Source organism: Hemitrygon akajei, chromosome 2 (genome assembly GCF_048418815.1).
Source record: "Hemitrygon akajei chromosome 2, sHemAka1.3, whole genome shotgun sequence".
NCBI lineage: Eukaryota > Metazoa > Chordata > Chondrichthyes > Myliobatiformes > Dasyatidae > Hemitrygon > Hemitrygon akajei.
The window spans coordinates 147,690-291,868 of NC_133125.1; the positions used below are offsets into that span (position 1 = coordinate 147,690).

At 42.0% G+C, this 144,179-nt stretch overlaps 1 protein-coding gene across 1 annotated transcript; it reads right to left on the reverse strand.

Annotated features, from left to right (window-relative positions):
• Positions 1 to 20,008: 20,008 nt before the first annotated feature.
• LOC140738459 (gonadotropin-releasing hormone receptor-like) lies at positions 20,009 to 65,912 on the reverse strand. The gene is made up of 3 exons (XM_073065756.1): positions 65,382 to 65,912; positions 28,747 to 28,954; positions 20,009 to 20,250 (listed from the first exon to the last, which is right to left on the reverse strand). Exons 1-3 carry the CDS (start codon positions 65,910 to 65,912, stop codon positions 20,009 to 20,011), a joined length of 981 nt encoding a protein of 326 aa, XP_072921857.1.
• Positions 65,913 to 144,179: the final 78,267 nt, after the last annotated feature.

Genomic DNA, 144,179 nt, shown 5'->3' on the forward strand with positions numbered 1-144,179 from the left:
ATCCTGTTAACAAATATATTGTAAACTTAAGCACCTAACTTTGTTCTCCGCTACTGTTGAGATGCAAAGCCAAAAAATGGGTCAGTAATTGGGCTTGAGACTGTAATGTGTAGTTTTTGACAGCATTTAGAAAAAAGTAACTTGACAATTTTCAGCAAATTTGCTTAATCATCTGGGGCAATGCATGACATTTTAAAGTTTTTAACTAATTGGTCTTCAGTGATGCTGATGGGAGAACCACACTACTACTAGAAGGTTAACTTATTACTTATTGCTATGCATACAGTGAGAAGAAGCATCCTCCACTTTTGGTACCTCTAAGCCAACATTCAAACCAACCCAATGTGCTACTTGTATGTTTATATTGGTGTCAAAAAAGAGCTATGTAAACAAATCATTAGACTGAATCCTCAAGCAGATAAAAATTAAATAAATTTTGGTGGAAATCCAAGATGGATGCGCGACGCAGCTTGCAGCGGCCACTCCGGAGCTGATTATCTGTTATTTGTGAAGTGGGGTGCCGTGCGCAATCATAATCGATTGAAAGCAGACGTGAGAGCACGGAGGAACATGGAAAATCTCCAGGAAGACCCTCTTTGTTGCTGCTGCTGCTGCTGTGAGGTCCGGGACTCTGCTGGGAAGAACAGGCCCCCAGTCCTCGGGGTCGCGTTGCTGATGGCCGTTGGCGGGGCTGTCTTAATACGCTCGGCAGAGGATGGTGCTCGGAGAAGCTGTGCCGGAGGGGATGGTTGTTGGCTCGGAGGTTCGACGGACTCGGAGTCCGCTGCGGTCAGGTCGCTTTCGGTGTGTGCTGCGTCTGCGAGGCTGAGTTTGACAGAGCTTTCATTGTGTGCTGTGTTTACGAGGCTGAGTCGGGCGGCGCCGTGGAAGTCCATAACAGTGGTATTCCCTTCTGCCGCCGGCATGGGATGGCGAGTCTGTTGGGACCCTGGGGACTTGTGGAAACCGTGTGGTGATTTCTTTTGAACTTATAGTCTTTTAACATCTTTGGACTATTTTTACTGTGCCCATGGTCTGTTTTTTTTAATCAGTTATGCTATTGTTTGCACTGTTGTAACTACCGGTATGTGGTTTTGTGCAGGTCTTGTAGCTTTAGTTGTTGGTCTTGTTTTGTCTGGTGTATTTGGAGCTCCTCTCCGGGGAACGCGCTAAGACGGTAGTGTGATATTAATACGCAGCAGCCTCTCCGGACTCTGGATTAGGGATTGCCAAACGTTATGTGGATTTTCTGGAGTCGTCTGTTTTGTCATATGCTTTTGTGATATCATTCTGGAGGAACGTTGTCTCATTTTTTTAACTGCATTGCATTTGTGGTTTCTAAATGACAAATAAACTGAATCTGAATGAAAAGAAGATTAGTTGCTGATCTGAAGATATTTCTCATGTGGTGACCCATGAAAGGTAATTTTTAACGTAACACATACAGTAATTCATTCAGGTTTTGCTTGCTTTAAATAAGTTCTTGAAGTTTTTAGTAATTGTTACACCTAGATATGTAAATTGACTTGTAACAACTTGGAATGGAAATTTGGCAAGTCAATTTACATATCTAGGTGTAACAATTACTAAAAACTTCAAGAATTTATTTAAAGAAAACTTAAACCCCTTATTGAATTATGTGAAAAAGACGCTTTCTAAATGGTCTCCTCTTTCTTTATCCCTAACTGGCTGAATTAATTCGATTAAAATGAAGATTCTTCCTAAATTTTTATATCTTTTTCAGGCCTTACCTATTTTTATTCCTAAGACCTTCTTTGATTCTTTAGATTCAATTTTAACATCTTATATTTGGAATAATAAGCAAGCTCATTTAAATAAAGTTTACCTACAAAGAAATAAAGAGATGGGTGGATTAGCCCTACCCAATTTTAGGTTTTACTATTGGGCTGCTAATATAAGGAATATTACTTTCTGGTCTTATTATATTTATCGTAAAGATTGCCCATCATGGGTCTCCTTAGAAGTTAATTCTGTAAAAAATTCCTCTATTGTCTCTCTTCTTGGATCACACTTCTTTTTCAGCAAATAAAATAACAGATAACATAATTGTTAAGCAAACTTTCAGGATCTGCTCTCAATTTAGGAAATTTTTTGGTTTAGCGAATTTTTCATTATCATCTCCCATTCTCCTTAATTATTTTTTTTTATCCCTTCCATGACTGACAAAGTCTTTAAGGATTGGGATGAACTAGGTATTAAGTGTTTTTGGGACCTATTTATCTCAGGATCTCTTGCTTCATTTGACCAATTGTCAACTAAATTTGCACTCCCAAAAACACATTTTTACAGATACCTTCAAATTAGAGATTTCTTACATTTCCAATTAACTACTTTTCCTATAGGTCCTGATAAAAATTTACTGGATGATCTTTTAAATTTAAAACCTTTTGTTAATGGTTCTATTACCGGTATCTATAACTTGTTGATTGAATCTAGACAAGACTTTTTAAATAAAATAAAAAAAGCTTGGGAGGATGACCTAAATTGTCAGATTTCTGATGATAGATGGAATAAAATTCTTAAATGGGTTAATAAATCATCTTTCTGTGCTCATCATTCTCTTCTACAATTTAAAGTAGTTCATAGAGCTTACATTTCTAAACAGAAGCTGTCCAGTTTTTATCGAATGTTTCTCCACTTTGTAATAAATGCAACTCTGCTGATGCCTCTTTAATTCATATGTTTTGGTTTTGCCCTAAAATTGAAAAGTTTTGGTGGGAAGTATTCCATACTTTCTCACAACTTTTTAGGGTCCAATTTGACCCAAATCCCCTTACTGCCTTGTTAGGTATTATTGCAGATGAAGATATAACTTTAAATACTTCTAACCTACAGGTTTTAGTTTTTACCTCTCTTTTAGCAAGGAGAGCAATCTTGCTTAAATGGAAGGAGTCTACCCCTCCTACACATCTTCAATGGCTATGTGATATTATGTCTTATTTAAATTTAGAAAAGATCCGCTGCGCAGTTTTAAATTTGAAACAATCTTTTTATGATATCTGGGGACCTTTCCTAAATTACTTTTCCAATTTATAAAGTTTAACAGTGCACAGACTTTTATGTATATTTTTATCTTCTCTTCTTATGCGAATATGTTTTCTTTTCTAATTTATCCATTATCATCCATCAGCTTTTTTCTTTGGGAGTTGGTAGGGGGTTGACTTTTTTTAATATAAAAAATTTCTTTTATGATGTATGATCTATCTTTAAATTTTTGATTACAGAGTGGTATACCTTTATGTGTCATGCTATAACATCTTGATCAATTTTATCACAATATATGAATGTACACAAGTTATGTTGAGATGTATCTATGTGTTGCACTCTGTAAATCTTGTTTTTTTTTCTGAATAAATATTGTAAAAAGAAAGGTTTTGCTTGCGATTAATTTCAATCAATCAATAACAAACGACTATTTTAAGGTTTGTATTTTTATGCAAAAAGTAAAATATGGAAAAATATGTGTGATAATTATAGTGAATTTTGTTCCTAAATAAAACATGAAATTAATATAAAGCTGGTGCCACCAGTAAATAACAGAGAAAGAAGTGTAAAAATGACAACTTAGACCATAAAATAGAGGAGCAGAATTAGTCCATTTGGCTCATTAAGTCTGTTACACAATTCTATCATTACTGATTCATTTTCCCTCCCAGCCCCAATCTTCTGCCTTCTCCCCTAACTCTTCATGCCCTGATGAATCAAGAATCTATCAACCTATACATAAAGACTTGGCCTCCACAACAACCTGTAGCAACAAATTCCAAAGATTCTCCACTCTGGCTAAAGAAATTCCTCCACATCTCCATTCTAAATGGAAGAGCCTCTAATCTGAGGCTGTGTGCTCTGGTCTTAGACTTTCTCACCAAAAGAACCATTGTCTCCATATCAACTTTATCGAGTCCTTTCAACATTCAGTAGGTTTTAATAAGATCACCCTCCAGTCATTCTTCTGAATACCAGTGAGTACAGGCCCAGAGCCATTAAATGCTCCTCATATGATGAGTCTTTCAATCATGGAATCACTTTTGTGAACCTGCTTTGAAACCTCTCCAATGATAACACATCCTTTCTTAGATAAGGGACCCCAAAACTGCTCACAACACTTCAAGTGAGGCCTCACTAGTGTATTATAAAACCTCAGAATAATATCCTTGCTTTTATATTATAGTCCTCTTGAAATGAATGCGAACATCGCATTTGCTTTCCTGAACACTGACTCAACTTTGACAGCAAACAATCCAGAACCAGAAGTTTGAGAGGACAGAATTTCACTCAGATCCACTACCGGAGTAGAAAAGGGCAGCAGCAGGTTGCAGCAGTGTAATAGAGCTTTGACCAGCAACCAATTTGCTTTTGGGATTGATTAGCATGAATAAATTAAGGAAGGTGGGGTAAGCTCTGTGGCCATTATCGCAGTAGCATTTGTCTGAGAGGACAGACTCAGAATGATGATCTTGAGGAATTAGCTCTTCGAGGCTTCAGTAAAATAAAGAAAACTCTAAGGGTAAAGTTTTTTTTCCTTTCCTTTCTTTATTTCTGCTCAGCTAGGACATTAGAGACATTAGACTCCAGAACGAGGGGTCACAGTTTAAGGATAAAGGGGAAGCCTTTTAGGACCGAGATGAGGAAAAACTTCTTCACACAGAGAGGGGTGAATCTGTGGAATTCTCTGCCACAGGAAACAGTTGAGGCCGGTTCATTGGCTATATTTAAGAGGAAGTTAGATATGGCTCTTGCGGCTAAAGGGATCAAGGTGTATGGAGAGAAAGCAGGTACAGGGTTCTGAGTTGGATGATCAGCCATGATCATACTGAATGGCGGTGCAGGCTCGAAGGGCCAAATGGCCTACTCCTGCACCTGTTTTCTATGTTTCTAGAGATGCCTGGCAGGATAGTTGAATGCTCGCCTTGCAGAATGTGGGAAGGCAGGGAGACATCCAATAATCCTGACAACTACAAATGCAAGAAATGCATACAGCTTCAGCTTCTAACAATTCACACTAAGGAGTTGGAGCTGTGTGATGGCCTACCTGGGGAAGCAGCAGTGGCCGTGCCTCTAGCAAAGGGTCTGGCCCTGTGGCTCAGAAGGGTAGGGAAAGGAAGAAGGCAGCAGTAATAGGGGACTCTATAGTTAGGGGGTCAGACAGGCGATTCTGTGCATACAGGAAAGAAACACGGATGGTAGATTGCCTCCCAGGTGCCAGGGTCCACGATATCCTGAAGTGGGAAGGTGAATAGCAGGACCCCAAAGGTAGTAATCTTGGGATTACTGCCTGTGCCACGCGACAGTGAGTAAAGGAATAGAGTGAGGTAGAGGACAAACGCATGGTTGATGGATTAGAGCAGGGGGCAGGGATTCTGATTTCTGGATTACTGGGACCTATTTTGGGACATGCATAACCTGTACAAAAAGGATGGGTTGCACTTGAATCCAAGGGGGACCAATATCCTGGCAGGGAGGTTTGCTAAGGCTATTGGGGAGAGTTTAAACTAGAATTGCCCTCCACTCTCTCCGTACTAATCCTAACCTCACCATCAAACCTGCAGACAAAGGTGATGCCGTAGTAGTCTGGCAAACGGACCACTCCCTCACTGAGGCCAAACTGTAGCTCTCTGACACCTCCTCTTACTTACCCCTGAAATAGGACCTCACCAAAAAATATCAAACCATTGTCTTCTGTACCATCGCCGCCCTTATCAACTCCGGAGACCCTCCATCCTCAGCCAAAAAGCTCATAATTCCCACACCCCGCACTGCTCAGTTTTACCTCCACCCCAAGATCCACAAGCCTGACTGTCCCGGTAGACCCATAGTTTCAGCCTGCTCCTGCCCCACCGAACTTGTATCTGCCTACCTGGACTCCCATTTTGTCACCCATAGTTCAGTCCCTCCCCACCTACATCTGGGATACATCCCATGCCCTCCACCTCTTCAATAACTTCCAGTTCCCTGGTCCTGACTGCTTCATTTTCACTATGGAGGTCCAATCCTTATACACTTCCATTTCCCATCAAGAAGGCCTCAAAGCCCTCCACTACTTTCTTGACAATAGACTTCACCAGTTCCCCACCACCACCACGTTCTTCTGGTTGGCAGAACTGGTACTCATACTTAATAACTTCTCTTTTGGCTCTTCCCACTTTCTTCAGACCAAGGATGTAGCTATGGACACTCGCATGGGCCCCAGCTATGCCTGCTGGGGTTGGTTATGTGGAACAGTCTATCCTCAAACCTATTTGTAGTAAGTACAGGGTTGTGATTGTGGGAGATTTTAATTTTCCACACATAAACTGGGAAGCCTATACTGTAAAAGGGATGGATGGTTTGGAGTTTGTAAAATGTGTGCAGGGTAGTTTTTTGCAGCAATACAGAGGAACCAACTAGAAAAGGGACAGTGTTGGATCTTTTGTTAGGGAATGAAATAGGTCAGGTGACGGAGGTATATGTTGGGGAGCACTTCAGGTCCAGTGATCACAATGCCATTAGTTTCAATATAATTGCGGAGAGGGATAGGAGTGGACCCAGGGTAGAGATTTTTGATTGGAGAAAGGCTAACTTTGAGGAGATGCGAAAGGATTTAGAAGGAGTGGATTGGGACAATTTGTTTTATGGTAAGGATGTAATAGAGAAATGGCAGTAATTTAAAGGTGAAATTTTGAGGGTACAGAATCTTTATGTTCCTGTTAGGTTGAAAGGAAAGGTTAAAAGTTTGAGAGAGCCATGGTTTTCAAGGGATATTGGAAACTTGGTTAGGAAAAAGAGAGATATCTACAATAAATATAGGCAGCATGTAGTAAATGAGGTGCTCGAAGAATATAAAGAATGTAAGAAGAATCTTAAGAAAGAAATTAGAAAAGCTAAAAGAAAATATGAGGTTGTTTTGGCAAGTAAGGTGAAATAAATCCGAAGGGTTTCTACAGTTATATTAATAGCAAAAGGAAAGTGAGGGATAAAATTGGTCCCTTAGAGAATCAGAGTGGACAGCTATGTGTGGAATTGAAAGAGATGGGGGAGATTTTGAACAATTTGTTTTCTTCGGTATTCACTAAGGAGAAGGATATTGAATTGTGTAAGGTAAGGGAAACGAGTAGGGAAGTTATGGAAACTATGATGATTAAAGAGGAGGAAGTACTGGTGCTTTTAAGAAATATAAAAGTGGATAAATCTCCGGATCCTGACAGGATATTCCCTAGGACCTTGAGGGAGGTTAGTGTAGAAATAGCAGGGGCTCTGACAGAAATATTTCAAATGTCATTAGAAATGGGGATGGTGCTGGAGGACTGGCATATTGCTCATGTGGTTTCATTGTTTAAAAAGGGTTCTAAGTGTAAACCTAGCAATTATAGGTGTGCTGCCTTTATGGCAGTTATTTAGTTTATAATATTTTCGCTTAGTAATTTGTTAGCATTTTTTTAGTTAAAGTTAGGATTGTTTAAATCAATTTATTCGTCTGTAATACATCGCGGCTGCGATGACGTCACATCCGGGTTCGCCGCGTCTTGTGGGAAAATACCGGTTTGAGATACACGCAAGGGTAGGGGTCACTCACATGTGCCACCATAGCCCCGGCTAGGTTTTCTCTATGCACCAAAGACACAGTGAAAGCAACGCTGTAAGTCATTAGATAATCGATATGTTGAGTTAAAATGTTAACGCCGATTCTGTTAAAAGTAACGACGGTTGGTAAGGTTTATGTTTTCGTCAGTTAAAGAGTCGGGATAGTTTGTATTGAAGTGTATCTAAAGCAGTCAATGGAGCAGCTAGATTCTGACTGTATGCTGCACTTTAATGTAATGTAGTTATTGTAGTTTTACCTTTGCAAGTATTCACAATGTAAATGTGATATTTAGAAGGAAACAAACACTGTACCAATCTTGTATTGTTTTTCAACAGTTTTCACCATACGTTAATGTGAAGAGTGAACAGTAAATGGTTAATCTTACTGCGGCCTTGTTTGCATTGACTCTGGTTTATCTCGACGTTTACCTCGGCGTTACGTCACACCCGAGCGAGAACGTTACAATAGGCCTGTCAGTTTGACGTCAGTGGTGGGTAAATTAATGGAAAGTATTCTTAGAGATGGTATATATAATTATCTGGATAGACGGGGTCTGATTAGGAAAAGTCAACATGGATTTGTGCATAGAAGGTCATGTTTGACAAATCTTATTGAATTTTTTGAAGAGGTTACGAAGAAAATTGACAAGGGTAAAGCAGTGGATGTTGTCTATATGGACTTCGGTAAGGCCTTTGACAAGGTTCCGCATGGAAGGTTAGTTAGGAAGGTTCAGTTGTTAGATATTAATATTGAAGTAGTAAAATGGATTCAACAGTGGCTGGATGGGAGATGCCAGAGAGTAGTGGTGGATAAGTAGTTTGTCAAGTTGGAGATGGGTGACTAGTGGTGTGCCTCAGGGATCTTTACTGGTTCCAATGTTGTTTGTCATATACATTAATGATCTGGATGATGGGGTGGTAAATTGAATTAGTAAGTATGCAGATGATACTAAGGTAGATGGCATTGTGGATAATGAAGTAGGTTTTCAAAGTTTGCAGAGAGATTTAGGCCAGTTAGAAGAGTGGGCTGAACAATGGCAGATGGAGTTTAATGCTGATAATTGTGAGGTGCTACATTTTGGTAGGAATGATCCAAACAGGATATACATGGTAAATGGTAGGGCATTGAAGTATGCAGTAGAACAGAGTGATCTAGGAATAATGGTGCATAGTTCCCTGAAGGTGGAATCTCATGTGGATAGGGTGGTGAAGAAAGCTTGTTGGCCTTTAGGGTTAGGGCTTTTACGTTGTTGGCCTTTATAAATCAGAGCATTGAGTATAAGAGTTGGGATGTAATGTTAAAATTGTACAAGGCATCGGTAAGGCTGAATTTGGAGCATTGTGTACAGTTCTGGTCACCGAATTATAGGAAAGATGTCAACAAAATAGAGAGAGTACAGAGAAGATTTACTAGAATGTTACCTGGGTTTCAGCACCTAAGTTACAGGGAAAGATTGAACAAGTTAGGTTTTTATTCTTTGGAGCATAGAAGGTTGAGGGGTGTCTTGATAGAGGTTTTTAAAATTATGAGGGGGATAGATAGAATTGACGTGGATAGGCTTTTTCCATTGAGAGTAGGGGAGATTCAAACAAGAGGACATGAGTTGAGAGGGGGAAAAAGTTTAAGGATAACGAGGGGGTATTTCTTTACTCAGAGATTGGTAGCTGTATGGAACGAGCTTCCAGTAGAAGTGGTAGAGGCAGGTTCAGTATTGTCATTTAAAGTAAAGTTAAATAGGTACATGGACAGGAAAGGAATGGAGGGTTATGGACTGAGTGCGGGTCAGTGGGATTAGGTGAGAATAAGCATTCAGCATGGACTAGAAGGGCCAAGATGGCCTTTTTTTGTGCTGTAATTGTTATATGGTTATACAGTCAGACAGACATACTTTATTGATCCAGAGGGAAATTGGGTTTCATTACATTCGCACCAACCAAGAATAGGTAGAAATATAGCAATATAAAACCATAAATAATTAAATAATAATAAGTAAATTATGCCAAGTGGAAATTAGTCCAGGACCAGCCTGTTAGCTCAGGGTGTCTGACACTCCGAGGGAGAAGTTGTAAAGTTTGATGACCACAGGCAGGAATGACTTCCTATGACGTTCAGTGTTGTATCTCAGTGGAATGAGTCTCTGGCTGAATATACTCCTGTGCCTAACCAGTACATTATGGAGTGGGTGGGAGACATTGTCCAAGATGGCATGCAACTTGGACAGCATCCTCTTTTCAGACACCACCATCAGAGAGTCCAGTTCCACACCTACATCACTGGCCTTATGAATGAGTTTATTGATTCTGTTAGTGTCTGCTACCCTCAACCTGCTGCCCCAGCCCACAACAGCAAAGATGATAGCACTGGCCACCACAGACTTGTAGAACATCTTCAGCATCGTCCGGCAGATGTTAAAGGTCCTCAGTCTCCTCAAGAAATAGAGATGGCTCTGACCCTTCTTGTAGACAGCCTCAGTGTTCTTTGACCAGTCCAGTTTATTGTCGATTCGTATCCCCAGGTATTTGTAATTCTCCACCATGTCCACACTGACCCCTTGGATGGAAACAGGGGTCACCATTGCCTTAGCCCTCCTCAGGTTCACCACCAGCTCCTTAGTCTTTTTCACATTAAGCTGCAGATGATTCTGCTCGCACCATGCGACAAAGTTTCCCACCGTAGCCCTGTGCTCAGCCTCATCTCCCTTGCTGATGCATCCAACTATGGCAGAGTCATCAGAAAACTTCTGAAGATGGCAAGACTCCGTGCAATAGTTGAAGTCTGAGGTGTAGATGGTGAAGAGAAAGGGAGATAGGACAGTTACCTGTGGAGCCTCAGTGCTGCTGACCATTCTGTCTGACACACGGTGTTGCAAGTGCACGTACTGTGGTCTGCCAGTCAGGTAATCAATAATCCATGACACCAGGGAAGCATCCACCTGCATCATTGTCAGCTTCTCACCCAGCAGAGCAGGGCGGATGGTGTTGAACGCACTGGAGAAGTCAAAAAACATGACCCTCACAGTGCTTCCTGGCTTGTCCAGGTGGGCGTAGACACGGTTCCAGCAGATAGACGATGGCATCCTCAACTCCTAGTCAGGGCTGGTAGGCGAACTGGAGGGGGTCTAAGTGTGGACTAACCATAGGCCGGAGCTGCTCTAGAACAAGTCTCTCCAGGGTCTTCATGATGTGGGAGGTCAATGCCACTGGGGCGCGGCATCTTTGGTACAGGGACAAGGCAGGATGTCTTCCACAGCACAGGAACCCTCTGGTGACTCAGGCTCAGGTTAAAGTCATGGTGAAGTACTCCACATAGCTGGGGGGCACAGGGTTTGAGCACCCTGGGGCTGACACCATCCGGTCCTGCAGCCTTGCTTGGGTGGAGACGTTTCAGCTGTCTTCTCACCTGTTCAGCTGTGAAGCCCACCGTGGTGTTTTCAGATAGGGGAGGGGTGTAGTCATGGGAGCAGGGTGGGGGGCTGTGAGGAGGGGTAGGAAGTGAGAGTGGAGTATGTGTTGGGGGCCGACAACAGGTGAATCATGTGGGGGATGGGGAGGGGCCACAGTGTCAAATCTGTTGAAGAACTGGTTAAGTTCGTTGGCCCTGTCCACACTGCCTTGAGCTCCTCTGTTGCTAGTTTGCTGGAACCCAGTGATGGTTCTTATCCCACTCCAGACCTCTCTCATGTTGTTCTGCTGGAGTTTCCACTCAAGCTTCCTCCTATACCTGTCTTTAGTCTCCCTGATCTTGGCTTTCAGGTCCTTCTGTATTGTCCTCAGCTCCTCCCTATTTCCATTTCTAAACGCCCTCTTTTTAGCGTTCAGGATGTCCTTAATGTCCTTTGTTACCCATGGCTTGTTATTTGAATAACACAGATCTTGCCGGAACATTGCAGTCCACACAGATGTTGATGTAACCAGTGATGCACTCTGTGAGTCCATCAATGTCCTCTCCATGTGGCTCACAGAGTGCCTGCCAGTCTGTCACCTCAAAACAACCCTGGAGTGCTTCATTATCCTCCCCCGACCATTTCCTCACTGTCCTCAAGGTTGCAGGTTTACTCTTCACCAGATGCACGTAGCAGGGTTTGAGATGCACCAGGTTGTGATCTGACCTTCCCAGTGGGGGGAGGGGAGAGGAGCTGTATGCATCCTTAACGTTAGCATACATCAAGTCCAGGGTCCTCTCCCCTCTGGTTGTATAGCTCACATACTGCGTGAAGTTGGGCATATGGTTATATGGTTTCCTGACACAATATGTAGATAATTCTTCAAGAGGAGAAGATCTGGTATTGAGAAATGAACCTGGTCAGATGTCAGGTCTCTCAGTGGGAGAGCATTTTGGAGATAATGATCATAATCCTATCTCTTTTACCATAGCAATGGAGAGGGATAGGAACAGATGAGTTAGAAAAGCCTTTATTCGGAGTAAGGGGAAATATGAAGCTATCAGGCAGGAACATGGAAGCATAAATTGGGAACAGAAGTTCTCATAGAAACATAGGAAACCGACAGCACAATACAGGCCCTTTGGCTCACATAGATGTGCCAAACATGTCCTTACCTTTGAACTACCAAGGCTTACCCATAGCCCTCTATTTTTCTAAGGTCCAGAATTCTTTTAAAATACCCTATCGATTCTGCCCCCACCAATGCCGCCGGCAGCCCATTCCACACACTCACCACTCTCTGCGTAAAAAAACTTACCCCTGATATCTCCTCTGTACCTGCTTCCAAGCACCTTAAAACTAACTCCTCTCGTGTTAGCCATTTCAGCCCTGGGAAAAAGCCTCTGACTATCCACACGATCAATGCCTCTCATTATGTTGTACACCTCCATCAGGTCACCTCTCATCCTCCGCTGCTCCAAGGAGAAAAGGTCGAGTTCATAAGACATGCTCCCCAATCCAGGCAACATCCTTGTAAATCTCCTCTGCACCCTTTCTATGGTTTCCACATCCTTCCTGTAGTGAGGCGACCAGAACTGAGTGCAGTACTCCAAGTGGGGTCTGACCATGGGCCTATATAGCTGCAACATTACCTCTCAGCTCTTAAACTCAATCCCACAATTGATGAAGGCCAATGCATCGTATGCCTTCTTAACCACAGTCAACCTGTGTAGCAGCTTTGAGTGTCTTATGGACTCAGACCCCAAGATCCCTATGATCCTCCATACTCCCAAGGGTCTAGCCATCAATGCTACATCTGCCATCATATTTGACCTACCAAAATGAACCACCTCACACTTACCTGGGTTGAACTGCATCTGCTACTTCTTACGGCAAACACGAGGAAATCTGCAGATGCTGGAAATTCAAGCAACACACACAAAATGCTGGTGGAACGCAGCAGGCCAGGCAGCATCTATAGGGAGAAGTGCTGTCAATGTTTTGGGCCGAGACCCTTTGTCAGGACGCATTAGGGTTAGGGTTAGGGTCAGGATGAAGGGTCTTGGCCCAAAATGTCGACAGCGCTTCTCCCTATAGATGCTGCCTGGCCTGCTGCATTCCACCAGCATTTTGTGTCTGCCACTTCTTAGCCCAGTTTTGCATCCTATCAATGTCCCGCTTTAACCTCTGACAGCCCTCCACACTATCCACAACACCCCCAAACTTTGTGTCATCAGCAAATTTACTAACCCATCACACCAATTCTTCATCCAGGAAACTGCCTTCCTTCAGAATTTAGCTCTCACATCGCCCTTCTTGTCCCAATCCAAAAAACAACTGTTGGAAGTCACCTTCCTTTTTAAACTCTCCACGCTGTCCTGTCTACGTCACGCGCCTGTGCAGTCTCACCCTTCTAGTACTCGAAGAAGTTTTTAAAAAAACTGCCTTCCTTCAGAATTTAGCTCTCACGCTGCTCCGCTTGTCCTGATCCAAAAGTCATTCCTACAATCACCAATCCGTAGTGAATACTGCAGCAAAGTATTCATTAAGTACCTCTGCTATCTCCTACGGTTCCATACACACTTTCCCACTGTTACATTTGATTGGTCCTATTCTCTCACATCTTATCCTCTTGCTCTTCACATACTTGTAGAATGCCTCGGGCTTTTCCTTAATCCTGTCTGCCAAGGCCTTCTCATGGCCCCTTCTGGCTCTGCTAATATCATTCTTACGTTCCTTCCGTCTCATTGGTAGGTATCTATGCAGAACCCCATGCAAATATCTGCTGAACATTTGCCACATTTCTCTCATACGTTTCCCTGAGAACATCTTTTCCATTTTATGCTTCCAAGTTCCTGCCTGATAGTCTTATATTTCCTCTTACTCCAATTAAACATTTCCCTAACTTGTCTGTTCCTTTCCCTCAGCAATGCTATGGTAAAAGAGATAGAATTGTGATCACTATCTCCAAAATACTCTCCCACTGAGAGACCTGACACCTGACCAGGATTATTTCCCAATACCAAATCAAGTACAGCCTCTCCTCTTGTAGGCTTATCTACAGATTGTGTCAAGAAACCTTCCTGAACACACCAAACAAGCTCCACCCCATTGAAGCCTCTCACTCTAGGGACATGCCAATCAATATTTGGGAAATTAAAATGTCCCACCACAACAACCTTGTTATTAAAACCATAGAACATTACAGCACAGAAACAGGCCTTTTGGCCGTTCTTGGCTGTGCCGAACCATTTGTCTGCCTAGTCCCACTGACCTGCACCTGGCCCATATCCCTCCATACACCTCTCATCCATGTACCTGTCCAAGTTTTTCTTAAATGTTAAAAGTGAGCCCACATTTACCATTTCATCTGGCAGCTCATTCCACACTCCCACCACTCTCTGTGTGAAAAAGTCCCCCCTAAAGCTCCCTTTAAACTTTTCCCCCTTCACCCTTAACCCATGTCCTCTGGTTTTTTTCTCCCCTAGCCTCAGTGGAAAAAGCTTGCTTGCATTCACTCGATCTATACCCATCATAATTTTATATACCTCTATCAAATCTCCCCTCATTCTTCTACACTTCAAGGAATAAAGCCCTAACCTAGTCAACCTTTCTCTGTAACTCAGTTTCTCAAGTCCCGGCAACATCCTTGTAAACCTTCTCTGCACTCTTTCAACCTTATTAATATCCTTCCTGTAATTTGGTGACCAAAATTGCACACAATACTCCAAATTCAGCCTCACCAATGCCTTACACAACCTCACCATTACATTCCAACTCTTATACTCAATACTTTGATTTATAAAGGCCAATGTACCAAAAGCTCTCTTTACAACCCTATCTACCTGTGACGCCACTTTTAGGGAATTTTGTATCCGTATTCCTAGATTCCTCTGTTCTACTGCACTCCTCAGTGCCCTACCATTTACCTTGTATGTTCTACCTTGGTTTTTCCTTCCAAAGTGCAATACCTCACACTTGTCTGTATTAAACTCAATCTGCCATTTTTCAGCCCATTTTTCCAGCTGGTCCAGATCCCTCTGCAAGCTTTGAAAACCTTCCTCACTGTCCACTACACCTCCAATCTTTGTATCGTAAGCAAACTTGCTGATCCAATTTACCACATTATCATCCAGATCATTGATATAGATGACAAATAACAATGGACCCAGCACTGATCCCTGTGGCACACCACTAATCACAGGCCTCCACTCAAAGAAGCAATTCTCCACTACCACTCTCTGATTTCTCCGATTGAGCCAATGTCTAATCGAATTTACTAACTGTCCTAACTCATTTCCTAATAGAAGATCTAATATTGCATCCTCTGCAGTTGGTACCTCTATATATCATAATCATATAACCATGTAACAATTACAGCATGGAAACAGGCCATCTCGGCCCTTCTAGTCCGTGCCGAACACTTACTCTCACCTAGTCCCACTGACCTGCACTCAGCCCATAACCCTCCATTCCTTTCCTGTCCATATACCTATCCAGTTTTACTTTAAATTACAATGCCAAACCTGCCTCTACCACTTCTACTGGAAGCTCGTTCCACACAGCTACCACTCTCTGAGTAAAGAAATTCCCCTTCGTGTTACCCTTAAACTTTTGCCCCCTAACTCTCTACTCATGTCCTCTTGTTTGAATCTCCCCTACTCTCAATGGAAAAAGCCTATCCACGTCAACTCTATCTATCCCCCTCATAATTTTAAATACCTCTATCAAGTCCCCTCTCAACCTTCTATGCTCCAAAGAATAAAGACCTAACTTTTTCAATCTTTCCCTGTAACTTAGGTGCTGAAACCCAGGTAACATTCTAGTAAATCTTCTCTGTACTCTCTGTTTTGTTGACATCTTTCCTATAATTGGGTGACCAAAACTGTACACAATACTCCAAGCAACACACACAAAATGCTGGTGGAACACAGCAGGTCAGGCAGCATCTATAGGGAGAAGCGCTGTCGATGTTTCGGGCCGAGACCCTTCGTCAGGACTAACTGAAAGGAAAGATAGTAAGAGATTTGAAAGTAGGAGGGGGAGGGGAAAATGTGAAATGATAGGAGAAGACCGGAGGGGGAGGGGTGAAGCTGAGAGCCAGAAAGGTGTTTGGCACAAGGGATACAGAGCTAGAGAAGGGAAAGGATCATGGGACGGGAGGCCTAGGGAGAAAGAAAGGGGGAGAGGAGCACCAGAGGGAGATGGAATGAGTACTTTGCTTCAGTATTTACCAAGAAAAAAGATATGTAAGACCAGATGATCAGTGCTGAATGTATAAATAGGTTAGGGTGTTTAGAGAACAAGTGGGAGAAAGTGTTTGGCCTCCTAATGAGTATTGAGGTGGCTGGGTTCCTAGGGCCTAATGGGATTTACCCCAGGTTATTGAAGAAGACAATAGATGAGATTGCTGGGGCCTTGACTGGTTTCATCATGTCCTCTCTAGGGACAGGTGAGGTCCAGGAGGACTGGTGATTGGCTAATGTTGTACTTCTATTTAAGAAGGGAACAAGGGAAAATTCTGGGAACTATAGACTGGTGGGTCTCACATCAATTGAAGGCAAATTGCTATCAAAAACTCTTAGGGAGAAGATATATGAGCATTTGGAGACCCATGGCCTAATTAGGGAGAGCCAGCATGGCTTGTTGTGCCTTACAAACTTGACTGAGTTTTTTGATAAGATGATGAGAGAGATTGATGAGTGTATGTTATCCACATGGATTTGAGTAAGGCATCTGTCAAAATCAAAGGGTAATGGTTGAAGGGACTAATTCGAACTGGAAGTCTGTAATTAGTGGTGCTCCACAGAGATCTGTGCTGAGACTTCTGCTGTTTGTGATGTATATAAATGACCTGGATGAGAATGTAGAATGGGTGGGTTTGTAACTTTGTGGATGATGCCAAGATTGGTGGAGTTGTGGATAGTGCAGAAGACTGGCAAAAAATACAGCACAATGCAGATCAGTTGCAGAGATGGGCTGAAAAATGGCAGACTGCGTTTAACCCAGATAAATGTGAGGTGTTGCACCTTGGTAGGGCAAATGCAAGGAGACAGTGTACTGTTAGGGGCAAGGTCCTTACCAGTGTTGCTGAGCAGAGAGATCTTGGGATCCAAGTTCATAGTTCCTTGGAAGTGGCTACACAGGCCAATAAGGTGGTTAAGAAGGCTTATGGAATGTTTGCTTTTGTTAGTTGTAGCATTGAGTTTAAAAGTCAAGAAGTTTTTTTTGCAACTTTATATAACTCTGGTTAGACCACATCTGGAATATTGCGCACAGTTCTAGTCACCCCATGATAGGAAGGCTTTAGAGAGGGTGCAGAAGAGGTTTACCAGGCTGCTGCCTGGTTTAGAGGACATGTGCTATTATGAGAGGCTGGATAAAGTGGCTTGTTTTCTCTGGAGGGGCGAAGGCTGAGGGAAGATCTGATAGAGGTTTATAAGATTATGAGATTAAATAGGGAGTATTTGTTTCCCAGTGTTGAAATATCTAATACCAGAGCACAGCATTGAAAGTGAGAGGGGGTAGGTTCAAAGGGTATGTGAGGGGTAGGTTTTTTACCCAGAGAGTGGTGAATGCTTGGAATCTGATATGGTGGTAGAGGCAAATATGTTCGAGGCTTTTAAGAGATGTTTGGATTGGTACATGGATGTAAGAAAGATGAAGGGAATCGACATGATGTATGAGGGAGGAATTAGTGTTTAAGCGTTTTTAATTTGCTTTTTAGCTGGTTCAGCACAACACTGTGGGCCAAAGATCTTCTGGTAAGATGGTGGCACATTCAGTCATTGTGGCTTCTACAGGGTCATCAAAAGGTGCTACTGTTCTATTTAAATGTACTTCTAATGATCACAAGATCCTGCTATACATTAGGAAGTTGAAGTTCTGCAGGTCTACACCATCAGTGAGTTGCTCGCTGGCGGAGAAAATGAAGGAGGTGCGCAACGTGCTGCTGCCTGAGTCGAAGGAGGCTTTAGTCTAATAGAAAATGACCATTTTTGTTGTTTTTCTTGAGATTGAAAGGTCCTTTTGGACAATTGTTAATCTGGTATGCTGCAAGTTTGATTCACTGACTTATTGACTGAGAACAGGGGCAGATGGTGGGAGAGTTGTGTGACCTCGTTGTAGCAAGGACTAGGCCTCAAGCCACGATTGTAGCTGCCAGGAGAGGGCTGTTGAAGTTGGTGTGCTTCATCAGGGACGGTGTGGTGTGGCATCCAGGTCACAGTCGGTGCTGCCCTCCCAGGGCTTCGCTCAGCAGGAGACAAGCTCTGTCATGGTCAACTGCAGATTTTGGTAGCACTCAGTGGACTCAGGGCCTCAAGCCACAAGATCACCTGTTTTACAGCCACCAGGAGAGAGGTATTGAGTTAGTGCGAGGGCTCAATTTGGTGCTGCCCCCCTGTTTTACACTTGGCAGAGGACAAGCTCAATTATGGTTGGCTGAAGATTTCAATGGACTGAAGGGTCTGCACTGTGTACATATATTGTCAGGGCCAACGCGTTCGACCAGAAGTGGTGTGGCGTGGCATCCAGACTGGAGTCGGTGCTGCCACCCCCCCCCCCCCCCCCCCCCACCCACTGATGTTCGCTTGGCGGGAGACAGACTCTATTTCATTATTGTGGTCAACTGTGGATTGATGGTGCAAGTTTTGTATCTTGACTCTGGAGTCACGCTGTTACATTTGGCTGTATTCTTGAGTGTTCATACTTGATGGAATTACAATTAAACTTAAATTGAAGGGCTTATTCCTGTGCTGTTCAGTTCTATGTTCTATAAGCACTATGAGTTGAGTTGTGTTGTGGAGGCCTCAGATTTTTTTTTCCCAAGGAACAGCTGCTGATCATGCACTGGGACATTCCAGATTTATTTAGTGAGACTGCATCAGAGGATTAAGTACAGCATAACTTCACACAGAGCATAATGAATAACACAGAATGTATAGTGAATGTATCATGATTGTGCTGCTCCAATTTCTCAAAACAGCCCCCCATGACAAATGTGAAAATATTGAAAATCTTCTGGTTTTGGATGGGTTTGCTGTTCAAAATAGCATCTGTTGTACTTTTGTACTGACGGAGTAACCAAACTCTGAGATGTTTTAACACATCCTTTATGCCTTTAACCGATGCTGCATTAAGAACATTGTAATTTGCCCACATAAACATTGCACATAAACTGATTAACTGCATTGATTATAAAGGCATGTGCTGCATTTAAGGGCAAAGGTTTCCATAAAATGGTCTGCACTATTGTTGAAAATGGCACACCATGGAAATGGCAAAATCTGGTCTGTTGGACTGTGAGAAGACATGTGTTTAGCACAACACATACTCCGGTCCTAAGAGGGGATCAACAGTGGAAAGGTTGAGCAGCTCAGGTTCCTGGGTATTAGCATCTCAGTGGATTTGTCATGGGTCCAACACATTGATGTAATTATAAACAAGACACACCAGCAGCTCAATTTCATTCAGAGTGTGAGGGGATTGGATATGACATGATGAAAGACTCTTATTAATTTCTACTGATGTATGGTGAAGAACATTCTGGCTAGTTACATCACAGCCCAGAATGGAGCCTGCAATGCACAGGATTGCAAGAAACTGGGAGGGCTGTAGTCAGTTCCATCCAGGCACAGCCTTTTACATCACTGAGAACATCTTCAAGAGGTGGGATCTCAAGCCAGTATCCATTATTTAGGACTACACCTCCAGGACATTCTCTCTTCATATGACTATGATCTTATTCCTCTTTTGCACTATTTCTTCATTTTTGAAACTCATTGTAGTTTGTGCAGTATGTCTTCCACTGCACTGCTGCCACAAAACAACACATTTCACAAATATATCAGTAAAAATAAACCTGATTCTGAGCATTTGTTTGGTCTGTCTGTAAATTAACTTGGTCCAAGCATTGTCTTTCAAAACATAGTCCTGGGTGTGCCAATGATACTGTAGCATTCCTAAGGTGACAGTAACAGCAGCAAGATATCTGAGCACTGGACAATAAACAATGAAAAGATAAGCATCACAATTGAGATAAACTAAGAAAAATACCAGTAAATAAGTGGATCAAGGCAAGGATTCAGTAATCCAAACACAAATAGAAAGTGGTTGATTGCTTCAGGCAATTTATATTCCAGATCAGGATCAAACCAATACCAGATTCCCATCAGGTAGTATGGGGTCCAGCAGATGATGAAAGATGTGACAAAAGCAATGGTCATTTTCATTGTTTTCATACGAGCTTTTGGTATGCCGTTCCTTGACTGGTTCAGATCCATCTCTGCAAAATAAATAAGTCCAACAATTCCTAGAGTTATACTGATATTAGTAGAGAATACCAAAAAGAAAAATACTTTCAGTAAAGCACAGAATTTCTTTGTTCTCAGAAAGAGCATCAAGCGGACGTGTGCACTGGACACCAAGAAAATTAGAAACATAGAAACATAGAAAACCCACAGCACAATACAGGTCTTTTGGCCCACAATGGTGAGTCATACACGTACTTACTTTAGAAATTACCTAGGGTTACACATAGCTCTCTATTTTTCTAATGTACCTATCCAGGAATCTCTTAAAAGACCCTATCGTATCTGCCTCCATCACCATCACCGGCAGCCCATTCCATGCACTCACTACTCTCTGCATAAAAAACTTATAGAACACAGAACATAGAATAGTACAGCACATTACAGGCCCTTCGGCCCACAATGTTGTGCCGACCCTCAAACCCTGCCTCCCATATAACCCCCCACCTTAAATTCCTCCATATACCTGTCTAGTAGTCTCTTAAACTTCACTAAGTGTATCTGCCTCCACCACTGACTCAGGCAGAGCATTCCACGCACCAACCACTCTCTGAGTGAAAAACCTTCCTCTAATATCCCCCTTGAACTTCCCTCCCCTTACCTTAAAGCCATGTCCTCTTGTACTGAGCAGTGGTGCCCTGGGGAAGAGGTGCTGGCTGTCCACTCTGTCTATTCCTCTTAATATCTTGTACACCTCTATCATGTCTCCTCTCATCCTCCTTCTCTCCAAAGAGTAAAGCCCTAGCTCCCTTAATCTCTGATCATAATCCATACTCTCTAAACCAGGCAGCATCCTGGTAAATCTCCTCTGTACCCTTTCCAATGTTTCCACATCCTTCCTATGGTGAGGTGACCAGAACTGGACACAGTACTCCAACTGTGGCCTAACCAGAGTTTTATAGAGCTGCATCATTACATCGCGTCTCTTAAAATCTATCCCTCGACTTATGAAAGCTAACACCCCATGAGCTTTATTAACTACCCTATCTACCTGTGAGGCAACTTTCAGGGATCTGTGTACATGTACCCCCAGATCCCTCTGCTCCTCCACACTACCAAGTATCCTGCCATTTACTTTGTACTCTGCCTTGGAGTTTGTCCTTCCAAAGTGTACCACCTCACACTTCTCCCGGTTGAAATCCATCTGCCACTTCTCAGCCCACTTCTGCATCCTATCAACGTCTCTCTGCAATCTTCAACAATCCTCAACACTATCCACAACACCACCAACCTTTGTGTTGTCTGCAAACTTGCCAACCCACCCTTCTACCCCCGCATCAAGGTCATTAATATAAATCACAAAAAGTAGAGGTCCCAGAACCAATCCTTCTGGGACACCACTGGTCACAACCCTCCAATCTGAATGTACTCCCTCTACCACGACCCTCTGCTTTCTGCAGGCAAGCCAATTCTGAATCTACCTGGCCAAACTTCCCTGGATCCCATGCCTTCTGACTTTCTGAATAAGCGTATCATGTTGTACCTAGTCAAAAGCCTTACTAAAATCCATGTAGATCACATCCACTGCACTACCCTCATCTATATGCCTGGTCACCTCCTCAAAGAACTCTATCAGGTTGGTTAGGCATGATCTGCCCTTCACAAAGCCATGCTGATTGCCCCTGATCAGACCATGATTCTCTAAATGCCCATAGATCCTATCTCTAAGAATCTTTTCCAACAGCTTTCCCACCATAGACGTAAGGCTCACTGGTCTATAATTACCTGGACTATCCCTACTACCTTTTTTGAACAAGGGGACAACATTCGCCTCCCTCCAATCCTCCGGTACCATTCCAGTGGACAACGAGGACATAAAGATCCTAGCCAGAGGTTCAGCAATCTCTTCCCTTGCCTCGTTGAGCAGCCTGGGGAATATTCTGTCAGGTCCCGGGGACTTATCCATCCTAATGTATTTTAACAACTCCAACACCTCCTCTCCCTTAATATCAACATGCTCCAGAACATCAATCTCACTCATATTGTCCTCACCGTCATCAAGTTCCCTCTCAATGGTGAATACCAAAGAGAAGTATTCATTGAGGACCTCGCTCACTTCCACAGCCTCCAGGCACATCTTCCCACTTTTATCTCTAATCTGTCCTACCTTCACTCCTGTCATCCTTTTGTTCTTCACATAATTGAAGAATGCCTTGTGTTTTCCTTTACCCTACTCACCAAGGCCTTCTCATGCCCCCTTCTTGCTCTTCTCAGCCCCTTCTTAAGCTCTTTCTTGCTACCCTGTATTCCTCAATAGACCCATCTGATCCTTGCTTCCTAAACCTCATGTATGCTGCCTTCTTCCACCTGACTAGATTTTCCACTTCACTTGTCACCCATGGTTTCTTCACCCTACCATTCTTTATCTTCCTCACTGGGACAAATTTATCCCTAACATCCTGCAAGAGATCCTTAAACATCAACCTCATGTCCATAGTACATTTCCCTCCAAAAACATCATCCCAATTCACACCCGCAAGTTCTAGCCTTGTAGCCTCATAATTTGCCCTTCCCCAATTAAAAATTTTCCTGGCCTCTCTGATTCTATCCTTTTCCATGATAATGCTAAAGGTCAGGGAGTGGTGATCACTGTCCCCCAGATGCTCACCCACTGACAGATCTGTGACCTGACCCGGTTCGTTACCTAATACTAGATCTAGTATGGCATTCCCCCTAGTCAGCCTGTCAACATACTGTGACAGGAATCCATCCTGGACACACTTAACAAACTCTGCCCCATCTAAACCCTTGGAACTAATCAAGTGCCAATCAATATTAGGGAAGTTAAAGTCACCCATGATAACAACCCTGTTATTTTTGCACCTTTCCAAAATCTGCCTCCCAATCTGCTCCTCGGTATCTCTGCTGATACCAGGGGGCCTATAGAATAGTAGAGTAACTGCTCCCTTCCTGTTCCTGACTTCCACCCTAACTGACTCAAAAGAGGATCCTGCTACATTACCCATCCTTTCTGCAGCTGTAATAGTATCCCTGACCAGTAATGCCACCCCTCCTCCCCTTTCCCCCCTCTTTATCCCTTTTAAAGCACTGAAATCCAGGAATATTGAGAATCCATTCCTGCCCTGGTGCCAGCCAAGTCTCCATAATGGCCACTACATCATAATTCCATGTTTGACATGTTTGACATTCCATGTTTGACATCTCCTCTGTACCTACTTCCAATCACCTTAAAACAGTGCTCTCTCATGATAGCCATTTTAGCTCTGCAAAAAGGCCACTGATTATACCAAATGTACCATCTCACACTCATCTGGGTTGAACTCCATTTGCTACTTCTCAGCCCAGTTTTACATTCTATCAATGTCTTGCTGTAACCTCTGACAGCCCTTCACACTATCCACAACACACCCATCCTTTGTGTCATTAGGAAATTTACTAACCCATCCCTCCACTTCCTCATTTATAAAAATCACAAAGAGAAGGGTCCCAGAACTGATCCCTGAGGCACATCACCTTCTTGTAGAATATGGCCTGTCTACAACCATTCTTTGCCTTCTGTGGGCAAGCTAATTCTGGATCGACAAAGCAAGGTCCCCTTAGAACCCATGCCTCTTTACTTTCTCAATAAGCCTTGCATGGGGTACCTTATCAAATGCATTGCTGAAGTCCATATACACTATATTTTTTTTGGGTAATTTATTTTTTTATTGAAGTTCATCATCAAACAAACATTTCCATAAGATGTATTTCAGACATTGTACATATCCTTTATCAATATGCTTAGTCACATCCACAAAAATTTCAATCGGGCTCATAAGGCATTACCTGCCTTTGACAAAACCATGCTGACTATCCCTAAACATATGCCTTTCCAAATGTTCATCAATGCTGCCTCTCAGGATCTTTTCCAATAACTTACCAACCACTGAAGTAAGACTCACTGGTCTATAATTTCCTAGACTATCTCTACTCCCTTTCTTGAATAAGGGAACAACATCTGCAACCCTCCAATCCTCTGGAACCTTCCCCACCCCTATTGATGATGCAAAGCCCATTGCCAGAAGCTCAGGAATCTCCTCCCTCACCTCCCATAGTGACCTGGGGTGAATCTTGTCCAGTCCTGGAGACTTATCCAACTTGATGCTTTCCAAAACCTCCAGCATATCCTCTTTCTTAATGTCTATATGCTCAAGGTTTTCAATCCACTGTAAGTCATCTCTACAATTGCCAAGATCCTTTTCCATAGTGAATACTGAAGCAAAGTATTCATTAAGTATATCTTCTATCTACTCCGGTTCCATCCACACGTTTCTACTGTCACACTTGATTGGTCCTATTCTCTCACATCTTATCCTATTGCTCTTAACATACTTGTAGAATATCTAGGGGTTTTCTTTAATCCTGCTCGCCAAGGTCTTCTCATGGCCCTTCTGGCTCTCCTAAAACTCCTTCCTGCTAACCTCATAATCTTCTAGATTCATATCATTACTTGGTTTTTTGAACCTTTTGTAAGCTTTTCTTTTCTTCTTGACTAGATTTTCAACAGCCCCTTTGTACCGGACGATGCTGAGGATGTTCTACGAGTCTGTGGTGGCCAGTGCTATCAATTTTGCTGTTGTGTGCTGGGGCAGCAGGCTGAGGGTAGCAGACACCAACAGAATCAACAAACTCATTCGTAAGGCCAGTGATGTTGTGGGGGTGGAACTGGACTCTCTGACAGTGGTGTCTGAAAAGAGGATGCTGTCCAAGTTGCATGCCATCTTGGACAATGTCTCCCATCCACTTCATAACGTACTGGTTAGGCACAGGAGTACGTTCAGCCAGAGACTCATTCCACCGAGATGCAACACTGAGCATCATAGGAAGTAATTCCTGCCTGTGGCCACCAAACTACAACTCCTCCCTCAGAGTGTCAGACACCCTGAGCCAATAGGCTGGTCCTGGACTTATTTCCACTTGGAGTAATTTACTTATTATTTACTTATAATTTACTTATTATTATTTAATTATTTATGGTTTTATATTGCTATATTTCTACATATTCTTGCTATTCTTGGTTGGTGCGACTGTAACGAAACCCAATTTCCCTCTGGATCAATAAAGTATGTCTGTCTGTCTGTCTGTACACCATGGTTTTTGTTCCCTACCAACCTTTTCTTGTCTCATTGGAAAATACCTATGCAGAACACCACACAAATATTCCCTAAACATTTGTCACATTTCTGCTGTACATTTCCCTGAGAATAACTGTTCCCAATTTATGCTTCCATGTTTCTACCTGATAGCTTCATATTTTTCCTTACTCCAGTTAAACACTTTCCTAACTTGTCTGTTCCTATCCCTCTCCAATGCTTTGGTGAAGGAAATAGAATTGTGATCATTATCTCCAAAATGTTCTTCCACTGAAAGACCTGACACCTGACCAGGTTCATTTCCCAATACCAGATCAAATACGGCCTCTCCTCTTGTAGGCTTATCTACATAGTGTGTCCAGAAATCTTCCTGAACACACCTAACAAACTCCACTCCATCTAAACCCCTTGGTCTACGAAGATGCCAATCAATATTTGGGAAATTAAAATCTCCCACCAGGAGAATCCTGTTATTATTACATTTTTCTAGAATCTGTCTCCCTATCTTCTTCTCAATGTCCATGTTACTATTGGGTATAAAAACACCCAGTAGAGTTATTGACCCCTTCCTGGTTCTAACTTCCACCCACAGAGACTCAATGGACAATCCCTCCATGACTTGCTCCTTTTTCCACAGCCGTGACACTATCTCTGATAAGCAGTGCCATTTCCTTTCTGAAACATCTAAAGCTTGGCACTCTAAGTAACCATTCCTGCCCCCGAGTCATCTAAGTCTCTGTAATGGCCACAGCATCATAGCTCCAAGTACTGATCCACTCTCTAAGCTCATCCACTTTGTTCATGATGCTTCTTGCGTTAAAATAGACACATCTCAAATCATCGGTCTGAGCATATCCCTTCTCTATCACCTGCCTATCTACCCTTTCACACTGTCTCCAAGCTTTCTCTATTTGTGAGCCAACAGCTCCTTCCTCCGTCTCTTCAGTTCCCACCCCTCAGCAATTCTAGTCTAAACTCTCCCCAATAGTCTTAGCAAGCCTCCCTGTCAGGATATTGGTCCCCCTCAGATTCAAATGCAACCTATCCTTTTTGTACAGATCAGGACTGCCCCAAAAGAGGACCCAATGATCCAGAAATCTGAATCCCCGCCCCCTGCTCCAATCCCTCAGACATGCATTTATCCTCCACCTCACTCTATTCCTATACTCACTGTCATGTGGCACAGGCAGTAATCACGAGATTACTACCTTTGAAGTCCTACTTCTTAACTTCCTTTCTAACTCCCTGTAGTCTGTTTTCAGGACCTCCTCCCTTTTCCTGCCTATGTCGTTGGTACCAATATGTACCATGATCTTTGGCGGTTCACCTTCCCACTTCAGGATATCGTGGACGTGATCAGAAACCTCCTGAACCCTGGCACCTGGGAGACAAACTACCATTTGTGTTTCTTTCCTGCACCACAGAATCACCTGTCTGACCCCTAAATTATAGAGTCCCCTATTATTGCTGCCTTCTTTCTTTCCCTACCCTTCTGAGCCACAGGGCCAGACTCTGTGCCAGAGGCACGGCCGCTGTTGCTTCCCCCTAATAGGCCCTCCCCCCAACAGTACTCATACAAGAGTACTTATTGTTAAGGAGGACAGCCACAGGAGTACTCTCTAGTATCTGACTCTAGTATTCCCTCTCCTGACTGTTACCCACTTATCTGTCTCCCCAGGTCCCAGTGTTACTACTTGCCTATAGCTCCTCTCTATCACCTCCTCACTTTCCCTAACCAGATGAAGGTCATCGAGCTGCAGCCCGTTATTGCCGAAGCCCAAATGAGCCAAAGCCCTGCCACTCTGCCTCAGATCACTCCGTCGATGACCACTCCACTAGACAGTATGTCCCTTTTATGGCTGAACTTTCCCTGCTATTTAACTCACGATTGGTGCTCCATTTATAGCTGCTGATAGGCCACGTACAATGGAGAAACGCTCTCAAAGCTCCCTTTTTAAATAACTGTTGCCGACCTGTGAGAAATCCCTTTTTGTTAAATTCTGTTGACACCACTGATAGGCCATGTACAATGGTCTTTCAGAAACTATTGGACCCTGGCATGTTGCCAGAGGACTGGAAAATTGCAAATGTTACTCCACTGTTTAAGAAACGAGGAAGGCAGCAGAAAGGAAATTATAGACCAGTTAGTCTGACTATCATTGGGAATTCAATAGTTAAGGATGAGGTTATGGAAAACTTGGCGACACAGGACAAGATAAGACAAAGTCTGTATCATTTCAGTCAGGGAAAATCTTGCCTGACAAACCTGCTGGAATTATTTAAGGAGATTAGATGTAGGATAGAAAAAGGGATGCTTTGGATGTTGTATATTTGGACTTTCAGAAGACCTTCAACAAGGTGCCACACATGAGGCTGCTTACCAAGTTAAGAGCCCATGGTATTGCAGGAAAGTTTCTGGCATGATTAGAGCATTGGCTGATTGGTATGAGGTAGCAAGTGGGAATAGAAGGATCCTTTTCTGGTTAGCTGGCAATGATTAGTGGTGTTCTGCAGGGGTCATTGTTGGAACAGCTTCTTTTTATGCTGTATACCAATGATTTAGATGATGGAATGGATGGATTTGTTGCCAAGTTAGCAGATGATGTGAAGACTGGTGGAAGGGCTGTTAGTCTTGAGGGAACAGGTGGACTGCAGAAGTTAGATTAGGAGAATGGGCCAGGGTGGCAAATTAAATACAATGTTGCAAAATGCATTGGCATGCACTTTGGTAGTGGAAATAAATGTGCAGACTCTTCAAAGGAGGTTCACAAAAATTATTCCAATATTGAATGGTTTGTCATATGAAGAGCGTTAGATGTCTCTGAGCCTGTTTTGACTAGAATTCAGAAGACTGAGAGTTGACAGCATTGAAACCTATTGAATGGTGAAAAGCCTTGATAGAGTGGATGTGGAGAGGATGTTTACTATGGAGAGTTTAAGACCAGATGATACAGCCTAAGAATAGAAGGGTGTTCTTTTGGAACGGAGATGAGGAGAAATTTCCTTAGACAGAGAGTGGTGAATCTGTGGATTTCTTTGCCACAGGCAGCTGTGGATGTCAAGTCCTTATGTATATTTAAGGCAGAGGAAATGAATCAGTCATGATGAAATGGTGAAGAAACCCAATCTGCCAAATGGCCTAAAAGGGCCAAAGTGGCTTAGAAACTTCTCTAATCAGAACAGTTTATCAGATTACTTTTTATCCAAGTCTCATTAAAGAACTCTTATCTCTAGTTACCTGTAGTATTTAAATGTTCTCTTAATTTTGATGAATTAAGATTTTAAACTGAAAGACTAATTTGTCAATAATTAAATTATACCTTTTTAAAAATGAAACTCTACCCTATAAGTAAACAATGAGAAAGTTTGAGGACATACGATTGAAGTTTGGACGCAGATTATTTGTCATCTTGATGATTATTTTGAAGTTGCAGATCAGCATGATAATTAGCGGGATAACAAAGAGGAATCCAAAGGTGAAGAAGTTGTAGAAGGCCTTGTCCCATTGACCCTGAAAGCCTCCTAGAGTTGCACACTGTGAGAAGAAGCATGGTTCTGTGTAGTGGGTCATTCTGAAGAGCCATAGCTGCAAAAGTGAAAGAGAAAGAGAATCAAAATATGTTTACATCAAAGGTGGGCAAACAAATAGAGAAGATTCTTACAGGCAAGATTTATAAACAGTTGGGGAAATATATTCTTATTAGGGACAGTTAGCAAGCCTTTATGAAGGGCAATTCATGATTTATGAGCTTGATCAAATGCTTTGACAAAGTGACAAAACAGATTGATGTGGGTAGAGCAGTGGATGTGGCATATATAGATTTTATTAGGTACTTGACAAAATTTCCCCATGGAAAACTCATTCATAAAGTCACGAGGCATAAGAGTCATGGAAATTTGGCAACATAGATCAGAATTAGCTTGCCTACAGAGGACAGAAGACAGAGCATGGTAGTATTTGGAGTGTTTTATGCTTGGAGGTGCTAACCAGTGGTGTTCTGCAGGGATATGTTCTGAGAACTATGCTCTATGTGATGTTTATAAATAACAGATGAGGAAGTGGAAGAATGGATGAGTAAGTTTGCAGATGACACAAAGGTTTTTGGCATTATGGATAATATAGAAGGTAACAGTACGATATAGAGAGGATGCAGACGTGCTGAGAATTGGCAGATTGACAGAAAAGCATGAAGTGATACACTTTGATAGGTTTAACTGGAAGGCATAATAGGATTATGCCTTATGCCCTACAAAATTAATGTTAAGATTCTTAGCAGTGTGCAGAAACAGAGGGATTTTGGGGAAGTCTGTAAATCCCTTAAAGTTGTTGCACAAGTTGAGAAGGAGGTTAAGGTGAATGGTGTGTTGGCCTTCATTAGGTGAGGGATTAGACCACACTTAGAGTATTGTGTTTAGGTCTAGTTGCCTCATTATAGGAAGGATGTGGACACTTTAGCGAGCGTGCAGAGACTTACCAGTATGCTGCCAGTATTAGAGAGCATACCTTATGAGGATAGATTGAGAAAGCTATGCAGATGAAAGATGACTTGATAGAGCTCATAGTCTTGGACCATGTTACAGCTCACTATCAGGTGTGGGTAAGTGTGCCTGTTGAGTGTCTTCAGTTGAAAAATACAGATGGTAAACCACAACAGCACATTAGTGCAAGGGCTAAACACAAAATCTGCCCAAAAATTGTGAAAAAATAGTATTTACAAGTAGACAAATGAAATAGACAAATGGGAGATTTTAACTTTCCTAATATTGATTGATATCTCCTTAATGTAAGGGGTTTGGATGGGGAGGAGTTTGTTAGATGTGTTCAGGAAGGTTTCCTGACACAATTTGTAGATAAGCCAACTAGAGGAGAGGCTGTACTTGATCTGGCATTAGGAAATGAACTTGGTCAGGTGTCAGATCTCTCGGTGGGAGAGCATTTTGGAGGTAGTAACCACAATTCTATCTCTTTCACCATAGCACTGGAGAAGGATAGGAGTAGACAATTTGAAAAAACTGTTAATTGTGGTAGGGGGAATATGATACTATTAGGCAGGAACATGGGAGCATAAATTGGGAACAGATGCTCTCAGGGAAATGCATGGCAGAAATGTGGCAAATGTTCAGGGGATATTTACATGGAGTTCGGCTTAGGTATGCTCCATTGAGGCAAGGAAAGTATGGTAGAGTTAAAGAACCATGGTGTACAAAGTATGTAAAAAATCAAGAAGAAAAGAAACCCTTACGAAAGGTTCAAGAAACTAGATACTGTTAGAGCTCTATAAAATTACAAGGTTGCTAGGTAGGAGCTTAAGAATGGAATTAGGAGAGCCAGAAGGGGCCTTCAGAAGGCCTTGGTGAGCAGAATTAACATAGAAACATAGAAAACCTGCAGCACAATACTGTGCCAACAAAGGTCCACAAAGCTGTGCCGAACAGGTCCTTACCTTAGAACTACCTAGGCTTACACATAGCTCTCTATTTTTCTAAGCTCCATGTACCTATCCAGGAGTCTCTTAAAAGATCCTATTGTTTCCGCTTCCACTGCCGCCGCTGGCAGCCCATTCCACACACTCACCAGTCTCTGTGTAAAAAACTTACCCCTGACATCTCCTCTGTACCTACTTCCAAGCACCTTAAAACTATGCCCTCTCATGCTAGCCATTTCAGCCCTGGGAAAAAGCCTCTGACTGTCAAACGATCAATACCTCTCATTATCTTGTACACCTCTGTCAGGTCACCTCTCATCCTCTGTCAAGGAAAAAAGGCTGAGTTCACTCAACCTATTCTCATAAGGCACGTTGCCCAATTCAGGCAACATTCTTAGAAATCTCCTCTGCATCCTTTCTATGGTTTTCACGTTCTTCCTGTAGTGCGGCAACCAGTATTGAGCACAGTACTCCAAGTGGGGTCTGACCAGGGTCCTATATAGCTGCAACATTACCTCTCGACTCCTAAATTCAATTCCATGATGGGGTATGCATGGGGTACCTTATCAAATGCCTTGCTAAAATCTATATACACAACATCTATGGCTCTACCTTCATCAATGTGTTTAGTTGCAGCCTCAAAAAATTCAATCAGACTTGGAAGGCAACACCTGTCTTTGACAAAGCCATGCTGACGATGACGAATCATATTATACTTCTCCAAATGTTCATAAATCCTGCTTCTCAGGATCTTTTTCCATCAACTTAACAACCACTAAAGTGAGACTCACTGGCCTATAAATTCCTGGGCTATCTCTACTCCCTTTCTTGAATAAGGGAACAACATCTGCAACCCTCCAACCCTCTGGAACCTCTCCCGTCCTCATTGATGATGCAAAGATCATCGCCAGAGGCTCAGCAATCTCCTCCCTCACTTCCCACAGTAGCCTGGAGTTTATCCCATCCAATTAAGGAAAAGCCCAAGGAATTCTACAAGTATGTCAAGAGCAAGAGGATGAGCCGTGTGAGAATGGGACCAATCAGGTGCGGTAGTGAAAATGTATGCCTGGAGTCCTAGGAGGTACTTAATGAATACTTTTCTCCAGGAAAAATGACCTTGGCAATTGTGGGGATAGAAACACAGAAACATAGAAAACCTACAGCACAATACAGGCCCTTCGGCTCACAAGGTTGTGCAGAACATGTCCCCACCCTAGAAATTACTAAGCTTACCTACAGTCCTCTATTTTTCTAAGCTCCATGCACCTATCCAAAAGTCTCTTAAAATACCCTATTGTATTCGCTTCCATCACCTTTGCCGGCAGCCCATTCCATGCACTCACCACTTCCTGAGTAAAAAACTTACCCCTAACAGCTCCTCTGTACCTACTCCCCAGCACCTTAAACCTGTGTCCTATTGTGGCAACCATTTCAGCCCTTGGAAAAAGCCTCTGACTATCCACATGATAAATGCCTCTCATAATCTTATAAACCTCTATCAGGTCACCTCTCATCCTCTGTCGCTCCGAGGAGAAAAGGCCAAGTTCACTCAACCTATTCTCATAAGGCATGCTCCCCAATCCAGGCAACATCCTTGTAAATCTCCTCTGTGCCCTTTTTATGGTTTCCACATCCTTCCTGTAGTGAGGCGACCAGAACTGAGCACAGTACTCCAAGTGGGGTCTGACCAGGGTCCTATTTAGCTGCAACATTACCTCTCGGCTCCTAAATTCAATTCCACAACTGATGAAGGCCAATACACCGTACACCTTCTTAACCACAGAGTCAACCTGCGCAGCTGCTTTGAGCATCCTATTGACTTGTACCCAAAGTTTACTCTGATCTTCCACACTGCCAAGAGTCTTACCATTAATACTATGTTCTGCCATCATATTTGACCTACCAAAATGAACCACCTCATACTTATCTGGGTTGAACTCCATCTGCCATTTCTCAGCCCAGTTTTGCATCCTATCAATGTCCTGCTGTAACCTCTGACAGTTCTCCACACTATCCACAACACCCCCAACCTTAGTGTCTTCAGCAAACTTACTAACCCATCCCTCCACTTCCTCATCCAGGTCATTTATAAAAATCACGAAGAGTAAGGGTCCCAGAACAGATCCCTGAGGCACTCCACTGGTGACCGACCTCCATGCAGAATATGACCCGCCTACAACCACTCTTTGCCTTCTGTGGACAAGCCAGTTCTGGATCCACAAAGCCATGTCCCCTTGGATCCCATGCCTCCTTACTTTCTCAATAAGCCTTGCATGGGGTACCTTATCAAATGCCTTGCTGAAATCCATATACACTACATCTACTGCTCTTTCTTCATCAATATGTTTAGTCACATACTCAAAAAATTCAATCAGGCTCATAAGGCATGACTTGCCCTTGACAAAGCCTTGCTGACTATTTCTAATCATATTATACCTCTTCAAATGTTCATCAATCCTGCCTCTCAAGATCTTCTCCATCAACTTACCAACCACTGAGGTAAGATTCACTGATCTATAATTTAATGGTCTATCTCTACTCCCTTTCTTGAATAAAGGAACAACATCCGCAACCCTGCAATCCTCCGGAACTTCTCCCATCCCCACTGATGGTGCAAAGATCATTGCCAGAGGCTCAGCAATCTCCTCCCTCGCCTCTCACAATAGCCTGGGGTACATCTCATCCAGTCCTGGCGACTTATCCAACTTGATGCTTTCCAAAAGCTCCAGCACATCCTCTTTCTTAATATCTACATGCTCAAGCTTTTCAATCTGTTGCAAGTCATCACTATTATCACCACAAGCCTTTTCCATAGTGAATTCTGAAGTAAAGTATTGATTAAGTACCTCTGCTATTTCCTTCGGTTCCATACACACTTTCCCATGTCACATTTGATAGGTCCTATTCTTTCACGTCTTATCCTCCTGCTCTTCACATACTTGTAGTATGCCTTGGGGTTTTCCTTAATCCTGCCCACCAAGGCCTCCTCATGGTCCCTTCTGGCTCTCCTAATTTCCTTCTTAAGCTCCTTCCTGTTAGCCTTATAATCTTCTGGATCTCTAACATTACCTAGCTCTCTGTAAGCCATTCTTTTCTTCTTGACCAGATTTATTACAGCCTTTGTACACCAAATGGAGATGTACGTATGTATGGAGATGCCAATCTATGTTTGGGAAATTAAAATCTCCTATCACGACAACTCTGTTATTATTACACCTTTCCAGGATCTGTTTCCCTATCTGGCCGACTAGGGGGAATGCCATACTAGATCTAGTAATTAGGTAACGAACTGGGTCAGATCACAGATCTCTCAGTGGGTGAGCATCTGGGGGACAGTGACCACCGCTCCCTGGCCTTTAACATTATCATGGAAAAGGATAGAATCAGAGAGGCCAGGAAAATTTTTAATTGGGGTAGGGCAAATTATGAGGCTGTAAGGCTAGAACTTGTGGGTGTGAATTGGGATGATGTTTTTGCAGAGAAATGTACTATGGACATGTGGTTGATATTTAGGGATCTCTTGCAGGATATTAGGGATAAATTTGTCCTGGTGAGGAAGATAAAGAATGGTAGGGTGAAGGAACCATGGGTGACAAGTGAGGTGGAGAATCTAGTCAGATGGAAGAAGACAGCATACGTGAGGTTTAGGAAGCAAGGATCAGATGGGTCTATTGAGGAATATAGGGTAGCAAGAAAGGAGCTCAAGAAGGGGCTGAGGAGAGCAAGAAGGGGGCATGAGAAAGCCTTGGTGAGTAGGGTAAAGGAAAACCCCAAGGCATTCTTCAATTATGTGAAGAACAAAAGGATGACAGGAGTGAAGATAGGACCGATTAGAGATAAAGGTGGGAAGATGTGCCTGGAGGCTGTGGAAGTGAGCGAGGTCCTCAATGAATACTTCTCTCTGGTATTCACCAATGAGAGGGATCTTGAAGATGGTGAGAACAATATGAGTGAGGTTCTGGAGCATGTTGATATTAAGGGAGAAGAGGTGTAAGAGTTGTTAAAATATATTAGGACGGATAAGTCCCCGGGGCCTGACGGAATATTCCCCAGGCTGCTCCATGAGCCGAGGGAAGAGATTGCTGAGCCTCTGGCTAGGATCTTTATGTCCTCGTTGTCCACTGGAATAGTACCGGAGGATTGGAGGGAGGCAAATGTTGTCCCCTTGTTCAAAAAAGGTAGTAGGGATAATTCGGGTAATTATAGACCAGTGAGCTTTACTTCTGTGGTGGGAAAGCTGTTGGAAAAGATTCTTAGAGATAGAATCTATGGGCATTTAGAGAATCATGGTCTGATCAGGGACAGTCAGTATGACTTTGTGAAGGGCAGATCATGTCTAACAAACTTGACAGAGTTCTTTGAGGAGGTCATCAGGCATATAGATGAGGGTAGTGCAGTGGATGTGATCTACATGGAATTTAGTAAGGCTTTTGACTAGGTACAACATGATAGGCTTATTCAGAAAGTCAGAAGGCATGGGATCCAGGGAAGTTTGGCCAGGTAGATTCAGAATTGGCTTGCCTGCAGAAAGCAGAGGGTCGTGGTAGAGGGAGTACATTCAGATTGGAGGGTTGTGACTAGTGGTGTCCCAGAAGGATTTGTTCTGGGACCTCTACTTTTCGTGATTTGTATTAATGACCTTGATGTAGGGGTAGAAGGGTGGGTTGGCAATTTTGCAGACAACACAAATGTTGGTGGTGTTGTGGATAGTGTTGAGGATTGTTGAAGATTGTAGAAAAACATTGATAGGATGCAGAAGTGGGCTGAGAAGTGGCAGATGGAGTTCAACCGGGAGAAGTGTGAGGTGGTACACTTTGGAAGGACAAACTCCAAGGCAGAGTACAAAGTAAATGGCAGGATACCTGGGAGTGTGGAGGAGCAGAGGGATCTGGGGGTACATGTCCACAGATCCCTGAAAGTTGCCTCACAGGTAAATAGGGCAGTTAAGAAAGCTTATGGGGTTTTAGCTTTCATAAGTCGAGGGATAGAATTTAAGAGTCACTGGGTAATGATGCAGTTCTATAAAACTCTGGTTAGGCCACACTTGGAGTACTGTGTCCAGTTCTGGTGGCCTCACTATAGGAAGGATGTGGAAACATTGGAAAGGGTACAGAGGAGATTTACCAAGATGCTGCCTGGTTTAGAGAGTATGCATTATGATCAGAGATTAAGGGAGCTTGGGCTTTACTCTCTGGAGAGAAGGAGGATGAGAGGAGACATGATAGAGGTATACAAGATATTAAGAGGAATAGATAGAGTGGACAGCCAGCGCCTCTTCCCCAGGGCACCACTGCTCAATACAAGAGGACATGGCTTTAAGGTAGGGGGAGGAAAGTTCAAGGGGGATATTAGAGGAAGGTTTTTTACTCAGAGAGTGGTTGGTGCATGGAATGCACTGCCTGAGTCAGTGGTGGAGGCAGATACACAAGTGAAATTTAAGAGACTACTAGACAGGTATATGGAGGAATTTAAGGTGGGGGGTTATATGGGAGGCAGGGTTTAAGGGCCGGTACAACACTGTGTACTGAATGGCCTGTACTGTGCTGTATTGTTCTATATTCTATGTTCTACCTGCTCCTCGGTATCCCTGTTACTATTGGGCGGCCTATAAAAAACACCCAGTAAAGTTATTGACCCCTTTCTGTTCCTAATCTCCACCCACAGAGACTCGTAGACAATCCCTCCATGGCGTACTCCTTTTCTGCAGCCGTGACAATATCTCTGATCAACAGTGACACGCCCCCACCTGTTTTGCCTCCCTCCCTGTCCTTTCTGAAACATCTAAAACCTGGCACTTGAACTAACCATTCCTGTCCCTGAGCCATCCAAGTCTCTGTAATGGCCATCACATCACATCCACGCTCTAAGCTCATCTGCTTTGTTCACAATACTCCTTGTGTTAAAATAGACACATCTCAAACCTTCGGTCCCTTCTCTAACACCTTCCTCACATGCTGTCTCCTATCTTTCTCTATTTGAGAGCCAGACGCCTCTTCACCAGTCTCTTCACTTTGGCACCTGAGAACATTCCTATCACATACAAACCTTTGATTTCTGTCCACACAAGCAGTCCTTGCATGACCTTTATCCTCCTCCACCTCACCATCTGCTCTAACGCTCTGGTTCCCCTCCCCCTGCAAATTTAATTTAAACCCCCTGGAGCAGCACTAGCTAACCTACCCACAAGGATGTTAATCCCCTTCCAGTTCAGGTGCAAACTGTCCCGTCGGAACAGGTCCCACCTTCCCTGGAACAAAGCCCAATTATCCAGAAACATAAAACCCTCCCTCCTGCACCATCTCCTTAGCCATGTATTTAGCTGCATTATCTTCCTATTTCTAGTCTAACTAGCATGTGGCATGGGGAGCAGCCCTGAGATTGTAACCCTGCAGGTCCTGTCCTTCAACTTTGAACTTAACTCCCTAAACTCTCTTTGCAGGACCTCCTCCTTCTTCCTATCCACGTCACTGGTCCCTACATGGAACACGACATCTGGCTGCTCACCTTCTGTCCTGAGAATACCAAGAACTCGATGCGAGATATCGCGGACCTTGGCATCAGGGAGGCAACAGACCATCCGAGATTCTCAATCTCTTCCTCAGAATCTCTTGTCTGTCCCCCTAACTATCAAATCCCTTATCACTACTACTCTCTTCTTTTCCATTTTCAGTCTTGGTGCCAGAGACGCAACCACAGCAATTTGTCCCTGGTAGGTCGTCCCCACCAACAGTATCCAAAATGGTATACTTATTGTTGATGAGAACGGCCACAGGTGTGCTCTGCTCTTCCTGTCTATTCCCCTTTCCTCTCCTGACAGTCCCCCAGGTACCTACAGCAGACTGAAACAACATTAAGAAAGAGGATGTGTTGGACCTTTTGAAAAGAATTAAATTAGACAAGACACCAGGGCCGGAGGAGCTATATCCCAGGATACTATGGGAAGAGAGGGAGGAGGTTGCTGAGCCTCTTGTGATGATCTTTGTGTCATCAATAAGGATGGAAGAAGTACTGGAGGATTGGAGGGTTGCAAATGTTGTTGCCTTGTTAAAGAAAGAGAGTAGAGATAACCCATGAAATTATAAACCAGTGAGTCTGACTTCAGTGGTGGGCAAGATGTTGGAGAAGATCCTGAGATGCAGGATTTATGTGGATTGGGAGAGACATAATCTGATTAAGGGTATTCAGTATAGCTTTGTCAAGGGCAGGCCATGCCTTATGAGCCTCATTGAATTCTTTGAGGAAGTAAAAAAATACATTGATGAAGTTAGATCAGTAGATGTACTTATATGGATTTCAGTAAGGCATTTGATAAAGCTCCCCATGCAAGGTTCCTTCAGAAAGTAAGGAGGCTTTGGATCTAAGAAGACCTTGCTTCATGGATCCAGAATTCGCTTGCCTACAGAAGGCAAAGGGTGGTTGTAGCAGGTTCATATTCTGTATGGAGTTTGATGACCAGTGGTGTTCCACAAGGATCTGTTCTGGGGCCTTTCCTCTTAGTGATTTTTATAAATTATCTAGATGAAGAAGTAGAAGGGTGAGTTAGTAAGTTTGCTGATGACACAAAGGTTGGGGCTGTTGTGGATAGTCTGGAGGGTTGTCAGAGGTTAAGGACATTGATAGGATGCAGCACTAGGCTGAAAAGTGGCACATAGAGTTCAACCAAATAAGTGTGAAGTGGTTCATTTTGGTAAGTCCAGTTTGAAGACAGAATATGATATAAATGGTAAGACTTTTGGCAGTGTGAAGGATCTTACAGATCTCGGGGTCCATGTTGATAGGACACTCAAAGCTGCTGCGCAGGTTGACAGTGTTGTTAAGAAGGTGTATGGTGTGTTGGCATTCATCAACTGTGGGACTGAATTCAAGAGCCATGAGGTAATATTACAACTGTATAAGACCTTGGTCAGACCACTTGAAGTACTGTGTTCAGTTTACTACAGGAAGTATGTGGATACTATAGAGAGAGTGCAGAGGAGATTTACATGGATGTTGCCTAGATTGGAGGGTGTACCTTATGAGTATAGGTTGAGCGAACTTGGCCTTTTCTCCTTGGAGCAATGGAATATGAGAGGTGAACTAATAGAGGTGCATAAGATGATGAGGGGTATTGATCATGCGGATAGCCAGAGGTCATTCCCCAGGGCTGAAATGGCTAACATGAGGGGGCATAGTTTTAATGTGCTTGAAAATAGGTACCGAGAAGATGTCAGAGGTAAGTTTTTCACACAGAGATTGGTGGGTGTGTGGAATGCACTGTTGGCAGCAGTGGTGGAAGCGAATACAATAGGGTCTTTTAAGAGCCTCTTAGATAGACACATAGAAAACCTACAGCACAATACAGGCCCTTTGGCCCACAAAGACATGCTGAACATGTCCTTACCTTAGAAAATATCACAGAACCATAGAACACGACAGCACAGAAAACAGTCCATTTGGCCCTTCTAGTCTGTGCCGAAACTTTGTTCCGCTAGTCCCATTGACCTGCACCCAGTCCATAACCCTCCAGACCTCTCCCATCCATGTAGCTATCCAATTTATTCTTAAAACTTAAGAGTGAGCCTGCATTTACCACGTCAGATGGCAGCTCGTTCCACACTCCTATCACTCTCTGAGTGAAGAAGTTCCCCCTAATATTCCCCCTAAACCTTTCCCCTTTCACCCTAAAGCTGGCGAGCACTGTGAGGGTCATGTTTTTTGACTTCTCCAGTGCGTTCAATACCATTCGCCCTGCTCTGCTGGGTGAGAAGCTGACAGTGATGCAGGTGGATGCTTCCCTGGTGTCATGGATTATTGATTACCTGACTGGCAGACCACAGTACGTGCACTTGCAACACCATGTGTCAGACAGAGTGGTCAGCAGCACTGGGGCTCCACAGGGGACATTCCTGTCTCCCTTTCTCTTCACCATCTACACCTCAGACTTCAACTACTACACAGAGTCTTGCCATCTTCAGAAGTTTTCTGATGACTCTGCCATAGTTGGATGCATTAGCAAGGGAGATGAGGCTGAGTACAGGGCTACGGTGGGAAACTTTGTCACATAGTGCGAGCAGAATCATCTGCAGCTTAATGTGAAAAAGACTAAGGAACTGGTGGTGGACCTGAGGAGGGCTATGGCACCGGTGACCCTTGTTTCCATCCAAGGGGTCAGTGTGGACATGGTGGAGGATTACAAATACCTGGGGATATGAATTGACAATAAACTGGACTGGTCAAAGAACACTGAGGCTGTCTACAAGAAGGGTCAGAGCCGTCTGTATTTCCTGAGGAGACTGAGGTCTGTTAACATCTGCCGGACAATGCTGAGGATATTCTATGAGTCTGTGGTGGCCAGTGCTATCATCTTTGCTGTTGTGTGCTGGGACAGCAGGCTGAGGGTAGCAGACACCAACAGAATCAGCAAACTCATTCGTTAAGGCCAGTGATGTTGTTGGGGTGGAACTGGACTCTGACGGTGGTGTCTGAAAAGAGGATGCTGTCCAAGTTGCATGCCATTTTGGACAATGACTCTAATCCACTCCATAATGTACTGGTTAGGCACAGGAGTACATTCAGCCAGAGACTCATTCCACTGAGATGTAACACTGAGCGACATAGGAAGTCATTCCTGCCTGTGGCCATCAAACTTTACAACTCCTCCTTCAGAGTGTGAGACACCCTGTGCCAATAGGCTGGTCCTGGACTTATTTCTACTTGGCATGATTAACTTATTATTATTTAATTATTTATGGTTTTATATTGCTATATTTCTACACTATTCCTGGTTGGTGCGGCTGTAACGAAACCCGATTTCCCTCGGGATCAATAAAGTATGTCTGTCTGTCTGTCCTCTTGTATTTATCTCCCCTAATCTAAGTTGAAAGAGCCTACTCGCATTTACTCTGTCTATACCCCTCATAATTTTGTATCAAATCTCCCCTCATTCTTCTACACTCCAAGGAATAAAGTCCTAACCTGTTCCATCTTTCCCTGTAACTCAACTCCTGAAGACCAGGCAACATCCTTGTAAATCTTCTCTGCACTCTTTCAATCTTACTGATATCCTTCCTATAGTTAGGTGACCAGAACTGCACACAATACTCCAAATTTGGCCTCAACAATGTCTTATACAACCTCACCATAACATCCCAACTCCTATACTCAATACTTTGATTTATGAATGCCAGGATGCCAAAAGCCTTCTTTACAACCCTGTCTACCTGTGACGCCACTTTCAGGGAATTATGTATCTGAACTCCCAGATCCCTTTATTCCTCCGCACTCCTCAGTGCCCTACCATTTATGTGTATGTCCTACCTTGATTTGTCCTTCCAAAATACAACACCTCACACTTGTCTGCATTAAATTCCATCTGCCATTTCCTGGCCCATTTTTCCCAGTTGGTCCAGATCCCTCTGCAAGCTTTGAAAGCCTTCCTCACTGCCCCTAACACCTCCAATCTTAGTGCCATCAGCAAACTTGCTGATCCAATTTACCACATTATCATCTAGATCATTGATATAGGCAACAAACAACAATGGTCCCAGCACAGCTCCGAGGCACACCACTAGTCACAGGCCTCCAGTCTGAGAAGCAATCATCCACTACCACTCTTTGTCTTCTCCCACACAACCAATTTTGAATCCAGCTTACAACCTCTCCATGGATACCAAGTGTCTGAACCTTCTGAACTAACCTCCCATGTGGGACCTTGCCTTACTAAAGTCCATGTAGACAACATCCACAGCCTTTCCTTCATCTATTTTCTTGGTAGCCACTTCGAAAAACTCTACAGGATTCTATGATGCACAAGGCCATGCAGACTATCCTTAAACAGCCTTTGGCTGTCCAAATACTTGTATATCTGATCTCTCAGAACATCGTCCAATAATTTACCTACTACTGATGTCAGGCTCACTGGCCTGTAATTACCTGGTTTACTTTTGGAGCCTTTTTTAAACATGAGCTATCCTCCAATCTTTCGGCACCACACTCGTGGCTAAGGACATTTTAAATATTTTTGCCAGGGCCCCTGCAATTTTTACACTAGTCTCTCTCGAAGCCTGAAGAAATATTATGCCAGGCCTGGGGGATTGCTTTTATTCGCTGTAATCTATGGCCACTTCCAGGACAGTGGCAAAATACGTCATATGTGGAAGGGCATCCAGGACATCACCAATTACAGGACAACATCATCTGACTGTGTGGGTGATGCCTCCCTCCCAGATGCGCTGAATAACTTCTACACCCGTTTTGAGGCAGAAAATGACGCGGTGGCGAGGAAATCCACCCCCCACTACAAATGACCAGGTGCTTTGTCTCACTGTGGCCGATGTGAAAAGAATCCTGTGCAGGGTCAACCCACGGAAGGCTACTGGACCAGACAACATCCCTGGTAGAGTGCTCAGAGGATGTGCAGACCAGCTAGTAGATATTCTCAGACTTCTTCAATATTTCCCTGAGTAGCGCCACCGTTCCAACATGCTTCAAGGCCGCCACCATCGTCCCCATGCCAAAGAAGTCTTCAGTGTCTTGCCTAAATGACTACCATCCCGTTGCACTCACATCCATCATCGTGAAGTGTTTCGAGAGGCTCATCATGACGCATATCAAGACCCTGCTGCCCCCCTTACTGGACCCCCTGCAGTTTGCGTACTGTTCCAACCGCTCAACAGAAAATGCCATTGCCATTACCCTCCACCTGGCCTTAACCCACCTGGACAAAAAAGACACGTACGTTCAAATGCTGTTTATAGACTTCAGTTCAGCATTCAACACAACCACCCCTCAGAAACTGATTGGAAAGCTGAGCCTACTGGGCCTGAACACCTCCCTCTGCAACTGGATCCTAGACTTCCTGACTGGGAGATCTCAGTCAGTCCGGATCAGGAGCAGCATCTCCAACACCATCCCACTGAGCATGGGGGCTCCCCAGGGTTGCGTGCTCAGTCCACTGCTGTTCACCCACGACTGTGCTGCAACACACAGCTTGAACCATATCATCAAGTTCGCCGATGACACGACTGTGGTGGGTCTCATCAGCAAGAAAGACGAGTCAGCTTACAGAGAGGAGGTGCAGCATCTAATGGACTGGTGCAGAGCCAACAACCTGTCTCTGAATGTGAACAAAACAAAAGAGATGGTTGTTGACTTCAGGAGGGCATGGAACGACCACTCTCCACTGAACATCGACGGCTCCTCGGTAGAGATCGTTAAGAGCACCAGATTTCTTGGTGTTCACCTGGCAGAGAATCTCACCTGGTCCCTCAACACCAGCTCCATAGCAAAGAAAGCCTAACAGCGTCTCTACTTTCTGCGAAGGCTGAGGAAAGTCCATCTCTCACCCCCCATCTTCATCGCATTCTAATGGGGTTGTATTGAGAGCATCCTGAGCAGCTGCATCACTGCCTGGTTCGGAAATTGCACCATCTCGGATTGCCAGACCCTGCAGCGGAGAGTGAGGTCAGCTGAGAAGATCATCGAGGTCTCTCTTCCCGCTATTACAGACATTTACACCACACGCTACACCCGCAAAACTAACAGCATTGTGAAGGACCCCACGTACCCTTCATACAAACTCTTTACCCTCCTGACATCTGGGAAAAGGCACCGAAGCATTCGGGCTCTCACGACCAGACTATGTAACAGTTTCTTCACCCAAGCTACCCAGAGCCTGGACTGACACCTTACTGCCTTGTTGTCCTGTTTATTATTTATTGTAATGCCTGCACTGTTTTGTGCACTTTATGCAGTCCTGGGTAGGTCTGTAGTCCAGTGTAGTTGTTTTTTTTTTCTCTCTGTGTTGTTTTTTACATAGTTCAGTCTAGTTTTTGTATTGTGTCATGTAACACCATGGTCCTGAAAAACATTGTCTCATTTTTACTATGTACTGTACATAGCAGTTATGGTTGAAATGACAATAAAAGTAACTTGACTTGACTTGTAAGGCAGCAAGCACCTCTTCCTCTTTAATCTCTATATGTTCCATGACACTACTGCTTGTTTCCCTTCCTTCCAGTTTCCTGAGTAAATACTGATGCAAAATAACTGTTTAAGATCTCCCCATCTTGTGATGCTCCACACATAGATGACCACTCTGATCTTCTAGAGGACCAATTTTGTCCCTTACTATCTTTCACTCTTAATATACTTGTAGAAACCCTTCGGGTTTACCTTCACATTATCTGCCAAAGCAATCACAAGTCTTCATTACTTAGGCTTACCCATAGTCCTCTATTTTTCTAAGCTTCATGTACCTATCCAAAAGTGTCTTAAAAGACCCTATTGTATCTGCCTCCACCACCGTCACTGGCCACCCATTCCATGCACTCAGCACACACTGCGTAAAAAACTTACCCCTGACATCTCCTCGGTACCTACTTCCAAGCACCTTAAAACTGTGCCCTCTTCTACTAGCCATTTCAGCCCTGGGAAAAAGCCTCTGACTATCCACATGATCAATGCCTCTCATCATTTTATACACCTCTATCAGGTCACATCTCATCCTCCATCGCTCCAAGGAAAAAAGGCCGAGTTTACTCAACCTATCCTCATAAGGCATGCTCCCCAATCCAGGCAACTTCCTTGTAAATCTCCTCTGCACCCTTTCTATGGTTTCCACATCCTTCTTGTAGTGAGGTGACCAGAACTGAGCACAGTAGCTTGGTATATGTAGCTTAGGGAAATACGGGGCTATGCGCTAGAGAAATTCTAGGCAATTTCTAGAGTAGGTTATGTGGTCTGCACAGCATTGTGGGCTGAAGGGCCTGTAATGTGCTGTAATTTTCTATGTTCTGTGTTCTATGAAAACAAACATGTATGTACAAAAAATTACAAATATACAGAGGCTTTCTCTACGACACACTTTGTCGTTAACTTTCCAATGTAACTATTCACCAACTATCAAATCCAACTTCCACATCTCTCTAGCAAAGCCAGACTGAGCAGTTAAATTTTCCTCCACCTAGTCTAGAAGGAACAGGAAATTGTACTGTTGGTTTGGGGGAGATGGGGTGGGGATCAAGTGACCAATAGAGCTGCCTCACCACTCTGCCTACCTTCCTTTCCTTTCGATGGGAAGATGATTGGAAAACATGCTTAGACGGGAAGACGGGATTTATGAGTACTTGGTGAAGCATAGTCTGATGAGCTATGTTCCCTTTAAGCTGTGCATGTGTGTGTGCGCACACATGTTTTTCAACCAGCGCACAAAGGAAATTAATATGTGCACAAAAAGTTAGTTACCTAAAATAATGTAATAATTAATAATTGTACTTATTGAAAATAATCTTTTATCTAACTGTTTCTGTTAACTAGTTAGTCGGTTTTTCAAATACCACAATGCATGCCACTAATTTACGTCACCTCACCTTTCCTATTCCGGTTTGTACAGCTGCATCACGGCGGCAGCCATCTTTGGCGGACAGTGTTCATATCATAAAGTTTACAAAGATCTGTTTCAAATCTTGTAGATAGCTTACTAAGTTTTTATTGAAAAAAATATTGATTCACTATGTTGAATTCAAATGAAGCGAAGGGCGTGAAGCGCAAAAGAACTGCAAATTTGGCAAGTAAATCGCATTTGGAAGGTGTACAAAAGCTCAGGCAGCAGAACCTGTCATTACCCATTACAGGAGTGCTACATATGTTACGGTTGAGTGCAGATGAGCGAGAGCGAAAATGATCAAACCCAGAGGAGATCAAAGTTCTTATCAACAGTGTGTTGTTAGCTGTTAAAATGAATAACTCTTTACATTCAGTTCAACACATTAATGAACATATGGAAAAGTATGTTCAACTCCCAGACAGCTGGCAAAGCAAAAATTATGCATTCAAATTTTTGGAGACTATCAACTATATTGTTTAGAAAGACATGTTTGAAGAAATAGCATCAGCAGATTCTCACACATTAGCAGTTGATGAAACCACAGACATATCTGTCAACAAATGTCTCATTCTGTACTTCAAATTCAATTCTAAAGATTGTACTGTTTATAAAATGTTTTTTTGGTGGAATAGTTCAGCTGCAAGCATGTGATATTGTTTCTGCGATTAAGCAGTTTAATGAAGAGAAGAAACATGACCTCCATAAAATGATGTTTACGTCTGATGGAGCGTCAGTAATGTTGGGCAGAGTCAATGGTGTTGAGGCAAGACTTAAACAGGACATTCCACACTTAGTTTAGCAACACTGTGTAGCACGCCTTGAAGATCTGGGGATTTGTGATGCATGGAAAGAAGTCAAGTTAATCAGAGACATTGAAACTTTGATGAGAATAATTTATACAATGTTTTCTCAATCTGCAGTTTAAAGATGCAAATTTAAAGAAATTGCAGAGGCTTCTGAAAATGAAGCTGTTGCTTTCAGACCACTTAATGAAGTCAGATGGTTATCTAGACACTTTGCATTGCAGGCGATAATAAAAAATTATGAGGCACTGATCACACATTTTGAAGAAGATCAGTCAAATGACCATGTGGCTAAATACTGTCACAAGAAATTGATAAACATCACATACAAAGTAGCATTACAGGTTTTAAGTGATGTCTTTGATAAACTGGCTGCACCATGCAAGATTCTGCAAAAGAGTGGCTTGACACCGATTGATTGATTCACTTAATTTTGCATGAGGCAAAATTAACAAGATAAGAAAGCAGTATCTGGGAGACAATGTTTCGTGGAGTGACAAAGTTAGTCTTGCTAAGCCAACAATGTGAAGAAAAAGTCACAGTAGATACAAGTTTGTTGTTGACTTTTATAAATAGACTTTGTGTTCATTTTGAAGAAAGGTTTCCTGAAGATGAGGTACAAGAATGGTCAGCTTTTGATTTCTCCGCAATCGCAGATTGTGACTTCACATTTGGCGATGAACAAGTTAATGTCTTATGTCTAAAATATCATGATTTTCTAGCTGAAAATACTGTAATAGTTAGTTTAATGATTTCAAATTTTCCATGCAAGAAAAAATTAAATCCAAACAGATTTCAAACTTTGCTCAAATGGTGGCATTTGAACTTCAAAATGAACAGTTTTGTGACCTTGTACAGTTGATGGACATTGGAGGAACCTTTCTTGCATCTAGTGTGGACTGTGAGTGAGGTTTTAGCCTAATGAATCAACTCAAAAACAAGCTGAGAAACTGTTCAGGTGAATGTCATTTGGATATGTTAATGAGAATCAAAAGCTATCAATTGGATGGAAGTTCTATTAGTCTAGATAGAGCTTACAAAGAATAGGTAAATGCCAAAGACAGGAGAGAGAAAAAATAACTGAGTGACTTAAATATGTACACAACAACACACACAAAATGCTGGTGGAACACAGCAGGCCAGGCAGCATCTATAGGGAGAAGCGCTGTCAACATTTCGGGCCGAGACCCTTCGTCCTGGCCTGCATCTATAGGGAGAAGCTCTGTCGACGTTTCGGGCTGAGACCCTTCGTCAGGACGAAGGGTCTCGGCCCGAAATGTCGACAGCGCTTCTCCCTATAGATGCTGCCTGGCCTGCTGTGTTCCACCAGCATTTTGTGTGTGTTGTTATTTGAATTTCCAGCATCTGCAGATATCCTCGTGTTTGCGACTTAAATATGTATGTTACTTTGTTGTTATTCTGTGCAGTTTTATGTCAAATATTTTGTAAACCTACATAAACTGTGCCGTGTGTGCATTCAGTGTACACATACTTTTGTCACAGGAAAAATATTTGCACAACATATGATTTTTGCACACACTGACTACTAAAAATTAGAGAGAACATCGCTGATAAGGGATAGTTAGCATGGCTTTGTGAGGGGAAGGCCAAAGCACATTGATGAAGGTAGAGCAGTGAATGTGGTGCAAAATGATTTTAGTAAGGTTTTTGATAAGATTTCATTTGGCAGGTTTGTTCAGAAAGTCGTGAGGCATGGGATTCAGGGAAACATAAAATTATGTATACAGAATTGGCTTGTCCACAGAAGACAGAGGGTGGTAGTTGAGAGGGTGAGTAATTTCAAGTTCCTCGGTATACACATCACTGAAGGTCTCATCTGCACTGTACACACTGGCTGTATGGCAAGAAAAAGCAAACAGCATCTCTTCTACCTCGGGTGACTGAAGAGGTTTGTCATGAGTCCCCAAATCCTCAAGATCTTCTTCAGGAGCACCATTGAGAGCATCCTGACAGGCTGTATCACCATCTGGTATGAGAACTACACCAACCTTGATTGCTGGGCACTGCAGGGAGTGGTATGGACAGCCTGGCACATCTGCGGTTGTGAACTTCCCTCCATTGAGGACATTTATTGCAGCAGGTGCAGAAAGAAGGTCTGGAAGATCATCGAGACACCAGTCACCCGAACTATAAACTGCTTCAACTGCTTCTGTCTGGTAAATGCTACCACAGCATTAAAGCCAGGACCAACAGGCTACCGAACAGCTTCTTTCTACAAGCCATAGACTTATAAATTCACATGTCTGTACATTGTGACTGAGTTATAACACAAAGATTTTTACTCCCTCATGTTGTGGGATGGATGTAAGATTTAAATAGATAGATAGATAGATAGATACTTTATTCATCCCCATGGGGAAATTCAACTTTTTTTCCAATGTCCCATACACTTGTTGTAGCAAAACTAATTACATACAATACTTAACTCAGTAAAAAATATGATATGCATCTAAATCACTATCTCAAAAAGCATTAATAATAGCTTTTAAAAAGTTCTTAAGTCCTGGCGGTAGAATTGTAAAGCCTAATGGCATTGGGGAGTATTGACCTCTTCATCCTGTCTGAGGAGCATTGCGTCGATAGTAACCTGACGCTGAAACTGCTTCTCTCATTGATTCATTGTAAAGAACCCCCAATGGTTTCTTTATTGGGTTAGGGTTGGAAAAAAAACAATTCTGCCTAAGTTCTATCAGCATGTTGATTTTACTACCAGAAGTGAAAACACATTAAACCCGATTTATACAAATAATCCCTGCTGTGTACTAAACTGCTCCATGCCCCCACTTTGGTACTCCATCCATTTATTTTTTATGCTAATTCATGCATGCAGACCACTGATCAAACAGATTAAACCAGTTGGAAGGGAGATAAGGCCCTGTCCTGAAGAAGAGTCTTTGCCCAAAATATAGAAATGTAGAAAAACTACAGCACATTACAGCCCATTCAGCCCACAATGTTGTACCAACCATGTAACCTACTCTAGAAACAGCCTAGAATTTCCCTACCATATAGCCCTCTGTTTTTGTAATGTTGACTATTATTCATTTCCATGGATGCTCTTGACCTACTGAATTTTGAGTGTGATGCAAGGAAGATAAAGACCTGATCAGAAGTAGCAACCTCAGCATTGCAGAACTGTTTTGAAAACATCAACTGGAACATGTTCAGGAAGGTGGCTCATGCAAGATCTGTGACTAGCTATATAGAGAAGTGTATTGAGGACATCAGCATTATAAAACACATCTATGAGAGAGCAAAGCAGAAGCCATGGCTGACAGCAGAGGTCCAAGCAGTACTGGGAGATCAGAATGCTGCCTTTAGATTGGGGTATAAAACAGCTCTCGGGGCAGCAAGAGCTGCGCTTTCCCACAGCAGCAGGAAGGCAAAATGAAATTATTCACAGAGAAGATCCCCGCTGACAGTCAACACTGGCACACCTCAGGGGTGTGTACTTACACCACTGCTCTACTCTCTCAATAGCCATGACCATGGAAATAGGTATAGCTCAAACACCATCTATAAATTTACTGATGATACAACCATTGTTGGCATAATCTCAGATGGATGTGAGAGGCTGTACTGGAGTGAGATATACCAGGTATTTGAGTGGTGTAGCAGCAACAACCTTGCATTTGATAGGTTTCAATGATATCCCCATCCATTCTTCCAAATTCCAGTGAGTACAGTCCCAAAGCTGCCAAATTCTCCTCACATGTTAACCCCATTCATTCCTGGAATCAGCCTTGTGAACCTCCTCTGGACTCTCTCCAATGATAACACATCCTTTCTGAGATATGGAGCCCAAAACTGTTGACAATACACCAAGTGTGGCCTGACAAGTGTCTTTTAAAGCTTCAGCATTTTCCCCTTGTTTTTATGTTCTATTCCTCTTGAAATAAATGCCAATATTGCATTTGCCTTCGCCTTCTTTACCACAGACTCAATCTGTGAATTAACATTCTGGGAGTTCTACACGAGGACTACTAAGACCCTTTGCACCTCTGATGTTTGAACTTTCTCCCCATTTAGATAATAGCTTGCACTATTATTCCTTTTACCAAAATTCATTATCATACATTTCCAAACACTGTATTCCATTTGCCACTTTTTTGGCCAGTCTTCCAATTTGTCTAAGTCCTGCTGCAATTGCATTGGACTACCTCAGCACTGCCTACCCCTCAACCTACCTTCCTATCATCCGCAAAATTTGCCACAAAGCCATCAATTTCACTATTTAAATCATTGACAATGTAAAAGGTAGTGGTTCCATAACTGAACCCTGAGGAACACCACTAGTCACTGGCAGCCAACCAGAAAAGGTTCTCTTTATTCTTACTCAATGATTTTTGCTTGTCAGCCATTCCTCTAGCCATGCTAATATATTTCCTGTAACACCAGAGGGTTTTATCTTGTTAAGCACCCTCATGCGAGGCACCTTATCAAATGCCTTCTGAAAATCTAAGTAAATGACATCCACTGCCTCTTCATCTCCACCTTGCTTGTTACTTCTTCGAAGAATTCCTCAGCTATGTCAGGCAAGGTTTCCCATTACAGAAACCATGCTGATGCTATAACCAAGTGATTCTTGAAAGATCATGACCAATGCATCCGTTATCTATTCAGCAACCTCTTTCAGGACTCTGGGATTTAGTCCATCTGGTCTTAGTGACTTATCCTCCTGAAGACCTTTCAGTTTGCCTGCCGCTATTTCCTTTGTAATAGCAATGACACTCAATCCTGCTTCCTGACACTCATGGACCTCTGGCATATAGCTAGTGAAGACTGATGCAAAGTACTTATTGTTCATCTGCCATTTCTTTGTCCCCCATTACTACCTCCCAGCATCATTCTCCAGCATCTCTCCTTATCAACTCTCATCTCCCTTTTATTCTTTATATAACATAAATAGGTTTTAGTGTTCTGTTTTATATTATTGGCTAGTTTGCCCTCATATTTTATTTTTTCCCTTCTTACATTTTTTTCAGTTGCCTTTTTTTAATTTTAAAAGCTCCACAATTATCCAACTTCCTTCTCACTTTTGCTACCTAACGTGCCTTTTCCTTGGCTTTGATGCAGTCCTTAACTACCCTTATCAGCCACAGTTGCCTTGACCTGCTATTTGAGAACTTCTTCTGTGGGACATATCTATCCAGCGTCTTGTGAACTAATCCCAGAAACTTCAGCCACCTCTGTCCTGCCGTCATCCCTGCCAATACTCCCTCCAATCCACCTGGGCAAGCTCCCCTCTCATGCCTATGTAATTCCCTTTATTCCATTGCGATACTGATACATGTAACTTAAAGTGGTGCTAGAAAGTTTGTGAACCCAGTAGACTTTTTTCTACTTCTGCACAAACATGACCTAAAATGTGATCAGATCTTCACATATGTCTTAAAACTAGATAAAGAGAACCCTATGAAATAAATAACATAAAAATCATTATACTTGTTCATTCATTTATTGAGAAAAATGATACAATGTTACATGTATATGTTGGAAAAGGTATGTGGATCTTTGCTCTTAGTAACTGGTGTGACCCTCTTGTACAGCAATAACCTCAGTCAATAATTTCCAGCAACTGTTGATGAGTTTTGCGCATCAGCTTGGAGGAATTTTAGGCCATTCCTCCTCATAAAACTGCTTCAGCTCTTGGATGTTGGTGGACTTCATTGCATGAACTGCTTCCTTCAGGTCCTTCCACAACATTTCAATAGAATTAAGGTCAAGACTTCAACTTGTGGATTTGGGTGAGTCCAGAACTAGAGGCCACAATTTAAGAATAAGGAGTAGGCCATTTAGAAGAGAGATGCAGAAAAACTTTTTCACCCAGAGAGTGGTGGATATGTGGAATGCTCTGCCCCAGAAGGCAGTGGAGGCCAAGTCTCTGGATGCATTCGAGAGAGTTAGATAGAGCTCTTATAGATAGCGGGGTCAAGGGATATGGGGAGAGGGCAGGAACGGGGTACTGATTGTGCATGATCAGCTATGATCACAGGTTTGTCCTTCCAAAATGCATCACCTCACACTTGTCCAGATTGAACTCCATCTACCATTTTTCTGCCCAACTCTGCAGCCTGTCTATATCCTCTTGTAACCTTCGACAACCTGAAGCTCCATCCACAACTCCTCCAATCTTCGTGTCATCCGCAAACTTACTCACCCATCCTTCTGCCTCTACATCCAGGTTATTTATAAAACTCAGAAATAGCAGGGGTCCCAGGACAGATCCCAGCAGCACTCCACTAGTCACCGACCTCCAGGCAGATTACTTTCCTTCTACAACTACCCTCTGCTTTCTTCCTTTAAGCCAATTTTTTATCCAAACAGCCAAGGTTCCACTTATCCCATACCTCATGACTTTCTGGATGAGTCTCTCATGAGGGACCTTGTCAAATGCTTTGCTAAAGTCCATGTAGACCACATCCACGGCTCTACCCTCATCGATTTCTTTTGTTACCTCTTCAAAAAACTCAATCAGGCTTGTGTGGCACAATCTTCCCTTCACAAAGCCATATTGACTATCCATGAGTAGACTGTACTTCTCCAAATGCTCGTAGATCTTATCCTTAAGAATCCTTTCCAGTAGTTTGCATACCACCGATGTAAGACTCACCGGTCTATAGTTCCCAGGTTTCTCTCTATTACCTGTTTTAAACAAGGGAACTACATTTGCCATTCTCCAGTCCTCCGGCGCTTCCCCTGCAGCCAAAGAGGATTCAAAGATCATAGCTAATGCTCCTGCGATCTCTTCTCTCAATTCCCACAACAACCTAGGGTGTATCATATCTGGTCCTGCGGATTTATCAGTCTTAATGTTTTTAAGAAGATCCAGCACTTCTTCTTCCTTAATCTCCATGTTGTCCAGCACACAGGCCCACTCTATTTCGACCTCATCCTGATCAAGATCCTTTTCACTTGTGAATACTGAAGCAAAGTATTCATTTAAGACTTCCCCAACCTCCTCCGTCTTCAGGCACATGTTGCCCTCTTTATCCTTTAGTGGTCGCACCTTCGTTCTCATCATCCTCCTATTCTTCACATATGCATAGAACGCCTTGGGGTTCTCCACTAGTCACTGCCTGCCATTCTGAAAAGGACCCGTTAATCCCTACTCTTTGTTTCCTGTCTGCCAACCAATTTTCAATCCATGTCAGTACTCTGCCCCCAATACCATGTGCCCTAATTTTGCCCACTAATCTCCTATGTGGGACTTTATCAAAAACTTTCTGAAAGTCCAGGTACACTACATCCACTGGCTCTCCCTTGTCCATTTTCATAGTTACATCCTCAAAAAACTCCAGAAGATTAGTCAAGCATGATTTTCCCTTCATAAATCCATGCTGACTCGGACTGATCCTCCTACTACTATCCAAATGTGTCGTAATTTCCTCTTTTGTGATTGACTCCAGCATCTGTTTTCTCTCCCTCCTTTCTTGAAAAGTGGGACAATATTAGCCACCCTCCAATCAGCAGGAACTGTTCTTGAATCTATAAAACATTGGAAAATGATTACCAATGCATCCACAATTTCTAGAGCCACCTCTTTAAGTACCCTGAGATGCAGACCATCAGGTCCCGGGGACTTATCAGCCTTCAGACTCAACAGTCTATCCAACACCGTTTCTTGCCTAATATAAATTTCCTTCAGTTCATCCTTTACCCTAGTTCCTTTGGCCACAATTACATCTGGGAGATTGTATGTGTCTTCCCTAGTGAAGACAGATCCAAAGTACCTGTTCAACTCATCTGCCATTTCCTTGTTCCCCATAATAAATTCACCCGTTTCTGTCTTCAATGGCCCAATTTTGGTCTTAACTATTTTTTTGCTATTCACATACCCAAAGAAGCTTTTACTATCCTCCTTTATATTCTTGGCTAGTTTACCTTTGTACCTCATTTTTTCTTGGTGTATTGCCTTTTTTGTTATCTTCTGTTGCTCTTTAAAAGCTTCCCAGTCCTCCAGTTTCCCCCTCTGCCAGTCCTTTTTGTACAGGTCACACCTGCCCCAAAAGAGGTCCCAGTGATCCAGAAATCTGAAACCCTGCCCCCTGCTCCAATCCCTCAGCCACACATTTATCCTCCACCTCATTCTATTCCTATTCTCACTGTCGCGTGGCACAGGCAGTAATCCTGAGATTACTACCTTTAAGGTCCTGCTTTTCAACTTCCTTCCTAACTCCCTGTGGTCTTCTTTCAGGACCTCTTCCCTTTTCCTACCTATATCATTGGTACCAATATGTACCACGACCTCTGGCTGTTCTCCCTCCCACCGCAGGATATCTTGGACGCGATCAGAAACATCCCGGACCCTAGCACCTGGGAGGCAAACTACCATCCGAGTTTCTTTCCTGCGTTCACAGAATCGCCTGTCTGAACCCCTATCTATAGAGTCCCCTATCACTACTGCCTTCCTCTTCCTTTCCCTACCCTTCTGAGCCACAAGGCCAGACTCTGTGCCAGAGGCACGGCCACTGTCGCTTCCTCCAGGTAGGCTGTCCCCTCCAACAGTACTCAAACAGGAGCACTTATTGTCAAGGGGCACAGCCACAGGGGTACTCTCTAGTACCTGACTCTTCCCCTTCCCTCTCCTGACTGTGACCCATTTCTCTGTCCCCCGTGGCCCCAGAGTGACCACCTGTCTGTAACTCCTCTCTATCACCTCCTCACTCTCCCTGACCAGACAAAGGTCATCGAGCTGCAGCTCCAGTTCCCTAACACAGTCCCTTAGGAGTTACATCTCGATGCACTGGGTGCATATGTTGTAGTCCGGGATGCTGGTTGACTCCAGGACCTCCCACATCTGACACCGACCACAGAAAACCGGCCTCACACACATACTACCTCCGTTTGCAATCAACAACTGCTTCACCTCATCCCGTTACTGCCGAAGCCCGTGGAGCCAAAGCCCTTTCACTCTGCTGCCCGTTGGATATGGCTGCCTTCTTTTTAAACTGTTCATGCTCAACTGGCTGATGTCACGTGCCTGCGCAGTCTGGCCTCTCTCTTCCCCCGAGAACTCAAAATGTCTTCCTGTTGGAAATCCTTAGGTGCTCTCCCGCTGCCTTCTTGTTCCGAATCAAAAAAAATTTATTTTTTAATATTACTATAAAGTATTATTATATATTATTATATTACTATGACTACCAAAGCAGCTTTGGAAGCTATTATGCGCTCAATTCAAAAGCTTACTGAAAAGTTTCAACAGTTCAGAAAAGAAGCGTTGGCTGATTCGCAACAAATCAGTACTGAAGTTAAACAAATAGGTACGAAATTAGAAGACATTCAAGCAACTCTAACTGAGCATGTTAAGAAGATAAAGGAACATGAAGAAGTTATTACTATACTGGATGAGAGAATGGATGATCTGCAAAAGCTGTTTGAAGAACAATCTAAGTCCAATGAAATACTGAGACAGAAGATTATTGATTTGGAAAACAGAAGTAGGATAAACAACTTATGAATCTTGGGACTTAAAGAGCAAATGGAAGGAGATAATCCTAAAGAATTCTTTGCAAACCTTTTGATGGAAATATTTCCTGATGTTATAAAGTCTCTGCCTTTGATTGATTGTGCTCAACGATCGCCTATCTATGGATGGACTTCAAAATCAAAACCAAGATCAGTCATTATATGTTTCCTTGAATTTCAAATAAAGGACCATCCAATTCGTGATGCCTGTGGAAAAGGTATGATTAACTACCAAGGTCAGAAGATTCGTATTATTGAAGATTTTTCATCAGAAATTATGGCAGAACGTGTTAAGTTTAAATAAGTTATGGCGGAGTTATACAGCCAAAATTTTAAGCCTTCTCTTCATTTTCTGGCTCGACTGAGAATCACAATGGAAGATGGATCACTTAAATGGTTTTGTATGAAGGAGCAGCTGCAAGAATTTTTAGACTCAAAAAATGACTGTATACATATATCGAATATATTGAATATATATTGAAATACTATATATTTTAAAAAATGATTGTTTAATATTTTTCATTATGAATAATTGCTCTTTCTGTTTGATAAACCTGTCAAAGCTTGTTTTAACCATATAACCAGATAACAATTATAGCATGGAAACAGGTCATCTTGGCCCTTCTAGTCTGTGCCAAACGCTTACTCTCACCTAGTCCCACCTACCTGCACTCAGCCATTAACCCTCCATTCCTTTCCTGTCCATATACCTATCCAATTTTTTTTAAATGACAAAATCAAACCTGCCTCTACTACTTCTACTGGAAGTTCGTTCCACACAACTACCACTCTCTGAGTAAAGAAGTTCCCCCTCATGTTACCCCTAAACTTTTACCCCTTAACTCTCAACTCATGTTCTCTTGTTTGAATCTCCCTTACTCTCAATGGAAAAAGCCTATCCACGTCAACTCTATCTATCCCCTCATAATTTTAAATACCTCTATCAAGTCCCCACTCAACCTTCTATGCTCCAAAGAATAAAGACCTAACTTGTTCAACCTTTCTCTGTAACTTAGGTGCTGAAACCCAGGTAACATTCTAGTAAATCTCCTCTATACGCTCTCTATTTTGTTAACACTTACTGTTTTTAACTGTATATTATTTAGTCTTGGTTGCAACAGTAAATAACCTTGAATTCTTTGGAGCGGTTCCAAAAGGCTTGCTGAGGGGATGTTTTCAGTGGGGGTAGATAGTGGTTGTTCTTTGACCAATTTTCTCTCTTCGGGGGGTGGGGTGGGGAGTTCTTTTTTCTTGAAGTTGATTTGGGAATCTAGTCAATTCTGTTGCTTAGCTAATATATCTCAAGGTTTATTATTTCGGTTTAATATACATTTCTCTAATTGCTACTTTAACCTTTCTTATAAATAGTTTTAAAATGGGTCAAAGTATTAATTTACTTAGTTTTAACATGAAAGGGCTAAATCACCCCATGAAAAGAAATAAGATTTTTGCCTATATTAAAAAACTTAAGGTACCAATTGTTTTTCTTCAAGAAACCTATGTACGTAAGTGTGACAATTCACACCTTTTTAATCGATGGAGAGAGTCTCATTTCCATTCCTTGTTTCAGGCCAAAGCCAGAGGAGTTTCGATCCTTATAGATAATAAAGTTCCCTTTGTTCAACATAAAGTAAATTCTGATACTAATGGGCGTTTTGTTATAGTATTAGAGAAACTAAGTAACAAACTAATGGTATTTGCCAATGTGTATGCTCCGAATATAGATGACCCAGGTTTCTTTGAGCATTTTTTTTTCATTTTCGCCAGATCTAAGTTTGTACTTATTGGTGATGGGTGAAGACTTTAATTGTTGCTTAGATCTAGCTTTAGATCATTCATCTTCTAAACTAATGATACCAAATAAATCAGCTGTGTTCATTAAATCTTTTTTAATGAAATGTGGTATTGTTGATGCATGGCATTTTGTTTCATCGAGTAGACAAGGAATATTCGTTTTTCTCTCATGTCCATCATACATATTATGGATTGATTTTTTTTTATTGATAGCCAAATAATTCCATCAGTTTGATCCTATGAATATAAAGAGATTGTTGTCTCAGATCATGCTCCTTTACTCCTATCTTTAAATCTCCCTGGTCTTCTATAAACGAATAGGTTTTGGTGATATAATCTAACTTTGTTATCTGATAAAGATTTTTTTAAAGTTTATAGAGAGACAAATTACTTTTTTTTGAAGAGAATACATTAGAGGAGACTTCTAGACTTATCAGGTGGGATGCCTTTAAGGCATATATTAGAGGACAAATTATTTCTTATGCTACAAGTATTAAGAAAAAAGCTAATAAAGAGAGAAGTGATTTAGCTAATCAGCTGGAACAGTTAGACCAAGAGTATGCCTTGTCTCCAGAACCTGCCTTATATAAAAGAGGTGTTGAAACTAAAACTAAATATGATCTCCTTTTAACCTATCCAATTGAAACCTAACTCCTAAAAGATAAATGTCAATTTTATATTCCTGGAGATAAAACAGGTAAATTATTGGCTGATCAAATTAAAATCTTTATAGCTAAACAGCAAATTAAAGAAATATACAAAGCTAATGGTGATAGGACAACTGATTATTTAGAAATAAATGATACTTTTAGAGAATTTTATTCTAAACTCTATAGTTCTGAATCTTCTAAGGATAACACTGTAATGAACAATTTTTTTGACCAACTAAACATTCCTACAATTTCTGCCGAAAGCAGGAAGTTGTTGGATCAACCGATTTCTTTTGAGGAAATTGTTGAGGCTGTGCGCTCATCACATTTGAGAAAAGCTCTGGGTCCAGATGATTTTCTGGAGAGTTTTACAAGATCTATCTCTCACTGTTTATACCTCATTTATATTCAGTTTTTCTGGATTCATTCAAGTTGGGCAGACTCCCTCAATCTTTTTATGAGGTTTCCATTTCGCTTATCCTTAAAAAGAATAAGGATCCAACTGAATGCTTGTCTTATAAACCAATTCCTTTACTTAATGTTGATACTAAGATCCTATCTAAAGTTTTGGCCTACAGGATTGAAAATATTTTACCATCTGTCATTTCCAATAACCAAACTGGATTAATCAAAAATCGATATTCTCACTTTAATATTTGTCGGTTATTAAATATTACTTATTCTCCTTCTAACATGATATCAGAATGTGTGGTATCCCTAGATGCTGAGAAAGCTTTCAACAGAGTTGAATGGAATTGTTTATTTAAAACTTTAGAAAAATTCAATTTTGGACCCGTTTTCGCTCCTTCCGCTAGGATTTTCACTAATTCTCATAATTCCAAACCATTTAAGCTTCAACATGGCACTAGACAAGGCTGTCCATTGATCCCTTTGCTTTTCAATCTGGCCTTAGAACCTTTAGCCATTGCCTTTCGAAAATCTAATGATATCACCGGTATTTTAAGGATAGACACTATTCACAAAGTCTCGCTGTATGCTGATGATCTGCTGTTATTTATTTCTAATGTTGAGACTTTATTACCCCAAGCACTTTCTTTACTCTCTTGTTTTAGCCAGTTCTCAGGTTATAAATTAAACCTACATAAAAGTGAACTTTTCCCTTTGAATAATTTGATACCAACAAATTCTAACCTTTCTTTTAAAATTGTAAGAAACCAATTTACCTACTTAGGTGTAACAATCTCTAAAAACTATAAGTGTCTATTTAAAGAAAATTTTCTTACCCTATTGAATCATGTAAAAAGGATACTATCAAATTGGTTGTCTCTTTTACTATTGCTGATTGGCTGAATTAACTCTATCAAAATGAATATATTACCTAAATTTATATATCTTTTTCAGGCATTGCCTATTTTTATTCCTAAATCTCTTTTTGATTCTCTTGACTCTATTTTATCTTTCTATATATGGAAGGATAAGCATTCTAAATTAAATAAAATTCATCTTTAGAAAGTTAAAAAGAATGGAGGATTAGCCTTACTAAATTTTAGATTTTATTATTGGGCAATTAAAATAAGAAATCTTATATTTTGGTTATATTACATTAATCAAGAGGATTGCCAGATGTGGGTTTTTTTTAGAAGCTAACTCTGTTAATAAATTTTCTATTATTTCTCTTCTTGGATCCTCACTTCCTTTGTCTCTGAGTAAGTAAAATGATAATCTGGTAGTTAAACACGCTATGAGAATTTGGATACAATTCCGAAAAATACTTTGGCTTATTGAGATTTTCTCTTTCGAGTCCTATTTTTTCTAATTATTTTTTTAAACCCTCTATGATTGATGTGGCTTTTAAAGAATGGGATAGATTAGGTATTAAATGCTTTGAGAACTTGTTTGTAGAGGAATTCTCTTTTGTTTGAACAATTGTCAACTAAATATAGTTTACCCAAAATTCATTTTTTTCGATACATACAAATAAGAGATTTTTTACGGTCTCAAATAAGTACATTTCCTAAAAGTCCTGATAAGAATCTACTAGATGTAATTTTTAATTTGAAACCTTTTTTGTAATGGATCTATATCTAATATTTATAATATGCTGCTGGGAATGAGAAGTGTTCCTTTAGATAAAATTAAAGATCTTTGGGAACAAGATTTACAGACCTCAATTTCTGAGGAAACTTGGAATCAAATTTTTAAATTGGTTAACACTTCATCGTTATGTGCCCGCCACTCTCTCCTACAATTTAAAGTGGTCCATAGGGTCCATATGACCAAGGAAAAGTTGTCCCATTTTTATTTAGATATATCTCTGTATTGTGATAAATGTAATAATGGAGAAGCTTCACTCATTCATATGTTTTGGACATGTCCGAGTCTTGGAAAATATTGGAAAGAAGTATTTCAAACTTTCTCGATACTCTTCAAAGTAAACTTTAAGTCTAATCCTTTGATCACTTTATTTGGTATTGTTGGAGGAAAGAATATTATTTTGGAGTCATCTGACTTGCATATTTTGTCTTTTATTTCTCTTATGGCCAGAAGGGCGCTCTTGCTTAAATGGAAAGATGCGGCCCCTCCTATTTATGCTCAATAGTTATGTGATGTCATGTCATGTTTAAATTTAGAGAAGATTTGATGTTCAATCTCTGAAACAAGCCAAGACTTTTGAACATTGTGGGGACCTTTTTTGAATTATTTTCAAAACCTTTGATTTGCTGTTAAAGCACGGATGATAACTAATAATAGTTTCCCTTTTTTTCTTTACTAATCAGCTTTGGTCTTGGTTAGATTTTTTTATATAATAAAATTACTATGTTTCAATGTTGTGAATTAATTAATCTGTGTGAATATAGGGTAAGGAGTCTTTATATGTGATTTAGTACTATGTATTGATATATATATTTTTTCTTGTACTCCGTACTCTTATATGTAAATTAATAAAAATATTGGAAAGAGGAACAATTCAATGAAAACTCTCCTGTGGTGTCATTTGCTGTCTATGAATAAAATTGTTGTTAAAAATCTGAAAAAAAGGACTGCAACTTGGCCATTCCAAAACACGAATATTCTCCTTTTTAACATAAGAACATAAGAAACAGAAGGAGTAAGCTATATGGCTATTTGAGCCTGCTCCACCATTCAATAAGATCATGACTGATCTGGCTGTAGACTCATTTCCACCTACCTGTCTTTTCCCCATAACCCTTAATTAGCAAGTTTAGAGCTTTCTGGAGGTCTTTTGCTATTACCTTTGTTTTTTGTCACCTCCTTCAGCATTGGACATTGTGCTTAGTATGATTTTTGCAGGATCCCCACTCCTTGGGGGAGTAGCAACAGTACTGTTTCCTCCATTTGCAGATAATTTCTCCTACTGCAGACTGATAAATTGGCTGGTCTTGAGAAATGCTGTTGTTGCCTTTACCAGCTTGATGCATTTCTGCAATTCTTCTTCTAAGGGCCTCTGAAAGTTGTTTTGATCAAAGTATGGTGCACATAAATAGATCTTTCTTGTGTGTCTTTTTTATAGGGCAGGGCACCTCTACAGCCCTCACCCCCAATCTCATCTCAATGACCGGAACACCTGACTCCAAATAGCTTTTGTAGAAGGCATTACCCCAGAGGTTCACATACTTTTTCCAATAAAAACCAGGAATACTGGATAATTTTTCTCAATAAATAAATGAACAAGCAGAATGTTTTTGTGTTATTTATTTAATTGGGCTCTCTTTATCTAGTTTTAGGATGCATGAAGATCTGATCACATTTTAGGTCATATTTATGAAGTAATAGGGAAAATTTTACAGGGTTCACAAACTTTCTAGTATCGTATGCTTCTCTCTCTCTAATTGCAGTATGAATTCAATCATATTATGATCACTGCCTCTCAAGGGTTCCTTTACATTAAGCTGACTAATAAAATCGGGGTTATTACACAACACCCAATGTTAGATAGCCCTGTCACCTACCACCTCACCAGCCTCCACATCCAGTATATAATTCTTCGGAACTTCTGTCATCTCCAATGGGATCCCAGCACCAAGCACATTTTTCTCTCCCACACCCCCACTTTTTGCTTTCAGCAGGGATTGATCCCTAAGTGACTCCCTGGTCCATTCACTGATCTCCCTCCTGGCACTTAACCTTGCAAGCAGAACATGTGCTGCACCTTCCCCTACACCTCCTCCCTCACTACCATTTAGTACTCCAAACAGTCCTTCCAGGTGAGACAACACTTCACCTGTGAGTCTGTTGGGTTCATATACTGTGTCTGGTGCTCTCAGTGTGGCCTCCTCTATATCAGTGAGACCCGACCTAGATTGGAAGACTGCTTCACGGAGCACTTGTGCTCCATCTGCCAGAAAAGGCAGGATCTCTCAGTGGCCACCCATTCTAATTCCATTTCCATTCCCATTCCAATACGTCATTCCATGGCCTCCTCTACTGTTGTAATGAGGCCACACTCAGGTTGGAGGAATAACACCCTATATTCCATCTGGAAGGTCTCCAACCTGATGGCATGAACATTGATTTCTCGAACTTTGGGTAATACCCCCCCAACTCCTTCGCCATTCCCCATCCTGTTTTCCCTCTCTCATCTTGTCTCCTTGTCTGCCCATCACCTCCCTCTGGTGCTCTTCCCCCTTTTTCTTTCTTCTGTGGCCTTCTGTTCTCTCCTATTGGACTCTCCCTTCTCCAGACCTGTATTCCTTTCACCAATCAACTTCTCAGCTCTTTACTTCATCCCTCCCCTTTCCAATTTCACCTGTCACCTGGTGTTTTTCCCAATAGGCTGAATATCTCTCTTCCCAATAGGCTGAATATCTTTTATGCATGGAATGATGCGCTAGCGAGGACGTCTTCCACCTCCCCCTGAGAAGCAGGCACTCTGACTGGCTGCACTGATGTGAGGCAGACCCGAGTCAGTGTCAGCCCATTTAAAGTTGCAAGACCTGATAACATACTGGGTCAGGTCCTGAGAGACTGTGCAGCCAGTTAACAGAGGTTTTAACAGACATCTTCAACAGCTCCCTGGAGCAGCCCACTGTCCTCACAAGCTTCAAGGCCCTTCAAGCAACACACACAAAATGCTGGTGGAATGCAGCAGGCCAGGCAGCATCTATAGGGAGAAGCACTGTTGACGTTTCGGGCCGAGACCCTTCGTCAGGACTAACTGAAAGGAAAGATAGTAAGAGATTTAAAAGTAGGAGGGGGAGGGGTGAAACTGAGAGCCGGAAAGGTGATTGGCAAAAGGGATACAGAGCTGGAGAAGGGAAAGGATCATGGGAAGGGAGGCCTAGGGAGAAAGAAAGAGGGAGGGGAGCACCAGAGGGAGATGGAGAACAGGCAGAATGATGGGCAGAAAGAGAGAAAAAAAAGGAGGGGGGAAAAAACTAAATATATCAGGGATGGGGTAAGAAGGGGAGGAGGGGCATTAACAGAAGTTAGAGAAGTCAATGTTCATGCCATCAGGTTGGAGGCTACCCAGCCGGTATATAAGATGTTGTTCCTCCAACCTGAGTGTGGCTTCATTTTGATAGTAGAGGAGGCCATGGATAGACATATCAGAATTGGAATGGGATGTGGAATTAAAATGTGTGGCCACTGGGAGATCCTGATTTCTCTGGTGGACAGAGCGTAGGTGTTCAGCGAAATGGTCTCTCGGTCTGCATCAGGTCTCCCCAATATATAAAAGGCCGCACTGGGAGCACCGGACGCAGTATACCACACCAGTCAACTCACAGGTGAAGTGTTGCCTCACCTGGAAGGACTGTCTGGGGCCCTGAATGGTGGTGAGGGAGGAAGTGTAAGGGCAGGTGTAGCACTTGTTCCGCTTACAAGGATAAGTGCCAGGAGGGAGATCGGTGGGAAGGGATGGGGTGGGGGGGGGACGAATGGACAAGGGAGTCGCATAAGGAGCAATCCCTGCAGAAAGCAGAAAGAGGGGGGAGGGAAAGATATGCTTGGTAGTGGGATCCCATTGGAGGTGGCGGAAGTTACGGAGAATTATATGTTGGACCCGGAGGCTGGTGGGGTGGTAGGTGAGGACCCTTGCTTGGCAAGTTTCCTAACATCATTGTTCCATCTAACTGCACTCTTTTCCATTGAACCTTAAGCTGATCACAGTGTCACAGACCTAATAGCTGCTGGTTCCCCCTGAAGGTCATCCTGGCAATGGTATCCAAAGATATTTACCTGTAGTGAAGGGAATAGGCACAGAGGAATCCTATAGGGGAACTCTTTGGCTCATCCCCTTGCTTTTCCTGGTGATCATGCAGCTACCTGCACCTCAGGAGTGGCCACCTCACTGGCATTCACTGGGTGTCTTCTCCCTTCCTTTCCAGTCCTGAAAAAGGGTCTTGGCCCAAAATGTCGACTGTTTATTTATTTCCATAGATGTTGCCTGACTTGCTGAGTTGAACCCACATTTTGTGTGTTGCTTTGGAAAATGAAGAACGTTAAAAGATGTTCCACCATTCTGGCTATCGGCTGTGGAAGGGAACACACATTCCACGTTGGGAAGTGTGGCCTTTTAGCCTCATGTCAAACTTATGTAATATTCCATCATGTGCCTTGACACTAAGTACAGACCAAGCATTTGGACAGAGAAGCAGTTTCAGCGACAGGTTACTATCGATGCAATGCTCCTCAGACAGGATGAAGAGGTCAATACTCCCCAATGCCATTAGGCTTTACAATTCAACCGCCAGGACTTAAGAACTTTTTAAAAGCTATTATTAATGCTTTTTGAGATAGTGATTTAGATGCATATCATATTTTTTACTGAGTTAAGTATTGTATGTAATTAGTTTTGCTACAACAAGTGTATGGGACATTGGAAAAAAAAGTTGAATTTCCCCATGGGGATGAGTAAAGTATCTATCTATCTATCTATCTATCTATCTACTATCTGACAGTTCTTAACTGTTCCTTCAGCAAGCAGACAAATTTGAGCCCTTACAATCTAGCATGAATACAGTTTTCCATGCAGTTGAATAATTAGCCCCCTATCCGCACCCTAAACATTCATTCAGCCACTAATAGACCATTGCTGCTATAGCTGCCCCCCCCCAAGCTACTCAGACAGCATCTCCCAGTCCCACACACCCAAAAAAAATGAAGTGCAATAGGCACATGGATATGTCACCATTAGAAGGTTCCTCCCTAGGTCATACAACAGCCAGAGCTGAAAATACACCAGTCCTTAATTGATATTGAATCTACTTCTTAAAAGTCCTCACCTATAGCTAAACAGGAGTATCTTCTTCTAGAAGAGCTGCACTGGATCAAGAATATGGCTCATCAGCATCTTCTAGAGGGTAAAATGATTAGGTGATAATGCTAGTCTAGCCCACATCCTCCTTCAGTAAATGAAACACCGATGTTGATTGCCTCTTGATACCAAATATAAATGAATGCTTCGATATAAAAAATCTTTTTCTCTATCAGCTGAGTTTGAAATCATTATCACCCCAAACAATAATGATATTGAAAGTCATACACATTAACATAGAGTGATTACCTGAGGCAAAGCCAAGATCAGACTAAAGAGCCAAACTGCAGCAATCATGTATCTTCCAGTGTGGACTCCAGAAGTTATGCTTTTCAAGGGTTTTGTAATCACCAAGTAGCGATCCAAGCTGATCACTACCACCATAAAAGCAGGACAATACATGGAGAAGAGCTTGAGGAAGTTTTGGACTTTGCAGAGGAACTCTCCACCGTGCCACTGCACCGTGATTATCCAGGTGCCATCCATTGGCATGATAATCACAGTCTCCACTAGGTTGGCTGCTGTCAGGCTGTTGAGCAGTGTTTTGAGTCGTGATGCTTTCTTTTTGTTCTGTTTCACCAGAAATGTTATATTCATACCAACAGAAAAGATGAAAAGGATGAAGGTGATGACCACTCTGATGATACCGAAGGTGTTGAGAGTTGGCAGAGACATGGAACAATTGGATGCAGAGGCAAACAGACTCTCGTTGAGGTTGAAGGATTTCTTTCTCAAATCAATGTAGTCCAATGTATCATTCAGTTGCAATCTTAAAGCCATGCTGTTGGATGCTTGTTAACCTGACAGTGCATTCAGCAGTATGGAAAACTGTGCCTTAGTGTTTCTGCAGCTATCTGGCAAGGTCAAATGCAAACACAGGTGTACATGAGGAGATGTGAAATAGGATCCCTCACCCAGATTTATGAAACCCTGGTAATGAAAAGTACCTGTAATCCCTCTGCAATACACACGGTTTTATTTGCTAGCACTTTAAATTTGGTCCTTGAAAGGACTGTTTTCATTTCATCCCATTATCTTAAATTTACCGTACTTAGCAATAGCCTTTTTGAAAAATGTCATACTTCTTTTAATCTAATTTCCTATCATTTAAATCATAAACTGTGCCTTTCCAAATTACAAAAGCTGGAGACCTGAGCTGATGTAGTGCAGTGAAAAATAGACAGAATATTGCATACTTTATGTTTAAAAGACTCTGGCTATGAAACATAAATTCACAAAGTGATCAGTTCTCCATTCATTAGGCTCCAGAATTTTCAGGATGTGACAGTGATTTCAGATCAATTCTAACTTTTTTATGATGTGCTTTTACAGAGAAAATAACTCTCTTCACTATTGATTAAATTAAGTTTTGAATATATCTCACAACTGATGAATTATTTGCAAGGTCATTGGTTGTTTATGCAACAACCAGTAATTACTCAGAAAATCATGTGAGAAAGGATAGAATATCTTAGACTCTTATAGCAAAGACTATACCTTTGGGACACTGGAACAGCAGTGGGCATTCAGCACATCAACCTGTTCCATGATAAAATGAGCTTTAACATCATCACTTAACACAATTCTATCAATCTCAGATTTAAAATTTATCATCAATGACCACTTGTTGAAGAGTTCCAAAATTCTAACATCCACTGAGCATTCAGGTGTTCTAAACTTCATGACTAAAAGGCTTAGCTGTAGTTTTTCAGACTAAACCTGCATGATTTTAGACCTCAGTAATGACAATCATTTTGCTCTATCAACCCCATTAGCTCCTCTTGATAATTTCTATCAAATCATCTATTAATTTCCAAAATTTTAGAAAATTCATCCTTCTTTAATGCAAGCTCTCATCCTCATTCTTGTTCAGATGTCTTCCTGGCAATTCTCCCATGGACTCCCTCGAGGGTAATATTTTCTTCCAAAGGTGTGATTCACGGGACTAACTTAGGATAAATAAAGCTGAAGTTTTATACCACATAATCTAATGCACTTGATGTAAACACCAGCACTTTTGGTAATTTTCCTTTCTAATCTCTTATTTTATTCAAGTTGCTCCATTGGGCAGGTTTCATCATTCAGGCACACCCTCTCCCCCTGATACAGATGCTCTATTCCAAGCTGCACCATTGAAAGAATAGTGGGAAAGATTTAAAGAAGACATCAAAACCTAATAAAGAAGAAATTTCTTCTTAGGTACCTCTTCACCCTTCAATGTGGAGAAGTATCATTCATAAGCACATTGAAAAGCACAAGGCCATAGGCTGGAAGCATACAGAAGGAGTACACCACCCCACAAACTATCCACTCAGTTGTCTCATGAGGCACATTGTGCCTCAATTTATTTTGCTCTAGGGAAGAGAGACCCAGCCTTCACAATCTCTCCTTACCTGTATATCTCAAGTAGGATAATAATAAGAGGGATAATAAATCAGCATTAATGAAATTGTGGAGCAGACTTGATGGGCCTCATTCTGCTCCTATGTCTCATGGTTTAAATCTTCCAGTCTGAAGCTTTACCACACTCTTTCCAGCTTAATGATATTCTTCCTATATGACATCCTTAATGACATTCTATCCATCTGTTCCTTACAACTCAAACCTTCTACTCCTGGTAATAATCTTGTGAATCTTTTCTGTACCCTTTCTTTCACTGGGTGACCAAAACAGCACACAATACTCCATGAAAAGTCTCATCAATGAGTTGTAGAGTTATCTGAGACTAAGGGAGGGAGGGGGAAGTGTACATTTGACCGTTTGCATTCATACCAGCCAAAAATGAAAAATATAGGTTAATCTCACTTACCTGTCCTTGGTTCATAGCATAACAGGCTATTAAAATCTTTAAATCATCCACAGCTGATGCCATCTCATTGACTCTTCACTCAATCTTGGAATATCTGCACAGCAAAGATGCATACATCACGGTATACTTTATTAACTACAGCTTAGCATTCAATACCATCATTCCCTAAAAAATAATCAATGAGCTCAATAACTCCTTGTGCAAGATCTTCACCAACACAGGTGCACACAGGCCTGTGTGCTTAGTCCCCATTCCACTTACTTTATACCAGTGACGGCGTGGCTAAATAGAGCTCCAATATGATATTCAAGTTTTCTGATGACATTACTGTTGTGGACCAAATCAAAAGTGGTGATGAACGAGCATTCAGGAGGTAGATTGGAAATTTGTCTGAGTGGTGGCATAGAGCAACCTTTCACTAATTGTGAGCAAGAACAAGGAACTGATTAAAGACTTCAGGAGAGGGAAACCAGAGGTCCATGAGCCAGTCCTCATTGGAGGATCAGAATCGGAGAGACCATAAGAACATAAAATATAGGAACAGAAGTGGGCCATTCGGCCCATTGAGTCTGCTCCGCCATTTAATCATAGGCTGATGCAATTCTTCCAGTCATTCCCACTACCCTGCCTTCTCCCCATACCCCTTGATGCCCTGGCCAGTCAAGAACCTATCTATCTCTGTCTTATATGCACCCAATGACTTGGCCTCCACAGCCGCTCATGGCAACAAATTTCACAGATTTACCACCCTATCAGTAAAGTAATTTCTCCGCATCTCTGTTCTAAATGGTCGTCCTTCAATCCTTAATTTGTGCTCCCTTGCCTAGACTCCCCTACCATGGGAAATAATTTTGCCATATCTAATCTGTTCAGCGACTTTGAATTCCTGAGAGGCAGTACGTATATGCCATTTACTTAGATTCTCAGATGGCATTTGATAAAGTGCCACACTTAAGGCTGTTTAGAAACATAGAAACATAGAAAACCTACAGCACAATACAGGCCCTTCGGCCCACAAAGTTGTGCTGAACGTGTCCCTACCTTAGAAATTGCTAGGCTTACCTATAGCCCTCCATTTTCCTAAGCTCCATGTACCTATCCAAAAGTATCTTAAAATGCCTGATGTATCTGCCTCCACCCCCGTTGCCGGCAGCCCATTCCAAGCACTCACTACTCTCTGAGTAAAAAATTTACCCCTGACATCTCCTCTGTACCTACTCCCCAGCACCTTAAACCTGTATCCTCTTGTAGCAACCATCTCAGCCCTGGAAAAAAGCCTCTGACTATCCACATGATCAATCATCATCTTATACACCTCTATCAGGTCACCTCTCATCCTCCGTCGCTCCAAGGAGAAAAGGCCGAGTTCACTCAACCTATCCTCATAAGGCATGCTCCCCAATCCAGGCAACATACTTGTAAATCTCCTCTGCACCCTTTCTATGGCTTCCACGTCCTTCCTGTAGTGAGGTGACCAGAACTGAGCACAGTACTCCAAATGGGGTCTGACCAGGGTCCTATATAGCTGCAACATTACCTCACAGCTCCTAAATTCAATTCCATGATTGATGAAGGCCAATACACCGTACGCCTTCTTAACCACAGAGTCAACCTGTGCAGATGCTTTGAGTATCAGATGGACTCGGACCCCAAGATCCTTCTGATCCTCCACACTACCAAGAGTCTTATCATTAATACTATACTCTGCCATCATATTTGACTTATCAAAATGAATCACTTCACACTTATGTGGGTTGAACTCCATCTGCCATTCTCAGCCCAGTTTTGCATCCTATCAATGTCCCACTATAACCTCTGACAGCCCTCCACACTATCCACAACACCTCCAACCTTTATGTCTTCAGCAAACTTACTAACCCATCCCTCCACTTCCTCATCCAGGTCATTTATAAAAATCACGAAGAGTAAGAGTCCCAGAACAGAACCCTGAGGCACTCCACTGATACGGTAAAATCAATCCTGGTTTACCAAGATAATATCCCATGATGTTATAGGAAAGATACTGGCATAGATAGAAGAATGGCTGACAGGCAGGAGGCAGCAAGTAGGAATAAATGGGGTCATTTCTGGTTGGCTGCCAGTGACTAGTGGTGTTCCTCAGGGTTTGGTATTGGGACCGCTATTTTTCACATTGTTTGTCAGTGATTTAGATCATGGAATTGTGGCAAAGTTTGCAGATGATACGAAGATAGGCAGAGGGGTTAGTAGTGCTAAGAATGCAATGCAATTGCAGAACAACTTAGACAAATTGGAAGAATGGGTAAAAAAGTGGCAGATGGAATACAGTGTTGGGAAATGTATGATAACACATTTTTGTAAAAAGAACAAAAGTGCCGACTATTATCTAAATAGGAGAAAATTCAAACATCAGAGATGTATAAGGACTTAGGAGTCTTCGTGCAAGACTCCCAGAAGGTTAATTTACAGGTTAAGTCTGTGGTAAAGAAGGCAAATGCAATGTTGGCATTCATTTCAAGGGGAATAGAATATAAGAACAAGGCGATAATGCTATGACTTTATAAAGACACAGGTCAGGCCACTCTTGAAGTGTTGTCAACAGTTTTGGGCAACATATCTCAGAAAGGATGTGTTGTTGTTAGGGCGAGTCCAGAGAAGGTTCACAAGGATGATTCCAGGAATGAAGGGGTTAACATATGGGGAGCGTTTGGCAGCTTTGGGCCTGTAATCACTGGAATTTAGAAGAATGTGGAAGGGGGGGGGGCGGGGATCTCATTGAAACCTACCAAATGTTGAAAGGACTAAATTGGGTGGATGTGGAGGGATGTTTTCTATGGTGGGGGTATCCAAAACTAGACAGCACAGCCTCAAAATTGAGAGCAACTCTTTAGAACAGAGGTAAGAAGGATTTTTTTTTTAGCCAGAGAGTAGTGAATCTATAGAATGTTCCGCCACAGACATCTGTAGAAGCCCAAACCTTTAATATATTTAAAGATAAATTGATAGTTTCCTGATTGGGCAGAGCATCAAAGGTTGTAGTGAGAAGGCAGGTATAGGGTTGAGTGGGATCTGGGATCAGCCATGATGGAATGGCGGAGCAGACTTGTTTTGGTGGATCCAGCATTTAAGTGCAATTCCAAAGAAAGCATGACAACACCACTACTTCCTTAGGAGTCTAAGGAATACTTGGCATGACATCTAAAATTTTGACAAAGTTGTATAGAACTGTAGTGGAAAATATATTGATTGGCTACATCACAACTTGGTATCGAAACAGCAGTGCCTTGGGATGGAATGTCCTACAAAAAGTAATGGACTTGGCCCAGTGCATCATTCCCAAACAGCGAGCACACCTACATGAAATGATGTTCATAGGAAAGCAGCATTTATCATCAGAGATACCCACCACCCTGGTCACGTTCTCACATTCTCACGTTCTCACCGCTGCCTTCAGGTAAAGGATATAAGAGCCTCATTACTCTTGTAACTTCCACCTGATAAAAGGTAAAATGTAAAGTGTAAGGAACCTTGGATTTCAAAAGATATTGAGGCCCTGATTAAGAGGAAAAAATGGAGGTGCATAGCAGCTATAGGCAAGTAGGAACAAATGAGGTACTTGTGGAGTGTTGGTTGTTCATCATTTCTGATGATGACGTAAACTGTGTGGGAGGAGTTTTATAGTGAAAAAACCGCTGCACTGTGGCAGTTCCACTCTATCAGCCTCAAAAATCTTAGTCCAATGGTATGAGAAATCGCCATGACTGGAGGCTTCCTCAGCAGCAGTGGATTGCCTTGATACCTTCTGTGCCTTGTCATGACATAAGACTGTAAGACCATAAGATATAGGAGCAGAATTAGGCCATTTGGCTTATTGAGTCTGCTCTGCCATTCCATCAGGGCTGATCCATTTTCCTCTCAGCCCCAATCTCCTGCCTTCTCCCTGTATCTCTTCATGCTCTGACCAATCAAGTAGATTCAACTTCTACCTTCAATATACATAAAGACTTGGCCTCCACAGCTGCCTGAGGCAAAGAATTCCATAGATGCACCCCTCTTTAGCTAAAGAAATTCCTCCTCATCTCCATTCTAAAAGTATACTCCTCTATTCTGAGGCTGTTTCTCTGATCTTAGACTCTCCCACAATTGGAAACATCCTCTCCACATCAAGTCTATCAAGGCCTTTCACCATTAGATAGGTTTCAATGAGTTCACCCTTCATTCTTCTGAATCCTAGTGCATCCAGGCCCAGAGCCATCATGTGCTCTTCATATAATGAGCCATACAAAGAATGAAATTAGGAGAGCTAGAAGGGGCCATGAGAAGACCTTGGTGAGCAGGATTAAGGAAAACCCCAAGGCATTCTACAAGTATGTGAAGAGCAAGAGGATGAGCTGTGTGAGAATAGGACCGATCAGGAGTGAGAGTGGAAACATGTGCATGGAGCTGGAGGAGGTAGCGGAGATACTTCATGAATACCTTGCTTCAGTATTCACCAGTGAAAAGGACCTTGGCAATTGTGGGGATGATTTACAGTGGAAGGAAATGCTTGAGTGTATAGACATTAAGAAAGAGAATGTGCTGGAGCTGTTGAAAGGTATTAAATAGGTATGTCACTAGGAACAGATGAGATATACCGCAGACTACTGTGGGAAGTGAGGGAGGAGATCACTGAGCCTCTGGCGATGATCTTTGCATCATCAATAGGGACGGGAGAGGCACCAGAGGATTGGAAGGTTGCAATTGTTGTTCCCTTGTTCAAAAAAGGGAGTAGAGATAACCCAGGAAATTATAGACCAGTGAGTCTTACTTCAGTGGTTGATAAGTTGATGGAAAAGATCCTGAGAGGCAGGATAATGAGCATTTGGAGAGACATATCTGATTAGGGATCATCAGCATGACCTTGTCAAGAGCAGCTTGTGCCTTACGAACCTGAATGAATTCTTTGAGAATGTAACAAAACACATTGATGAAGGTAGAGCAATGAATGCAGTGTATATATGGATTTCAGTAAGGCATTTGATAAGGTTCCCCATGCGAGGCTCATTCAGAAAGTAATGAGGCATGGGATCCATGAGATCTTGCTTTGTGGATCCACAGAAGGCAAAGGGTGGTTTTAGATGGTTAATATTCTGCATGGAGGACAGTGACCAGTGGTGCTCCACAGCGATCTATGCTGTGACTCCCTCCTCTTTGTGATTTTTATAAATGTCCTGGATGAGGAAGTAGAAGAGTAGGTTGGTAAGTTTGCTGATGACAAAAAATTGGAGGTGTTGTGGATAGTCTGGAGGGTTGTCAAAGGTTACAGCAGGACTTCAATAGGATGCAAAACTGGGCTGAGAAGTGGCAGATGGAGTTCAACACAGATAAGTGTGAAGTGGTCCAATTTGGTAGGTCATATTTGAAGATAGAATGCAATATTACGGGTAAGACTCTTGGCAGTGTGGAGGATCAGCAAGATCTTAGGATCCGTGTCCATAGGACACGAAAACCTGCTGCGCAGATTGTCAGTGTTGTTAAGAAGATATGTGGTGTGTTGGCCTTCATCAACCATGGAATTGAGTTTAAGAGCCGGGAGGTAATATTACAGTCATGTAAGACCTTAGTTAGACCCCACTTGGAGTACCGTGTTCAGTTCTAGTCAATTCATTACAGGAAGGATGTTGAGAGAGTGCAGAGGAGATTCAGTCTAGCCATGACCACTCCCTCAAAGCATTTCTTCATTGTCGATGTGAGTGCTACCGAGCGATAGTCATTAAGACAGCTCACTTTATTCTTCTTAGACACTTCTATAATTGTTGCCTTTTTGAAGCAAGTGGGAACTTCTGACTGTAGCAGTGAGAAGTTGAAAGTGTCCTTGAGTACTCCCACCAGTTAGTTGGCGCAGGTTTTCAGAGCCTTACCAGGTACTCCATCAGGACCTTCCACCTTGCGAGAGTTCATTCTCTTTAAAGACTACCTAACATCGGCCTCTGAGACAGAGATCACAGGATCATCAGGTGTGGCAGAGATCTTCACAGCTGCTGTTGTGTTCTCCCTTTCAAAGGGGGCATAGAAGGTGTTGAGTTCATCTGGTAGTGAAGCATCACTGCCATTCATACTATTGGGTTTTGCTTTGTAGGAAGTAATGTCTTGTAGATCCTGACAGACTTGTACATCTGATGTTGCCTCCAGCCTCATTCAAAATTGTCTCTTCACCCTTGAAATAGCCCTCCACAAATCATACCTGGTTTTCTGGTACAGACCTGGGTCTCCAGACTTGAATGCCACAGATCTAGCCTTCAGCAGACAACGTACCTCCTGGTTCATCCACAACTTCTGATTTAGGAATGTACAGTAAGTCTTTGCAGACACATGCTCATCCACACAGGTTTTAATGAAGTTAGTAACAACTGCAGCATACTCATCCAGATTCAAAGATGAATCCCTGAAATCAGTCCGGTCCACCAATTCAAAGTAGTCCTATAGATACTCCTGTGCTTCCCTTGACCATACCTTCTTGGTCCTCACTGCTGGTGCTGCAGTCTTCAGACTCTGCCTATACTCAGGGAATAGATGTATTGCCAGGTGATCAGACTTCCCGAAGTGAGGGCATGGAATAGCATGGTAGACATTCTTAATGGTGGTGTAGAAATGGTCCAATGTGTTGTTTCCTCTGGTATTGCAAGTAATCTGTTGATGGTAGTTGCTTAGTGATTTTTTTCAGACTGATTTGGTTAAAATCACCCAAAACATTGGTGAAGGTGTTAGGGTGCACTGTTTCGTGCATGTTGATTCCCATTACTCAGATCATCTAAAGCTTGCTTGACATTGGCCTAAGGTGGAATGTATACCGCTACCAAAATGATCCTGGAGAACTCCCACAGTAGGTAAAAAGGACAGAACTTTACTGCTATATATTCCAGGTCTGGTGAGCAGAATTGAATGCTCACTTTGGAGCATCCGAGATGCTGAGAATGTTGTGGATAGCACATTTAGTGAGTTGGTCACACCAGAGTTTAAGGATCTAAGGAAAGATAGAGAGTGGGTGACCAACAGAAAGAGTAGTCACAGGAAGGTAATACAGGAGTCTCCTGCAGTCATCTCCCTCCAAAACAGATATACCGCTTTGGAGTCTGTTGGGGGAGATGGCTCATCAGGTGAAGGCAGCAGTAGCCAGAATCATGACACCGTGGGTGGCTCTGCTGTGCAGGAGGGCAAGTAAAAGAGTGGTGGAGCTGTTGTGGTAGGGGATTCCATGGTAAAGGGAATAGAGAGGAGCTTCTGTGGCTGCAAATGGACTCCCGTATGGTGTGTTGCCTCTCGGGTGCAAGGGTCAGAGATGTCTCGGAGAGGCTGCAGGGCATTCTGAAAAGGGAGGGTGAGCAGCCAGCTGTCGTGGTGCATGTAGGTACTAACGATATAGGAAGAAAGTGGGATGAGGCCCTACAAGCTGAATTTAGGGAGCTAGGAGATACATTATAGGACCTCAAAGGTAATCATTTCAGGATTATTACCGGTGCCATGTGCTAGCCAGAGTTGGAATAGCAGGACAGCTAGAATGAATATGTGGCTTGAGCGGTGGTGCAGGAGGGAGGGTTTCAGATTCTTGGGGTATTGGAACCACTTCTGGGGGAGATGAGACCAGTACCGTCCAGACGTTCTACATCTGGGAAGGGCCGGGATCAATGTCCTAGGGAGAGTGTTTGCTAGATTGGAGTGACTGGGCTTGTATACACTGGAATTTAGAAGGATGAGAGGGGATCTGGTTGAAACATAGATAGATAGATAGATAGATAGATAGATAGATAGATAGATACTTTATTCATCCCCATGGGGAAATTCAACTTTTTTCCAATGTCCCATACACTTGTTGTAGCAAAACTAATTACATACAATACTTAACTCAGTAAAAAATATGATATGCATCTAAATCACTATCTCAAAAAGCATTAATAATAGCTTTTAAAAAGTTCTTAAGTCCTGGCAGTAGAATTGTAAAGCCTAATGGCTTTGGGGAGTATTGACCTCTTCATCCTGTCTGAGGAGCATTGCATCGATAGTAACCTGTCGCTGAAACTGCTTCTCTGTCTCTGGATGGTGCTATGTAGAGGATGTTCAGAGTTATCCATAATTGACCGTAGCCTACTCAGCGCCCTTTGCTCAGCTACCGATGTTAAACTCTCCAGTACTTTGCCCACGACAGAGCCCGCCTTCCTTACCACCTTATTAAGACGTGAGGCGTCCCTCTTCTTAATACTTCCTCCCCAACACGCCACCACGAAGAAGAGGGCGCTCTCCACAACTGACCTATAGAACATCTTCAGCATCTCACTACAGACATTGAATGACGCCAACCTTCTTAGGAAGTACAGTCGACTCTGTGCCTTCCTGCACAAGGCATCTGTGTTGGCAGTCCAGTCTAGCTTCTCGTCTAACTGTACTCCCAGATACTTGTAGGTCCTAATCCGCTCCACACATTCTCCATTAATGATCACTGGCTCCATATGAGGCCTAGATCTCCTAAAGTCCACCACCATCTCCTTGGTCTTGGTGATATTGAGACGCAGGTAGTTTGAGTTGCACCATATCACAAAGTCCTGTATCAGTTTCCTATACTCCTCCTCCTGTCCATTCCTGACACACCCCACTATGGCCGTGTCATCAGCGAACTTCTGCACATGGCAGGACTCCGAGTTATATTGGAAGTCTGATGTGTACAGGGTGAACAGGACCGGAGAGAGTACGGTTCCCTGCGGCGCTCCTGTGCTGCTGACCACCGTGTCAGACCTACAGTCTCCCAACCGCACATACTGAGGTCTATCTGTCAAGTAGTCCACTATCCAATCCACCATGTGAGAGTCTACTCCCATCTCCGTTTGTTTGTGCCTTAAGATCTTGGGCTGGATGGTGTTAAAGGCACTAGAGAAGTCAAGGAATGTAATCCTCACAGCACAACTGACCCCATCTAGGTGAGAGAGTGATTTGTGCAGCAAATACGTGATAGCATCCTCCACTCCCACTTCTCCTTATACGCAAACTGAAGAGGATCCTGGGCGTGCCTGGTTTGTGGCCTCAGATTCTGTATTATCAGCCGCTCCATGGTCTTCATCACGTGCGACGTCAAGGCAACAGGTCTGAAGTCATTCAACTCCTTTGGTTGTGGTTTCTTCGGTACCGGGACAATACAGGATGTCTTCCACTGTCTGGGTACTCTTCTCTGCTCCAGGCTCATGTTGAAGATGCGCTGTAGTGATTCTCCCAGCTCAGTTGCACTGGCCCTCAGTAATCGTGGGGAAACTCCATCCGGTCCCGCCGCCTTGCTGATCTTCCTCAGTTGACCTTCCACCTGTGCAGCCGTAATCCTGGGCGTGGGCAAGGTCTCCTGTGAGTGTCTATTTTCCTGTGAGGGAAGTAAGCCTGGTGTGGATTTCTGCGGTGAGGATGAGATTGAGCTGTCGAACCTGTTGAAGAAGTTGTTCAGCTGGTTCGCTTTCTCCACATCTCCACTTATGTTCGCCCCCCGCTTTGCACCGCATCCGGTGATGATCTTCATCCCATCCCACACCTCCTTCATGCTTTTTTCCTGCATCTTTTGTTCTAGCTTCCTTCTATACTGCTCCTTTGCCACCCTTATCTGTACTCTGAGTTCCTTCTGAACTCTTTTAAGCTCCAACCGATCACCATCTTTAAAGGCCCTCTTCTTCTGGTTTAGGAGGCCTTTGATGTGACTAGTGATCCAGGGCTTATTATTGGGATAGCAGCGAACAGTTCTAACAGGGACAACTGCATCCACACAAAAGTTAATATAAGATTATTAAGGGATTGGACATGCTAGAGGCAGGAAACATGTTCCTGATGTTGGGGGAGTCCAGAACCAGAGGCCACAGTTTAAGAATAAGGGGTAGGCCATTTAGAATGGAGTGGAGGAAAAACTTTTTCACCCAGAGAGTTGTGGATCTATGGAATGCTCTGCCTCAGAAGGCAGTGGAGGCCAATTCTCTGGATGCTTTCAAGAAAGAGTTAGATAGAGCTCTTAAAGATAATGGAGTCAAGGGATATGGGGAGAAGGCAGGAACGGGGTACTGATTGTGGATGATCAGCCATGATCACATTGAATGGCAGTGGTAGCTCGAAAGGCTGAATGGCCTACTCCTGCACCTATTGTCTATTGTCTAGTGCTGTTGGGGAGGCTTTAAGCTAATATGACAAGGGAGAGGGAAGTGATGCAGAGACCAAAGCTAGAGTTGGTGAAGAAAAAAGTAAGAGTGCATAAAAGTATAAAGCAAAAATTGCATAGGTCACTAGATTCTAAAAGGACAATGAGTATAAGGGCACTTTATCTAAATGCCCATAGTATTAGAAACAAAGTTAGTGAACTCATGGCTTATGGCACAGATCAATACCGAGGCATATGATTTAGTGGCCATTACAGAAACCTGATTGCAAGGTGGTGATGACTGGGAATTAAATATCCAAGGATATCAGGTAATACAGAAAGATAGGCAGGAAGGATGAGGAGGTGGAGTGGCACTCTTGATTAAGGATGAGATCAGGGCGATTGTGAGAGACGATATAAGGTCAATGGAGCAGAATGTTGAGTCTATCTGGGTAGAGATTAAGAATAGTAAAGGAAAAAAAATCACTGGTGGGTGTTGTCTATAGGCTACCTAATAAAAATATTGCAGTGGCAGAGTTGATTAACCAAGAAATAACTGAGGCTTGTAAGAATGGAGCGGCAGTTGTCATGGGGGATTTTAACTTCCACATAGATTGGGTGAACCAGGTTGGTCAAGAAAGTCTTGAAGAGGACTTCATAGAATGCATCTGTGATGGCTTTTGTGAGCAGCATGTTAGTGAACCTACAAGGGAAAATACTATCTTAGATCTAGTCCTGTGCAATGAGACAGGTAAGATTAATGATCTTGTAGTCAGGGATCCTCTTGGAAAGAGTGATCATAGTATAAATGAATTTCGCATTCAGATGGTAGATGAAATAGTTAGATCTAAAACTAGTGTATTATGCTTGAACAAGGGAGACTACAATGGGACGAAGAAAGAGTTGGCTAATGTAGACTGAGAGCACAAGCTATTTGGTAGGACAGTTGAGAAACAGTGGAATACTTGCAAAGAGATTTTTCACAGTGCTCAACAGAAGTACATTCCAGTCAAAAGTAAGAACAGTAAGTGTGGGAAGAGCGAGTCTTGGATAACTAAAGAAATAAAAGATAGTATCAAATTAAAGGGCCAAGATGGCCTGTTTCCATGCTGTAATTGTTATATGGTTATATGGTTAAAAGCTCATGTGTACAAAGTCGCAAAGAATAGTGGGAGACTGGAGGATTGGGAAAACTTTAAAAAGCATCAAAGAACAACTAAACAAGAAATAAGGAGAGGGAAGATAGAGTATGAAAGTAAGTTGGCACAAAATATAAAAACAGATAGCAAAAGTTTTTATAAATATATAAAATGGAAGAAGGTGGCTAGAGTCAATGTAGGTCCCTTGGAAGACGAGAAGGGGAAATTAATATTGAGTGATAAGGAAATGGCTGAGGCATTGAACGACTATTTTGTGTCGGTCTTCATGGTGGAGAACACGTCTAATATGCCTAAGAATGATGTTATGGACGAAATGGGAGGTGAGGACCTTGATAACATCACTGTCACTAAAGAAATAGTGATGAGCAAACTGGAGGGCCTGAAGGTAGATAAGTTCCCTGGTCCTGATGGGGTGCATCCCAGGTTGCTGAAGGAATTGGTGGAGGTTATAGTAGACGCGTTGGTAATCATTTATCAAAACTCTCTAGACTCTGGGCAGGTCCCGGCGGATTGGAAGACAGCAAATCACAAGATCACAAGACAAAAGAGCAGAAGTAGGTCATTCAGCCCGTCGAGTCTTCTCCGCCACTCCACCATGAGCTAAACTATTCTCCCGTCTAGTTCCAATTCCGGCTTTTTTCCCATATCCCTTGATACCCTGACTAATTAGATACCTGTCAATCTCCTCCTTAAAAACCCTCAATGATTGGGCCTCCACAGCTATATGTGGCAATGAATTCCATAAATCCACGACCCTCTGGCTAAAAAAAATTCTCCTCATCTCTGTTTTAAATAGGTACCCTCTAATTCTAAGACTGTGACCTCTTGTCCTGGACTCACCCACCAAGGGAAACAGCCTTTCCACATCTACTCTGTCCAACCCTTTCTACATTCGAAATGTTTCTATGAGATCCCCTCTCATTCTTTTATACTCTAATGAATACAATCCAAGAGCTGACAAACACTCCTCATATGTTAGTCCCTGCATTCCAGGAATCATCTTCATGAATCTTCTCTGAACTCTCTCCAACATCAGCACAGCCTTTCTAAGATAGGGGGCCCAAAACTGCACACAGCATTCCAAATGGGGTCTCACCATTTGCCCCATAGAGCCTCATCAACACCTTCTTACTCTTATACACTATTCCTCTTGAAATGAATGCCAACATAGCATTCGCTTTCCTTTCTGCCGATCCAACCTGGTGGTTAACCTTTAGGGTATCCTGCACTACGACCCCCAAGTCCCTTTGCATTTCTGATTTTTGAATTTTCTCCCCATCTAAATAATAATCTGCTGGATTGTTTCTTCTTCCAAAATGTACAACCGTACATTTCTCAACATTGTATCTCATCTGCCATTTCTTTGCTCACTCTCCTAAACTGACCAAGTCTCTCTGCAACCTTTCCATTTCTTCAACACTTCCTGCTCCTCTACCTATCTTGGTGTCATCCGCAAACTTAGCCACAAAACCATTTAATCCATAATCTAAATCATTGATATACAGTGTAAAAAGAAGAGGCACCAACACCGACCCCTGCAGAACACCACTGGTAATCGGCAACCAACCAGAATAGGATCCCTGTATTCCCACTCTTTGTTTTCTGCCTGTCAGCGAATGCTCCACCCATTCCAATATCCTTCCTGTAATTCCATAGGCCACTTTTTAAAAAAGGATGTAGGCAAAAGACAGGCAACTATAGGACAGTTAGCTTAACGTCTGTAGTCAGGAAAATGCTTGAAGCTGTCATAAGGAAGAAACAGCGAAACATTTAGAAAGGAGTGGTTCCATTAGACAGACACAGCATGGATTCAGAAAGGGCAGGTCCTATTTGACAAACTTACTGGAGTTCTTTGAGGACATAATGAGTGCAGTGGATAGACAGAAACAGGTGGATGTTGTATACTTGGATTTCCAGAAGGCGTTCGATAAGGTGCTGCACAAGAGACTTATAAATAAGATATGGATGCATGGAGTTGGAGGAAGTGTATTGGCATGGATAGTGGATTGGTTAACCGAAAGAAGGCAGAGAGTTGGTATAAATGGGTGTTTCTCCAGTTGGCAATCAGTGGTGAGTGGGGTGTCACAGGTGTCGGTGCTGGGCCTGCAGCTGTTTACCATTTACATTGATGATTTGGAAGAGGGGACTGAGTGTAGTGTAGCAAAATTTGCTGAAGACACTAAACTGAATGGAAAAGCAAATTGTACAGAGGATGTGGAGAGTCTGCAGAGGGATATAGATAGGTTAAGTGAGTGGGCCAAGGTCTGGCAGATGGAATACAATGTTGGTAAATGCAAGATCATCCACTTTGAAAGGAATAATAGAAGAGCAGATTATTATTTAAATGGTGAAAGATTGCAGCATGCTGTTGTGCAGAGGGACTTGGGAATACTTGTTCATGAATCACAAAAAGTTGGCTTGCAGGTACAACAGGTTATTAAGAAGGCAAATGGAATGTTGGCCTTCATTGCTAGAGGGATTGAATTCAAGAGCAGGGAGATCATGCTGCAACTATACAGGGTACTGGTGAGGCCGCACCTGGAGTATTGTGTGCAGCTTTGGTCTCCATACTTGTGGAAGGATATACTGGCTTTGGAGGCAGTGCAGAGGAGGTTCAGCAGGTTGATTCCAGGGATGAAGGGGTTAACTAATGAAGAGAGATCGAGTCGCCTGGGACTATACTCTCTGGAGTTCAAAAGAATGAGAGGCGATCTTAAAGAAACATATAAAATTTTGAAAAGGATAGATAAGATAGAAGTAGGAAGGTTGTTTCCATTGGTAGGTGAGACTAGAACTAGGGGATATTGCCTCAAGATTCAGGGGAGAAGATTTAGGACAGAGATGAGGAGAAACTGTTTTTACCAGGGAGTGGTGAATCTGTGGAATCCTCTGCCCAGGGAGGCAGTTGAGGCTTCCTCACTAAATATATTTAAGAAACAGTTAGATAGGTTTCTACATAGTAGGGAAATTAAGGGTTATGGGGAAAAGGCAGGTAGATAGAGCTGAGTTTACGGACAGATCAGCCATGATCTTATTTAATGGCAGGGCAGGCTCAATGGGCCAGATGGCAAAAATCATTGCCAGAGGCTCAGCAATCTTCTCTCTCACCTCCCACAGTAGCCTGGGGTACATCTCGTCTGGTCCCAGTGACTTATCTAACTTGACGCTTTCCAAAAGCTCCAGCACATCTTTTTCTTAATATCTGCATGTTCAAGCTTTTCAGTCCACTGTAAGTCATCCCTACAATTGCCAAGATCCTTTTCTGTAGTGAATACTGAAGCAAAGTACTTATTAAGCACCTCAGCTATCTCCTCCACTTCCATACACACTTTTCCACTGTCACACTTGATTGGTCCTATTCTCTCACCTCTTATCCTCTTGCTCTTAACATACTTGTTGAATGCCTTGGAGTTTTCCTTAATCCTGTTCATCAAGGTCTTCTCCTGGCCCCTCCTGTCTCTCCTAATTTCTTTCTTGAGCTCCTTCCTGCTAGCCTTTTAATCTTCTAGCTCTCTATCGCTCTAGGGACCCCTCACTCTAGGTTCATGCCAATCGATATTTGGGAAATTAAAATCTCCCACCACAACCTTGTTATTATTACACCTTTCTAGAATCTGTCTCCTTATCTGCTCCTCTATGTCCCTTTTACTATTGGGTGGTCTTTAAAAAACACCCAATAGAGTTTTTGACCCCTTCCTGTTCCTAACTTCCACCCACAGAGACTCAGTAGACAATCCCTCCATGTCTTCCTCCTTTTCTGCAGCTGTGACACTATTTCTGATCAACAGTGCCACACCCCCACCTCTTTTGCCTCCCTCCCTGTCCTTTCTGAAACATCTAAAGACTGGCACTCAAAGTAACCATTCCTGCCCCTGAGCCATCCAAGTCTCTGTAATGCCCACAACATCATAGCTCCAAGTACTGATCAACACTCTAAGCTCATCCGCTTTGTTCATAATGCTCCTTGCATTAAAATAGACACATCTGAAACCATCGGTCTGAGCGTGTCCCTTCTCTATCACCTGCCTATCCTCCCTCCTGCACTGTCTCCAAGCTTTCTGTATTTGTGAGCCAACCGCCTCTTCCTCCGTCTCTTCAGTTTGGTTCCCATCCCCCAGCAATCCTAGTTTAAACTCTCCCCAGTAGCCTTAGCAAACCTCCCTGCCAGGATATTAGTCTCCCCGGGATTCAAGTGCAACCCGTCCTTTTTGTACAGGTCACATCTGCCCCAGAAGAAGCCCAATGATCCAGAAATCTGAATCCCTGCCCCTGCTCCAATCCCTCAGCCACGCTTTTATCCGCCACCTCACTCTATTCCTATTCTCACTGTTGCGTGGCACAGGCAATAATCCCGAGATGACTACCTTTGCAGTCCTGCTTCTCAACTTCCTTCCTAACTCCCTGTAGTCTGCTTTCAAGGCCTCCTCCCTTTTCCTGCCTATGTCGTTGGTACCAATATGTACCATGACCTCTGGCTGTTCTCTTTCCCAATTCAGAATATCTTGGATGTGATCAGAAACATCCCGGACCCTGGCACCTGGGAGGCAAACTACCATCTGAGTTTCTTTCCTGTGTCCATAGAATCGCCTGTCTGATCCCCTAACTCTAGAGTCCCCTATCACTGCTGCCATCCTCTACCTTTCCCTACCCTTCTGAGCCACAAGGCCAGACTCTGTGCCAGAGGCACAGCCACTGTTGCTTCCCTCAGGTAGGCTGTCCCCTCCAACATTACTCAAGCAGGAGTACTTATTTTCAAGGGGTACAGCCACAGGGGTGCTCTCTAGTACCTGACTCCTGACCTTCCCTCTCCTGACTGTTACCCACTTACCTGTCTCCCCAAGCCCCAGTGTGACTACCTGCCTTTAGTTCCTCTCTATCACCTCCTCACTCTCCCTGACCAGATGAAGGTCATCGAGCTGCATCTCCAGTTCCCTAACATGGTCCCTAAGGAACTGCAACTCAACACATCTGGCGCAGATGTGGCCATCCGCGAGGCTGGGAGTCTCCCAGACCTCCCACAGCTGACAGCGAGCACAGAAAACCAGCCTTACACACATACTTCCTGTCTGTTAACGCCAAAGCCCTGTTGAGCCAAAGCCTTCCTACTCATCTCGCTCTACTCCAACACCCGCTCCTTTGATGCCTGCTCTATAAGGTGTCTTTTAAACTCTTCTCGTTGTTCTCACTGGCTGATGTCGACGCGCTTGCACAGTCATGCCCCGATCAAACTTCTGAATAAATGTCTCCCATTAAACTCTTCTCACTTTTAAATTCCTCTCACTGTTCTCACTGGGTGATGTCCATGAGCTTACGCAGCCGTGCCCCGATCAAACCGCTGAAGAAATAACCAAAGGAATTGATTGCTTTTTTCTGCGAGGTAGCAGGTGGAGGGTTTTGGGGTTTGCAAGATTTGTTTCTTTTTCTTTTTCATGTCGGGTGGAGGAGAGATAGCTTTTCTTTTCAAAAACTCCCACAGTTTTACTGTATTTCATGGCTATCTGGAGAAGATGGATATCACAGTAGATCCATACATTGACAATAAAATGAGCTTATGAACCTTGGAAACTTTTTTGAACCTTTGCCTATCCTTCAGACCTCTGGTACCTCTCCTGTTGCTGAGGTTGATTCAAATATCTCTGCTACGGTCACAATTTCTGCAATATCCAACGGAATACCTTGTCAGGCCCTGAGGATTTATCCACCCTGATTTGAGGAAAAACTTCTTCACACAGAGAGTGGTGAATCTGTGGAATTCTCTGCCATAGGAAACTGTTGAGGCCGGTTCATTGGCTATATTCAAGAGGAAGTTAGATATGGCCCTTGTGGCTAAAGGGATCGGGGGGTATGGAGAGAAAGCAGGTACAGGGTTCTGAGTTGGATGATCAGCCATGATCATACTGAATGGCGGTGCAGGCTCGAAGGGCTGAATGGCCTACTCCTGCACCTATTTTCTATGTTTCTCTGATTTCCCTCAGAGCAGCAGACACCTCCTGCAGTGTAATCTGTACAGGATTCATGAAGTTTGTGCCATTTTGCCTCAATTCTATGGACTCTGTACCCATCTCCAGGGTTAGTACAGATGCAAAGAATGCATTTAAGGCTCCGCACATAGATTAACATTCTGGGGCACCTAGGTGCAGCAGGCGCAGCACGAGTAACAGCAGTACTCTCAATGGATACGATTAAATATTCCCATTTCAGCCTGTTACAGCCAAAAAGCACAATTGCTTCCAAGGTCAGTACAGTCAACAAAGATGTCTCAGTGTGTTTAAATGAACTATCACTGCTTAAAACCAATGGAAACAACACAGTCTGTGGTCGGAAGAGCCCATGGATGATACCTTGGAGGAAGCACGGGTGTAGATCAGGATTACAAGTGCGTTTAAGGAAACGAGGTTTTAAACTCCCTAAACTGACTATGCGAACATGCAGTCTCTGGTGAATAAAATCGATGATCTCAGAGCTTATAGTTTCTATTGAATTTTAATGCATGCATTGTGAATGGCAATTTATCTTGCAAGTAAGGAATTCAAACATACACAGTTTACAGAATGGTTCATGTCTGTAAATGCTGTATAAAAATAATATTTCTCTGTTCAGAATTCAGAACATTGTAGTGTCATTTCTTCTTGTACACAAGTATAATAAAGTATGTTTGAGAAATGAATGTGAGATTTCAGAGTCAGCTGATCAGCAACAACTTTGGAAGCTGGAGAAATGATCTATTTGATGGACTAACTCAGTGGGAAGAGCAGCATGTGATGATGTGGATAAGAATTATCAACACATTTGATAAAAACTTTGTATTAAGACTAAGAGTGGAAACGGAAGGTTGCCAGTAAGAAGAGGTAAGGGAGTGGTAAAAGAGGAGCCAGTGGGTGATTGGTAGAGCAAGAAAGGGTGAAGGGTGATGGACAGATTGATCCAGGTAGGGCTGGGTGGAAATGAAAGATGAGGTAATGAGCCAAGTAGGTGAGAAGCTAAAGATAAAGACCAGTATAAGAGGGTAATGTGCAGGAACACAAAAGTCACCAGCAATGGAATCTGAAAAGTAAGGAAGTTGATAATGGGAGTCATAAGATCATACGACATAGGAGCAGAATTAAGCCATTTGGTCCATTGAGTCTGCTCCACCATTTCATCATGGCTAATTTTTTGTCCCTCTCAACCCCATTCTCCTTCCTTCTGTCTGTCACCTTTGACACTGACTAATCAAGGAAAATCAGATTCATAGTCAGCTTTGATATCACTAGCATATGTTGTGGTTTATTGTTTTGTAGCAGCCATACATTGCAATACATAGTAATAAAAACCATAAATGACATTAAGAAATATATATATAAATAAAATATGTAGTGTTAAAAGAGAGTGAAAAATAGTGAGATTGTGTTTGTAGGCTCTTTGTCTATTCAGAAATCAGATGGCAGAGGGGAAGAAGCTGTTCCTGAAATGTGGAGTGTGTCTCTTCAGGATTCTGTACCTCCTTCTTGTTGGTAGCAATGAGAACAGGGTATGTCCTGGGTGATAGGGGTCCTTAATGATGTGGATACCACCTTTCTGAGGCATCACCTTTAGGAAGTGTTCTTGCTGCTGGGAAGGCTAGTGCCCATGATGGAGCTTGCTGAGTTTAAAACTTTCTGCAGCTTTTTCTGATCCTCCATATCAGACAATGATGCAATCAATTAGAACGATCTCTATGGTATATTTATGGAAATTTGACAGTGTCTTTTGTGACATACCAGTTCTCCTCAGATTCCCAATGAAATATACTACTGCCATGCCTTCTTTGTAATTACATCAATTTGTTGGGCCCAGGGTAGATCCTTAGAGATGTTAACACCCAGGAACCTGAAATAGCTGACCTATTCCACTTACAATCCCTCAGTGAGGACTGGTGTAATATCCTTCAACCTAGCCTTCCTCCAGCATTGTGTATGTGTTGCTATTGTCCAGGTGATCCAAGGCCGAGTAGAGGGTCAGTGAGATTGCACCTGCTGTAGACCCATAGTGGTGATAGGAAGATTGCAGTGGGCAATGGTCATTGAGGCAGCTCACCCTGCTTTTCTTGGGCATGATTGTCGCCCTTTTGAAGTAGGTGGGAACGTCTGACTGCAGCAGTGAGAGACTGAAAATATCCTTAAACTCCTGCCAGTTGGTTCGCACAGATTTTCAGAGCCCTGCCAGGTACACCATCAGGACCTAATATCTTGTGAGGCTTCACCACCTTGAAAGATGTTCTGACTTCAGCCTCTAAGGCAGGTATCAGAGGGTTACTGGATGTTGCAGGGATTCGCAGAGAGGTAGTTTCTTCTCCCTTTCATAGCATGCATAAAAAAAGTATTGATCTCATCTGGGAGTGAAACATCACTGCCATTCATGAATATTAGGTTTTGTTCTGTAAGACATAATGGCCTGAAAACCTGATCTGAACAGATCGCAGACTATTGCAAGAAACATGGTAGGGGATTTTAACTTTCCATTTACTGTCAAAGGGCTAGAAAGGATAGACTTTGCCAGATGTGCTCAGTACAGTTTCCTTAATCAGTATGTAGAAGTCCCAACAATTGTGCAATACAGGATCTGTTAATAGGGAATGAGACAAGGCAGGTGACAGAAATTTATGTTGGAGTACATTTTGCATCTGTTGATCACAGTGCCATTAGCTTTAAAGTAAATATGCAATAAGATAGGTCTGGTCTGCAGGTTGAGATTCTAAATGGAGAATTAAGAAATTAGAATTTGGAGATTCTAAATTAATGTTTTTTTCTTTGTTAAATGTGTTTCTATACATAGTAAGACTATTCTTGATACCAATAACTACAGGTCCCCACATCAGTGAGCTGCTCATGGTTTGAAGTAACCAGCTGGGATATCATAAAAGCTGGCCAACAGTTCAGAGAAGGCGAGTTGGCCAGCTGGGCCGAGAAAGTCAAGTGGGTCCATCAGGCTGGGGAAGGCAAGATGGACTGTTTGATCAAGCATTCGAGCTGGGCCCATGGACCGCAGGAGGAGACGGATTGGTTTGGAATAGCTAACCTGGGTGGGGATCATGCTGCTGACTGAGACTCGGATGCACTGGGGTTGGTGCCATCATGTTGGTGCGAAGGCGACGTGTAGTGAAACGATGAGTGACTGTCTTGGATCTTTCATTTGTGATCGCAAGGGCTTGTTGGACATTGCTTCCCCTGTCTGGCAGTGAGACAGGTCAAAAGGTTGCAGTGTTGCTTCAGCTCTAGCAAGGACTGGGCCTCATCCTCGGGCTTGCATTGTAGCATGGCATCTGGGCTCAGTTGGGGGTGGACTCTCCCTTCAGTGCTGTCCCCCATTGTTGGATCGGTGGAATTACAGGCTGGACTGCCGGGATCCATCAATTTGCAGGAACTATTGCTCAGGATCTTGAACAAAAAATGTGTTTTCTTTCAAAACTCTGTTCCTTTTTTTCTTTCTTGTTATTTTGAACATGTGTGTATGTTTTTGCACCTTGGCCCTAGAGAAACGTTGTCTCATTTGACAGTATCCATGTATGGTTTGAATGACAATTAAACTTGATTTGATTTGATTGATTGGAAAGGCCAAATTTGATGTGGCAAGTGTGGATTAGACCATAAGACCAATAGACAAAGGAACAGAAGTCAGTCATTCAGCCCATTGAGTCTGCTCCGCCATTTTATCATGAGCTGATCCACTCTCCCATTTAATCCCACTCCCCCGCCTCATCATAACCTTTGATGCCCTGGCTACTCAGATACCTATCAATCTCTGCCTTAAATACACCCAATGACTTGGCCTCCACTGCCACCTGTGGCAACAAATTCCACAGATTTCCCACCCACTGGCTAAAAAAATTTCTCTCTTCTGAATGGGCGCCCTTCAATCCTCAAGTCATGCCCTCTCGTACTAGACTCCCCCACCATGGGAAACAACTTTGCCACATCCACTCTGTCCATGCCTTTTAACATTGAAATGTTTCTATGAGGTCCACCCTCATTCTTCTAAACTCCACGGAGTACAGTCCAAGAGTGGTCAAGCGTTCCTCATATGTTAACCCTCTCATTCCCGGAATCATTCTAGTGAATTTTCTCTGAACCCTCTCCAACGTCAGCACCTCCTTTCTTAAATAAGGATCCCAAAATTGCACACAGTACTCCAAGTGAGGTCTTACCAGTGCCTTAAAGAGCCTCAACATCACATCCCTGCTCTTATATTCAATTCCTCTAGAAATGAATGCCAACATTGCATTTGCCTTCTTCACCACCAACTCAACCTGGAGGTTAACCTTAAGGGTATCCTGCACGAGGACTCCCAAGTCCTGTTGCATCTCAGAACTTTGAATTCTCTCCCCATTTAAATATTAGTCTGCCCGTTTATTTCTTCTGCCAAAGTGCATGACCATACACTATCCAACATTGTATTTCATTTGTCACTTCTTTGCCCATTCTCCCAATCTATCCAAGTCTTTCTGCAAATTCTGTTTCCTCAGCACTACCAACCCCTCCACCTATCTTTGTATCATCAGCAAATTTAGCCACAAAGCCATCTATTCCATAATCCAAATCGTTGATATAAAACGTAAACAGAAGCGGCCCTAACACGGATCCCTGTGGAACACCACTGGTAACCGGCAGCCAACCAGAATGGGATCCCTTTATTCCCACTCTCTGTTTCCTGCCAATCAACCAACGCTCTATCCACGTATGTAACTTTCCCGTAATTCCATGGGCTCTTATCTTGTTTAGCAGCCTCATGTGCGGCACTTTGTCAAAGGCCTTCTGAAAATCCAAATACACAACATCCACTGCATCTCCCTTGTCTAGCCTACTTGTAATTTCCTCAAAAAATTGCAATAGGTTTGTCAGGCAGGATTTTCCTTAAAGGAAACCATGCTGAGTTCGGCCTATCTTGTCATATGCCTCTAGGTACTCTGTAACCTCATCCTTGACAGTAGACTCCAACAACTTCCCAACCACCGATGTCAAGCTAACAGGTCTATAATTTCCTTTTTGCTTCCTTGCCCCCTTCTTAAGTAACGGAGTGACATTTGCAATCTTCCAGTCCTTTGGAACCATGCCAGAATCTATTGACTTTTGAAAGATCATTGCTAAAGCCTCCGCGATCTCCGCACCTACTTCCTTCAGAACACAGGGGTGCATTCCATCTGGTCTGGAAGATTTATCTACCCTTATTCTATTCAGCTTCCAGAGTACTTTTTCTGTCGTAATTGTGACTGCGCACACTACTCTTCCCTGACACCCTTGAGTGTCTGGTATACTGCTGATATCTTCCTCAGTGAAGACTGATGCAAAATACTTGTTCAGTTCCTCTGCCATCTCCTTATCTCCCATTACAATTTCTCCAGCATCATTTTCAATTGGTCCTATATCTACTCTCACCTGTCTTTTACTCTTTATATACTTGAAAAAGCTTTTGGTATTATTCGCTAGCTTCCTTTTGGAGTTCATATTTTCCATCTTAATGACCTTCTTAGTTTCCTTTTGTAAGATTTTAAAAACTTCCCTATCCTCTGTCTTCCCACTAATTTTTGCTTCCTTGTATGCCCTCTCCTTTGCTTTTACTTTGGCTTTGACTTCTCTTGTCAGCCATGGTTGCATCCTTTTTCCATTCGAAAATTTCTTCTTTTTTTGAAAAAAAATTGGATAGGTATATGGACAGGAAAGGAATGGAGGGTTATGGGCTAGTGCAGGTCAGTGGGACTAGGTGAGAGTAAGCGTCCGGCACAGACCAGAAGGGCCGAGATGGTCTGTTTCCGTGCTGTAATTGTCATATGGTTATATGGAATATATCTGTTTTGCACCTTCCTCTCTTCTTGCATAAACTCCAGCCACTGCTGCTCTGCCATCCTTCCTGCTAATGTCCCTTTCCAGTCAACTTTGGCCAGTTCCTCTCTCATGCCACTGTAATTTCCTTTACTCCACTAAAATACTGACACATTGGATTTCAGCTTCTGTTTCTCAAATTTCACAGTGAATGCAATCATGTTATGATAGATAGATAGATACTTTATTCATCCCCATGGGGAAATTCAACTTTTTTCCAATGTCCCATACACTTGTTGTAGCAAAACTAATTACACACAATACTTAACTCAGTAAAAAAAATATGATATGCATCTAAATCACTATCTCAAAAAGCATTAATAATAGCTTTTAAAAAGTTCTTAAGTCCTGGCGGTAGAATTGTAAAGCCTAATGGCATTGGGGAGTATTGACCTCTTCATCCTGTCTGAGGAGCATAGCATCGATAGTAACCTGTCACTGAAACTGCTTCTCTGTCTCTGGATGGTGCTATGTAGAGGATGTTCAGAGTTATCCATAATTGACCGTAGCCTACTCAGCGCCCTTCGCTCAGCTACCGATGTTAAACTCTCCAGTACTTTGCCCACGACAGAGCCCGCCTTCCTTACCAGCTTATTAAGACATGAGGCGTCCCTCTTCTTAATGCTTCCTCCCCAACACGCCACCACAAAGAAGAGGGCGCTCTCCACAACTGACCTATAGAACATCTTCAGCATCTCACTACAGACATTGAATGACACCAACCTTCTTAGGAAGTACAGTCGACTCTGTGCCTTCCTGCACAAGGCATCTGTGTTGGCAGTCCAGCCTCCTAAGGGTTCCTTCACCTCAATCTCTCTAATCACCTCTGGTTCATTACACAATACCTTACCCAGTACAGCCAAGCCTCTAGTGGGCTCAACAACAAGCTGTTCAAAAAAGCCATCTCGTAGACATTTTACAAATTCTCTCTCATGAAATCCAGTGCTGACCTGATTTTCCCAATCCATTTGCATGTTAAAATCCCCCACAATTATCATAACACTGCCTTTCTGGCAAGCCTTTTCAATTTCCTGTTGTAATTTGTAATCCACATCACTGCAGCTTTTGGGAGGTCTGTATATAATGTTACGTTCCCCAGTAACCGGGTGACTTATCAGCAAAGATAGATAGGTCCGCTGAAGCCTGATGCTACTATTTTCAAACGTTTTTATTTATAAAGGGGCACAAACGTATGGTTAATACAAAACATTCAGATCATATACGTCGTCACAACTCAATCTAAAGCACAGGTATAGTAATAATCAATCAGAAATAAGCTCTATCGTTGTCTAGGGGTAATGTAGATATATATTGTTCACTGGATATCTAAAAGTCTTTTGCGGTCACTGCAGTTCCACCAGCTGCCGTCGTTGTGGTGTCGCGTTGGTGCACTTTTGTTAGAAAGAGAGAGAGAATTGAATGAAACAGTTACCCGACAGGTTTTCCAACCTGTAGGAGTTCGGTTTGTTGGAGCCTCGTTGGGGGAATGAACGCTCATCGGTGGCCTCCCCTGTAGCTAAGCCGTTCTTCCGTTGAGGGGTCGCCAATCCCAGGCAAGGAAAAGACGCACACGAACCCCACCGGCTGTTGCTATCAAAACGCAGTCACAGGATCTCTAGCGTGTCTTCTGGTGCGTCTGAAGGGGTCCTCCCCCCCCCCCCCCCCGACCCTCCTTCATACTTCCTCACGGGATCGCCGGTGCCAATCTCTCTCTCAACCAGCCCACTTTGCCCGAGGGCTTTACACGTGGTCTTCGTGAGACAATAGTCAGAGTCGCTTTATTCTGCTTCCCGGGGGAACGTGGTCTTCAGCAAGTCTCACCCCACCTCTTGGGTCATTTGACCCCCCCTTGACTAGGGCTCTTGCGAATCTCACAAAGGAGGGGGCTGGGGTCATAACAATAACTGCCATCAGGGTCCTTTTACCCCTGCGATTTCTTAGCTCAACCCATTAAGATTCTGCACCTTCTGATCCTATGCCACCATTTCTTACCAATAAAGCCACGCCACCCCCTCTGCCTACTTGCCTATCCTTCCGATACACCATGTATCCTTGGACGTTCAGCTCCCAGAGACGTGCATCCTTTAGCCACATCTCAGTGATGGCCACAACATCATATCTGCCAATCTGTAGCTGTACAAGATCATTCACCTTATTCCTTATGCTGCGTGCATTTAAGTATAACACCTTAAGACCAGTATTTGGTACTTTTTGCTTTGATTGCACTGTAACTTTATTGCACTGCAACTCATCCCAATGGCTCCAAATTTGCCCCATCACCTGCCTGTCCTTCCTGACATCTTTACTGCTCACTATCTTAGATTTATTTCTGTTTTCCCCCTCCTCCGCTCTATCATTCCGGTTCCCATCCCCTTGCCAAGTTAGTTTAAACCAGGGGTGTCAAACTCATTTTAGGTCACGGGCCGGATTGAGCAAAATGCTGCTTCATGCGGGCCGGATCAGTCGGACGTGTGCGAACGCAGCTTTCGTTGCCTCCGTTTTTTCAGCCTGCTGTCATGTGTCTCAGTCTCTGCTATAACTACAAAGTGTTCCACTTTACAAATTCCGTTTCTTATGAAGAAGACTGCCGAGCAAGACTGCCGAATAAACACTAAAAACCCTGAAAACCTGGTACCTGAATAAACTCAGCATTAGCCATATCATACGCCATAGGCGCTTCGATTACTGGGGCCAGCTTTAACAGTAATTAGATATTATCTCGCGGGCCAAAGATGATTCCACCGCGGGCCGGATTTGGCCCGTGGGCCGTGAGTTTGACATATATGGTTTAAACCCTCCTGAACAGCTGTATTAAATGTTCCTGCCAGGACATTGGTCCCCTTTGGGTTCAGATGTAACCCGTCCATTTTGAACAGGTCATACTTCCCCCAGAAGAGATCCCAATGATCCATGAATCTGAAGCTCTGCCCCCTGCACCAGTCTCTCAGCCACGCATTCATCTGCCTGATCCTACTATTCTTGCTCTCGCTAGCACGTGGCATAGGTAGCAATCCTGAGATTACTACCCTGGAGGTCCTGCTTCTCAGCTTCCTTCCTAACTCCCAGAAATCTCTCTTCAGGACCTCCTCCCTTTTCCTATCTATGTCCTTGGTGTCAACATGTACCAAGACAGCTGGCTGCTCACTCTCTCCCTTCAGAATATTCTGGACCAGATCTGAAACATCCTGTACCTTAGCACCTGGGAGGCAACACACCATGCAGGTATCTCTATCAGGCTCACAGAATCTCCTGTCTGTTCCCCTGACTATGGAATCCCCTATGACTACTGCATTCCTCTTCTCTCTCCTTCCCTCCTGCACAGCAACACCAGGCTCAGTGCCAGAGACCTGGTCACCGTGGCCATCCCCTGTCAGGTCATTCCTCCTCAACAGCATCCAAAACGATATACTTGTTGCTGAGGGGGGCAGCCACAGGGGTGCTCTCCACTATCCGGGCATTTCCCTTCCCTCGCCTGACAGTCACCCCAGTTTTCTGACCCCTGTAGCCTAGGATGACTACCTCCCTGTAGCTCCTGTCTACCACCTCTTCACTTTCCCTAATAAGCAATAGGTCATCAAGCTGCAGCTCCAGATCCCTAACACGGTCTCTGAGGAGCTGAATCTCCTTGATTGGGACAGGCTATTTTCTGGAAAAGACGTACTTGGATGTGGGAGGCATTCAAAAGCCAAATTTTAAGATACTAAGCTTGAATGTGCCTGCCAGAATAAAGGTAAAGACAGCACGTGTAGGGAACCCTGGTTTTTAAGAGTTAAGGCTGTGGTTAAGACAAAAAAGGAAGTGCATGGCAGGGACAGGCAGGAAGGAGCAAATGAGGTGCTTTTGGAGTATAAGAAATGCAAGAGAACACTTAAGATGGAAATCAGGAAGGCTAAAAGAAGGCATGAAGTTGCTCCAGCAAACAAGGTGAAGGAGAATACTAAAGGATTCTACAGATATATTAAGAACAAAAGGATTGCAAGGGACAAAATTGATTATCTGGAAAACCGGAATGGTAATTCAGGTGTGGAGCCAAAACAGATGGGAAAGATCTTAATTTTTTTTTTTGTATTTACGCAGCAGGTGGACACAGAGTCTATAGAAATGAGGCAAAGTGGCATCAACTTCATGGACCCTGTACTGATTACAAAGGAGAAGGTAATTGCTACCCTGAGGCAAATCAGGATGGATAAAGCCCCAGGGCCTGACAATGTGTTCCCTTGAACTCTACGGGAGGCAAGTGCAGAATTTGCCAGGGCCCTAGCAAAGATATTTAAAACATCCTTGGCGACAGGAGGGGTACCAGAGGATTGGAGGATACCCAATATTATTCTGTTGTTTAAGGAAGACTCTAAACAAAATCCAGATAAACCAAGTAAGTTTTTGGATAGACATGGACCTATTAAGAATAGTTAGCATGGCTTCATTTGTGGTAGGTCATGTCTAAATAATCTTATAGAGACTTTCAAGGAAGGTACCAGGAAAGTGGATAAAGGCAAGGCATTGAATGTTGTCTACATGGACTTTAGCAAGGCATTTTACAAGGTCCCACGTGGGAGGTTGGAGTAGAAAGTTCAGTTGCTCAGCAGTCAAGACGAGGTAGCAAATTGGATTTGACATTGTCTTTGTGGGAGAAGCCAGAGAGTGCTTAGTATGTTGATTGCCTCTCTGACTGGAGGCCTGTGACTAGTGGTGTTTGTCTTCTATATCAATGATCTGGATGATCATGTGGTTAACTGTATCAGCAAATTTGCTGCTGTCATGAAGATTGAGGGTATAGTGGACAGTGAGGAAGACTTATCATGGCTTGCAGAGGGATCTGTATCAGCTGGAAAAATGGGCTGCAAAATGGCAGATGGAATTTAATACAGACAAGTGTGAAGTTTTGCACTTTGGTAGGACCAATCAGGGTAGGACTTGCACTGTGAATGGTAGAGCACTGAGGAATGTGGTAGAACAAAGGGACCAGGGAATACAGGTACACAATTTATTGAAAATGGTGTCACAGGTAGATAGGGTTGTAAAGAAAGCTTTTGGTACTTTGTCCTTCATCGATTACTGTATTGAGTACAGGAGATGGGATGTTATGTTGAAGTTGTATAAGACGTTGGTGAGGCCTAATTCGGAGTATTGTGTGCAGGTTTGGTCAGCTAACTACAGGAAAGATGTAAATAAGTTTGGAAGAGTACAGAGAAAATTTACAAGGATATTGCTGAGTCTGGAGGACCTGAGTTACATGAAAAGATTGTATAGGTTAGGACTGTATTCCTTACAATGTAGAAAATTGAGAGGAGGCTTGATAGAAATGTATAAAATTATAGAGGGTATAGATAGGATAAATGCAAGCAAGCTTTTTCCAATGAGGTTGGTTGGGACTACATCCAGAGGTCATGGGTTAAGGGTGTAAAATACCCTGGTTTCCTCGGCTTGGAAGACAATCTCCAGCCCTGCCAAACATGTGAGATTGAGGCGTGAGCCCACCCCAAACCCTCTGTTTGTGTGGATGCTGTGTAATTCGTTACCCTGTTACAAATGAATGGCACGAAAGAACAGAGAGTGTGTCACGTACAATTAAAAGATTTAGCTTTATCATTCTTAATTTGCCTCACGGGTTAGTAATGAAAAGAACAATAAAAGAAAAGGGACCATTTTAATGAAATAGTCTAATGTGCACAAATTGATGTGCACAGTTTCCCCAGGTCACTGATCCTCATTCGATCTTACCCCGAGCTTTGTCGAATTGCAGTCCCACTCCGGATCGAATCCTACAGTGTCTTCTCTCTGGCGTCTTCTCTCTTCATCTCTCTCAAACTGAAAAAAAATCCCAAGCCCAGCCTTAGTGTCCCTCACCAGAGAACCTCCCATTCAATTCAACCATCCTAATTGGATGTCAGGCATTTCTCCTCATCTCTTATCTTCAACAGTAGCCCAAACATAAGCTGAAAACAAGCAGCTCGCACAGAGCAGCATGAAATAAAATACATTGTGTTACGTGACCATGGTTTCGTTTACTGTGGGTGTCACTTTAAAACGCCTGGATGAGGCAGGGCTACCGCAAGCTGCTGACTGGAGCTTGCTGCGACAATGGGTAAAGTCTGATACTTTCCCATGCCCAAAGGATTGGGTTGATTAACAGCACACAGTGTATACTGGGTGTGTTACAGTCATCTTGTGATATTTCTATGTGGATTTCGGGATGACTCGACGGATAAGATCTTCGGCGATTGTTACTTTGTTTTCCTAGTGAGGAACCAGTGGAATTCTTCGTGATTGCCTCCTCTTTACATTTTAACGTGGATTTACCAGTCCCTCCCCTCACTTATTCTGTGGATTACTGGAACTTTCTAGTTTGCCATCTTTTTTGTAATTTATTTTTTTATTGAAGTTCATCATCAAACAAACATTTCCATAAGATGTATTTCAGATGTTGTACATATATATCATATAATTGTATATATCACAAATCTCCATGTAGTATTTATCTGAGGCATACACTTATAGAAAAGAGCAGAAAGAAAAAACAAGCAGAAGGAAAAAACTATGTACAAGTAGGGAGTGATTTTTTTTACAACATATTCATTGACTTGTGAGAATAAAATCAGGCCTATGAGGCATTATGTAGTTAATCTATTTTTCCCAGTATGAATCAAATTGTTCCAGCTTATGATTAACAGATGCTGTTATCTTCTCCATTTTGTAAATGTCCATTGTAATTTCCATCCATGCATTTAAAGTTGGGCTCTCCTGTGATAACCATTTCCTAGTAAGAGTCTTTTTACCAGCCACCAACAGTATATTCATTAAATATTTATCTCTTTTCAACCATTCTTGAGGTATATGTCCAAAATATATGGTCTTACTCTCTAAGGGTATTTCACATTTAAAGATGTCTTGTAGGGCATTGTGTAACCCCCTCCAATCGTTTTTGATAATGGGCATTCCCAAAAAATATGATAATGGTTTGCATTTTGATTTCCACAATTTCTCCAGCAAACAGGGAGGTTACTATCATAATGGGACTTCTGAGAGGGTGTAATAAAATACCATATCAAGTTTTTCCATCCAAACTCCCTCCATTTCTGTGAACTGGTACACTTCCATTGATACCTCCATATTATTGACCATTCTTCCTCAGATATAATTATCCCTCCTTCCTTCTCCCATTTTGTTTTAATGTATGAAGTCGAATGTGTTTTAAGATTTGACAACCCCTTATACATGCTTGAAATGATTCTACTACCATTATCTGAATTATATGCTTTACTAATTAGCTCTAACAAGCATGTACTTGCCTTGGTTACATTTTTAAGCATCTTATTAACATATTGTCGCATCTGTAAATACCGATAAAAATCTTGTTTTTCAAATAAGTGTTTCTCTTTAAGCATTTCAAAACTGAACAGTGTTCCTTCTTTCATTATGTTGCAAAGAACTGTTATTCCTTTAGCTGTCCAGTCCTTGAATCTAGCATCCAATTTATTTGGTGTAAAATCCGAGTCATATGCATACGATTTAAGAATTGCAATATTTCCCTCTAGATTATATTCTTTTATAGTAGTTTTCCATATTTTAAGAGTCAATTTCACCCATGGGTTATCAATAGTATTTATGTACCTTTGCAGGTTGTTATCAGCCAAAATTGCTTGTATGGGGATGGGAAGTACCCGCTCCTCAATGTTTTTCCATTGAGCGTCATATGATGGGTTGCACCAACATATCACAGCTCTCAACTGTGCTGCAAAATAATAATCTCTAAGAGAAGGTAGGCCCCATCCCCCCTTTTCCTTTGCTAATTGCAAAGTTTTGAGATGAACTCTAGGCCTTTTACCCTGCCAAATATACCTTGATAACATCTTGTTCCATTCATTGAATTGATTTTGATTAATCTCTATTGTTAGGGTCTGAAAGAGATATAACAGTCTGGGCAGTACATTAATTTTAATAGACTCAATCCTTGAACTGAGACTGAAAAAAGGAATCAAGTTCCATCTTGCCACATCTTCCTTAATTTTTTCATATAAAGGCTGATAATTACATTCTGATAATTTTGCCAAATCTTTTGGCATAATGATACCCAAATATTTGAAAGACTCTGTGTGCCATGCCCAGGGACATCTACTTTCAATTTCTCTTGGTGGGCTATAGTTATATGAAAGTAATTGTGTTTTATCTATGTTGATCTTGTATCCTGATAATTGACCATATTGTTCAAAGGATTGCATCAAATTAGGTAAAGAGTATGTTGGTTGCCCTAGATAGATCAATATGTCATCCGTGTAACTAGCCAATTTATGCTCTGTCCCTTTAATAGTAATTCCTCTGATAACTTCATTTTGTCTGATGTATTGAGCTAATGGTTCCAGATATAATGCGAAGAGTAGCGGTGACCATGCACACCCCTGTCTCGTGCCCTATTCTAGGGTAAGACTATTTGATAAATATCCACTGATTTTAATCCTAGCAGTAGGGTTGTCATATAGTGTCTGTATAGTTTTAATAATTGTGTCTTGGAAACCAAATCTATGTAAAACTCTGTAAAGAAAATTCCAATTAACCGAATCAAATGCTTTTTCAGCATCCACGTTTATCACTATTTCTTCAACTTTAATTTTTTGTATATGATCCATAATGTGAAGTGTCCTTCATATATTGTCTTGAGTCTGGCGTTGTCATATAAAACCTGTCTGATCATTACGTATCAGTATGGGTAGAAACTAGTCTAATCATTTGGCCATGATGGAGGTAAATAATCGATAATCTACATTAAGAACGGATATTGGTCTAAATGACCTGCATTCCATTTTATCCTTGCCTTCTTTCGGTATAGCTGAGAATATCGCTTCCTTCCAACTGGGTGGCATTTGTGCCTTTTTTAGAGCCCAGTTCAGTGTGGGGAGTAAAACAGGAATTAACTCATTTTTAAATTCTGCTTAATTTAAGCCTACTAATTGCAGCTTTTAATTCAACTGCAGTTATGTCAGTAGTCATTGTTCTATTTTGTTCTTCTCTTAAAGTGGGTAACTCTAGAGAATTCAAGAAGGTGTCAATTTGGGTTATGTTTCCTCCTGGAACTTTGGAATATAGAGTTTTGTAAAACACTTCAAAAGCTTCTAGAATTTCACTTAGCTTATTTTTTATCATTTTCGTTCTTGGGTCCCTAAATCTATGAATTGTATTTTCTGCTAACTTTTTTTTTTCAGTTTCCACTCCAGTATTTTCATAGATTTTGATCCACTTTCATAATGTCTCTGTTTCAGAAACATTAAAATTTTCCTGATTTCTTGCATGGCCGAATTATTCATTTCATTCCTAACCCTTTTAATTTCCCCTAATGTATCCTGTGCCAAATTCAATTGGTGTTTTTTCTCTAGTTCCTTCAGCCTATTTTGTAATTCCTCTAATGTTTTATTCCTTATTTTTTTCTTATATGAAGATATCGCTGTAATTTTCCCTCTTAAGACAGCCTTCAGAGTATCCCATAAAATGGGAGGTGAAACCTCTCCATTATCATTAAATTCAAAGTAGAGACCAATTTCTTTTTTAATTTGTTGCTTAAAGTATGGATCATTGAGTAGACTTGAATTTAGCTTCCAAATAGTACTCTTTGGTTGTAGGTCAAAATCCACAGATAAATATTTTGGTGCATGGTCACTTACATCTATTGTCCCAATTCCACAGGTGTTTATTTTGTCTTTGTCTTTTCCAAATGTTATGAAATAGTCTATTCTTGGATATACAGAATGGGGAGCAGAATAATGAGTGTAATCCCTTCTGTCAGGGAAAAGGTCCCTCCATATATCAATTAAACCAACATCTTCAAAAAGTGTATTAATTTTCTTATGTAAAGATTTTGATTCATAGGTTTTTCTATTGTAAGAGTCTAAGTTTGGTTGTTATTGTAAATTTAAGTCTCCCCCATATATTAGGAGACCTTCTGTTTCCACTACCATAATATCAGTAATTTTCTGAAAGAAACCAATATCACTTCCTCGGGGTGCATATATATTCAATAGAGTAACTGAATTTCCGTCTATTTTCCACTTTACCAGAATATATCTGCCTTCTTTATCTCCCATTTCGAATACTTTTACAAAATTTAGCTTACTTGAGATAAGAATAGCGACTCCTCTCCTATGTCCTGATTTATATGAGGAGAAACAAGGCACAGGAGTATATTCAGCCAGAGACTCATTCCACCGAGATGTAACACTGAGTGTCATAGGAAATCATTCCTACCTGTGGCCATCAAACTTCACAACTCCTCCCTAGGAGTGTCAGACACCCTGAGCCAATAGGCTAGTCCTGGACTTATTTCCACTGGGCATGATTAACTTATTACTATTTAATTATTTATGGTTTTACATTGCTATATTTCTTCACTATTCTTGGTTGGTGCGGCTGTAATGAAAACCAATTTCCCTTGGGATCAATAAAGTATGTCTGTCTGTCAAAAACAAATTAGTGAAGCCCATTCTCTTTAGTTTTCTATGCTCATTATCACTTAAATGAGTTTCCTGTAAATATACTACATGGGCTTGTTCTTTTTTTCATTTTGGATATAATTCTATTATGTTTGATTGGATTTAATAGCCCTTTGACATTAAAAGAAATGAATTTTACTTTGTCCTTAGCCATCTGTATTTATCTGTCAATATATCATTGAAATTAGCAGAATAAAACTTAATCGATCTACTCCCTGAACAAATAAGAACCAAGAAATGCAAATAATAACAAAAATGGCAACAAACGTGTGATTCCAAGGCTGAGGTCTCTGGTAGATGACCCTGCATTGAGCTAGATTAAATGTCTAGCTGTGGGGGATAACCCCTCCTACTTGTGAGTTGAGGGCCCCCATTGCAGTATTCATAAAAGTCAGTGAACAAATCCATTACACAGAAAAGATTTCCCTGTGTACTCCTCCTATGCACACACACTCACCCACACACACACACACACACATATATTACATACATACACATATATGCACACATACATATATTCTCATTTTGGTGGGGAAAAAGGAGTAAGTGAGAGAATAAAGAATAACAACTAAGTAATATAAAATCCATATTATAATAAGTATTTCTTGAGATAGGTATATCACCGTCTACTTTTGCTTCCGTTTAGCTTCTCAACATTTTTAAAGTTAGCCAAACCTTGTGACTCTTCTGGAGGGGGTGAGGGCTGTCTTTGGGAAACTCCCGGTCTCTTCCTGATATATTTCTCTCGGCCTCCTCCTGTCTCCTGCCTTCTCGATTCTCGCACTATTTCCCAAGCGGAGTGGGATAATTCCTCTGCCAGGCTTTCCCTCGGTTTGATCATGCAGACAGGCAACCCTCTGGCCTTCATGTCTGTAGTCGCCTCTTCCACTGTCTGGTACAACCGCGTCCCGTCTTCATAAAACACTCGAAGTTTAGCAGGGTACGGAATTTGAAATTTAATCTTTTTTTGCTTTAGTACTCGCTTTACTTCAGAGTATTCTTTGCATTTCTGCAGGACCGCGAGGGGTAATCTTGGTCGAAATATATTAATTTATCATTGAAAAACGCTCTCTTCTTACCCTAGGCCCTCCGTAGAATCTCTGCTTTAGTACTGTACCGAAGGAATTTTATTATTATTGAGCGTGGCTTTTCTCGGGTAGGCTTCGGGAGGAGTGCTTGATGCACTCTCTCAATTTCCAGCTCCATAGTCGAGGGAAGCTCCAGTGCGTCCAGCAGCAACTTTTCGACAAACTCCGTCATAGACAAGCCATCCGCTCCTTCGGGAATGTTGTATATTCTGATATTTTTCTGCCGTGATCTTCCCTCCAGGTCAAGCAGTTTACCTTCTTGGTGATTTAATATTTTTATCGTCTTACTCAATATTCATTCCACATTTTGAATGCGATCTTCCACCTTCTCAATTTGAGTCTCTGCCACCGCTATTTTTTGATTGACGTTGGCGAGCTCTGACTTAATATCATGTAGCTGCTGCTTTATATCTTTCTGGAACTCCTTTATTTCTTTCAGAATTTCGATCATATTCGCCGCTTCGCCTGAACGATGCCCAGTGTCCGCCTCACTAGCACGCGGTCGGGTAGGAGAGCCGCTCGCTGCACTCCTCTCGGCCGCAGGCTCCGCAGTGTCGCTTTTTTTATTTCCATTCTTTTTCCCCCATTCTTGCCCCTCTTTTCAGTTCAAATATTTTTTGAAAAATACTATATTTGATGGGTTAACAGGGCTTAATACGCGTTTTTCTGGAGGAGCTAGTGACTTAAGCTGCCCTTCTCGACAGAGCAGCACAAAAGGAAATACTGTACCTACAGCATAACAGTAAAACATATGAACCAGGGCATTACAGGAGAAAGCTAAAAAGTTTAAGGGGAACGTGAGTGGAAACTTCTTAACTCAGAGGATCATGACAGTGTGGATTGAGCTGTCGGCTCAAGTTGTCTGTGTGAGTTCAATTTCAACATTTAAGTGACATTTGAATAGGTACATGGATAGGAGAGATATGGAGGGCTATGGTCCTGGTGCAGGTTGATGGTAGCAGGCAGTTTAAATGGTTTGGCACAGACTAGATGAGCTGAATGGCCTGCTTCTGTGCTGTACTTCTCTATGACTCTATGTGCATCTGATTCCAACTCTTACCTCAATCGGAATTGGTATTTCACTCTTAAGAAATCTTTACCTGGACTTTTTGTATAGTTCTGGATCACTGGTCTTGAATGCCACAGATCTAGCCCTTAGCAGACTATGAATCTCCTGGTTGAACCATGGCTTTTGGATTGGATATGTCCAGTATGTCTGGTATGATCTCAAAGGCACATAGATTTTGATGAAGTCGATGACATTGGGCAGAGGCAAATACAAATGGAAATGGCACCAGATGAAAGAGGTGGGAGAGTTGGTGGGTGGAATTTTTGGGTCTAATGTGGATGCAACTAGGAGGGGTAAAATCCCTTCTCCACTGCTAGTGTGAGACACAACGTAACCTAGAAGAACACATTATAATCTGCCTAGTTAGTCTACAACCCAAAGGAACAACACTGAATATTCCAGTTTCAGGAAATTCTCACCTACACATTTGTTTCCCCTCCTATCCACTTCTTTCAATTTCTTCAAATTTTTTCTATTCCCATACCACCTCTCCAGCAATCCCATCACATATTTTCATCCACCTCTTCCTGATTCTTCAGCGTTTCATAAAGATTTAAGAAAACTGTCATGAGCCCTGCTGGCCTTGCTAATTGTTGTCTTATCTAGAGTTGTCAAGCCCTTGTACTTTCTGTTTAATCTTGTTTATTTTGACTGGCACATTTTTCAACCTACTCTGATTATTTAAAATGGACTCCCAATTAGCACTTATCGTGGGGTCTTGTGTGTGTGTTTTGAGAATGATTCATCTTGTGGAGTTGCTCAATTAAGCCACATGTTCATTTAGAGTTCTGATGAGTAATAATCAGGAGAAAGTCTGCAGATGCTGGAGATCCAAAATTACACATACAAAATGCTAGAGGAACTCAGCAGATCAGGCAGCATCTATAGATAATTGAGGTTTTGGTTCGAGACCCTTCTTCAGTACAAGAAGAGTCTTGGCCCAAAATCTTGATTGAATGAATGATGAATCCATAAACACTACCTCACTTTTTTTCTTTTTTTGCTCTATTTCTACACTTAATTATATATATATATATATATATATATATATATATATATATATATATATAGACACAAGGATGATTGATAAATTTGTGGCCTAAGGTAGAAGGAGTCAATTTTAGAAAACCTAGAACATTTATTTTTCAACATAACCCCTCCTACATTTACACACTTAGTCCAGTGGTCGTGGAGCATATGGATCTTGGACCTCACAGCATGGGTAGTTGATTATTTTGAGGCCTAAGGTAGAAGGAGATGAGTTATACAGCTCTTGTTACATGCACGTGCAGTTCAACTCGTTGAGTTATTATGCAGAAATTTTGAAGTTAATAACTTGCTGCTGTAAAACAACATTTTTCATGACATATGGCAGTGATATTAAACATGATTCTGATTTTGTTTAGAACTTGTTAACAAAAGAACTCAAAATGGGAATTAGGAAAGCGAGAAGGGGCAAGTAGGATTAAAGAGAATCCCAGGGCATTCTATACATACATCAAGAGGATAACTAGGGAGAGGATAGGGCCACTTAGGATAAAGGGGAGAACACTTGCTTGGATGCTTAGGATGTGGATGGTCCTTAATTAGTACTTCACATCAATATTTACCAAGCAGGACATGGATGATAAGCTGATCAGTGCTGAGTGTATTAATATGCTTTTCGAAGTAAAGTAAGAGTTTGTGTTTGGTCTATTAAAGAGCATTAGAGTGGATAAATCTCAGTTTATTGAGAGTCAAAAGATTGCTGGGGCCATGACCAATGTCTTCATGTCCTCTTTAGCCACAGGCAAGATCCTGGAGGGCTGGAGAGTAACTGATGTTGTTCCATTCTTTAAGGGAACCAAGGATAATTCTGAAAATGATAAAACAGAATAATCACACAAACCAGTGATGCTCACATCAGTGGTAGGGAAATTACTGATTGAGATTTTTGATGAAGGCAGAGCTCATCAATCACTGTGAATGTTCTCTCCATGGATTTTCGTAAGGCATTTGACAAGGTCCCTCATGGGAGGCTTATCCACAAGATTAAGATGCATGGGATTCATAATGAATTGGTTGTTTGAATTTAGAACTGAATTGCCCATAGTAGGGTAGTGGTCACTGGGACTTATTTTAGCTGGAGGTGTGCAATTTGTGGTGTTCTTCTGGGACCTTTGTTGTTTGTAATGTGTATAAATAACCTGGATGAAAATATAGATGGATGGATTAATAAATTTGCATTGAGTACAAGGCTGTTGTTTTGACATCAGTCAACCAGCTGATCTATCTCACTCCTGTACACCTCTTCAAAATTCTGCCAACAATAATGCCATTGGCAAATTTATAGTTTGTGTTTGAGCTGCGCCTAGCCATTGAGTCATGGGTGTAGAGAGAATAGAGCAGTGTGTTAAGCACACGTCTTTGAGGTGCACCAATAGACAATAGGTGCAGAAGTAGACCATTCGGCCCTTCGAGCCTGCACCACCATTTTGAGATCACAGCTGATCATCTACTATCAATACCCGGTTCCTGCCTTGTCCCCATATCCCTTGATTCCCCTATCCATAAGATACCTATCTAGCTCCTTCTTGAAAGCATCCAGAGAATTGGCCTCCACTGCCTTCCGAGGCAGTGCATTCCAGACCCCCACAACTCTCTGAGAGAAGAAGTTTTTCCTTATCTCTGTCCTAAATGACCTACCCCTTATTCTCAAACCATGCCCTCTGGTACTGGACTCTCCCAGCATCTGGAACATATTTCCTGCCTCTATCTTGTCCAATCCCTTAATAATCTTATATGTTGCAATCAGATCCCCTCTCAATCTCCTTAATTCCAGCGTGTACAAGCCCAGTCTCTCTAACCTCTCTGCGTAAGACAGTCCTGACATCCCAGGAATTAACCTCGTGAATCTACACAGCACTTCCTCTACAGCCAGGATGTCCTTCCTTAACCCTGGAGACCAAAACTGCACATAATACTCCAGGTGTGGTCTCACCAGGGCCCTGTACAAATGCAAAAGGATTTCCTTGCTCTTGTATTCAATTCCCTTTGTAATAAAGGCCAACATTCCATTAGCCTTCTTCACTGCCTACTGCACTTGCTCATTCACCTTCAGTGACTGATGAACAAGGACTCCAAGATCTCTTTGTATTTCTCCCTTACCCAACTCTACACCATTCAGATAATAATCTGCCTTCCTGTTCTTACTCCCAAAGTGGATAACCTCACACTTATTCACATTAAACGCCATCTGCCAAGTATCTGCCCACTCACCCAGCCTATCCAAGTCACCCTGAATTTTCCTAACATCCTCATCACATGTCACACTGCCACCCAGCTTAGTATCATCAGAAAATTTGCTGATGTTATTTTCTATGCCTTCATCCAAATCGTTAACGTAAATGGTAAACAGCTGTGGTCCCAATACCGAGCCCTGTGGCACCCCACTAGTCACCACCTGCCATTCCGAGAAACACCCATTCACCGCTACCCTTTGCTTTCTATCTGCCAACCAGTTTTCTATCCATGTCAATATCTTCCCTCCAATGCCATGAGCTTTGATTTTACCCACCAATCTCCTATGTGGGACCTTATCAAATGCCTTCTGAAAATGTGGAATGTCACAGGAGATTTTTTGTTTGTGATCTGCACAGACTGTGCTTTTCTGCTGAGGAATTCAAGGATCCAGTTGCAGAGGCAAATAGAGCTTGCAGATTAGTGCTGAGTTTATGACTGTGTTGAATGCTGAGCTGCAATCAGAATTAGGTTTAATATCACCAGCACATGTTGTGACACTTGCTGTCTTTGTAGCACAGTACAGTGCAATACATAACAATAAAGCAAAAAAAAACTGAATTACAGTGTGTATATAGCTGACTAAATTTACAACTCTCTTCAGCTTATTTCAATCCTGCGCAGTAGCACCCCCTCCCCCCCCCCCCCCCACCAGATGGTGATGCAGCCAGTTAAAAGCCATCCACGGTACATCTGCAGAAATTTACGAGTGTCTTTGTTGACATACTGTCATGTACTGTTCAGCTGGGTATTCCATTTTTTTATAATTTATTTTTTTATTGAAGTTCATCATCAAACAAACATTTCCATGAGATGTATTTCAGACATTGTACCTATATATCATATATCACAAATCTCCACAAAGTATTTATCTGAGGTACACACTTATAGAAAAGAGTGGAAAGAAAAAACAAGCAAAAGGAAAAAACTATGTACAAGCAGGGAGTGATTTTTTTTTACAACAGATTCATTGATTTGTGAGAATAAAATCAGGACGATGAGGCATTATGTAGTTAAACCATTTTTCCCAGTATGAATCAAATTGTTCCAAATTGGATAAAATTCTCTTATGTTTGATTGGATTTAATAGCCCATTGACATTAAAAGAAATGAATTTTACCTTGTCCTTAGCCATCTGTATTTATCTGTCAATGTATCATTGAAATTAGAAAACTTAATCGAACTACTCCCTGAACAAATAAGAACCAAGAAACGCAAATAATAACAAAAATGGCAACGAACGTGTGATTCCAAGGCTGAGGTCTCTAGCAGTTGACCCTTCATTGAGCTAGAGGAAATGCCTAGCTGTGGGGGAATAACCCCTCCTACTTGTGAGTCGAGGGCTCCCATTGCAGTATTCATAAAAGTCAGTGAACAAATCCATTACACAGAAAAGATTTCCCTGTGTACTCCTATATATATATATATATGCACACACACAAATATATATATATACACATACATTACATATATATATATCTATATATATATATTCTCATTTTGGTGGGGAAAAAGGAGTAAGTGAGCGAATAAAGAATAACAACTAAGTAATATAAAATCCACATTATAATAAGTATTTCTTGAGATAGTTATATCACCGTGTACTTTTGATTCTGTTTAGCTTCTCAACATTTTTAAAGTTAGCCAAACCTTATGGCTCTTCTGAAGGGGGTGAGGACTGTCTTTAGGAAACTCCTGGTCTCTTCCTGATATATTTCTCTCGGCCTCCTCCTGTCTCCTGCCTTCTCGATTCTAGCACTATTTCCCAAGCGGAGCGGGATAATTCCTCAGTCAGGCTTTCCCTCATTTTGGTGACACTGACAGGCAACCCTCTGGCCTTCATTTCTGTAGTCGCCTCTTCCACTGTCTGGTACAACCGCGTCCCGTTGTCATAAAACACTCGAAGTTTAGCAGGGTACGGAGTTTGAAATCTAATCTTTTTTTGCTTTAGTACTCGCTTTACTTCAGAGTATTCTTTGCGTTTCTGCAGGACCGCGGGGGGGGGGGGGGGTAATCTTGGTCGAAATATATTAATTTATCATTGAAAAACACTCTCTTCTTACCCCAGGCCCTTCGTAGAATCTCCGCCTTGGTGCTGTACCAAAGGAATTTTATTATTATTGAGCGTGGCTTTCTATCCTGGGTAGGTTTTGGAACTAATGCGCAGTGGGCTCTCTCGACTTCCAGCTTCATAGCCGAAGGAATATCCAGCGCGTCCCGCAGTAACTTTCCGACAAACTCCATCTTAGACGAGCCCTCCGCTCCTTCGGGAACGTTGTAGATTCTGATATTTTTCCGCCGTGATCTTCCCTCCAGGTCAACCAGTTTACCTTCTTGGTGATGTATTATTTTTATTGTCTTACTCAGTATCTGTTCCATGTTTTGAATGCGATCTTCCACCTTCTCAATTCGAGTCTCTGCCACCGCTATTTTTTGATTGATGCTGGCGAGCTCTGTCGTGGTTACTTGAAATGACCTGGAGACACAGACAATTCTTCAAGAAAATTAAACCTTTATTTGCAAACAAAGGCTGAGGCAATCAATGAACTTGTCACCGAAAGCCCACCGAGCTCCGGTGTACAGCATTCTTTATAGTAATTTCTTATCTCAGTTACATTTCGGTTTCATCAGCATACCCAATCAAGTTTTAATTGCATATCATCTATATATTAATTAATTAATCGCTCTTGCCTAGCCCGCGGTGCACCACCATTATATTTCACCCGTTCGCATTGGGGCCTTATTCGTGGCCAAGATTATGTTTTCCAGACAACCTCCCTCATATTACATTCCTGCTCACAGCATCCTGTCCGCCACTGTTATCTCATACTAAACAAAAGCTGAGTGTAATACATGGGATACATTTCAGCTAATAGTGCTGCTAACTAAACAGGTGTTCTGTAAATGCCATAGTGTGCAGCTAAGAGAGTACAAAGTATCTAGTGAAAACAACACATAGCAAAATGTGTCTAGTAAAATAATACATATTAATATTCAGTACCTAGAAGAGATTACATAGTCTAGTAAATAACTAATACATAGTGATTATATTTCAGGTATATATAGTGATTATGTCAGGTATATTTCTCAATAGCTCCGACTTAATATCACGGAGCTGCTGCTTTATTTCTTTCTGGACCTCCATTATTTCTTTCAGGATTTCAAAAATATTTGCCGCTTCACCTGAGCGAGGCCCAGCGGCCGCCTCGCTAGCACGCGGTTGGGTAGGAGAGCCGCTCACTGCACTCCGCTAGGCCGCAAGCTCCGCAGTGTCACTTTTTTTATTTCTGTTCTTTTTCCCCATTCTTGCCCCTCTTTTCAGTTCAAATATTTTTCCAAAAATATTATATTTGATGGGATAACGGGGCTTTATATGCGTTTTTCCGGAGCAGCTAGTGACTTAAGCTGCCATTCTCAATGATGACATCACTGGAACCGTCTCAGCTGGGTATTCCAATATTTAAAAACAAACTCAGAGTGGATCACATTATTAACACATTTATTATTTTACTTCCAAGGGGAGATATACTTCCAGCCAAGTTTTGTCTGGAAATATAGATTCAATCTTCTGTTTCAACCAAAGTACTTTTATTCTTTTTTTTACAGTGATTCCATAACACTTCATTCCTATGTTATCTTCATCAATCTCATTCATCCTGTTCCCACTGTTATCAAACATCCCATCTGGCAGTAAAATAATTGCCTGTCATCAAAGAAAATAATTTATTCCCATATAATACAAACACACTTGTAAACTTTCTCACCCAAACCAGCAAAGCATTTTAGGATTTCATAGACCCAATTTCATTACATTACACTTTACAAAAGTTACAAATTCATAAATACTTCAGGGTTACAGATATGTTTCCATATACCCTCCTTTGTAATTTCATGACAACACCATAATCATCAAAAACACAAAAAAACAAGGTATGAGTACAGTAATCAAAATGATTTGGAATATTCAAATTAGTAGTCTCAGCACTTTAAACATAGAAACATAGAAAACATACAGCACAATACAGGCCCTTCAGCCCACAAAGCTGTGCTGAACATATCTCTACCTTAGAACTACCTAGGCTTTACCCATAGCCCTCTATTTTCCTAAGCTCCATGTAGCCATCCAGGAGTCTCTTAAAAGACCCTATCGTTTTTGCCTCCACCACTGCCCCCGGCAGCCCATTCCACGCACTCACCACTCTGCGTAAAAAACTTATTCTTAACATCTCCTCTGCACCTACTTCCAAGCACCTTAAAACTATGCCCTCTCATGCTAACCATTTCAGCCCTGGGGAAAAGCCTCTGACTATCCACAGGATCAATACCTCTCATTATCTTGTACACCTCTATCAGGTCACCCCTCATCCTCTGTCGCTCCAAGGAGAAAAGGCTGAGTTCACTCAACCTATTCTCATAAGGTAATGCTCCCCATCCAGGCAACATCCTTGTAAATCTCCTCTGCACCCTCTCTATGGTTTACATGTCCTTCCTATAGTGAGGTGACCAGAACTGAGGACAGTACTCCAAGTGGGGTCTGACCAAGGTCCGATATAGCTGCAACATTACCTCTCGGTTCTTAAGCTCAATCCCAGGATTGATGAAGGCCAATGCACCATATGCCTTATTAACCATAGAGTCAACCTGTGTAGTTTTTGGGTGTCCTATGGACTCGGACACCAAGATCCCTCTGATCTTCCACACTGCCAAAAGTCTTACCATTAATATTATATTGTGCCATCAAATTTGACCTACCAAAAAGAACCACCTCACACTTACCTGGGTTGAACTCCATCTGCCACTTCTCAGCCCAGTTTTGCATCCTATCAATGTCCCGTTATAACCTCTGACAGCTCTCCACACTATCCATATCACCCCCAATCTTTGTGTCATCAGCAAATTTACTAATCCATCCCTCCACTTCCTCATCCAGGTCATTTATAAAAATCACAAAGAGTAGGGGTCCCAGAACAGATCACTGAGGCACACCATTGGTCACCGGCCTACATGCAGAATATGACCCGTCTACAACCACTCTTTGCCTTCTCTGGGCAAGCCAGTTCTGGATCTACAAACAAATGTCCCTTTGGATCCCATGTCTTTTTACTTTCTCAATAAGCATTGAACGGGGCACCTTATCAGTGCACAGACTTTTATGTATATTTCTATCTTCTCTTCTTAAGCGAATATGGTTTTTTTTCTAATTATCCATTATCATCCATCAGCTTTTTCCTTTGGTACTTGGTAGGGGTTGGCTTTTTTATATAAAAAAATTCTTTTATGATGTATGACCTATCTTTAAATTTTTGATTACGGAGTGGTATACCTTTATGTGATATGCTATAACATTTTGATCAATTTTATTACAATATATGAATGTACACACTTTATGTTGCGATGTATCTATGTGTTGCACTCTGTACATCTTGTTTTTCCTTCTGAATAAAAATACTGAAAAGGGAGAGAATTTTTACTGCGATACCTCGCCACGACAGGCCAAGGTCAGTTTTGGTCTCCTTTATTCATTTTAAAGATTGAATCATAAAATATGCAAGGAAACAAAAAGTTTTTAAATTTAAAGGTTCCGAGCTTCACTTTTATGAAGATTATCCAGGGAAGGTCATGGTTTTGCGGTCTAAATTCGTTCCAGCCATGAAGATAGCCTATAATAAGGGATTATTCCCATCACTTCAATATCCAGCCCGATTAAAATTATTTCCCAAAGATTCGACTCCACTTGTTTTTCTGGACCCCAAAGAGGCATTGGACTATGTTAACTCCATTCTGGTTGTAGCTGAGGTTTGAATGGTTTTAGGTCTGCTGAATAATCATTCTTTCAGAAAGAAGATAAACTTTGAATATTTTTAATTTGCTTAAGATGTCCTTTGATTGATCAACCATTTAAAGAAGATGCGAACCTTTGGATGTGAATGATGAATAACTTTTTGAAATCTGTTTGGTCTACTGACTGAATTAAAACAATGGATAGACTGTTTGATTAACTGTTTTATTATTTGTTTGATTCTCCTTTTTTATTAATTAAGTGATAGTTCCCATCGTTCATAAGGTTTTTTTTCTTTTCATATATATATATAGCTGGGAGGGCTTAATCCATAAGACCATAAGACAAAGGAGCAGAAGTCAGCCATTCGGCCCATCGAGTCTGCACTGCTATTTCATCATGAACTGATTTAATCTCCCCTTTAGTCCCATTCCCCCACTTTCTCACCATAACCTTTGATGCCCTGACTACTCAGATCCCTATCAATCTGTGCCTTAAATACACCCAGTGACTTGGCCTCCACTGCCGCCCATGGCAACAAATTCCATAGATTCACCACCCTCTGGCTAAAATAAATTTCTTCGCATCTCTGTTCTGAATGGGCGCCCTGCAATCCTCAAGTCATGTCCTCTCGTACTAGACTCCCCCACCATGGGAAACAACTTTGTCACATCCACTCTGTCCATGCCTTTCAACATTCGAAATGTTTCTATGAGGTCCCCCCTCATTTTTCTAAACTCCAAGGAGTACAGTCCAAGAGCGGTCAAACGTTCCTCATATGTTACTGGGGTACCTTATCAAATGCCTTGCTAATGTTACGAATGATGAACAACTCTGATGGGCAGAAGGGTACAGAATCGCCAATGCCCCCCCTTCTTTGGAGAATCACAAATCGCTACTATTCTGATGCTGTTATCAAGGGAGATGAGAGAGACACAGGAAAGCTGCCAAGACAGTTGTTATTGATAACAGCTCATACAAATTAATGAGAGAGAGGCACAGCTAAGGTGGAATGTCTCCAGCTAACAAAAGAGAACGGAACCATTGATTACTGCTATTGTCTTTTGGAGAAGGTTTGTGTACTTGGTACTGTTCTATTCATTGAAACCCCTCAGGGGGTAACCAGAGTGGGCTGGTTTGATGGGTTGCATCATCTCAACCTGATTGACACCTGAGACCCCGTGAGTGGGGATAAAAGTGAGGTCTGGGGAACACCCCTCAGACGCACCAGGAGAAACGCTACGAGACCGGTGGGGGCTTGTGTGTGTGTCCACCCTTGCCTGGGTGACGAGTCAACCATGGAAGAATGGTCTAGCTAAAGGATGGAGGGGTCATAAGTGAATGGCCACAACAACAACACATCGACGGATCAAGACCGTAAAGGAAAGTTGGCAAGTCAATAGCTGTTACTGTTCTCTCTCTCTCTCTCCAACAATTGAAACACCATGACCAACAACTACCGCAGCCTGCATAAACTGAACTGAACTTTATATTTCCATCTGACAATTCATTATCCCCTAGACAACAATAGAGCTTATTTCTTATTGATTATTATTATACCCGCACTTTTAGGTTTAGTATTGATGAAGTATATTATCTGTATATTTGCATTGATATTATTTTTGTGCATTTTTGCTAATAAATACTGTCGAAAATAGTATCACCAGACTCCAACGGACACTTCTATCTTTGCTGGTAAGACACCCAGTTACGGGGTTCGTAACACTAAAATCCATATACATTACAAAATCCCCTTAGTTAAACAAAATTCCCTTTTCCTAGTTCAGATCAACAGGTACACATTTTCAATATACTCTCCTTCTTAGTGTTGTACTACACTAAAATCATAAAAGATTAACAGCTATTATTATTATTATACCAATGGTTGAATTGACTTTATTGATTACATCCTTCTTATACATGAGTAAAAATCTTTATGTTACATCTCTGTCTAAATGTGTAATGCATAATTATAGTAATTTATAACAAATATTATGTACAACAGGATAGCCAATATAACATAGAAATACAGTTGTGTCAGCATGAGTTAAACAGTCAGATGGCCTGGTGGAAGAAGCTGTACCAGAGCCTGTTGGTCCTGGCTTTTATGCTACGGTACCATTTCCCAGATGGTAGCAGCTGGAACATTTGTGGTTGGGGTGACTCAGGTCTCCAATGATCCTTCGGACCCTTTTTACACACCTGTCCATGTAAATGTCCTGAATAGTGGGAAGTTCACATCTACAGATGTGCTGGGCTGTCCGTACCACTCTCTGCAGAGTCCTGCGATTGAGGGAAATACAGTTCCCATGCCAGGCAGTGATGCAGCCAGTCAGGATTCTCTCAATTGTGTCCCGTAAAAAGTTCTTGGGATTTGGGGGCCCAAACCAAACTTCTTCAACCGTCTGAGGTGAAAGAAGCACTGTTGTGCCTTTTTCACCACACAGTCGGTATGTAAAGACCACATGAGATCCTCTGTGATAGTTATGCCGAGGAACTTAAATCTGATCACCCTCTCAACCCCAGATCCATTGATGTCAGTAGGGTTTAGCCTATCTCCATTCCTCCTGTAGTCCACAATCAGCTCCTTTGTTTTTGCAACATTGAGGGAGATGTTGTTTACTTAACACCACTGTTGCAGGGTGATGACATAATGTAGGATAATTGTCCACCATTCTCTTCCTGGAGTGTTATAATTGTGAAACTCTTCTCCCACTTTCTTAATCTTTTCAATGGCCCCTCAGATATGATCAGCAAAGTGAGTTATGTCTTCAGGTTCATCTGGCACGTAAATGCAACATACTTGTCCAATCAGGGCATTTATACCTCCTTTCTTGGATAAAACAAAGTCCAAAGCCATTCAGGTTTTGCAAAGCCATTGTATGAACCACCACCTATTCTGCCAACAATTTAGATATTTCTTGCTGGGTTTGATCAAGAGCATGTACAGCTTCATTTGCTAAATTTTCCAATGCTGATATTGTATTAATCAGATCCTGTGCCTTACCAGTTCCACAGGCAAGGGTTATCTTCCCCAGGGAAAACTTCTACTCTGGGGTTAGCATCATCTTGCGGAGATGTATAAAATCTTCTAAAGCACCTATTGTTTCCAAATTTATATCCCCCTCTGCCCCCGATGACATTCTGGCTATACTGATAAGGGGAAGAAGGGGTTCATGTTTCTGATCCTAGCATTATTGTACCAACGTATCCAGAGAGCTTGGACCATTTAAAGTAATAGTTCATTTCTGTTCCATTAAAGGGCAGGGGTGAAAAAAAAAAGCACAGCCACTTTCACGTTCCTCTCCTCTCCTCTACTGTCCTGCCCTGGTTGCTGGCCTGCTCTGTATCCTGTTCTGCCTGGGCTCTGACAGGCTCTGTATCTTGCTTACCCTGCCTGGGTTCTGACCTGCCCTGTGTCGGTTCTGTCCAGGTTCATCTTGTTTTCCTGCTTCTCTTGTGTGCGCTGGTCCTGCTGTTCTGCTGTATTTGCCTTGCCTGCGCAGTTGTGCTGTCTGCTTGCTTCTCCCCATTTACCGGTGTATCCTGGTTGTTCTGCTGCTCACTCTGGACCCAGCTCCCTTCTGTTCCCTTGCTTCAGTTGGGTAAGCCAGGCCATTGCCGTTACCCCTCAGGTGGTTCTGTCCCTTCCTGTCCCTTTCCTCCATTGGGAAAGCCAGGCTGTCTGCCGTTGCCTGGCGGGGGGACTCGGTCCCCTTCCTACCCCTCACTTCAGATGGGTTGTGCCCTGCACCTGCCCAGGTGTCCACACCTTGCCTAGACCTCTGTGTCTCTGCCTGAGAGGTGGTCCTGCCCAGGATGTGGCATGCCCTGAGGATTCCTACCCTTTCCTCCCCTCATTTCCTACGGGTTGTGCCTGCACCTGCCCAGGGTTCCACATCTTGCCCGGGCCTCCGTGTTCCCGCCTGGGAGGTGGCCCTGCCTGGGAGTTATGTGCCTGCCTCGCCTGAACTCTGGGATCCTCCTGCCCCGCCTGAACTCTGGGATCCTCCTCTGCCTGCCTGCTCCGCCTCCCTTGCCAGAACTCTGGGATGCTGCCTGGCCTGCCAGAACTCTGGGATCCAGCTCTGCCTGCATTACCCCTTGCATGCCATGGCATCCCCATCCTGTCCTACCCCTAGTACTTCAGTGCCTGCGTCCTGCATTTGGGTCCAGTCCATGTCCGCTCCTGACAAAATGACCCCCAGGCATGGACCCAGCAACGCAGGCACTGGAGTCTAGTTCCCATTCTCCAGCCTATACATTCCCCCCCCCCACCCACTCGTAACGTCCCTAGCCCGACGGACCCTCCTTGGTCGCCAGGAGGCTCCCTTGGCGGTGGGGTACTGTTAGGGTCCAGTCCGGAGCCCGCCTTCCAGGTCTTGCTCTGGTCCGTGGACTCTGAACTCTGGGCCTTGCAGCCAGCCCTCCTGTCACCCAGAGCCATTGGATCATCTTGGCTTACGGAGGTACACCAGTTGCCTATTGGGGGCAGGTGTTTATAAGGGGCTCAGGGACTGAGCCTAATTGGGGTGTTGTCCTGCTCTGAAGCTGGTTTAACCTGCTCTGTATCTAGTTTGTCTGCTCCGAATCCCATCCTGCCCTGGTTGACAGCCTGCTCTGTGTCCTGTTCTGCTTGGGCTTTGACCGGCTCTGTATCCTGCTTACCCTGCCTGGGTTCTGACCTGCTCTGTGTTGGTTCTGTCCAGGTTTGTCTTGTTTTCCTGCTTCTCTTGTGTGTGCTGGTCCTGCTGTTCTGCTGTATTCGTTTTGCCTGTGCAGTCGTGCTGTCTGCTTGCTTCTCCCTATTTACCGGTGTATCCTGGTTGTCCTGCTGCTCACCCTGGACCCAGCTCCCTTCTGTTCCCTTGCCTCTGTTGGGTAAGCCAGACTGTCGTTGTTACCCCTCAGGTGGTTCTGTCCCTTGCCTCCATCGGGTAAGCTAGGCCATCGCCATTACCCCTCAGGTGGTTCAGTCCCTTCCTGTCCCTTTCCTCCATCGGGGAAGCCAGGCCGTTGCCATTGCCTGGTGGGGGGACTCAGTCCCCTTCCTACCCCTCACCTCAGATGGGTTGTGCCCCGCTCCTGCTCAGGTGTCCGTGCCTTGCCCAGGCCTCCGTGTCTCTGCCTGGGAGGTGGTCCTGCCCAGGATGCGGCCTGCCCTGAGGACTCCTACCCTTTCCTCCCCTCATTTCCTATGGGTTCTGCCCGCACCTGTCTAGGGTTCCGTGTCTTGCCCGGGCCTCTGTGTTCCTGCCTGGGAGGCAGCCCTGCCCAGGAGTTATGCACCCGCCCCAGGGGATCCTCCTGCTCTGCCGGAACTCGGGAATCCTGCTCTGCCTGCCTGCTCCGCCTGCCTCGCCGGAACTCTGGGATCTTGCCCGGCCTGCCTGACCTCTGGGATCCAGCCCCGCCTGCATTACCCCTTGCATGCCATGGCATCCCCATCCTGTCCTACCCCTAGTACTTCAGTGCCTGCGTCCTGCATTTGAGTCCACTCTATGTCTGCTCCTGACACAGTATCACAATGGAATAAAAGGAATTACAGAGGCATGAGAGAGGAGCTTGCCCAGAGGATTGGAGGAGGATACTTGTGGGGATGACGGCAAAGCAGAGATGGCTGAAGTTTCTGGGAATAGTTCACAATGTGCAGGACAGGTATGTCCCACAGAAGGAGTTCTCAGATGGTAGGAGTAGTCAACCATGGCTGACAAAGGCAGTTAAGGACTGCATAAAAGCCAATGAAAGGGCATATAAAGTAGCAAAAGTGAGTGGGAAGCTGGATGACCGTGAAGCTTTTAAAATCCAACAAAAGACAACCAAAAAGCTGCAAGAAGGGAAAAGATGAAATAAGAGGACAAACTAGTCAATAATATAAAATAGGGTACTCAAAAATTTTTTCAGTTAATAGAGTAAAAAGGAGGTGAGAGTTGATATTGGACCACTGGAAAATGATGCTGGTGAGGTAGTAATGGGGGACAAAGAAATGGCAGAGGAACTTAATGGGTACTTTGCATCAGCCTTCAGTGTGGAAGACACTAGCAGTGTGCCAGAAGTCCATGAGTTACAGGGATCAGGAGTGAGTGCCATTGCTATTACAAAGGAAAAAGTGTGAGGCAAACTCAAAAGTCTTAAGATGAATAAGTCACTTGGGCCAGACAGACTACATCCCAGAATCCTGACAGAGGTTACTGAAGAGATAGCGAATGTATTGGTCATGATCTTTCAAGAATCACTTGATTCTGGCATGGCCCCAGAGAACTGGAAGGTTGCAAACGTTGTTCAGGGCCTTCTTTGATTGAAACACTGTGCAGGCACAGTAGAAGCATGCCTGTGAAGAGCTTTAAAAAGCCAGTCTCCATAAAAGTGGGGTACTGTCTAGCAGAGTGGTCGGAGTCAGAGTGGTAAAGCTTTGGCTCAATAGGGCATTGGTGAGAACGGGTGGAGGCAATGCAAGTAGTAAGTTCATTCCTTATTCCTTTTTTAAAATTTAACTCTTAAGAGAATAGGTGGTATGTCTACAGGGCCACTGTTTTGTCTGGGTGTCAGATGTGGGATTTTCAGGAGACAACTGGGCTCCCGGATGGCTACATCTGCACCAAATGCATTGAGGTGCAGATCCTTAGAGACAGTGTTAAGAAACTGGAGCTGCATCTCGATGACCCAGCTTATTAGGGAAAATGAGGAAGTGAGAGACGGGAGCAACAGGGAGCTCGTCACCTCAGGATACAGGAGACAGATATATGGGTGACTGTCAAGTGAGGGAAAAGAGAACATCATATAATGGGGAGCACCCCAGTGGCCGTCCCTTCAATAATAAGTACTCTATTATACTCTATTATTATCTATTATTATAAGTACTCTATAAGTACTGTTGGCAGGGGGGTGGGGAAACAACCTACCTGGGGGAAGCAACAGCAGCCATGCCTCTGGCACTGAGTCTGGCCCTGTGGCTGAGAAAGGTAGGGAACTGAAGAGGATGCAGCAGTAATAGGGGACTCTATAGTTAGGGGGACAGATAGGCAATTCTGTGGATGTGAAAAAGAAAAAACGGATGGTAGTTTGCCTTCCAGGTGTCAGGGTCCACAATATTTCCGAAGACATCCACAATTTCCAGAAGTCGTGGTACATATTGGTACCAACAACATAGGTGGAAAAAGGGAGGAGGTCCTGAAAACAGAATATAGGGAGTTAGGAAGGAAGCTGAGAAGCAGGAACTCAGGGGTAGTAATCTTGGGATAGAGAGGATAGGAATAAAATGAGGTGGCTGATAAAGGTGTGGCTGAAGCATTGGAGCAGTGGGCAAGGATTCAGATTTCTGGATAAATGGGACCTTTTCTGGGGCAGGTGTGACCTGTACAAAAGGGACGGGTTACATTTGAATTCGAAGGGGGAACAGTATTCTTGTGGGCATGGTTTAAACTAATATGGCAGGGGAATAGGAACCAGTTTGATCGAGCTGAGGATGATTCAGCAGGTTTACAAGTAGTTGATGGGTGTAACATGAATGTAAGGAAGGACAAGCCATAAGTTGGGCATAACTGCAGGCAGAGCAGAGTTAAATTGTACCACGGGCAACATTCAAAAGAGTGAAGAATGCAGGATTGAATGTGCTGTATTTAAATGCGCGTAGCATTTGGAATAAGGTCGACAAACTTGTGGTGCAACTAGAGATTGGCTGGTATGACGTTGTGAACATCACTGAGTCGTGGCTGAAAGAAGGTTATAGTTGAGAGCTTAATGTTAAAGGATATAATTTGTATTGAAAGGTCAGGCAGGAAGGCATAGACAGTGGTGTGACTCCATTGGTAAGAGATAGAATTACATCTTTAGAAAGAGGTGAGATAGGGTCAGAGTATGTTGAATCTTTGTGGGTGGAGTTAAGAAACTACAAGGATGAAAAAATGATAATGGAAGTTGTATATAGGTCTCCAAATAGTAGCCAAGATGTGGGGTCAAGATTGCAAAGGGAACTAGAAAAGGCGTGTAATAAGGGTATTGTTACAATTGTAACAGGGGACTTCAATATGAAAAGTGATTGGGGAAAATCAGGGTGGTGTCAGATCGCAAGAGAGGGAGTTTGTGGAATGCCTACGAGATGGCTATTCGGAGCAGCTTGTGCTTGAGCCTACTCAGGGAAAGGTGATCATAGATTGGGTGTTGTGTAATCACCCAGATCTTGTTAGGGAACCCTTAGGTTCCTTTATGATTGTAATATAATTGAATTCATATTGCAGTTTGAGAGGGAGAAGCATAACTTACATGTATCAGTATTGCAGTGGAACAAAGGAAATTAGAGGCATGAGAGAGAAGCTTGCCCAGGTGGATTGGAGGAGGATACTTGCAGGAATGACAACAGAGCAGATACAGCTGAAATTTCTGGGAATAGTTCCAACATGCACAACAGATATATCCCATAGAAGAAGTAGTTCTCAAATAGCAGGTCAAGGACTGCATAAGTGCCAAGGAAAAGGCACATAAGGTAGCAAAATTGAGAAGGAAGTTCAAAAATTGGGGAGCTTTTAAAATCCAACAAAAGGCAACTAAAAGAACTGTAAGAAGGGAAAAAATGAAATGAGGGCAAAAGAGCCAATAATATAAAGCAGGACACTAAAACATTTTTTTCAGTTATATAAAGAGTAAAAGGGAGGTGAGAGTTGATATTGGACCACTGGAAAATGATGCTGGTGAGGTAGTAATGGGGGACAAAGAAATGGCAGATGAACAATAAGTACTTCGCATTAGCCTTCACTGTGGAAGACACCAGCTGTGTACCAGGGGTCTGTGAGTGTCAGGAGCAGAAGTGAGTGCCATTGCTATTACAAGGGAAAATGTGCTGGGCAAACTCAAAGGTCTTAAGGTGGGTAAGTTATCTGGACCAGATGGACTACATCCCAGAGTCCTGAGAGAGGTTGCATTGATCATGATCTTTCATGATTCTGGCATGGTCCCGGATAAAATAAGCCAAAGTCAACATGGTTTTGGCGAAGGGAAATCTTGTCTGACAAATCTGTTAGAGTTCTTCGAGGAAGTAAAAAGCAGGATGGACAAAGGAGAAACAGTGGATGTCATTTACTTTGATTTACAGAAGGTATTTGAAGCTGCTTAACAAGGTAAAATCCTATGGCATTACAGGGAAGATACTGGCATGAACAGAGGAATGGCAGGCAAGCAGGAGGCAGTGAGTGGGAATAAAGGGGGCCTTTCCTGGTTGGCTGTCAGTGAATAGTAATGTTCCTCAGGTGTCAGTATTGGGGCCTCTGCTTTTCATAGAAACATAGAAAACCTACAGCACAATACAGGCCCTTCAGCCCACAAAGTCGTGCGGAACATCTCCCTACCTTAGAAATTACTAGGCTTGCAGAGACTCTGCCTGCTATCTATGGAGTGACACACAGATTTGTGTGGCTGCAATTAATTATTCATTTTCCCCAGTTTAAACTTCAAATTTTTAACTTTTATTTGTTGGATCCTAGAGGGGAATAGTTGTTATTATGTCACAATCTTTAAGAAGTGGAAAGCAGCTTCCTGAATCCAGCAATGGAAGGAGGAAAAAGTCGGACAAAACGCCAACTTGGGCCAAGCGATTAGATAATCCACTGAGTTTTGATAAGAAGATAGACATCAACATGGTAAAACTTGATGCTACTTCTGAGATGAAGTCGTTAAGAGAGTTTTCAACTTGTACAGGAAAACGTTATCTCCCTGAATTCTGAACTTAAAGAGGCGAAGCAGCAAATTGCAGAAATGTCAGTGTGTTTGGAGAAGTCACAAAAGAAGATTATTGATTTGGAAGCAAGATCTCATTGGAATAATATTTGAATTGTTCGATTGAAGGAAGGATCTGAGACTGGAGATTTATTAGACTATTTTGCTAACCTGTTTTAATCTGTTTCCGGATATTTTATCTTAACCTCCCGACATCAAAAGAGCGCATAGAATTTTATTGAATGTGATATATTCACCATCCAAAAAAATATCAGTGTATTATCCTTAAATGCAGAAAAAGCCTTCAATAGGATTGAGTGGAATTATCTTTTTAAGACCTTAGAAAAGTTTAATTTTGGGCCTAATTTTATTCGTTGGGTTAAATTAATTTACTTGTCTCCTACCACTCAGGTTATTACTAACTCTCAAATTTCTAAGCCCTTTAAATTACAGCGGGGAACTAGACAAGGTTGCCCTCTTAGTCCTTTACTTTTTGCTTTAGCTATAGAACGCTTAGCAATAGCATTTCGAGAATCTAAGGACATTTCTGGTATACTAAGGGAAGGTATGACTCATAAAATTTCGTTATATGCTGATGATATTTTGCTTTTTATCTCTAACACTGAAACTTCTTTACCTTTGGTTCTTTCTTTAATTTCCCAGTTCAGTTATTTTTCAGGATATAAGCTGAACTTAAATGTGAGCTATTTCCTTTAAATGACCTAATGTCATCAAATGCCAAATTTCCGTTCCAAGTTGTTACAAGTCAATTTACATATCTAGGTGTAACAATTACTAAAAACTTCAAGAATTTATTTGAAGAAAACTTAAAACCTTTATTGAATTATGTGAAAAAGACGCTTTCTAAATGGTCTCCTCTTTCTTTATCTCTAATTGGCCAAATTAATTTGATTAAAATGAAGATTCTTCTTAAAAATTTATGTCTTTTTCAGGCCTTACCTATTTTTATTCCTAAGACCTACTTTGATTCTTTAGATTCAATTTTAACATCTTATATTTGGAATAATAAGCAAGCTCGTTTAAGTAAAGTTTACCTACAAAGAAATAAAGAGGTGGGTGGATTAGCCCTACCCAATTTTAGGTTTTACTATTGGGCTGCCAATATAAGGAATTTTACTTTCTGGTCTTATTATATTTATCGTAAAGATTGCCCATCATGGGTCTCCTTAGAAGTTAATTCTATAAAAAATTCCTCTATCGTCTCTCTTCTTGGATCATATTCTTCTTTTTCAGCAAATAAAATAACAGATAACATAATTGTTAAGCAAACTTTAAGGATCTGCTCTCAATTTAGGAAATTTTTTGGTTTAGCGAATTTTTCATTATCATCTCCCATTCTCCTTAATTATTTATTTATCCCTTCCATGACTGACAAAGTCTTTAAGGATTGGGATGAACTAGGTATTAAGTGTTTTTGGGACCTGTTTATCTCAGGATCTCTTGCTTCATTTGACCAATTGTCAACTAAATTTGCACACCCAAAAACACATTTTTACAGATTCCTTCAAATTAGAGATTTCTTACGTTTCCAATTAACTACTTTTCCTAAATTTACTGGACGATCTTTTAAATTTAAAACCTTTTGTTAATGGTTCTATTACCGGTATCTATAACTTGTTGATTGACTCTGGACAAGACTTTTTAGATAAAATAAAAAAAAGCTTGGGAGGATGACCTAAATTGTCAGATTTCTGATGAAAGATGGAATAAAATTCTTAAACGGGTTAATAAATCATCTTTCTGTGCTCATCACTCTCTTCTACAACTTAAAGTGGTTCATAGAGCTTACATTTCTAAACAGAAGCTGTCCAGTTTTTATCTGAAAGTTTCTCCACTTTGTAATAAATGCAACTCTGCTGATGCCTCTTTAATTCATATGTTTTGGTTTTGTCCTAAAATTGAAAAATTTTGGTGGGAAGTATTCCATACCTTCTCACAAGTTTTTAGGGTCCAATTTGACCCAAATCCCCTTACCGCCCTGTTTGGTATTATTGCAAATGAAGATATAATTTTAAATACTCCTAACCTACAGGTTTTAGTTTTTACCTCTCTTTTAGCAAGCAGAGCAACCTTGCTTAAATGGAAGGAGTCTACCCCTTCTACACATCTTCAATGGCTACGTGATATTATGTCTTATTTAAATTTAGAAAGGATCCGCTGCTCAGTCTTAAATTCTAAACAATCTTTTTATGATATCTGGGGACTTTTCCTAAATTACTTTTCCAATTTATAAAGCTTATCAGTGCACAGACTTTTATGCATATTTCTATCTTCTCCTCTTAAGTGAATATGGTTTTTTTCTAATTATCCATTATCATCCATCAGCTTTTTCCTTTGGTACTTGGTAGGGGGTTGGCTTTTTTTATATAAAAATTTTATTTTATGATGTATGACCTATCTTTAAATTTTTGATTTCAGAGTGGTATACCTTTATGTGATATGCTATAACATTTTGATCAATTTTATTACAATATATGAATGTACACACTTTATGTTGAGATGTATCTATGTGTTGCACTCTGTACATCTTGTTTTTTCTTCTGAATAAAAATACTGAAAAGGGAGAGAATTTTTACTGCGATACCTCGCCACGACAGGCCAAGGTCAGTTTTGGTCTCCTTTCTTCATTTTAAAGTTAAAGATTGAATCATAAAATATGCAAGGAAACAAAAAGTTTTTAAATTTAAAGGTTCCGAGCTTCGCTTTTATGAAAATTATCCATGGGAGGTTATGGTTTTGCGGTCTAAATTCGTTCCAGCCATGAAGATAGCCTATAATAAGGTATTATTCCCATCACTTCAATATCCAGCCCGATTAAAATTATTTCCCAAAGATTCGACTCCACTTGTTTTTCTGGACCCCAAAGAGGCATTGGACTATGTTAACTCCATTCTGGTTGTAGCGGAGGTTTGAATGGTTTTAGGTCTGCTGAATAATCATTCTTTCAGAAAGAAGATAAACTTTGAATATTTTTAATTTGCTTAAGATGTCCTTTGATTGATCAGCCATTTAAAGAAGATGCAAACCTTTGGATGTGAATGATGAATAACTTTTTGAAATCTGTTTGGTCTACTGACTGAATTATAACAATGGATAGACTGTTTGATTAACTGTTTTATTATTTGTTTGATTCTGTTTTATTAATTGAGTGATAGTTTCCATAGTTCATAAGGTTTTTTTTCTTTTTATTTAGCTGGGAGGGCTTAATCCATAAGACAAAGGAGCAGAAGTCAGCCATTCGGCCCATTGAGTCTGCTCTGCCATTTCATCATGAGCTGATACAATCTCCCCTTTAGTCCCATTCCCCCGCTTTCTCACCATATCCTTTGATGCCCTGACTACTCAGATACCTATCAATCTCTGCTTTAAATACACCCAGTGACTTGGCCTCCTCTGCCACCTGTGGCAACAAATTCCATTAGATTACCCTCTGGCTAAAATAAATTTTTCACATCTCTGTTCTGAATGGGCACCCTGCAATCCTCAAGTCACGTCCTCTCGTACTAGACTCCCCCACCATGGGAAACAACTTTGCCACATCCACTCTGTCCATGCCTTTCAACATTCGAAATGTTTCTATGAGGTCCCCCCTCATTTTTCTAAACTCCTAGGAGTACAGTCCAAGAGCTGTCAAACGTTCCTCATATGTTAACCTTCTCATTCCCGGAATCATTCTAGTGAATCTTCTCTGAACCCTCTCCAATGTCAGCACATCCTTTCTTAAATAAGGAGCCCAAAACTGCACACAGTATTCCAAGTGAGGTCTTACCAGTGCCTTATAGAGCCTCAACATCACATCCCTACTCCTGTATTCTATTCCTCAAGAAATGAATGCCAACATTGCATTCGCCTTCTTCACTTCCGACTCAACCTGGAGGTTAACCTTAAGGGTATGCTGCACGAGGACTCCCAAGTCCCGTTACATCTCAAAACTTTAAATTCTCTCCCCATTTAAATAATAGTCTTCCCATTTATTTCTTCTACCAAAGTGCATGACCGTACACTTTCCGACATTGTAATTCATTTGCCACTTCTTTGCCCATTCCCCCAATCTATCCAAGTCTCTCTGCAGACTCTGTTTCCTCAGCACTACTAGCCCCTCTCCCTATCTTTGTATCATCAGCAAACTTAGCCACAAAGCCATCTATTCCATAATCCAAATCGTTGATACACAACGTAAAAAGAAGCAGCCCCAACACGGACCCCTGTGGAACACCACTGGTAACCGGCAGCCAACCAGAATGGGATCCCTTTATTCCCACTCTCTGTTTCCTGCCAATCAACCAATGCTCTATCCACGTATGTAACTTTCCTGTAATTCCATGGGCTCTTATCTTGTTTAGCAGCCTCATGTGTGGCACCTTGTCAAAGGCCATCTGAAAATCCAGATACACAACATCCACTGCATCTCCCTTGTCTAGCCTACTTGTAATTTCCTCAAAAAATTGCATTAGATTTGTCAGGCAGGATTTTCCTTTAAGGAAACCATGCTGAGTTCTGCCTATCTTGTCATATGCCTCCAGGTACTCTGTAACCTCATCCTTGACAATCGACTCCAACAACTTCCCAACCACCGATGTCAAGCTAACAAGTCTATAATTTCCTTTTTGCTTCCTTGCCCCCTTCTTAAATAGTGGAGTGATAATTTCAATCTTCCAGTCCTCTGGAACCAGGCCAGAATCTATCGACTTTTGAAAGATCATTGCTCATGCCGCCGCAATCTCCACTGCTACTTCCTTCAGAAGATGAGGGTGCATTCCATCTGGTCCAGGAGATTTATCTACCCTTAGACTATTCAGCTTCCTGAGTACTTTCTCTGTCGTAATTGTGACTGCGCATATTTCTCTTCCCTGACACCCTTGAATGTATATTGCTGATGTCTTCCTCAGTGAAGACTGATGCAAAATACTCATTCAGTTCCTCCGCCATCTCCTTATCTCCCATTACAATTTCTCATAGCATCATTTTCTATCAGTCCTAAATCTACTCTCATCTGTCTTTTACTCTTTATATACTTGAAAAAGCTTTTAGTATCCTCTTTGATATTATTTTCTAGCTTCCTTTCATAGTTCATCTTTGCCCTCTTAATGACCTTCTTAGTTTCCTTTAGTAAGCTTTTTAAAAACTTCCCAATCCTCTGTCTTCCCACTAATTTTTGCTTCCTTGTATGCCCGCTGCTTTGCTTTTACTTTGGCTTTTACTTCTCTTGCCAGCCACTGTTTCATCCTTTTTCCATTTGAAAATTTCTTCTTGTTTGGAATATATCTGTCTTGCACCTTTCTTACTTCTTGCATAAACTCCAGCCACTGCTGCTCTGCTATCCTTCCTGCTAGTGTCCCTTTCCAATCAACCTTGGCCAGTTCCTCTCTCATGTCACTGTAATTTCCTTTACTCCACTGAAATACCGACACATCAGATTTCGGCTTCTCTTTCTCAAATTTCACAGTGAACTTAATCATGTTGTGATCACTGCCTCCTAAGGGTTCCTTCACTTCCATCTCTCTAATCACCTCTGGTTCATTACACAATACCCAATCCAGTACAGCCAAGCCTCTAGTGGGCTCAACAACAAGCTGTTCTAAAAAGCCATCTCGTAGACATTCTACAAATTCTCTCGAGATCCAGTGCCAATCTGATTTTCCCAAACCACTCGTATGTTAAAATCCCCTACAATTATCATAACACTACCCTTCTGGCAAGCCTTTTCTATTTCCTGTTGTAATTTGTAGTCCACATCACTGCAGCTGTTTGGAGGCCTGTAGATAACTGCCATGAGGGTCCTTTTACCCCTACAATTTCTTAGCTCAACCCATAAAGATCCCATATCTTCCAATCCTATGTCAACTCTTTCTAATGATTTAATATCATTTCTTACCAATAAAGCCACGCCACCCCAATAGATAGATAGTCGATAGATAATTAGTTTTTTCTAAAAAAAAGTTTTTCACTGGGCGTGTCAGTTAAATGGAAAATGGTGCTGATTTTTCTTCAGGGCAATACGAGTGAATCTGCAAATGCTGGAAATAAATAAAAACACAAAATGCTGGCAGAATTCAGCAGACCAGACAGCAGCTATGGGAGGAGGTAGTGACGATGTTTTGGGCCGAAACCCTTCATCAGGAGCTATAAAATGGGCAACTCGTGGAGTCTCTCTTTTTTTTATTCTATGGGGAGGCATTTCAGCTTTTTTTGCCGAATTTTGGGCTTTTTGGGGTGGTGGGAAGATTGGGGTTAGTTTTGATGTACAGGATCAATTGTAAGATTAATTTTAGTTTTCTTTTTGGTATTTTTTTCCCATTATGGAGTTCCGGAGCATATTTTGTGTATGGTTGTACTTATCATCGCCAGTATTGGTTAGCCTGCGCTGGTATGCGTTTCTTTATATGTTAAGTAAAATAAAATTTTTTTATGGCAATTAAACAGATAAATGTTATAAGTTAGAATGTATGTGGTTGCATTAGGGTTAGGATGCTTAATCATCCTATTAAGCGAAAGAAGACTTTTAAAATCATTAACCGATTCCAACCCGATATAATTTTTGTTCAAGAAACGCATATCAAAATGGGCAATCAAAATAGATATTTTAAAATGTGGAAGGGCCTTCAATTTCACGCTACTTGTCAAAATAAAACAAAGGGGATATCTATTTTTATTAAATCTAATATTTTATTTATCCAAGAAGATATTGTGTCAGATATTAATGGTAGGTTTTTAATTGTTAAAGGAACAATTTGTAATAGAAAAATTGTTCTGGTTAACCTATATGGACCTAATGTAGATGTTCCTTCTTTTTTTAAAAAATGTATTTGCTTTATTGCCGGACTTAAATGAATATATGTTGTTAATGGGTGGTGATTTTAACTGTTGTTTAAACCCTTTGATTGACAAGAGTTCAACCAATCAGCGGCTTCCCAGTTGTTCTGCATCACTTATTAACTCATTTGTAATTGATTTTGGCCTGGTTGAAATTTGGAGACATTTATATCCTAATGATAGAGATTATTCTTTTTTTCACACATTCACAAAAAATATTTGAGAATTGATGACTTTATAGTTGATCACGGATTTTTGTCCAAAGTCCAGAAATGTAAATATGATGCTATAGCTCTTTCGGGTCATGCGCCTTTAAGTTTAGCTTTTGAATTGAATGATGTCACTATTGCAAATTTGCCCTGGTGTTTTCCAGAAAATTTATTACAACGTCCGGAGTTTTTAAAATTTATTGAGACTCAGATAAAAGATTTTTTTTCATTTTAACAATATGGGAGATGTATCGAAATTGATTATATGGGAAACATTTAAAGCATATTTGTGCAGTCAGATAATTTCCTATTCAGCTAAGCTTAAGAAACAGACAAAAACAGAGTTAGATAAGATTTCCAAACAAAATAAAGACTTGGCTAATATTTATGCAGTCTGTCCTAACATTGATTTATTTAAACAAAGAGTCGAACTCCAATCACAATATAATTTATTATTAACTTATCCTATTGAAAGTAATTTGCCTAAATTGAAAAGTCAATTTTAAGTGTTTGGAGATAAAAATAATAAGCCATTAGCATCTCAATTAAAAGCAGCTAGAGCTAAAAGACAAATTTAAAAAATTTGTAAGGGAGATGGTAGTTTAGCATGCAATTATGAAGATATTAATAAAATTTTTCAATACTTTTATATGGAACTTTATAAATCTCAGTTTCCAGTTGTTTCTTCCAAAATGAATGTCTTTTTACAAAAGATTGATTTTCCTCAAATTTCTGTTGACGATCGACAAACTCTTGATGCTCCTATTACTAAAAGCGAAATACAGAAAGCTATTTTTTCAATGCAATCTGGTAAAGCTCCTGGACTGAATGGTTATTCTGTAGGATTTTATAAAAAATTTGAAAAATTGCTCTCTTCCTATATGTTGGAAATGCTTAAAGATTCTTTTTTGATAGGAGAGTTACCTTCCACATTTTATGAAGCTTCTATTTCTTTAATTCTTAAGAAAGATAATGATTCTACTGACTGTGCTTCATATAGACCTATTTCATTATTAAATGTGGATGTTAAAGCTCTCTCAAAAATTATGGCTAATCGGCTGGAGAACAGTTTAGCTGAAATTATTTCTCAAGATCAAACAGGTTTTGTAAAGGGCCGTTATTCCTTTTCTAATGTTCGGAGACTGTTATATGTTATACATTCATCCTTTTCTAAGGCTCCCCAATGTGTCATCTCTCTTGATGCTGAAAAGGCATTTGACAGAGTTGAATGGAAATACTTATTTAATGTTTTAGAGAAATTCGGCTTTGGCATTAATTTTAGTAAGTGGATTAGAATGATATATAAAAGCCTTATTGCTACTGTTATTACTAACAATTGCAGATCTTTTTTTCAGCTTTCACAAGGTACGAGACAAGGATGTCCGTTAAGTCCTTTGTTATTTAATTTGGTGCTGGAACCCTTGGCTATTGCACTTCGTGAAGCTAAAGATATTCATGGAATTCTTATAAATGGGACTGTTCATAAGATCTCTCTTTATGCTGATCATCTTTTAGTTTATATTTCGAATCCTGAAGAATCTATTCCTAGTTTATTGAAACTATTAAGTGATTTTGGAAAGTTTTCGGGATATAAACTAAACCTTCATAAAAGTGAATTATTTCCCCTAAATGATTCTGCTTCTATATGATGACATTCCTTTTAGAGTTATGGACTCATTTAAATATTTAGGTATTATTACTAAAAATCATAAAGATCTTTATAAAGCTAATCTTTTAGTGGATTTTATGAATCAATTATTTTGTAGATGGAATCCACTTACACTTTTGTTAGTTGGCTGAATTCATGGTTAAAATGATGATTTTACCAAAATTTTTATATGTATTTCAAAATATCCCTTTTTTTTAAACTAAGAAGTTCTTCGATCAGGTTCATCTTTTATTTGGAATAATAAAAGACCAAGAATTGCTAAATATCATTTACAAAAATTAAAAAAAGATGGAGGTCTTGCTTTGCCTAATTTAAGAATGTATTATTGGGCTGTTAGTATACGTTATATGTGTTTTTGGTTATATTGGGCTGATAGAGATGAACGACCTCTTTGGGCTGATTTGGAATTGAATGCTGTGAAACAGTTTCACTTAACCTCATTATTAGGAGCTTCTCTGCCTGTACAACTGGCCAAAATTACTAATTTAAATTTATATCCTGTGATTAAGCAGTCATTACAAATTTGGTTCTAGTTTTGTAATTTTTTTAATCTTAAAAAATTTAAACTTTTTAGTTTAATTTATCGAAATTATTTATTTAAACCTTCATTAAGTGATCCTACTTTTCTTCTTTGGAGGAATAAAGGGGTTTATTCCTTCATGGTTCTGTTCCAGGATGGCCGACTGATGTCTTTTGAGAAATTAGTAACTAAATACTCTCTCTCATATTCACATTTCCTGCAATATCTTCAGGTCAGACACTTCTTACAAAAATACTTAAGTAATTTTCCATATATACAAGATTCTGACCTGTTAGATATTATTTTAAAAACAAATCCTTTAGTGAAGGGTTTTATTGGGAAAATTTATAATTTATTGTTACAACAGCACAATTATCCTTTACTTAAGATTAAGCAAGATTGGGAGAGAGAGCTTAACATGACCCTGATATCAGAAGATTGGTTGCGGATTTTGAAGTTGGTCAATTCTTCTTCGATTTGTGCCAATCACTCTTTAATTCAACTTAAAATTGAACATCATTACTATCCGACAAAAGAGAGACTGTTTAAACTGTTTCCTAATGTTGATAGATAGATAGATAGATAGATAGATAGATAGATAGATAGATACTTTATTCATCCCCATGGGGAAATTCAACATTTTTTCCAATGTCCCATACACTTGTTGTAGCAAAAACTCATTACATACAATACTTAACTCAGTAATAATATGATATGCATCTAAATCACTAACTCAAAAAGCATTAATAATAGCTTTAAAAAAAGTTCTTAAGTCCTGGCAGTTGAATTGTAAAGCCTAATGGCATTGGGGAGTATTGACCTCTTCATCCTGTCTGAGGAGCATTGCATCGACAGTAACCTGTCGCTGAAACTGCTTCTCTGTCTCTGGATGGTGCTATGTAGAGGATGTTCAGGGTTTTCCATAATTGACCGTAGCCTACTCAGCGCCCTTCGCTCAGCTACCGATGTTAAACTCTCCAGTACTTTGCCCACGACAGAGCCCGCCTTCCTTATCAGCTTATTAAGACGTGAGGCGTCCTTCTTCTTAATGCTTCCTCCCCAACACGCCACCACAAAGAAGAGGGCGCTCTCAACAACTGACCTATAGTCAGTGTGACAGATGTAAAACTGAGACAGCCACATTGCCACATATGTTTTGGTTGTGTTCTGTATTGAAACATTTTTGGAAGTCTATTTTCTCTCCAAAATAGAGAAAATAGCCTCTACAGGGCTATTTTGTTGAAATGGAAAGATGCTTCTGCTCCTACTTTGATACAATGGTTTTCTCAGGTGATGCTATGTCTTAGTTTGGAGAAAATCAGAAGTCGAACTTTTGATCCTCGATTCGATTTCGAGAAAAGGTGGGGTTCATTCGTCAGCTACTATCATCTGATTTGAATTAATTAATATAGTTTCCTTCTGATTTTTCTTTAAGTGGATTTGAGTTGGTGGATAGATTTTTTTTTAGAAGCTTAACCATAGAACACTACAGCACAGTACAGGCCCTTCAGCCCTCCATGTTGTGCTGACCCATATAATCCTTAAAAAAAAAGTACTAAACCCACACTACCCCATAACCCTCCATTTTTCTTTCATCCATGTGCCTGTCCAAGAGGCTCTTAAATACCTCTAATGTTTTAGCCTCCACCACCATCCCTGGCAAGTCATTCCAGGCACTCATAACCCTCTGTATAAAAAAAAACTTACCCCTGATGTCTCCCCTAAACTTCCCTCCCCTAATTTTGTACATATGCCCTCTGGTGTTTGCTAATGGTGCCCTGGGAAACAGGTACTGACTATGCACCCTATCTATGCCTCTCATAATCTTGTAGACCTCTATCAAATCCCCTCTCACTCTTCTACACTCCAAAAAGACCTTGAACCCCAAGGTCCCTTTGTTCATCCACACTCTTAAGTAACTGACCATTAATCCTATACTCATTCTTCTGGTTTGTCCTTCCAAAATGCATCACCTCACACTTTGTCTGGATTGAACTCCATCTGCCATTTTTCTGCCCAACTCTGCAGCCTGTCTATATCCTCTTGTAACCTTTGACAACCTACAGCTCTATCCACAACTCCTGCAATCTTCATGTCATCCACAAACTTACTCACCCATCCTTCCGCCTCTATATCCAGGTCATTTATGAAAATCAGAAATAGCAGGGGTCCCAGGACAGATCCCTGCGGCACTCCACTAGTCACCAACCTCCAGGCAGAATACTTCCCTTCCACAACTACCCTCTGCTTTCTTCCTTTAAGCTAATTTTTTATCCAAACAGCCAAGGTTCCACTTATCCCATGCCTCATGACTTTCTGGATGAGTCTCTCATGAGGGACCTTGTCAAATGGTTTGCTAAAGTCCATGTAGACCACATCCACTGCCCTACCCTCATCAATTTCTTTTGTTACCTCTTCAAAAAACTCAATCAGGCTCATGAGGCACGATCTTCTCTTCACAAAGCCATGTTGACTATCCATGAATAGACTGTACTTCTCCAAATGCTCATAGATCCTATCCTTAAGAATCCTTTCCAGTAGTTTGCATACCACCGACGTAAGATTCACTGGTCTGGAGTTCCCAGGTTTCTCCCTATTACCTTTTTTAAACAAGGGAACTACATTTGCTATTCTCCAGTCCTCCGGCAAACTCCAAAGGGCATATGTACAAAATTAAGGGAGGGAAATTTAGGGGAGACATCAGGGGTAAGTTTTTTTTTTATTATAAACACAGAGGGTTGTGAATGCCTGGAATGACTTGCCAGGATGGTGGTGGAGGCTAAAACATTAGGGGTATTTAAGAGCCTCTTGGACAGGCACATGGATGAAAGAAAAATGGAGGGTTATGGGGTAGTGTGGGATTAGTACTTTTTTTTAAGGATTATATGGGTCAGCACAACATGGAGGGCTGAAGGGCCTGTACTGTGCCGTAGTGTTCTATGGTTCTATGGCAGTACCCCTGCAGCCAAAGAGGATTCAAAGATCATAGCTAATGCTCCTGCGATCTCTTCTCTCAATTCCCACAACAACCTGGGGTGTATCATATCCAGCCCTGGGGATTTATCAATCTTAATGTTTTGAAGAAGATCCAGCACATCTTCTTACTTAATCTCCACATTGTCCAGCATACAGGCCCGCTCTACTTCGACCTCATCCTGATCAAGATCCTTTTTACTTGTGAATACTGAAGCAAAGTATTCATTTAGGACCTCCCTAACCTCCTCCGCTTCCAGGCACATGTTGCCCTCTTTATCCTTTAGCGGTCGCACCTTCATTCTTGTCATCCTCCTATTCTTCACATATGCATAGAATGCTTTGTTGTTCTCCTTAATCCTACATACCAAGGCCTTCTCATGCCCCCTTCGAGCTCTCCTAAGTCCTATCTTTAGCTCCTTCCTGGCCACCCTATATTTCTCATGAGCCCCTCCTACTTCCTGCTTCTTATATCTAACATATGCTTCCTTTTTCCTCTTGATGAGTTGCCTCACATGTTTCGTCAGCCACGGTTCCCTTTTCTTACCATTTTTTCCTTGCCTCAGTGGGACAAACCTATCCTGAACCCAGCTCAAGTGGTCCCACATTACTTTTGTGCTTTCCCATTTGAACATCTGTTTCCAATTTACTCTCGCTAGTTCACATCTGTTTCCAATTTACTTGTATGATGTATAGCTCTGGGGTTGTGCTTCCAATGGTTTTTTTTGTTTCTGTTTTTTTTTTTCAGTTAGTAGGGGTTCTTTTTTTCCCTTCTTTTTCTTCCAAAAAATATTCTTAACACTTTATTTTTTCTTCTTATTATTGATATATTGCTCAGCTTTGTTAATCAGTTATTTGCTAATTTAATTCTTTAATGTACATAATGACATATTGACTTAATGTATAAAAAAGATTTAAAATGAAAAAAAAAGAAATTACTAGGCTTACCTATAGCCCCCTATTTTTCTAAGCTCCATGTACCTATCCAAAACTCTCTTAAAAGACCCTATCGTATCCACCTCCACCACCATTGCCGGCAGCCCATTCCACGCACTCACCACTCTCTGAGTAAAAAACTTACCCCTGACATCTCCTCTGTACCTACTCCCCAGCACCTTAAACCTGTGTTCCCTTGTGGCAGCCATTTCAGCCCTGGGAAAAGCCTTTGACTATCCACACAATTCAATGCCTCTCATCATCTTATACACATTGTCTGTCAGTGATTTAGATAATGGAATAGATGGCTTTGAGGCAAAGTTTGCAGATGATACAAAGATAGGTGGAAGGGTAGGTAGTGCTGAGGAAGCAATGTGATTGCAACAGGACTTAGACAAATTGGAAGAATGGGTAAAAAGTAGCAGATGGAATACCGTGTTAGGAAATGTATGATAATGCATTTTGGTAAAAGGAACAATAGTGCAGATTATCATCTAAGTGGGGAGAAATTCAAACATCAGAGGTTCAGAGGTACTTGGGAGTACTCGTGCAAGACTCACAGAAAGTTAATTTACAGGTTGAGTCTGTAGTAAAGAAGGCAAATGCAATGTTGGCATTTATTTCAAGGGGAATAAGTTAGGGTGTTGAGGGAATTGGCGAGAAGGCAGATGTATGGGGTTGAGTGGGATCCTGGGATCAGCCATGACTGAATGGCGGAGAAGACTCGATTGGCTGAATGGCCTATTCTGCTCCTTTGTTTTATGGTCTTACAGTGAAAAGCACAAATCTTCATTACGCCTTTATACTCAGCGCGCATCTTTAAGGTCTGGGGTGCAAAATCTACCACAAAGCGAATGGTTGTATCCTGGAAAGAAAAAGAGCCTCTGCGACGTGCCTCCACAATCAGACTGTGTTTTACCTGGTATTGATGGAAACACAAGATTACTGGTCGCGGACGGGTGCCCAGAATTCCGGAGGGGACGTTAACTCTGTGTGCCCGTTCGAGCTCGGGCGGGTTTGGAAGCAGATCCTTCCCGAATATCTCACAGAGAAACTCGGCGAAAAACTTCACGGTTGACCCCTTCTCAGTTGCCTCTGGTAATCCCAGAATTCTGATGTTGCAGCGTCTGCTGCGATTTTCGAGATCCACCATTTTGGAAAGAAGTTTATTAGATTTTTCCTCTAAGCTGGAACAGAGAGTCTCCAAGTATCGAACCCGACTTTCTAACGCTTCAGAAGTCGAATCGATGCGAGATAAGTGTTCAGCATGTTTGTCCACTTTATCGTTGATCCGATCCAGTTTCTCTTCTAACTGTTTGAAAGCGGTTTTAATTTCCTTTAAGATTTCGTCTCGGAGATTTGCAAGCGCCTCCATCGTCACGTCCGACGAGGTCGTAGTTTCTTTTCTCCCGGATTTAGAACTCTTGCTAGACATTGTAGGTTAGATATATTCACGGGCAATTAAGAGATACCGAAATAATTCCTATCTAAGCTTTATAAAATGGAGACATTTAGTGCAAAGGTAGCGACAGTAACGGAACAAAAGTTCAGAGCAGCTAAACAATCGCCATCTTACTGGAAGTCCCCGAAAAGCACAAATCTTCAACTGCTTTTCTCTTACCTTAATTGCTGTCTTTGTTACCAACAATATCCGAAATGGTCCTTCAGATCGAGGTTCCAAATAATTCTTTTTCTTTTTAAATGTCTGCACCAGCACATAGTCTCCAGAATCGATGTCATGACACTTGGGTCTGCTAATGGTTGCTTTAGTCCACTTCACTTTCCTCACACAGTTTGCCAAGTTTATTCTTAAAATTGTTCCATTTGTCCTTTCGATCAGACCCTCTGCCTGAGAATCAAAATATGGATTTACCTAAAAGGCTAATTACTTTACCAGTAAAATGGGTACCATTGTTTCCAGGGGATCCCAAATCACGGGATTATTTCCTTTAACAAACATTTCGCTACTGTAACTGCATCATTCTTGCTACAAGGAATTGCTTCACACCATTGTGAGAACACACTGTTAATGACTAATACATACTCATACCCTTTACATTGAATTGAATTGACTATTACTTATATCCTTCATGTAAATGAGGAGTAAAAATCTTTACGTTACATCTCCGCCTGTACACATCAGACTTCCAATATAACTCAGAGTCCTGCCATGTGCAGAAGTTCGCTGATGACACGGCCATAGTGGGGTGTGTCAGGAATGGACAGGAGGAGGAGTATAGGAAACTGATACAGGACTTTGTGATATGGTGCAACTCAAACTACCTGCGTCTCAATATCACCAAGACCAAGGAGATGGTGGTGGACTTTAGGAGATCTAGGCCTCATATGGAGCCAGTGATCATTAATGGAGAATGTGTGGAGCAGGTTAAGACCTACAAGTATCTGGGAGTACAGTTAGACGAGAAGCTAGACTGGACTGCCAACACAGATGCCTTGTGCAGGAAGGCACAGAGTCGAATGTACTTCCTAAGAAGGTTGGCGTCATTCAATGTCTGTAGTGAGATGCTGAAGATGTTCTATAGGTCAGTTGTGGAGAGTGCCCTCTTCTTTGTGGAGGCGTGTTGGGGAGGAAGCATTAAGAAGAGGGACGCCTCAAGTCTTAATAAGCTGGTAAGGAAGGTGGGCTCTGTCGTGGGCAAAGTACTGGAGAGTTTAACATCGGTAGCTGAGCGAAGGGCGCTGAGTAGGCTACGGTCAATTATGGATAACTCTGAACATCCTCTACATAGCACCATCCAGAGACAGAGAAGCAGTTTCAGCGACAGGTTACTATCGATGCAATGCTCCTCAGACAGGATGAAGAGGTCAATACTCCCCAATGCCATTAGGCTTTACAATTCTACCGCCAGGACTTAAGAACTTTTTAAAGCTATTATTAATGCTTTTTGAGATGGTGATTTAGATGCATATCATATTTTTTTTTACTGAGTTAAGTATTGTATATAATTAGTTTTGCTACAACAAGTGTATGGGACATTGGAAAAAAAGTTGAATTTCCCCATGGGGATGAATAAAGTATCTATCTATCTATCTATCTATTTAAAGTTATTTATAATATATAGTATGTATGACAGGACAGTCAGTATAGCAAAGAAATACAATTGTATCAGTGTGAATTAATCAGTCTGATGGCCTGGTGAGAGAAGCTGTCCAGAGCTGGTTGGTCCTGGCCTTTATGCTGCGGTACCGTTTCCCAGATGGCAGTAGCTGGAACCATAAGATCATAAGACATAGGAGTAGAATTAAGCCATTTGGCCCAACAAGTCTGCTCCCTCATTCAATCATGGCTGATCCTTTTTTTCCTTCTCATCAAGCCCAGTTCCCAGCCTTCTCCCTGTAACCTTTGATGCCATGTCCAATCAAGAACCCATCAATCTCTGCCTTAAATTCACCCAGCAACCTGGCCTCCACAGCTGCATGTGGAAACAAATTCCACAAATTCACCACCCTTTGCCTAAAGAAATTTCTCCACATCTCTGTTTTGAATGGACACCCCTCTATCCTGAAGGTGTGCCCTCTTGTCCTAGACATTACGGAAAACATCCTTTCCACATCCACTGTGTCTAGGCCTTTCAACCTTCCACAGGTTTCAATGAGATCCCCCTTCATTTCTCTAAATTCCAGCAAGTACAGACCCAGAGCCATCAAATGTTCTTCGTATGATAACTGGAATCATCCTTGTGAACCTCCTCAGGACCCCCTCCAATGCCAGCACATATTTTCTAAGATGAGGAGCCCAAAACTGTACACAATACTCAAGGTGAAGCCTCACCAGTACCTTGTAAAGCCTCAGCATTGTATCCCTGCTTTTGTATTCTAGACCTTTTGAAATGAATGCTAATATTGCATTTGCCTACCTCACCATCGACTCTACCTGCAAGTTAACCTTTAGGGTGTTCTGCACAAGGATTCCCAAGAGAGATCTGCACCTCAGATATTTGGACTTCCTCCCTGTTTAGAAAATAGTCTGCACATTTATTTCTACTACCATGGTAAATGGTAGGGCATTGAAGAATGCAGTAGAACAGAGTGATCTAGGAACAATGGTGCAGAGCTCCCTGAAGGTGGAATCTCATGTGGATAGGGTGGTGAAGAAAGCTTTTGGTATGTTGGCCTTTATAAATCAGAACATAGAGTATAGGAGTTGGGATGTAATGTTAAAATTGTACAAGGCATTGGTAAGGCCGAATTTGGAGTATTGTGTACAGTTCTGGTCACCGAATTATAGGAAAGATAATTGCCTTCTTGGCTGTGCCGAACCATTTTTCTGCCTAGTCTCACTGACCTGCACCTGGACCATATCCCTCTATACCCCTCTCATCCATGTACTGGTCCAAGTTTTTCTTAAATGTTAAAAGTGAGCCCGCATTTACCACTTCATCTGGAAGCTCATTCCACACTCCCACCACTTTCTGTGTGAAGAAGCCCCCACTAATGTTCCCTTTAAACTTCCCCCTTCACCCTTAACCCATGTCCTCTGGTTTTTTTCTCCCCTAGCCTTAGTGGAAAAAGCCTGCTTGCACTCACTCTATCTATACCCACCAAAATCTTATATACCTCTATCAAATCTTCCCTCATTTTTCTATGCTCCAGGGAATGAAGTCCTAACCTATTCAACCTTTCTCTGTAACTCAGTTTTTCAAGTCCCGGCAACATCCTTGTAAACCTTCTCTGCACTCTTTCAACCTTATTAATATCCCTCCTGTAATTTGGTGACAAAACTGCACACAATACTCCAAATTCGGCCTCACCAATGCCTTATACAACCTCACCATAACATTCCATCTCTTATACTCAATACTTTGATTTATAAAGACCAATGTACGAAAAGCTCTCTTTATGACCCTATCTACCTGTGACGCCACTTTTAGGGAATTTTGTATCTGTATTTCCAAATCCATCTGTTCGACTGCACTCCTCAGTGTCCTATCATTTACCTTGTATGTTCTACTTTGGTTTGTCCTTCCAAAGTGCAATACCTCACACTTGTCTGTACTAAACTCCATCTGCCATTTTTCAGTCCATTTTTCCATAGGTCTCAATAGGTTGAGTGAACTCAGCCTTTTCTCCTTGGAGCGAAGGAGGACGAGAGTTGACCTGATAGAAGTGTACAAGGTGTACAAGATGATGAGAGGCATTGATCATGTGGATAGTTAGAGGCTTTTTCCCAGAGCTGAAATGGTTGCCACAAGAGGACACAGGTTTAAGGTGCTGGGGAGTAGGTACAGAGGAGATGTCAGGGGTAAGTTTTTTACTCAGAGTGGTGAGTATGTGGAATGGGCTGCCAAAAACAGTGGTGGAGGCTGATATGATAGGGTCTTTTAAGAGACTTTTAGATAGGTACATGGAGCTTAGTAAAATAGAGGGCTATAGTTAAGCCTAGTAATTTGTGAGGTAAGGACATGTTCAGCAGAACTTTGTGGGCTGAAGGGCCCATATTGTGCTGTAGCTTTTTCTATGTTTCTATGTGTCCAACGATTTTTGAAAGATCATTTCTAATGCTGCCACAATCTCTACCACTACCTCTTTCACCTAGGGTGTAGTTCATCTGGTCCAGGTGTCTTATGTAACTTTAAGTCTTCCAGCTTTTTGAGCACTTTCTCCCTTGTAATAGTAACTGCAACCACTTCTCCTCCTTTACACACTACAATATCTGGTGCACTGTGAGTGTCTTCCACAGTGAAGACTGATGCGAAATGCTCATTTAGTTCATCTGCTATCTCCTTGTCCCCCGTTATTATTTTTCCTGCTTCATTTTCTAGAGGTCCTATATCCACTCATCTCCCTATTTTTTACATTCTTGAAAAAGCATTTACTATACACTTTGATATTATTTGCTAACTTGCTTTCATATTTCATCTTTTCCCTTCTAATGTTTCTTTTAGATGCTCTCTGTAGGTTTTTAAAAACATCCCAATCCTCTATTTTCCCACTAACTTTTGCTTTGTTGCTATGCCCTCTCTTTTGTTTTTACATTAGCCTTTAATTCCCTCGTCAGCCATGGTTGTACTAGTTTGCCATTTTTCTTCTGTTACGAATGTGCCGCAACTCTGAGGGGCCGAAGGGTACAAAGTCGCCCCCTCCTTTTCGAGAATCGCAAGATCGCTATTAATTCGGGTCTGGGACCCAGGAAATGAGAGAGAGACACGCAGAATCCACAAGGTTTGGAATGTGTCCTGGCCTCAGCGAAACAAAGCCACTGATAACGGCCATTGTCTCTTGGAGACGGAATTGTGTATTGAGTACTGTACTATTCATTGAAGCCCCTCAGGGGACGACCAGAGTGGGCTGGTTGAGGGATTGCATCATCCCAACCTGATTGACATCTGAGACCCCGTGAGTAAGGATAAAAGAGGGTCTGGGGAACAACCCCTTTAGATACACCAGGAGAAACGCTAGAAATCCCGTGACAGCGTTTAATAGCGACAGCCGGTGAGGGCTCATCTGCGTCCTTCCCTTGCCTGGGATTGGCGGGCTCACCACAGAAGAATGGCTTAGCTAAAGAAGAGGCTACAAGTGAACGGCCACACCAACGAGACTCCGACGGATCGAAATCATAAAAGGAAAGCCGGCAAGTTTTTCTCCCAAAACTCTCTCTCTCTCTCCAACCATTGCAACCCAGCGGTCCCCAAAGGCTGCAGCCTGCATGAACTGAGTGAACTTTATATTTCCATCAGACAATACATTATCCCCTAGACAATGATAGAGCGTATTTCTTATTGATTATTATTATACCCGCACTTTTAGATTTAGTATTGACGATGTATATTATCTGTATATTGGCATTGATATCATTTTTGTGTATTTTTACTAATACTGTTAAAAATAGTATCATCAGACTTCAACGGACCTCTCTATCTTTGCTGGTAAGTGACCCAGTTATGGGATTCGTAACACTTCATTTTTGGAATACACATGTCCTGCACCTTCCTGATTCTTCCCAGAAATGCACGTCATTGCTGCTCTGCTAACATTTTGTGGAACAGTTTGTCGTTAGGGTGAATCAGCTTCCCAATGATCCTTCGGGCCCTTTTTGCACACCTGTCCATGTAAATGTCCTGAATCATCTACATCTATAGATGCACTGGGCTGTCCGCACCACTCTCTGCAGAGTCCTGCGATTGAGGGAAATACAGTTCCCATACCAGGCAGTTATGCGGCCAGTCAGGATGCTCTCAATTGTGCCCCTGTAGAAAGTTCTTAGGATTTGGCGACCCATACCAAATTCCTTCAACCCTCTGAAGTGAAAGAGGGCTGTTATGCCTTTTTCACCACACAGCTGGTATGTACAGACCACGTGAGATCCTCTATGATGTTTATGCCAAGGAACTTAAAGCTGATCATCCTCTCAACCCCAGATCCGTTGATGTCAATAGAGGTTAGCCTGTCTCCATTCCTCCTGCAGTCCACAACTAGCTCCTTTGTTTTTGTGACATTGAGGGAGAGGTTGTTTTCTTGACACCACTGCTGCAGGCTGCCTTGTTATTATTTGAGATTAGGCCAATCAGTGTAGTGTCATCAGCAAATTTCATTAGCAGGTTGGAGCTGTGGGTGGCGTTACAATCATGCGTATACAGCAAATAAAGGAGGGAGCTTAGGACGCAGCCCTGAGGGGCACCTGTGTTGAGTGTAAGAGAGGCAAAGGTGAGGGATCCCACTCTTACCACTTGCTGGTGATCTGACAGGAAGACCACGATCCAGCTACACAAGGTAGGGTGAAGGCCGAGGTCTCTGAGCTTCTTGTCAAGCCTGGAGGGAATTATGATGTTGAATGCTGAACTGTCGTCCAAGAACAGCATTCTGACATAAACATCCTACTTCTCCAGATGTGTAAGGTCGGTGTGGCTATTGCATCATCTATCAATTGGTTGTATCAGTAGGTGAATTGTAGGAGGTCCAGTTTGGGTGGTAGCAAGCTGCAGATGTAATCCTTGCCCAGCCTCTCAAAGCATTTGCTTATTATTGAGTTGAGTGCGACAGGTCGCCAGTTGTTCAGACAAGCTACCTTGGTCTTTTTAAGTACAGGACAATGGTGGATGTTTTTAAGCAAAGGTCACTCTACACTGGGAAAGGGTAATATATACCCTTTACATTAAGACAATTCAATAAAATCTATCCACAAGTGTAAAAAAAGGCCAGCTGACAACAGGGTATGAACCCCTGTTACTTCTTCCAGTTTTCCCAGATTTTGCAAGGTTCATCTCACATTTCATACATTGTCTTCAGATTTGTTCTGTAACTTCAGATACTCCAGGGTCATAACAAGTTTAGTTTATTTAATTAATCATTTCCCACTTGCCCATATGTGTGTACTTGTGAACACATTGGGCAATCCACATTTCCAATTTACCTGGAACCACAATGCGTATATCAGGGTGAAGCCACATACTATTGTGCTGCTTGTAACTCAGCTTTTTCCTTATTGTAACATAAAGCCAAACCATCAACAGAGAAAATGAAACCAGCATTAACAATACGAGTAGCAGTTAGGTCCACACAAGATCTTATCACTTCTTGTGTAGCAGTTTCACAGCAGTGTAGATTGCCTTCTTCCACCGTGAGGAGAG

Coding starts and splice junctions, on each gene's coding strand:
- LOC140738459 (XM_073065756.1), bottom strand. CDS start 65,912: ATGGCTTTAAGATTGCAACTGAATGATACATTGGACTACATTGATTTG. Junction 28,955..65,381: donor TGATCTTGGCTTTGCCTCAG/GTAATCACTCTA, acceptor TCACTTTTGCAG/CTATGGCTCTTCAGAATGAC. Junction 20,251..28,746: donor TCTGCGTCCAAACTTCAATC/GTATGTCCTCAA, acceptor TTTATTTTGCAG/AGATGGATCTGAACCAGTCA.